The sequence below is a fragment of the Oncorhynchus masou genome, chromosome 3 (genome assembly GCF_036934945.1).
Source record: "Oncorhynchus masou masou isolate Uvic2021 chromosome 3, UVic_Omas_1.1, whole genome shotgun sequence".
Classification (NCBI taxonomy): domain Eukaryota; kingdom Metazoa; phylum Chordata; class Actinopteri; order Salmoniformes; family Salmonidae; genus Oncorhynchus; species Oncorhynchus masou.
Genome location: NC_088214.1, coordinates 10,586,616 through 10,711,615, shown reverse-complemented (window position 1 = coordinate 10,711,615; position 125,000 = coordinate 10,586,616). Strand labels below are relative to the sequence as shown.

Here is a 125,000-nt window from a genome sequence, read left to right as displayed (position 1 = left end):
CAATGTTTCAACCTCACGAATGTGATAGGCATTTCCCAGTTATCATTCCCATGGTCATTACCCATGACATGTTTTAAATAACAGCATTAAAATGGGGATTACGATACATTATGTCACCATGTGACAATACACTGGTTATAGGCATGGTGGGTGGGCGGCGGGGGGGGTTAGGAGCCCCCATCTTTTGTCCCCCCTCAAAAGGCCAAGATAGCCGCCGGCGCCGTGTCACCAGACCCGATAATATAGGAAAGCCCTGAGAAAGCCCTGGGAAAGCCCTATTCACACCAGCCATAATCCCATTACTGAAACCACGCTCTGTCACTTCTCTACAAGACCACCCTGTAATGAGTTTATTCATATATAGGAGGGACATTTATTGCAATGTAGCTACAGTATTATGTTTCTATAATCTATCAGTCTCCACATTCCAGCAGCACTTTCCTAAATTCTAATTCATTCTATTTATTTTTTAAATAACTCGCCTGGAGATGCTGACTTTTCAGGTGTTGTAAGTGCATTATACACTATTCAGCTATACAGCTATTCTCAGAATCCTAAAATCCCCCGTTCCGGGATTTATCTCGGTACATTGTCATTTATAATCCATACACATCCATCCATCAGAATTAGGCCTTGAAGAGAAGAGATGTTACATTAAGCCAGCTGTGGGAGTCCATCAACTCAACAACAACAGTTATCGACCGTGCAGACCCTGCAATAACATAACAACAACCCCTAAGTGTCCCAGGGTAGGAAGAGGTCAACATCAATGATACTTGACATTACAACCGTATCTCCACTAATCCTGTAGTGTTGGGTTTGGGGAAGCCCCCGCGCTTAATTCAGCCTAACGTTGATTAAACGTAATGCATCATCCTCCAGCTGTAGATACATTACTAATGGCATGGTGCAGATGAGTGACTTGCCAACAAGCGCAGGTCAATCCAGGCTACAACACGGTCACTTTTTAGAGCACCAATCAGAGTCAAGAGGGGTGTGGGGCAGGCGGGCGGGGGTAAAGGTGATTGGATAGGGGATAGGGAAGAAGGGTAACAGGAGAGTTAACAGGGGTGAGGAGGTACACATTAACATCCATCCCATAATCTTCAAATCAAATGTTATTGGTCACCTACACATGGGTAGCATATATTATTGGTCTCCTACACATGGGAATCAGATGTTATTGGTCTCCTACACACGGGTAGCAGATGTTATTGGTCTCCTACCCATGGTTAGCAGATGTTACTGGTCACCTACACATGGGAATCAGATGTTATTGGTCTCCTACACATGGGTAGCAGATGTTATTGGTCTCCTACACATGGGTAGCAGATGTTATTGGTCTCCTACACATGGGTAGCAGATGTTATTGGTCTCCTACACATGGGTAGCAGATGTTATTGGTCTCCTACACATGGGTAGCAGATGTTATTGGTCTCCTATACATGGGTAGCAGATGTTATTGGTCACTTAGACATGGGTAGCAGATGTTACTGGTCTCCTACACATGGGTAGCAGATGTTAATGGTCTCCTACACATGGGTAGCAGATGTGATTGGTCTCCTACACATGGGTAGCAGATGTTATTGGTCACTTAGACACGGGCAGCAGATGTTATTGGTCTCCTACACATGGGCAGCAGATGTTAATGCAATTGCAGCGAAATGCTTGTGCTTCTAGTTTCCGACAGTCCAATCATATCTAACAAGTAATTTCTAACAATTCCACGAAACACACAAACGTAAGGAATGGAATAATATATACATTTTATTTTACCTTTATTTAACTCGGCAAGTCAGTTAAGAACAAATTCTTATTTTCAATAACAGCCTAGGAACGGTGGGTTAGCTGCCTGTTCAGGGGCAGAACGACAGATTTTGTACCTTGTCAGCTCGGGGGTTTGAACTTGCAACCTTTCGGTTACTAGTCCAACACTCTAACCACTAGGCTACCCTGCCACCCCATAGATATATGGATGAGCAATGTCAGAGCAGCATAGACTAAGATGCGATAGATAGAATAGAATAAATAGCATATATAGTATAGAATAGGTATAAAAGAATAGATACTATAGAATAGATAGTATAGAATATAATGACAGAATAGGTAGCATAGAATAGATAGAATAGATCGTATAGGATAGAATAGTATAGAATAGATAGAATGATATAATAGGTGATATAGAATAGATATAATAGATAGAATAGGTAGCATAGAATATATAGAATAGAATGATAGAAAAGGTAGCATAGAATAGATAGTATAGGATAGAATAGTATAGTATAGAATAGATAGTATAGGATAGGATAGAATAGTATAGCATAGAATAGAATGATAGTATAGAATAGAATGATAGTATAGAATAGAATGATAGAATAGAATAGAATGATAGTATAGATTAGAATATAATGATAGTATAGAATAGAATGATATAATAGAATGATATAATAGAATGATAGAATAGAATGATAGTATAGAATAGAATGATAGTATAGAATGGAATGATAGATAGTATAGAATGGAATGATAGAATGATAGTATAGAATAGAATGATAGTATAGAATAGAATGATAGTATAGAATAGAATGATAGTATAGAATGATAGTATAGAATGGAATGATAGAATAGAATGATTGTATAGATAGAATGATTGTATAGACTAGAATGATAGTATAGAATGGAATGATAGTATAGAATAGAATAGAATGATAGTATAGAATAGAACGATAGAATGATAGTATAGAATGATAGAATGATAGAATAGAATAGAATGATAGAATAGAATGATAGTATAGAATAGAATGATAGTATAGAATAGAATGATAGAATGATAGTATAGAATAGAATGATAGAATGATAGTATAGATAGAATAGAATGATTGTATAGAATGATGGTATAGAATAGAATGATAGTATAGAATGGAATGATAGTATAGAATAGAATAGAATGATAGTATAGAATAGAACGATAGAATGATAGTATAGAATGATAGAATGATAGTATAGATAGAATAGAATGATAGTATAGAATAGAATGATAGAATAGAATGATAGAATAGAATGATAGTATAGAATAGAATGATAGTATAGAATAGAATGATAGAATGATAGTATAGAATAGAATGATAGAATAGAATAGTATAGAATAGAATAGAATGATTGTATAGAATGATAGTATAGATAGAATGATTGTATAGAATATAATGATAGAATAGAATAGAATGATAGAATAGATAGAATGATAGTATAGAATGATAGAATGATAGAATAGAATGATAGTATAGAATAGAATGATAGAATAGAATGTTAGAATAGAATAGAATGATAGTATAGATTAGAATGATAGTATAGAATGATAGAATAGATTGATAGAATAGAATAGAATGATTGTATAGAATGATAGAATGATAGTATAGAAAAGAATGATAGAATAGAATGATAGATAGTATAGAATAGAATGATAGTATAGAATGATAGAATGATAGATAGAATAGAATGATAGAATAGAATAGTATAGAATAGAATGATAGAATAGATAGAATGATAGTATAGAATAGAATGATAGAATATAGAATAGAATGATAGAATAGAATAGAATGATAGAATAGAATGATAGAATAGAATAGATAGAATGATAGAATGATAGAATAGAATAGAATGATAGTATAGAATAGAATGATAGAATAGAATGATAGTATAGAATAGAATGATAGTATAGAATAGAATGATAGTATAGAATAGAATGATAGTATAGAATAGAATGATAGAATGATAGAATAGAATGATAGTAAAGAATGATAGAATGATAGTATAGAATAGAATGATAGAATGATAGTATAGATAAAATAGAATGATAGTATAGATAAAATAGAATGATAGTATAGAATAGAATGATAGTATAGATAGAATAGAATGATAGTATAGAATAGAATGATAGTATAGAATTATAGTATAGAATAGAATGATAGATCAAATAGAATGATAGTAAAGAATGATAGAATGATAGTATAGAGTAGAATGATAGAATGATAGTATAGAATAGAATGATAGAATGATAGTATAGAATAGAATGATAGTATAGATAAAATAGAATGATAGTATAGATAAAATAGAATGATAGTATAGAATAGAATGATAGAATGTTAGAATAGAATAGAATGATAGAATAGAATGATAGAATGATAGAATAGAATGATAGAATAGAATGATAGTATAGAATAGAATGATAGAATGATAGTATAGAATGATAGATAGAATGATTGTATAGAATATAATGATAGAATAGAATGATAGTATAGAATAGAATGATAGAATGATAGTATAGATAGAATGATAGAATAGAATGTTAGAATAGAATAGAATGATTGTATAGAATGATAGTATAGAATAGAATGATAGAATAGAATGATAATGATAGAATAGAATGATAGTATAGAATGATAGAATGATAGTATAGAATGATAGTATAGAATAGAATGATAGAATGATAGAATAGAATAGAATGATAGTATAGATAGAATGATTGTATAGAATATAATGACAGAATGATAGTATAGAATAGAATGTTAGAATAGAATAGAATGATTGTATAGAATGATAGTATAGATAGAATGATTGTATAGAATATAATGACAGAATGATAGTATAGAATAGAATGATAGAATAGAATAGAATGATTGTATAGAATGATAGTATAGATAGAATGATTGTATAGAATATAATGATAGAATAGAATGATTGTATAGAATAGAATGATAGTATAGAATGATAGAATGATAGTATAGAATAGAATGATAGAATGATAGAATAGAATGTTAGAATAGAATAGAATGATTGTATAGAATGATAGTATAGATAGAATGATAGTATAGAATATAATGATAGTATAGAATAGAATGATAGAATGATAGAATAGAATGATAGTGATAGAATAGAATGATAGAATGATAGAATAGAATGATAGAATGATAGAATAGAATGATAGTATAGATAGAATGATAGTATAGAATAGAATGATAGTATAGAATGATAATAGATAGAATAGAATGATATAGATAGAATAGAATGATAGTATAGAATAGAATGATAGTATAGAATAGAATGATAGATAGTATAGAATAGAATGATATTATAGAATGATAGTATAGATAGAATAGAATGATAGTATAGTGTAGAATGATAGTATAGATTAGAATGATAGTATAGATAGAATAGAATGATAGTGTAGAATAGAATGATAGTATAGAAGAGAATGATAGAATAGAATGATAGTATAGAATAGAATGATAGTATAGATAAAATAGAATGATAGTATAGATAAAATAGAATGATAGTATAGATAGAATAGAATGATAGAATAGAATATAGAATGATAGAATAGAATAGAATGATAGAATGATAGTATAGAATAGAATGATAGTATAGATAAAATAGAATGATAGTATAGAATAGAATGATAGTATAGAATAGAATGATAGAATGATAGTATAGAATAGAATGAGTATAGATAGAATAGAATGATTATAGAATGATAGAATGATAGTATAGAATAGAATGATAGAATAGAATAGAATGATAGTATAGATAAAATAGAATGATAGTATAGAATAGAATGATAGTATAGAATAGAATGATAGTATAGAATATAATGATAGTATAGAATAGAATGATAGAATGTTAGAATAGAATAGAATGATAGAATAGAATGATAGAATGATAGAATAGAATGATAGAATAGAATGATAGTATAGATAGAATGATAGTATAGAATAGAATGATAGTATAGAATAGAATGATAGAACAGAATGATAGTATAGAATAGAATGATAGTATAGAATAGAATGATAGTATAGAATAGAATGATAGATAGTATAGAATAGAATGATATTATAGAATGATAGTATAGATAGAATAGAATGATAGAGTAGAATGATAGTATAGAATAGAATGATAGAATAGAATGATAGTATAGAATAGAATGATAGTATAGATAAAATAGAATGATAGTATAAATAGAATAGAATGATAGAATAGAATAGAATGATAGAATAGAATAGAATAGAATGATAGTATAGAATAGAATGATAGTATAGATAAAATAGAATGATAGTATAGAATAGAATGATAGAATGATAGTATAGAATAGAATGAGTATAGATAGAATAGAATGATTGTATAGAATGATAGTATAGAATAGAATGATAGAATAGAATAGAATGATAGTATAGATAAAATAGAATGATAGTATAGAATAGAATGATAGTATAGAATAGAATGATAGTATAGAATAGAATGATAGTATAGAATGATAGAATAGAATGATACAATGATATTATAGAATGATAGTATAGAATAGAATGATAGAATGATAGTATAGATAGAATGATAGTATAGAATAGAATGATAGAATAGAATAGAATGATAGTATAGAATAGAATAGAATGATAGTATAGAATAGAATGATAGTATAGATAAAATAGAATGATAGTATAGAATAGAATGATAGAATGATAGTATAGAATAGAATGATAGAATGATAGTATAGAATAGAATGATAGTATAGATAGAATAGAATGATTGTATAGAATAGAATGATAGAATAGAATAGAATGATAGATATAGAATGATAGTATAGAATAGAATGATAGTATAGAATAGAATGATAGTATAGAATGATAGAATAGAATGATACAATGATATTATAGAATGATAGTATAGAATAGAATGATAGATAGTATAGAATAGAATGATAGAATGATAGTATAGATAGAATGATAGTATAGAATAGAATGATAGTATAGAATGATAGATAGTATAGAATAGAATGATAGAATAGAATGATATTATAGAATAGAATGATAGATAGAATAGAATGATAGTATAGAATAGAATGATAGTATAGAATGATAGATTGTATAGAATAGAATGATATTATAGAATGATAGAATAGAATGATAGTATAGAATAGAATGATAGAATGATATTATAGAATGATATTATAGAATAGAATGATAGAATAGAATGATAGAATAGAATGATATTATAGAATGATAGATAGTATAGAATAGAATGATATTATAGAATGATATTATAGAATGATAGATAGTATAGAATAGAATGATAGTATAGAATGATAGAATAGAATAGAATGATAGTATAGAATAGAATAGAATGATAGTATAGAATAGAATGATAGTATAGAATAGAATGATAGAATAGAATGATATTATAGAATGATAGTATAGAATAGAATGATAGATAGAATGATATTATAGAATGATAGTATAGATAGAATAGAATGATAGTATAGAATAGAATAGAATGATAGTATAGAATAGAATGATAGTATAGATAAAATAGAATGATAGTATAGAATAGAATGATAGAATGATAGAATAGAATGAGTATAGATAGAATAGAATGATTGTATAGAATAGAATGATAGAATGATAGAATGATAGTATAGAATAGAATGATAGTATAGAATAGAATGATAGAATGATAGAATAGAATGATAGTATAGAATGATAGTATAGATAGAATGGTAGAACAGAATGATAGTATAGAATACAATGATATAGAATGATAGTATAGAATAGAATGATAGTATAGAATAGAATGATAGTATAGAATGATAGTAGTATAGAATAGAATGATAGAATAGAATGATATTATAGAATATCATTCTATAGTATAGAATAGAATGATAGATAGAATAGAATGATATTATAGAATGATAGTATAGATAGTATAGAATAGAATGATAGTATAGAATAGAATGATAGTATAGAATAGAATGATAGAATGATAGTATAGAATAGAATGATAGAATGATAGTATAGAATAGAATGATAGAATGATAGTATAGAATAGAATGATAGATATAGAATGATTGTATAGAATGATAGTATAGAATAGAATGATAGTATAGAATAGAATGATAGAATAGAATGATAGTATAGAATAGAATGATAGTATAGAATTATAGAATAGAATGATAGTATAGAATACAGTATCTTGTCAGGTAGGTTGGAGTGACAGAGCATCCTGATATATTTCAATGCCATGTCTTTAATCATATCCATTATAAAACTATATGGCATTGTAATAGTTATTTAAACACCCAAAAATACAACTGATTTAATTGGATAGTTTAATCCAAAATCAAAGTCTGTAAAATGTTTTGAGGTGGCAGCTTGAAGGTTAGATAGACTGGCCAGCAACCGGAGGTTTGCCGGTTTAAATTCTGAGTGTGATGGAATATGAGCCAATAACCGGAAGCTGAGCCAGAGTTGTGTCCATATTCCAAGCCCATCTTTTCTGTAAATCCATTAGTACAAATCTGCAAGCCTCAATCCAGAATAAATAGGAAAGATCTGCACCATATAATTCCATGAAAATAGATTCAGACTTGAACTATCCCTCCAATGCATCATGACGACAGCTAGCACCACAGCTATAATAGATAGGGGATCACGGGTGAATGGATCTATCAGGGGAGCTAACCAGGGAAGGGGGACCAGGCAACAGCCACAGCACTACTTAGGTCTAAAAACACTCTCCATACACCCCAGGACCCACCACCGTCGCCTAGCAACCAGCGAACTCTACACAGTACCTACTGCATTTCCCGGACTGGCTAGTCCCGCCAGGCATAATTATATCTCTCTCTTTAGCCAATCATGTTGCGCTGTGCTCCATAAATAACACACGACTCCTCTACTGAGCCCAAACGTCAACAAACACTTTCTCCAGTCAACAGAGAGAAGAGAAGGAAGAGAGAAAGACAAGAAAAACAGATAGCCTATGATTACTGCATCATATTGATGCAGAGGCGATGATAAGTAGGGGTGAGGCCTGAAAAACAATGGCAGTAGAAACTAAAGTCCATGCTAGCATAATGGCCTTATACTGTAAGTCATTATTTGAAAACACAAATGCATAAAGATGAGCCAGCATATGTTTTTAGGGTTTCAAAACTGTAACAATTCTCCTCTTCTGAGGAGGAGGAAATATCGGACCAATGAGCAGCGTGGCAAGTGTCCATGTTTATTATAACCGGAAAACTGAAACAAAAACTAAAGTAGAACAAAACGCAACAGTTCTGTCAGGTACTCACACAAAACAGAAAACAATCACCCACAACTCAAAATGGGAAAACAGGATACCTAAGTATGGTTCTCAATCAGAGACAACGATTGCCAGCTGCCTCTGATTGGGAACCATACCAGGCCAAACACAGAGATAGAAAACATAGAATGCCCACCCCAACTCACGCCCTGACCAAATTAAAACAGAGACATAAAAAAGGAACTAAGGTCAGGACGTGACAAAAACATTCACAGTGTCACGCGGAGCGGAACAGGTGAACCCAAGAGCAGACTGGGATGAGGTAACCAAGATTGGGACAGGGTAAGCAGGTCCGGAGGCTGAGGCTGGAGCAAGAGGGGTTGGGACAGGGTAAGCAGGTCCGGAGGCTGAGGCTGGAGCAAGAGGGGTTGGGACAGGGTAAGCAGGTCCGGAGGCTGAGGCTGGAGCAAGAGGGGTTGGGACAGGGTAAGCAGGTCCGGAGGCTGAGGCTGGAGCAAGAGGGGTTGGGACAGGGTAAGCAGGTCCGGAGGCTGAGGCTGGAGCAAGAGGGGTTGGGACAGGGTAAGCAGGTCCGGAGGCTGAGGCTGGAGCAAGAGGGGTTGGGACAGGGTAAGCAGGTCCGGAGGCTGAGGCTGGAGCGAGAGGGGTTGGGACAGGGTAAGCAGGTCCGGAGGCTGAGGCTGGAGCGAGAGGGGTTGGGACAGGGTAAGCAGGTCCGGAGGCTGAGGCTGGAGGGTGAGGGGTTGGGACAGGGTAAACAGGTCCGGAGGCTGAGACTGGAGCGAGAGGGGTTGGGACAGGGTAAGCAGGTCCGGAGGCTGAGGCTGGAGGGAGAGGGGTTGGGACAGGGTAAGCAGGTGCGGAGGCTGAGGCTGGAGCGAGAGGGGTTGGGACAGGGTAAGCAGGTGCGGAGGCTGAGGCTGGAGGGAGAGGGGTTGGGACAGGGTAAGCAGGTCCGGAGGCTGAGGCTGGAGCGAGAGGGGCTGGGACAGGGTAAACAGGTCCGGGGGCTGAGGCTGGAGCGAGAGGGGCTGGGACAGGGTAAACAGGTCCGGAGGCTGAGGCTGGAGCGAGAGGGGTTGGGACAGGGTAAGCAGGTCCGGAGGCTGAGGCTGGAGCGAGAGGGGTGGGGACAGGGTAAGCAGGTCTGGAGGCTGAGGCTGGAGCGAGAGGGGTTGGGACAGGGTAAGCAGGTCTGGAGGCTGAGGCTGGAGCGAGAGGGGTGGGGACAGGGTAAGCAGGTCTGGAGGCTGAGGCTGGAGCGAGAGGGGTTGGGACAGGGTAAACAGGTCCGGAGGCTGAGGCTGGAGCGAGAGGGGTTGGGACAGGGTAAGCAGGTCCAGAGGGGAATCCAAGGGAGCGTAGAGTGGGGAATCCAGGACAGAGTAGCAGGACTGATGAGAAGTCGGACTGGAGACAGGGACGAGAGTCACAGCAGGCAGAACTGTAATGGAGAGGAAAACAGCGTCAGGCAAGGGAAAACAGGCACAACAGGAACAAACGGCTAGAAACATGGACTGACTGCGCAGAGATTACGATCTGGCAGTGTGGAAGTGGCAGGGCTGACTATTTGTAGAGGTCTTGATTGTGGAACAGGTTGCAGCTGGTGGGGATCTGCTCTGACTTCAGCACACCTGTCTCCGCCCACACAATCACACACACACACACACAGAGAGAGAGGGAAAGGGAGAGAGCACTGGGGGAGTGGTGGCAGGTCAAGGAGACACCGGATGAGCACTAAAGGGCGTGGCAGGAGCAGATATGACACACTGGCGGCGATTAGAAAACAGCTTATGAGGCCTTAAAACCATGACAACAATGCTTTATAGTTAAAGTTAATGGTTTTCAATGGCAGTAGAATGGCCTTATATGCCAGATCTTCTATGTATCAAATGTTCGGAGAAATGATCCCTTGACCCTTTGGGAACTATCTTTAGATTTTACGATCAATATTGAATTTCCACCCCAAGACATTTTCATCAGAGTGATCTAAGGTGTCACTGTTGACGGGACGAGAAGTTACGGCCACAATTACTATCACTTCACAACATCACATGGGTTAAAGCTTGGGTTGCTGGAGACATATTTATTTCTGGAGAAATATTTAGCTAAAGATGTTGTCTAGGTGCTGAATGATAAGAGTTGGTGAAGTGTATGAAGACCCTTAATGTGTAATAATGCCTTTCCAAAGATTCCAAAGCCCAGCTTATCGTTTCAGGGCGTTGGTATCTCAATACCTAACCTGTTTTGGCAATGACCACTGTTTTTCCTGTGCACATTTCCAGAGTGAATCCATTTTTAGGCTACAGTCTAGGCCGCAATGTTCTTCAGTACTGAACCTGGAGAGCCATTGGGCATGCAGGCTTTTGTTCCAACATTACACTAACATCCCTCAAATCAACAATTCATAAATCTCTTGATTAGTTCAATCTGATTAGTTCGATTTAATTAGTTCAATCTGATTGATTAATGCTGGATTGGAGCAAAAACCTGCAGGCCTACCAGGAATTAAGTTCACTGGTCTAGGCACTAGGGTCATTGCATTCTTGATGCAGCCATAACATTACGTTACAGTACACACATGACAATGATGTCACATGATCCTGTAGCTACAGCAGCCACACTGAAATACCCTGTGAGTGATCGGGAAGAGGGATGGTGACTAGTGTGATCAGTGATCATGAGGGGGGATGGTGACTGGTGTGATCAGTGATCATGAGGGGGGATGGTGACTGGTGTGATCAGTGATCATGAGGGGGGTGGTGACTGGTGTGATCAGTGATCATGAGGGGGGTTGGTGACTGGTGTGATGTGTGATCATGAGGGGGGATGGTGATTGGTGTGATCAGTGATCATGAGGGGGGATGGTGACTGGTGTGATCAGTGATCATGAGGGGGGATGGTGACTGGTGTGATCAGTGATCATGAGGGGGGATGGTGACTGGTGTGATCAGTGCACAGAAATGCAGATAATAAAGGGCAAAGGGGGTTACCTAGTCATTTGTACAACTGAAAAGCCAACCCCTCTGAGTCAGAGAAGTGCAGGGGGCTTCCTTAATCCACATCCATGTGATCGGCACCCGGAGAACAGTTGTTGTTGTGGGTCAACTGCCTTTCTCAGGAGAAGAATGACATATTTACTTTATTGGCTCAAGGATTAGATCTCACAACCTTTCGGTTACTGGCCCAATGCTCCTACCCTCCACCTGTCCTACCCATCTCTGCTGCTTTACTCCTCCATCTGTCTTTCATTGGGCCACTCACACACTGGGAGGTGCCACTTTCTGGACCCCAATGTGATGTTTCTCTGACTCAAACCACGCCTGTCACTTTGTTCTGTTGATGTTATTCTGTTCTGAGTCCCAACCCGTTGCTATAGAAGGCATGGTAATGGATCGGCCCGTTGCTATAGAAGGCATGGTAATGGATCGGCCCGTTGCTATAGAAGGCATGGTAATGGATCGGCCCGTTGCTATAGAAGGCATGGTAATGGATCGGCCCGTTGCTATAGAAGGCATGGTAATGGATCGGCCCGTTGCTATAGAAGGCATGGTAATGGATCGGCCCGTTGCTATAGAAGGCATGGTAATGGATCGGCCCGTTGCTATAGAAGGCATGGTAATGGATCGGCCCGTTGCTATAGAAGGCATGGTAATGGATCGGCCCGTTGCTATAGAAGGCATGGTAATGGATCGGCCCGTTGCTATAGAAGGCATGGTAATTCGGTTCTCAACTCTATTGATCAGTGGAGGCTCCTCAGAGAAGGAAGGGGAGGACCATCCTACTCAGTGATTTTCAGAATAATAAAATAGTGAACCGGTAAAAGGTATCCTGTTTAGATAGAATTATAGTAAATATATTCACGTCACCAAGTAACTGATTAAAACATACTGTTTTGCTGTAGTGGAGCAGGTTGAGAGCATTAAGTTCCTTGGTGTCCACATCACCAACAAACTAACATGGTTCAAATACATCGAGACAGTTGTGAAGAGGGCATGACAAGACCTACCCCCCCTCAAGAGATTGAAAAGATTTGCCATGGGTCCTCAGATCCTCAAAAGGATAATTATACAGATGCACCATCTAGAGCATCCTGACGGGTTGCATCACTGCCTGGTATGGCAACTGCTTGGACTCTGACCGCAAGGCACTACAGAGGGTAGTGCGTATGACCCAGTACATCACTGGGGCCAAGCTTCCTGCCATCCAGGACCTCTATACAAGTCGGTCTCCAAAATTGTCAAAGACTCCAGTCTCCCTAGTCATAGACTGTTCTCTCTGCTACCGCATGGCAAGCGGTACCGGAGCGCCAAGTCTAGGTGCAAGAGACTTCTAAACAGTTAATTTAGCCTACTCAAAAACCTGACTCAAACAGAGAGGGATGCTATGTTATCTAGCTGGCTAAGGCTATCCAACAGAGAGGGATGCTATGTTATCTAGCTGGCTAATCCAACAGAGAGGGATGCTATGTTATCTAGCTGGCTAAGGCTATCCAACAGAGAGGGATGCTATGTTATCTAGCTGGCTAAGGCTATCCAACAGAGAGGGATGCTATGTTATCTAGCTGGCTAAGGCTATCCAACAGAGAGAGATGCTATGTTATCTAGCTGGCTAAGGCTATCCAACAGAGAGGATGCTATGTTAAGGCCAGCTGGCTAAGGCTATCCAACAGAGAGATGATGCTATGTTATCTAGCTGGCTAAGGCTATCCAACAGAGAGGGATGCTATGCTATGTATCCAACAGAGAGGGATGCCAGCTGGCTAAGGCTATCCAACAGAGAGATGCTATGTTATCTAGCTGGCTAAGGCTATCCAACAGAGAGGGATGATGCTATGTTATCTAGCTGGCTAAGGCTATCCAACAGAGAGAGATGCTATGTTATCTAGCTGGCTAAGGCTATCCAACAGAGAGAGATGCTATGTTATCTAGCTGGCTAAGGCTATCCAACAGAGAGAGATGCTATGTTATCTAGCTGGCTAAGGCTATCCAACAGAGAGGGATGCTATGTTATCTAGCTGGCTAAGGCTATCCAACAGAGAGGGATGCTATGTTATCTAGCTGGCTAAGGCTATCCAACAGAGAGGGATGCTATGTTATCTAGCTGACTAAGGCTATCCAACAGAGAGGGATGCTATGTTATCTAGCTGGCTAAGGCTATCCAACAGAGAGAGATGCTATGTTATCTAGCTGACTAAGGCTATCCAACAGAGAGGGATGCTATGTTATCTAGCTGGCTAAGGCTATCCAACAGAGAGGGATGCTATGTTATCTAGCTGGCTAAGGCTATCCAACAGAGAGAGATGCTATGTTATCTAGCTGGCTAAGGCTATCCAACAGAGAGGGATGCTATGTTATCTAGCTGGCTAAGGCTATCCAACAGAGAGGGATGCTATGTTATCTAGCTGACTAAGGCTATCAAACAGAGAGGGATGCTATGTTATCTAGCTGGCTAAGGCTATCCAACAGAGAGGGATGCTATGTTATCTAGCTGGCTAAGGCTATCCAACAGAGAGGGATGCTATGTTATCTAGCTGGCTAAGGCTATCCAACAGAGAGAGATGCTATGTTATCTAGCTGGCTAAGGCTATCCAACTCGGCAACTCTTCCAAGACAAGGTAAGCTTTCGTTTTTATTCATTCATTGCCACCGGGGACCAATGGTGTAGCTGCTAAACTGCTTGCTGTATACCGTACTGCATGATTGCACACGCATTGGTTCTAGTTGGTTGAGTTTAATGTTAATATGGAGACAACGATGTAGACTGTGCTGTGGTTAGCGGTTATGGTATAAAGGTTTGGCTTAGAGAGATTTTTGCCAGGTCCCAGACAGCTGTTGTGTTGTGCACTGAACTCCACAAGCGAAGGGAAATGGTATGAAGAGGAGAGCACGTAGATCCAGGCTAGTATTGTGCTAAAGGCACAATGTGCTTACAGCTATACAGTAGAAGTCCACTAATACAGGACTAGTACTAGTAAGTCCCAGTGCATTACTTTTGTGCAAAAAAGATATATATTATTATTTTTATGTATTTTATTATTCAGATTTTTCAGGGGGTGCTGCAGCTCCCTCAGCTCCCCTACTTTACGTACAGTTGAAGTCAGAAGTTTACATACACTTAGGTTGGAGTCATTAAAACTTGTTTTTCAACCACTCCACACATTTATTGTTAAACTATAGTTTTGGCAAGTCAGTTAGGACATCTACTTTGTGCATGACACAAGTAATTTTTCCAACAATTGTTTACAGACAGATTATTTAATTTATAATCCACTGTATCACAATTCCAGTGGGTCAGAAGTTTACATACACTATGTTGACTGTGCCTTTAAACAGCTTGGAAAATTCCATAAAATTATGTCATGGCTTTAGAAGCTTCTAATTGACACCCTTTTAGTCAATTGGAGGTTTACCTGTGGATGTATTTCAAGTGCCTCTTCGCTTGAATATCAAAAGAAATCAGCCAAGACCTCAGAAAAAAAATTGTAGACCTCCACAAGTCTGGTTCATCCTTGGGAGCAATTTCCCAACGCCTGAAGGTACCACATTCATCTGCACAAACAATAGTACGCAAGTATAAACACCATGGGACCACGCAGCCGTCACACCGCTCAGGAAGGAGACACGTTCTGTTTCCTAGAGATGAACGTACTTTGGAGCGAAAAGTGCAAATCAATCCCAGAACAACAGCAAAGGACCTTGTGAAGATGCTGGAGGAAACAGGTACGAAAGTATCTATATCCACAGTAAAACGAGTCCTATATCGACATAACATGAAAGGCCGCTCAGCAAGGAAGAAGCCACTGCTCCAAAACCGCCATAAAAAAAGACAAACTACGGTTTGCAACTGCACATAGGGACAAAGATCGTAGTTTTTGGAGAAAAGCCCTCTGGTCTGATGAAACAAAAATAGAACTGTTTGGCCATAATGACCATCATTATGTTTGGAGGTTAAAGGGGGAGGCGTGCAAGCCAAAAAACACCATCCCAACCGTGAAGCACGGGAGTGGCAGCATCATGTGCGGGGGTGCTTTGCTGCAGGAGGGACTGGTGCACATCACAAAATAGATGGCAACATGAGGGAGGAAAATGATGTGGATATATTGAAGAAACATATCAAGACATCAGTCAGGTAGTTAAAGCTTGGTCGCAAATGGGTCTTCCAAATGGACAATGACCCCAAGCATACTTCCAAAGTTGTGGCAAAATGGCTTAAGGACAACAAAGTCAAGGTATTGGAGTGGCCATCACAAAGCCTTGACCTCAATCCGTAGAAAATTTGTGGGCAGAACTGAAAAAGCGTGTGCAAGCAAGGAGGCCTACAAACCTGACTCAGTTACACCAGCTCTGTCAGGAGGAATGGGCCAAAATTCACCCAACTTATTGTGGGAAGCTTGTGGAAGGCCACCTGAAGCGTTTGACCCAAGTTAAACAATTTAAAAGCAATACTACTAGATACTAATTGAGTGTATGTAAACCTCTGACCCACTGGAAATGTGATGAAACAAATAAAAGCTGAAATAAATAATTCTCTCTACTATTATTCTGACATTTCACATTCTTAAAATAAAGTGGGGATCCTAACTGACCTAAGACAGAGAATAATTACTAGGATTAAATGTCAGGAATTGTGAAAAACTGAGTTTAAATGTATTTGGCTAAGGTGTAGGTAAACTTCTGACTTCAACTGTATATATGTTTGTATGTTAGGTTGAAGCAACCTCATGATGGGTATAGGGCAAATTCAAGTATCATGTAGTAGCCTAAACCTATCATTGTTACATTGAACTGGGTGAATGGAAAATGAATGACAGTCATCACATATGCTGTAATAGAAAGAAGGCCATGCTCATGAAAAAATGTATTGACCTCCACTGCTATTGATGTACTAGGTCTACTTAAGTTATAGAAGAACTAAGGATGTATTCTTTGTATTAACCCCTGTGAATGATAGTAAGCAAAGATATGAATTTTACTTTCACAGTTGCTCCCTAGAATTGACAACACAGAAGGCCAGGTTCAGGGAGAAACTCGTGGCCATTAAACAGAGGACAAGCTGACAATACATCTCATCCCTGTTTCACTGAATATATCCCTGGATATATTTTCTCAGTAGCCAATGTGGACAATAAACTGTTTCAAGGTCAACACCATTATGGGATTAATTTCCTCCAATATTGTGCTGTTGGCACATAGACAAAAGTGACTTGCTAAAATGATGAAACAGGGATACGGTTGTCAGCAGCGTTTGTTTTCTTGACCTTCCTTAATGTCAGCGCTTTTGGCATCAGCGCCCATGCACCGTGAATAACGTTGGGCCAACGTTGCATAAATCAACCGCAGCAGCAGTGCACGTATCAGCATTACTGAAAAAAACGACAGGTAGCACAACGTGCATCTGCCGGTTAACTTTAACAAACAAAAGCACATACCACTTATAAAAGTGGAAAACGTTTGCTCTATAATCTTTGCACATACTTTTCATGTGTCTCTTACCTGTCCTGAGTTCGACATTTGTATGCTTCCTCAACGAAAGACAGCAGATTCAGATTGCCAGCCAGGCCTGCAGCCAAAGAATAACACACAACACTGACATCTGTAGGTTGATTTTGGTACTTCCGTTTTTAAATTAAGGGACTCAACATTTTAAATTATGTACAGAACCGCGGGAAGCAGGGCTGTCGAGGGTGCTGCAGAACCCCCTAACAAAATCGAAGAAGAAAAATGTCAGGAAATAAAAATAGATCTATATTTAAAAAATCCCAAAAAGGAATGCACTGGGCCTTTACTAATCCTGTAATAGCAGAAAGATATAGCCTTTATCTACAGATGCTTTCAGACTTCAGAGGTTAACTTCCTGTGTTTACTCAACACCATGACACAGAAAGAGGAAGGAGGTCAGTCTATCTGTCAGTTGCTGTAAGGGTTGTTATCAGCAAGCAAACAGCAGCTGAGACACTGTTTTGTGGAATGGGTGGAATTCAGAGTACAGGCTACAGTGGTGGATCCCAACATTTTTCGATAACTGTACCACCAACTGAATTTTGCTCTGCCAGGAGTACCCCTGAAGTACCCCCTCATGTGCATTTTACCAGTAGGCCCAGGGCCAACTAGCCTTTTGGGGGCCCGAAGCGAGATTTGTTTTGGGGCACCCATTTACAGCTAATTTCCTGCAATTCTACCATTTTATAATGACTTGTTTCATGTTAATAAGATTTCTGAGTGAGAATTACTAACAAAATCAATGGGGTCCCCTGGACATCAGGGCTGGCTAGACTAACTACCAATCTAAAAACATTTAGCTGACATTGCTCATTGAGTGACTGTCAGGGGCTGACATAACTAGAGAAAAACTGCTGATGCACAAGCACATTTCCAAATTGCCCCTGATATATTCAAATATTCTAACTCACAATAGTACATTGAGACCCCACTGAGTTCCCCAAAAGATGTGATAAATAAAGAGCTTATGTCGCTTCTGCCTGGAACAGGCCCTGAGTAGACCTGTGGTCTGTGAGTCTTCTCCAGTAACCCCTGTGGTTAGGACAAGTACCCCCAGGGATCCTAGTCCCCCTGATTGGGAACCACTGGGCCACAGTGTTGAAACATGCCACGATGTACACACACCCTATTCACTATTTAGTATGTTACTTTTGACCAGAAACGTATGGACCCTGGTCAAAAGTAGTGCACTCAATAGAGAATTGTGTAGCATTTGGAACGGTGCCACAAGCAGCACACACACATGCTTAAACACCATGTACACACTTATCTATGTGCTCAGGTGGCCCAATTGACATTGAAAGGACTAAAACCAAATTTGAAAATGTGTAGGAATGATAATGGACCTACTGTACATTTACAGTCTCTTCACTCTGTCCAGCTAGATAACAGTCATCTATAGTCTCTTCACTCTGTCCAGCTAGATAACAGTCATCTATAGTCTCTTCACTATGTCCAGCTAGATAACAGTCATCTATTGTCTCTACACTCTGTCCAGCTTGATAACAGTCATCTATAGTCTCTACACTCTGTCCAGTTAGATAACAGTCATCTATAGTCTCTACACTCTGTCCAGTTAGATAACAGTCATCTATAGTCTCTACACTCTGTCCAGTTAGATAACAGTCATCTATAGTCTCTTCACTCTGTCCAGCTTGATAACAGTCATCTATAGTCTCTTCACTATGTCCAGCTTGATAACAGTCATCTATAGTCTCTTCACTCTGTCCAGCTTGATAACAGTCATCTATAGTCTCTACACTCTGTCCAGTTAGATAACAGTCATCTATAGTCTCTTCACTCTGTCCAGTTAGATAACAGTCATCTATAGTCTCTACACTCTGTCCAGCTAGATAACAGTCATCTATAGTCTCTTCACTCTGTCCAGCTTGATAACAGTCATCTATAGTCTCTTCACTCTGTCCAGCTTGATAACAGTCATCTATAGTCTCTTCACTCTGTCCAGCTTGATAACAGTCATCTATAGTCTCCTCACTCTGTCCAGCTAGATAACAGTCATCTATAGTCTCTTCACTCTGTCCAGCTAGATAACAGTCATCTATAGTCTCTACACTCTGTCCAGCTAGATAACAGTCATCTATAGTCTCTTCACTCTGTCCAGCAAGATAACAGTCATCTATAGTCTCTTCACTCTGTCCAGCTAGATAACAGTCATCTATAGTCTCTTCACTCTGTCCAGCTTGATAACAGTCATCTATAGTCTCTACACTCTGTCCAGCTTGATAACAGTCATCTATAGTCTCTACACTATGTCCAGCTAGATAACAGTCATCTATAGTCTCTACACTCTGTCCAGCTAGATAACAGTCATCTATAGTCTCTACACTCTGTCCAGCTTGATAACAGTCATCTATAGTCTCTTCACTATGTCCAGCTAGATAACAGTCATCTATTGTCTCTACACTCTGTCCAGCTAGATAACAGTCATCTATAGTCTCTACACTCTGTCCAGCTTGATAACAGTCATCTATAGTCTCTTCACTATGTCCAGCTAGATAACAGTCATCTATAGTCTCCTCACTCTGTCCAGCTAGATAACAGTCATCTATAGTCTCTACACTATGTCCAGCTTGATAACAGTCATCTATTGTCTCTACACTCTGTCCAGCTAGATAACAGTCATCTATAGTCTCTACACTATGTCCAGCTTGATAACAGTCATCTATTGTCTCTACACTCTGTCCAGCTAGATAACAGTCATCTATAGTCTCCTCACTATGTCCAGCTAGATAACAGTCATCTATAGTCTCTACACTCTGTCCAGGTCGATAACAGTCATCTATAGTCTCTTCACTCTGTCCAGCTAGCTAATAGTCATTGAACAAAGCTAGACAGTCAGGGAGCATCACAAATTCTAAAAGTGATGGACAGAGGACAACTTTTGGCAAATTTTGACTTCAAGGAAATATAATGTATTTCAGGTGTGGGCCTCTGGACCTTTGTGAAGACCAAATGCAGCCCCTGGGGCAAAATACACGTGACACCCCTGGCCTACATTGTAGTACATTAGCACTGCTTACTTTGAGGAATATGACACAGTAATGTCTATGACTATAATGTGAAAGACTCTGTTTGACTTACAGGTTGTATATTCATGTCAATCGCCCGACGCCTTCAAAGAGCTTCTTCTCGACCAGAGGAATCCGATGTCCCTCCTAGACGGTCTCTTCTGGCTGTACACACCATTGGGGTTAACGCTGTAGCACCTGTAGTACCAGAAACCTCCCAGGTAACTCTCAGCACAGTTCACATGCTGTCCTGGTCCATGTCGTAGGTAGAAAACCTCTGGATGTTGTTGTGGGTTAGGGTTATGATGAAAGGGGTTTAGGATTAAGTTGAATTTAATTGTGATACATTTTGAATCCAGATGTGTCATTCAACATAAAAACAACAATACATTTTTTTTAAACGCATTAGGCCCTAATTTATGGATTTCACATGAATGGGAATAGAGATGTGATTCTGTTGGTCACAGATACCTTAAAAGGTAGGGGCATGTATCAGAAAACCAGTCAGTATCTGCTGTGATTACCATTTGAGTCATGCAGCTTGACACATCTCCTTCACATATAGTTGATCAGGCTGTTGATTGTGGCCTGTGGAATGTTGTCCCACTCCTCTTCAATGGCTGTGCGAAGTTGTTGGATATTGGCGGGAACTGGAACACGCTGTCATACACGTCGATCCAGAGCATCCCAAACATGCTCAATGGGCTACATGTCTGGCGAGTATGCAGGCCATGGGAGAACTGGTACATTTTCAGCTTCCAGGAATTTTGTACAGATCCTAGTGACATGGGCCATGCATTATCATGCTGAAACATGAGGTGATGGAGGCAGATGAATGGCACAACAATGGGACTCAGGATCTCATCACGGTATATCTGTGCATTCAAATTGCCATCGATACAATGTAAGTGTCAACATGACAGCTAAGAAAGCCATTTATACAGTGTTACACTGTATACACTGAGTGTACAAAACATTAGGAACACCTTCCTAATACTGAGTTGCACACCCAGAACAGCCTCAATTCATTGGGTCATGGACTCTGCAAGGTGTCAAAAATGTTCCACAGGGATGCTTGCCCATGTTGACTCCAATGCTTACCACAGTTGTGTCAAGTAGGCTGGATGTCCTTTGGGTGGTGGACCATTCTTGATACACAAGGGAAACTGTGGAGTGTGGAAAAACCCAGCAGCGTTGAGGTTCTTGACACACTCAAACCGGTGTGCCTTGCACCAACTACCACACCCCGTTAAATATTTTGTCTTGCCAATTCACCCTCTGAATGGCACACATATACAATCCGTGTTTCAATTGTCTCAAGGCTAAAAAATACTTAATTAACCTTCACCTAATCTCTCCTTCATCTACACTGATTGAATTGGAATTATAGAAGATATCCCTCTAGTGGTGTGGGGGCTGTGCTTTGGCAAAGTGGGTGGGGTTATATCCTTCCTGTTTGGCCCTGTCCGGGGGTATCATCGGATGGGGCCACAGTGTCTCCTGACCCCTCCTGTCTCAGCCTCCAGTAGTTTATGTGTCAGGGGGCTAGAGTCAGTTTGTTATATCTGGAGTACGTCTCCTGTCTTATCTGGTGTCCTGTGTGAATTTAAGTATGCTCTCTCTAATTCTCTCTTTCTTTCTTTCTTTCTTTCTCTCTCAGAGGACCTGAGCCCTAGGACCATGCCTCAGAACTACCTGGCATGATTACATTTACATTTAAGTCATTTAGCAGACGCTCTTATCCAGAGCGACTTACAAATTGGTGAATTCACCTTCTGACATCCAGTGGAACAGCCACTTTACAATAGTGCATCTAAATCATTAAGGGGGGGTGGTGAGAAGGATTACTTATCCTATCCTAGGTATTCCTTGAAGAGGTGGGGTTTCAGGTGTCTCCGGAAGGTGGTGATTGACTCCGCTGTCCTGGCGTCGTGAGGGAGTTTGTTCCACCATTGGGGGGCCAGAGCAGCGAACAGCTTTGACTGGGCTGAGCGGGAACTGTACTTCCTCAATGGTAGGGAGGCGAGCAGGCCAGAGGTGGATGAACGCAGTGCCCTTGCTTGGGTGTAGGGCCTGATCAGAGCCTGGAGGTACTGCGGTGCCGTTCCCCTCACAGCTCCGTAGGCAAGCACCATGGTCTTGTAGCGGATGCGAGCTTCAACTGGAAGCCAGTGGAGAGAGCGGAGGAGCGGGGTGACGTGAGAGAACTTGGGAAGGTTGAACACCAGACGGGCTGCGGCGTTCTGGATGAGTTGTAGGGGTTTAATGGCACAGGCAGGGAGCCCAGCCAACAGCGAGTTGCAGTAATCCAGACGGGAGATGACAAGTGCCTGGATTAGGACCTGCGCCGCTTCCTGTGTGAGGCAAGGTCGTACTCTGCGGATGTTGTAGAGCATGAACCTACAGGAACGGGCCACCGCCATGATGTTGGTTGAGAACGACAGGGTGTTGTCCAGGATCACGCCAAGGTTCTTAGCGCTCTGGGAGGAGGACACAATGGAGTTGTCAACCGTGATGGCGAGATCATGGAACGGGCAGTCCTTCCCCGGGAGGAAGAGCAGCTCCGTCTTGCCGAGGTTCAGCTTGAGGTGGTGATCCGTCATCCACACTGATATGTCTGCCAGACATGCAGAGATGCGATTCGCCACCTGGTCATCAGAAGGGGGAAAGGAGAAGATTAATTGTGTGTCGTCTGCATAGCAATGATAGGAGAGACCATGTGAGGTTATGACAGAGCCAAGTGACTTGGTGTATAGCGAGAATAGGAGAGGGCCTAGAACAGAGCCCTGGGGGACACCAGTGGTGAGAGCGCGTGGCGAGGAGACAGATTCTCGCCACGCCACCTGGTAGGAGCGACCTGTCAGGTAGGACGCAATCCAAGCGTGGGCCGCGCCGGAGATGCCCAACTCGGAGAGGGTGGAGAGGAGGATCTGATGGTTCACAGTATCGAAGGCAGCCGATAGGTCTAGAAGGATGAGAGCAGAGGAGAGAGAGTTAGCTTTAGCAGTGCGGAGCGCCTCCGTGATACAGAGAAGAGCAGTCTCAGTTGAATGACTAGTCTTGAAACCTGACTGATTTGGATCAAGAAGGTCATTCTGAGAGAGATAGCGGGAGAGCTGGCCAAGGACGGCACGTTCAAGAGTTTTGGAGAGAAAAGAAAGAAGGGATACTGGTCTGTAGTTGTTGTAGTTGTTGATGACTCCTTGCTGTCCCCAGTCCACCTGGCCGTGCTGCTGCTCCAGTTTCAACTGTTCTGCCTGTGGCTATGAAACCCTGACCTGTTCACCGGACGTGCTACCTGTCCCAGACCTGCTGTTTTCAACTCTTTAGAGACAGCAGGAGCGGTAGAGATACTCTTAATGATCGTCTATGAAAAGCCAACTGACATTTACTCCTGAGGTGCTGACTTGCTGCACCCTCGACAACTACTGTGACAACTACTACAACTCTATTATTATTATTTGACCATGCTGGTCATTTATGAACATTTGAATATCTTGGCCATGTTCTGTTATAATCTCCACCCGGCACAGCCAGAAGAGCTCATAGCCTGGTTCCTCTCTTGGTTTCTTCCTCGGTTTTGGCCTTTCTAGGGATTTTTTCCTGGCCACCGTGCTTCTACACATGCATTGCTTGCTGTTTGGGATTTTAGGCTGGGTTTCTGTACAGCAGTTTGAGATATCAGCCTATGTACAAAGGGCTATATAAATACATTTGATTTGATTTGATTAAACAGATGAGGTGGATCATAGCTTTCACCTGGATTCACCTGGTCAGTCTATGTCATGGAAAGAGCAGGTGTTCCTAATATTTTGTACACTCAGTGTATGTAACAGCAGATAATGATAGCAGTGTGGGAACTGGAAAATATGTTTTGGACTTCTCAAGGATCCATTTTGACCTAGGTCTAACTTAAAGGTCCCTATTTTTCACAACTTTCAAAAATTGATAGAGACTTTCTAGGCTTGCAAGAAAATTGTCTACAAAAGTATACCACATTTTCTATTATAGGAATGACCTATAGATCTAGCTATTTATATATTCTTAATCCCATTCTTTTACTTTAGATTGTGTGTATTGTTAGATATTACTGCACTGTTGGAGCTAGAAACACAAGCGTTTCGTTACACCCACAATAACATCTGCTAAACACGTGTATGTGACAATAACACTTTATTTTATTTTCAAATTACTTTTAGTGACTGGAACGGATGGAGAGCATGCAGATGCAGGTGAATGGCAGACGACTAGTAAACAAGAGACAGAAAATGAAAGTGATTTAATGAAATCACCACAACGTTGCAGTGTCGTCCTACGTGTCACTGACCCGTACTAGATTGCCTATTGTTGCTTTACGTTGACAGAACGGATAAATATTTAACTGTCGCAGAGAAAGTGGGTGGCATCGGGTCTCAGATAAGAAAATGACACTAGTTGGCCTACGTCATGTGGCTGTGTTATCAGTGGTGCGATGACAGGGTAATTGTTTATTTTGTTCATTTAAAAAAAGTGAGAGGAAAAAAACGTTGCTCCACATGGTTCACCTAACCGGGTCCGCGCGCGACAATCACATTGACAACCGAGATGAGGGGAGGAAAAACTAGGCCTACCATGTGACTGAAATAGTGTATGTACAGAGGAAAACAGTTTAGGAGAGCATGATATCTATTTACCAGGTCAGATGAGGCAAGTGGACAAGGGTAATATATTCTGTCCCTATGGCACTTTACGCGCGGACATTAGTCAGTCGTTTCAGCACCATGGATAGCGAACGGAGACTCACGCAGGTAATCATAGAAATGCGGTCGGAAATCCGGAAATTGGAGTTAGAGAACATGGGGCTGAGAAGAGTTGGAAACAAGTTAAGAAGGAGTACTACCTCCCCTACATTAGTGGCCGAATACAAAAGTGAGTCAAACCTTCACGTTTTCCCTTTTTCTCATTGTTTTTAGGGGTTGAAGCATATTGTTATTTTCTGTATTCTTATCATTTGTTTCCCTTGACATGGTCAAATAACTAAAGCATGGATTGGTAACTTGCTTTCTAATTTGGCACACAGAAACAAGAGGCCTTGATTAACTTGGTCAAAAAGAATGGCACCGATTGGCCTATAGGTGGAGTTGTTATAAGCAGTCTCACTTAAACTCTCATATCTATAGGCCCGTTTGACCTAGAGACTTGAAACGTTGTATGTAGGTGTCTTTCCTTATGCTGAACCAATCTGCCTCAAGGACCCATAAGGTCCATCAGGATAGATTTTCCTCCATCTTGGAAATTTCGTAAAACATTTTAAAAACATGAAACATAAGACCAAATAACACCCAATTTAGAATGTAGGCCCATGGCACATCCCTTAACTTAACACATACGCTAATATGCTCAAATATGCTAAATATGCTATAAAAGTCTTCTCATGGAAGATCAAATTTGGAATGTAGGCACATGGACATGTCTTAACTGAGTTTAAGATAATACCCCAAAAATATATGTCAATTTAAACCACTGTAAATCCACTCCACAGTGGCCTATCAACTTGAACCTGTCATCGCTGTCAGGGATATATCCCTAAGATAAACCACACTGAATTTGTTATTGATATATAAAAAATAAAAAAGTGAACTAACTCATTCTGTATATGTGTAATGTTAATGTTCAAAATCATATGCAATCATATGGACTCATGAACCGTACGTCAGCTGCACTCCAGATTCTGCATTTAGACTCATTACATCAGAATAGTTGCTCCATTAAAATATAGCTACACTGTACATCTAGATGCACGTTAGCATGCCTAGTTAAATAAAGGTTCAATTAAAAATATATATACTTTTTAAAGCACGTATGCCAATGATAAAAATACTTATGAATGGGTATATAGACTCAATGAATTAGCCTCTAATGAATTTGAGATTCATTAGTTGTTGCATTCAAAGTCAGCCACCTTACACTACTAGATGGCACCATATCACAACAGGGCTACAATAACTGAACCAATGGACATGGGGCCATGACATTTGGTATGTAAACCTTATGTATATGTCCTTAGAAGCTGTGTGGCTATAAAGTCACTGCACCAGACCAATTGGTGGCACTATAGATGTCATTGGCACCAGTGGAACCATAGGACATTAGGGCAATAACTAGTGATCAAGTGGACTTTGTCTCGAGCAAATTAATGTTTGATTTAAATTATGCTTAAAAACTGTGAATTAATGTTATTAGTATATCTGTATCATAATACTAGCCCTATTATTGTTCTGAATTTAGTGAAATGTGTATATTTTATTCTGGAAAATGTGAAATTTTAAGTCTTGCTGCTTGCACAGTCAGCATATATATATATATATATATATATATATATATATATATATATATGCAGTATATATATAAATATTAATATATATATCCTCAATACATTAATAAGTAATGACTTTAAGAAGGATTACCTCCTGCATCCTACAGCACTACACAAAACTTCACTTGATTCATCCTTGTGGTATTGAAAAATAAACATGTTAATGCTTTCACATAAAGGAAGATACTTCCTACACGACGTGCTTGCCTTGTTATCCAACTGATCTTGTGTTCTTTCTGTCATCCTGTGAACACTGTTCATTGCTGCTTGCAGTTATATTTTTTGTTTGTATCCTCATGTGAAGAATACATGGGATAATGCAATGCATTTGGCTACACAACATTATTTTACAATCTGTCTATTGCCTTATTCAGAGAGCATCGTCATGACTGTGAGAAGATATTCCATCTTCCAGTCCTTGGTCGATCATCGACCCAGGAGATTTTAATGTGACCAGGGTGCAGAGAGAGAGCGAGAGAGATGGAATAGCCCTCTGACGGAGGCACGGTGGACACTGGACAGCATCATGTGACATGTGAAGGGTGACATTTACTTAGTTGATCCGTTCATCACCTGACCCTCGCCTGACCCTCATCTTCTCGTGATGTGTGTTTTGTCCTATATTTAATCCCAGCCTCTGTCCCCGCTTGAGGCCTTTGCCTTTTGGTAGGCCGCCATTGTAAATAAGAATTTGTTCTTAACTGACTTGCCTAGTTAAATAAAGGTTAAATAAATAACTATAACATTGGATCGATAAGAGTGCAACGTTACCCTCTTGTGGGTGTTTACTGTATTGCAGTGGAGGCTCATTATCATGCATGTAGCCATCACCGGCTTCTGTAATTCTATGAGCAAATACCAACAGTAATTGTAACACAAATATTTTTGTGCATAGCCAAAAGAATTAAAGTAATTTCCCATTTTTATGGAAACAATCTGAAGCAGGGGGGGAGGGGGGGGTCAAGTAGTTTATTAGTTTATTAAAGGTTCAAGGTTGAGATTTCCTTGTAATAATGTACAAAATACATACACACAAGGCTTTTTTTAGATTGAAGTGCCTTCCTGAAGTGCAATAGTGCTTTCACGGGACTACAGGTTACAAAACAACAAACAGATCAACAACAGTGACAAACATAACCTACCTCTAAACAGTTAGACTAGGCAGTAAGAGAACAGTAAAATAACAGTTAGACTTGGCAGTAAGAGAACAGTAAAATAACAGTTAGACTTGGCAGTAAGAGAACAGTAGTTAGACTTGGCAGTAAGAGAACAGTAAAATAACAGTTAGACTTGGCAGTAAGAGAACAGTAAAATAACAGTTCGACTAGGCAGTAAGAGAACAGTAAAATAACAGTTAGACTTGGCAGTAAGAGAACAATAAAATAACAGTTAGACTTGGCAGTAAGAGAACAGTAAAATAACAGTTAGACTAGGCAGTAAGAGAACAGTAAAATAACAGTTAGACTTGGCAGTAAGAGAACAGTAAAATAACAGTTAGACTTGGCAAAGAGAACAGACTTAAGAGAACAGTAAAATAACAGTTAGACTTGGCAGTAAGAGAACAGTAAAATAACAGTTAGACTTGGCAGTAAGAGAACAGTAAAATAACAGTTAGACTTGGCAGTAAGAGAACAGTAAAATAACAGTTAGACTTGGCAGTAAGAGAACAGTAAAATAACAGTTAGACTTGGCAGTAAGAGAACAGTAAAATAACAGTTAGACTTGGCAGTAAGAGAACAGTAAAATAACAGTTAGACTTGGCAGTAAGAGAACAATAAAAGAACAGTTAGACTTGGCAGTAAGAGAACAGTAAAAGAACAGTTAGACTTGGCAGTAAGAGAACAGTAAAATAACAGTTAGACTAGGCAGTAAGAGAACAGTAAAAGAACTGTCAGACTTGGCAGTAAGAGAACAGTAAAATAACAGTTAGACTTGGCAGTAAGAGAACAGTAAAATAACAGTTAGACTTGGCAGTAAGAGAACAATAAAATAACAGTTAGACTTGGCAGTAAGAGAACAGTAAAAGAACAGTTAGACAAGGCAATAAGAGTAAATAACACACATAGGCCTATATTTACTTTAACAGTCACCTTGAGGGTTCAGAAACAACCAATCACAATTACCTCTCAGGACCTTCAGGACAAAATATTTTAGGCCTACCTGAAAAAAGGTTGCTTTTATACATTTCACATGGTAACTAAGGGTCTCCTTAAAGGAACAGATGCCATGGTTCCTACCCTGTCACACTATTAGGCCTCGTGACATCACATATACCTCAGTTTACATTAGCACTGTGTCAAGGCTTTATGTGTACATGCACACTGGTATTTAAATAACAAAACAGCATGGATATAATGTGATTGAGACTGTATTGGCCAACTCATCATAGTTGACAGGTCTAGTGCATGGGTACTGACTACTCAATAATGTAGCTAGGTAAGTATCTAGTGAGCACAAAGAAAGAATGCTAGATTTTGAAATGTGTAATATTTAAAAAAATCCATGTCACATCCAATGTTGGCCACCTGATAAAATGCAATATGATATGACCTGAATAGACTGTATACACATACATTGTCCAGACTTGATACTGGGTTAAAGTTAATTGGATATATATCCAACTGGTAGAATGAGGATGAACGTGCTATATCTTTTTGCAACATTATGTTTTCCATGGTTCATCTCGCGTGATTTCGGTTCGCAGTTACCATTGCTCTGTAGAAGCTTGTCCGCCATCACTGCAAGGAGAAGCTAGGCAAAAATTGGGAGAAGAGGAGTGACAACAACAGCGCAGAGAGACGGACCCAAGCCCAAGGGGAAGGTCGAGGGGGATCTTTACCACTTTCCATTTGCAGGCATCCCTGTTGCAGCCTAAAATAGTATTTCATGATAACGTAGAGAAGACGGACGTACTAACTAATCATGTCCAACCTCAAAGGCGGCGTCAAGAAGGACACCAAGATGAGGATAAGAGCCTTTCCTGTAAGTATTGGCCGGGTACGCTGAGACGCGAGCACCGGGGATGTCATTTGCTAAAGACGGGCCTGGCTAGTTAGCTAAACTAGATACTTTGAAAATGTCACTGTCAGCTAACAACAACTAGCTAGCTAGTGTGCTAGCTAGCTTTGATTCGGTAAGTGTCTGTTATTTGTGCAGTGCACATTGGAAAATATCCACTAGATAACTGTTCGTTAGTTAACTTGCGGTGTTGCTGACAAACTAGTTTCTAGCTAGGTCGTTTGCTAACTATATACATTGGCAGCCAGCTAACCTTTATTAGCTAGTTAGCAGAAACCTAGCTTGGTAACTAAGTAGTTACCTGGTTAACTACACTTTTAAGTCAACTATCTATCGTTAGCTAGTAAGCTACCGGCTAACATACTAACGTTATCTAGTTCCTTAGCTGTGTAGTAAACTGCCCACCCGTAAAAACTGCCTGTAGCGTAGGCCTAACTTACTAACTCAGAAAGGATATAACCAGAGTTTCTAAACTAATTTGTCAGTGTTTTTTGTTGTTGTTTTTACAAAAATGGTGTCGTGATTTGTAGATATTTAACATGGCAATATGTAGCCTGACTGTTGCAGAACTAGCTAAACATGTATACCGATTGCTGTACGTTAGTTAGATAACGTTAGTCTCTCGTTTTATGAGAGCAGCCCTACACTGTTGGATGTCAGACATTGGCTGTATGTGTGAAGGAATGACATTGCAGTCAGGGCCCTGGGCTTAGACAGAAATGTACTCTCTCGTCCCCTGAATATCTCGCACACACGCACAGTGTTACACTCTGACTGCTTGAATGCTGCAGGAATAACAGCAGTGGAATGGCCGTGCGAGTGCTTCTGTGACCACGCACTCAGTCTGTGCACCTGGACAGTAGCCAGGGTATGGGATATGCAGTTTTGTCTGCCTGCATACCTGCAGCAGCCCCACCTAATAATAACGGAGCATGAGAAGGGATAAGCTTTTCATCTTACACAACTACTTGCCCCCCAGTTTATTTGGCCCATGTTCCAAATGTAGGCCCACCAAAGTGACTTTCAGTGTAGTGTGCGTGTGTTTAAGGCCTATGTGTTTGCTTGCATCTCTGCATGCTTGGGCAGGCTTTAATTTAGACTGCCATGAAGAACTGGATTCTATTTAGGCAGTTTTCCCCTTTGCACATGTTGGTGCATCCTGTACCCCTCAGTTCAGTTGTTGGCCCTGATATAATAAAACAGATTATGTAATTACTTTGTGGAGGGGAGGCACTCAGTGTAGAATAATGACTTGTTGGCATGGCCCGCTCTCTCTCTCTGTCTCTCTCATTTTAAACTCTTAGGCTGAGTCAATCTCCCTCAATTACTCTTCATGTCAATGTGTGAGTTGAACATCCATCTCCGGCGGACAAACGGCCATGAAGTCAATCAAAGTTACAGGTTCCAGCCCTCTCCTTGCCTGTCTAATAGGTGTATGGTTGTGGCTGGAGTGCTAATATGCTCTCTGGTCAGGTGACTGGATCCCTGAGGTTTGAATGGCCAAAAGAATGGACATCTTGACAGGGTTTGATAGCTAGCTAAGCTGTTGTAATACTAATAAGCTACGGGCGAAAAGACTTGACTCATCTTGATGCCTCTGCTGTGCCCACATTAATTTTAATCAGAATCATATCTGTAGTTGATTAAAACAAATGTTACTGTCTGCATATTTTTTCCCCCTCACCTCATCTTGGAATTTTCCATTCTTCTGCACCTGCCTAGGGAAAGACAATATACTTTCCCACAACAAATTATCTCATTCATTAATGTGTTTATACAGACAGGCTAGCGTAACAACTCCTGGTTTGTTCACTTTGTTGTAGTTATAGACCCTATCTGCATTAATAATGTCAGATTATGATCATGTAGGCTAACGCAAGCAAATATATAATTTACTGCTATGTACACCCTACTCGTTCTACTATTGATAATTACCAATACTTCAAATATAAAAACACCTAGGCTTAGAACAACGTCATCCTATTTCTAACACACCGGAGGTGATGTGACCTGGACACGTCAGCCTCTGTTGATGACCATCGTCCTGCCCAAGAACTACATGTACTTTTGTTTTTAAGTGTCTTTGTGATGACCTGTATAATGAAAATCCTAACTGAAATAAATATATTATTGTTTTGTATTTGACTTATCGTGTGTTGTACCATCACAACCTACACAATAGTCCTAATACAGATGTTCTGACTACAATAAGCCTAGTCACTTGATTTCCTAATGCACCAACTCCTACCTTCTCTCTACCAATGAGAAACACAGACATCCCTAATAATAGGCCAATGGCGTTGTCTCTTTGTTTCAAATGTGTCGAGACAAGGTGTGTTTCAACCGCCATGATTGAGTCACTGTGAAGTCATAATTGTCTGTTTTTGTTTTTCATGTTATTGTCACTCAAGTTTTAGGCCCTAGCTGCACCTGTGGTTTATCAAAGAAAGCGCATAGAACATTTTTAAGTTAATGCTTCAAATCCTCACGCAAATCACAAAAATGCATACGAGGTGCAGGGCTTGTCGTCAATCATAGCCGTACCTAAACAACTGTTGAGACTGTATGAATCACTGTAAGATACGTATAAACTTGCATCGTTGTTCGAACCCGATAGCAACCTCTAATGAATTACCAACGTCTGTGCACTGCTGTCATATATCAATTGACAAAGATGTCATCTGTTCAGATTTGCAGAATGAGGAAACAATCCTTACTAAGAATGAACGGAAACAGGTGAAAAGGGTTGAACAGTTCCGTTGTCATTGTTTCTTCATTGTGTCCGATTTCTCACTCCCTAGATGACAATGGATGAGAAGTATGTCAACAACATCTGGGACCTTCTGAAGAACGCCATCCAGGAGATCCAGAGGAAGAACAACAGCGGGCTGAGCTTCGAGGAGCTCTACCGGAACGCCTACACAATGGTGCTGCACAAACACGGCGAGAAGCTCTACACGGGCCTGCGCGAGGTCGTCACCGAGCACCTCGTCAACAAAGTAAAGGACTGCGCCTCCCACAATGCATCACTGTTTATCTTCTACAAATAATTTCCCATAATACGCGGTGAAGGTGACCATCCCTCACATTGTAGTTAGGTTTTTATGGTCTTCAAGAGCAAAAGCATGTGTATGCATATGAAAATCGTAATAAGAGGCATCTGGTAGAAGTCAATTTAATCCGTAATCACTATCATTTTATATATCGTAAATGACCGTACCTTCATGAATTTGAGGATATAATCTTGAATCCCATTCAAAATAGTTTGACTGGCCTCCCGAGTGGCACAGTGGTCTAAGGCTGTGCCATCAGAGACTCTGGGTTCGAGCCCAGGCTCTGTCGCAGCCGGCCGCGACCGGGAGGTCCATGGGGCGACGCACAATTGTCCTAGCGTCGTCCGGGTTAGGGAGGGGTTGGCCGGTAGGGATGTCCTTGTCTCATCGCGCACTAGCGACTCCTGTGGCGGGCCGGGCGCAGTGCATGCTAACCAGGTACACAGTGTTTACTCCGAGACATTGGTGCGGCTGGCTTCCGGGTTGGATGCGCGCTGTGTTAAGACGCAGTGCGGCTTGGTTGGGTTGTGTTTCGGAAGACGCGCATGACTTTCAACCTTCGTCTCTCCCGAGCCGTACGGGAGTTGTAGCGATGAGATAAGATAGTAACTACTAACAACTGGACACCATGAAATTGGGGAGAAAAGGGGGTGAAATTCAACACAAAAAAAAGAAAATAAATAAATAATGACAAAATTGGGGGGAAATTAAAAAAATATTTTTAAATTAAAAAAAATACAAATTGTGAATAGGTGTTGACTTACACAGCGAATTAGGCCCAGGAGTTTCTCCTGGTCATGTGACCATGTGGTCAAGAGAAACTCCTGGCCTTCGCTGTAATGTTTACATTTACATTTAAGTCATTTAGCAGACGCTCTTATCCAGAGCGACTTACAAATTGGTGAATTCACACAATTTGATATGCAAAATCAGCAGAGAACCTGTGCACACACAACACAGTGCAATCCACTTTGCAAATTAAGTACACACGCAATGAAACAATCCCCCGTTCAGCTAAAATATAGATATACGGATGATAGAGCTACATAGCCTCCATGAAAACTCACCACACTCAAAACAGAACCAGACAGACAGACAAACTCTTATGATTGATGAGTATGGGAGCTGTAGCAGTCTATTCTGTCTGGGGACTAGGCTGATTCATATGAACCACCAGCTGGTCTGCACTGGATTTTAGTATTTGGCATCGCCTTCTCTCATGAATATAACATTTAGCATACAGCAGGCCAGATAGCTGGGGTCATAACCTATATGTCCACATGTTGTCCGTCTCCAGCTGTTCTAACACAGAGCCCTGGGTAGACGTTGCCCATAGGTACAGATCTAGGATCAGTTCATTCAAACTTACCCCATTAGGTTGGAAACTCCAAAAGATGGAGACACTGATCTCAAATGTCTTTGCCTTGGATCAGTGTCTACAGGCAACTTCAACATAGACAAAGCTATATCTTTACTAAGACTCTCAGTACTTATCTTATATCTTTACTAAGACTCTCAGTACTTATCTTATATCTTTACTAAGACTCTCAGTACTTATCTTATATCTTTACTAAGACTCTCAGTACTTATCTTATATCTTTACTAAGACTCTCAGTACTTATCTTATATCTTTACTAAGACTTATCTTATATCTTTACTAAGACTACTTATCTTATGTCTTTACTAAGACTCTCTGTACTTATCTTATATCTTTACTAAGACTCTCGGTACTTATCTTATATCTTTACTAAGACTCTCGGTACTTATCTTATATCTTTACTAAGACTCTCGGTACTTATCTTATATCTTTACTAAGACTCTCGGTACTTATCTTATATCTTTACTAAGACTCTCAGTACTTATCTTATGTCTTTACTAAGACTCTCGGTACTTATCTTATGTCTTTACTAAGACTTTACTAAGACTCTCAGTACTTATCTTATATCTTTACTAAGACTCTCAGTACTTATCTTATATCTTTACTAAGACTCTCAGTACTTATCTTATGTCTTTCCGCAGGTACGGGAAGATGTCCTAAACTCGTTAAACAATAACTTTCTGCAGACATTGAATCAAGCTTGGAACGACCACCAGACAGCCATGGTGATGATCAGAGACATCCTGATGTACATGGTAGGTGGACTGCTTTAGGTCTAGTTCACGTGTCAAACTCATTCCACGGCGGGCCGAGTGTCTGCAGGTTTTCGCCCCTCCCTTGTACTTGATTGATGAATTAAGGTCACTAACTAGTAAAGAAACTCCCCTCACCTGGGTCTTAATTGAAAGTTTGACACTCCTGTTCTAGTGTGTAATATGGTTATTGATGGAAGAACAACAGTTTTGTTGTTACACTGAATTGGAAGTGTCCAGTCCATGTCGACCATGTCAAGAAGCACAACGACTGTCTGTATACCAGGGATATGCTGGAAAATAAGCCGAATTTACATGAATCTGCAGAATTCCCAAACCCCGGTCCTGAAGGATTCTCCAGATGTCCTTTTAACCCCAGACAGGACTAATCAGTAGTATTGCTTCTCCAGAAAGTTGTGGAGTTTTGTCTCCAGTGGCTTCCCTAAAGTGTAAATAATAGTTTCCTTGTATGAAAGAATGGCCCTGGCAGACTCTCCTCAACGACACGTCATGGAAGGGGTTGGGCGGGCCAGCCTTCTAGTTGCTGTTTTCCCTGTTTTCCCTGGGCAGACTCTCCTCAACGACACGTCATGGAAGGGGTTGGGCGGGCCAGCCTTCTAGTTGCTGTTTTCCCTGGGCAGACTCTCCTCAACGACGTGTCATGGAAGGGGTTGGGCGGGCCAGCCTTCTAGTTGCTGTTTTCCCTGGGAAGACTTTCCCTGTCATGGAAGGGGTTGGGCAGACTCTCCCTCAACGACGACACGTCATGGAAGGGGTTGGGCGGGCCAGCCTTCTAGTTGCTGTTTTCCCTGTTTTCCCTGGGAAGACTCTCCTCAACGACGTGTCATGGAAGGGGTTGGGCGGGCCAGCCTTCTAGTTGCTGTTTTCCCTGGGAAGACTCTCCTCAACGACGTGTCATGGAAGGGGTTGGGCGGGCCAGCCTTCTAGTTGCTGTTTTCCCTGTTTACCCTGGGAAGACTCTCCTCAACGACGTGTCATGGAAGGGGTTGGGCGGGCCAGCCTTCTAGTTGCTGTTTTCCCTGTTTACCCTGGGCAGACTCTCCTCAACGACGTGTCATGGAAGGGGTTGGGCGGGCCAGCCTTCTAGTTGCTGTTTTCCCTGGGCAGACTCTCCTCAACGACACGTCATGGAAGGGGTTGGGCGGGCCAGCCTTCTAGTTGCTGTTTTCCCTGTTTACCCTGGGAAGACTCTCCTCAACGACGTGTCATGGAAGGGGTTGGGCGGGCCAGCCTTCTAGTTGCTGTTTTCCCTGTTTACCCTGGGAAGACTCTCCTCAACGACGTGTCATGGAAGGGGTTGGGCGGGCCAGCCTTCTAGTTGCTGTTTTCCCTGTTTACCCTGGGAAGACTCTCCTCACCGACACGTCATGGAAGGGGTTGGGCGGGCCAGCCTTCTAGTTGCTGTTTTCCCTGTTTACCCTGGGAAGACTCTCCTCAACGACACGTCATGGAAGGGGTTGGGCGGGCCAGCCTTCTAGTTGCTGTTTTCCCTGTTTACCCTGGGAAGACTCTCCTCAACGACGTGTCATGGAAGGGGTTGGGCGGGCCAGCCTTCTAGTTGCTGTTTTCCCTGGGCAGACTCTCCTCAACGACACGTCATGGAAGGGGTTGGGCGGGCCAGCCTTCTAGTTGCTGTTTTCCCTGTTTACCCTGGGAAGACTCTCCTCAACGACACGTCATGGAAGGTGTTGGGCGGGCCAGCCTTCTAGTTGCTGTTTTCCCTGGGAAGACTCTCCTCAACGACGTGTCATGGAAGGTTTTGGGCGGGCCAGCCTTCTAGTTGCTGTTTGCCCTGGGCAGAACAAAGAACTTCTGTTTTATTTCTCCAGTTTTTTGGGCAACTAGTGATAACTCTGCTTGATTTACTGTAACAGTAAGGCCAACTGTGTGCTGTATGAGGTGGGGGACAATCCAGTGACACAGCCGCTATGGAGACTGCAGAATTGTCTTGGGATTCTTTTGTTTTTCTCTCTCCTTCTCCCCCCTCCCCCCTTCTCAATTTAAAGGGCTCGATCTCTCTCTGTCCTCAATTCAATTCAAAGGGCTTTAGTGGCATGGGAAACATGTGTTAACATTGCCAAAGCAAGTGACAAGGATAATAAACAGAATTGAAATAAACAATATAAAACGAACAGTAAAGAGTACGCTCACAAAAGGAAGTTTGACCTTTCCCTGCATCCTGGGTCTCCAGTTAGTTGCCTGGCCTGCTAAGTGTTAGGTGCAGAAATGGGAAGATGATGTAGTGTTATTTTGGTAATAAAAACATCTAATCCCAGAACTGAGATTTCAGACATGTCTTTTGTGTCTGCCTTAGTAGGCTATAGATTAGTATTGGTGAGTGTAACCAAGTACCAAGGACACCAGCCTATCAGGTATCATATGGCTTTTCAGAGTCCTCCCCCTTACCCGTTCCTGAATTTTTAATTTGAGTAAACTCTTAACTGTGCAAAGAATTTTCTCTTCGGAGAACAATGTATTCAAATGGGTTTTATTCTAACTTACCGGCCGCTCTAACGCGCTGTTCTCCCCTTGGCTCCAGGACCGGGTGTACGTGCAGCAGAACAACGTGGAGAACGTCTACAACCTGGGCCTGATCATCTTCAGAGACCAGGTGGTGCGTTACGGCTGCATCCGAGACCACCTGCGACAGACCCTGCTGGACATGATCGCACGGGAGAGGAAAGGAGAGGTGGTGGACAGGTAAGGACTGTTCTGGGATCTGTCTCACAAAATAAAGACCTGTATCTATTCCGTGTCTTGAGTATTAGTGCTGATCTGGGATCAGTTTTGCCTTTCCGATCATGATGACTGACTTGCTTTGTGTATACAGTCCCAGCTACTGTTGATCAGATAGTGGGTATTTGGTGAGGCTGGTGCATAAGTCATATCCTAGGGGATAATGGCTATCTGTGATGTGAGGTTTAAGCCCCTGAAACCACTCCATCTTTCTCCTTGGGTGTTTTTTTAAAAATGTTTGCCTATGATAATGGAGGTAGCACATCCTATTCACAGAGAACTGACCTTTCAACTTGGGAGATTAACTACTACATTAAAACCTAACTCATCACTACTCTGGCAAATAGGTTTTACTCAATGTTACTTTGTTTTAAGGAGTTTGTTTTAAGGAGTCATAAAACTATAAATCCTATCATGGTTTTTCTCTTTAAAGAGCGAAATCCCCCCTCAAAAATCTAGATCATATGTTTATTCTGTGTGTGTGTGTGTGTGTGTGTGCACAGGGGAGCGATCAGGAACGCCTGTCAGATGCTGATGATTCTGGGTCTGGAGGGTAGGTCTGTGTACGAGGAAGACTTTGAGTCCCCCTTCTTAGAAATGTCTGCAGAATTCTTCCAGGTGGGTTGGGCAACATTTTACACACACTTTTTTTTTTTTTTTTTTTTTTTTTTTTTTTTTTTGTCCAGTCATTGTGACTGCTGAGATTTGTTTTATGATGTTGGCATGGATGCTAAAACCACAAAAACACGCAACCAAGCTATTACAAAACGTTAAGCTGCATTTAGTCAGTGGAGCTTCTCTCTATCCTCATCTAACCCCATATAGCAACATTCCAACATAGGTGACCTCTTGGTTTGTGGTCATCCAAATCCTGTTCATGAGTCGAAGCCCATCAGTTCGTCATTTTGTGCTCCTCAACAATTGTCCACACTAATAAAATGCTTTTTATTTTTCAGTTTTAGATCAATTTGTATTGCCCTATAAACCTCTTCCAAATTCCACTTTGTTCTGTATCTGAAATACCTCTATCTCACATCAAACCGTACCCTGTCCTACCCCCCCTCCTCCTCAAACCGTACCCTGTCCTACCCCCTCGAACCGTACCCTGTCCTCCCCCTCCTCCTCCTCGAACCGTACCCTGTCCTACCCCCTCCTCCTCGAACCGTACCCTGTCCTACCCCCCTCCTCCTCCCCCTCGATCCGTACCCTGTCCTACCCCCTCCCGTCCTCAAACCCTCCTCGATCCGTACCCTGTCCTACCCCCGTCCTCCCTCAAACCGTCCTACCCTGTCCTACCCCCCCCTCCTCCTCCTCGAACCGTACCCTGTCCTACCCTCCTCGAACCGTACCCTGTCCTACCCTCCTCGAACCGTACCCTGTCCTACCCTCCTCGAACCGTACCCTGTCCTACCCTCCTCAAACCGTACCCTGTCCTACCCCCTCTCCTCCTCGAACCGTACCCTGTCCTACCCCCCTCCTCCTCAAACCGTACCCTGTCCTACCCCCTCCCTCCTCGAACCGTACCCTGTCCTAAACCGTACCCTGTCCTACCCCCCTCCTCCTCGAACCGTAACCCCCCTTCCTCCTCGAACCGTACCCTGTCCTACCCTCCTCCTCGAACCGTACCCTGTCCTACCGTACCCTGTCCTACCCCCTCCTCCTCGAACCGTACCCTGTCCTACCCCCCTCCTCCTCGATCCGTACCCTGTCCTACCCTCCTCGATCCGTACCCTGTCCTACCCTCCTCGATCCGTACCCTGTCCTACCCTCCTCGATCCGTACCCTGTCCTCCCTCCTCGATCCGTAAACCCTCCTCGATCCGTACCCTGTCCTACCCCCCTCCTCCTCAAACCGTACCCTGTCCTACCCCCCCCCTCCTCAAACCGTACCCTGTCCTACCCTCCTCAAACCGTACCCTGTCCTACCCCCCCTCCTCCTCAAACCGTACCCTGTCCTACCCCTCAGATGGAGAGCCAGAAGTTCCTAGCGGAGAACAGTGCCAGTGTGTACATCAAGAAGGTGGAGGCCAGGATCAACGAGGAGATAGAGCGGGTGCTGCACTGCCTGGACAAGTCCACAGAGGAGCCCATCGTCAAGGTGGTGGAACGGGAGCTCATCTCCAAACACATGAAGACCATCGTGGAGATGGAGAATTCCGGCCTGGTTCACATGCTCAAGAACGGCAAGACAGAAGGTGAACGTGGAAAACAGGCTTGTTTTACAGGCAACGGATTAAGACTGAATTGAGTTATAATCAAGACTAATGAGAACTTGTGTGTTTAATTATATCTGGAGACCTGGGCTCTTTTTTTTTTTTTCCCTCTCTCTCAAAAAGCACCCGAGTATGAGTGCTGAACACATCATCCTGTCCATAGAATCTTTTTCACTGTGGTCTAAAAGAGGAAAACGTCATCCTAGATCAGCGTTCCCGTTCTTGCCCGGACATAGGCATGTTATCCAGGGTTAATCAATGATTCTCCAAACCTAGCGATTGTCTTCTATCCAGTCTTATTTTTTTGACTGTCCACACTCATATCAGATTTGCACATTCCCACTGATGTAGCCTCTGAAGTAGCACACAGATGTAACGCTCATTTCCTGTCACTGTTACATAACATTTTCGGGGGGTGGTTGATAACGGCAAGTCATGTGCGCACGAACAAAAATCAATTATAGATCATACAAATGAGGCCACATATTGGAGCATCAGAACTGCGTTAGGATTGAGGTCCACACGTATATGGACATGGAATGAACCTTCAGGCAAAAGATCATATTCAATATATGACTCGTTGTTGCTGTTCATACATTAGGAAAAATATCAGATTGGGATCAGATATGGAAATAATTGGCAAAAGATCTGAATGGGTTGCTTATGTAACCGTAGCCAATTAGGCACAATCTACCGGACACCCAAAGCTGATTCGTGAAACTACTGGAGACAAGTGAAACGGGGAGAAATAAAATCTCTGCACACTTCCAGTCAGATCCACATTTATTTTAATTATAGCTGAGCTTTTGGTCAGTCGACCAATCGGAGCATATCTCCACAAACAATAGTGGGGTAGAAGGCCACACAGAGAGCCAGAGATAATTAAAACACGTGTGTTAGTCTGAAGTACCCAAAAGGGCCACTAGATGTCATACTATCAGACAGGGATACAAATACTAGATCGTACAAGACCTATTATAGATGAGTTGACTGAATCAAACCCTCGTGTTCATGATTTTTAAATCGGAGAGACAAATAATTTAACTCTGTCACTCATGTATTTACTGGTTCACGTCAGTTCACTTTCTTTTACCAGAATTTGCTTCAAGAGCATTTCCTGAGCTCTGCATTTACCTCACAGATTAACTCTGAAACCAGACACGCAGAAATACAGACAAGACAGAGCCAGTGAATCTTTGACATCTAAACCAATGTCAAGTTCTGACTGTAGATCTGTGTATTGGTTTGAACTTCCTTCATAACTCATCTATTCTCCATTTTCCATTCCCCCCCCTCTTCCTCTCCCCCCTCTTCCTCTCTCCCCCCCTCTTCCTCTCCTTCTCTTGCGCTCCAGACCTTGGCTGTATGTACAAGCTGTTCAGCCGTGTGCCTAACGGTCTGAAGACCATGTGTGAGTGTATGAGCTCCTACCTGAGGGAGCAGGGCAAGGCTCTGGTGTCAGAGGAGGGAGAGGGCAAGAACCCTGTCGACTACATCCAGGTATGCTGGGCCTAACCTCAAATCAAAGATTGTCTGTTATCGACATGTTCTGAGAATAAAAATGTCAATCAGGGCACAGATTAATTCCTGACCAGAAAGAACTCAAATCTGAAGCGTGTTTAAAATAGTAACATTGGTAACTACCCCAATAAGCGTTGAAGCTAAGGTTCCAGCCCACTCTTTTTAGGGAGTATTTTTTGGTTCACTACGGCAACAGCTTCCAGGAACAACACAATATGTACATCTTACAGTTATTCCGAAAATAAGCAAAAGGAATAAAAAACTATGTATATAACTGCCAAGTGCTACAGTATTTGGAATTTCAGTACAGAAGAAAAATAATTGTTTACGACAATACCAATTATCTTTTTAGGGCATCCCCAAGAGTTAGTGGGGCAAAAAAGTATTTAGTCAGCCACCAATTGTGCAACTTCTCCCACTTAAAAAGATGAGAGGCCCGTAAGTTCATCATAGGTATACTTCAACGAAGACAGACAAAATGAGAAAAAAAAATCCAGAAAATCACATTGTAGGATTTTTAATTTATGTATTTGCAAATTATGGTGGAAAATAAGTATTTGGTCACCTACAAACAAGCAAGATTTCTGGCTCTCACAGACCTGTAACTTCTTCTTTAAGAGGCTCGCTCCTCTGTCCTCCACTCGTTACCTGTATTAATGGCACCTGTTTGAACTTTTTATCAGTATAAAAGACACCTGTCCACAACCTCAAACAGTCACACTCCAAACTCCACTATGGCCAAGACCAAAGAGCTGTCAAAGGACACCAGAAACAAAATTGTAGACTTGCACCAGGCTGGGAAGACTGAATCTGCAATAGGTAAGCAGCTTGGTTTGAATAAATCAACTGTGGGAGCAATTATTAGGAAATGCAAGACATACAAGACCACTGATAATCTCTCTGGATCTGGGGCTCCACGCAAGATCTCACCCCGTGGGGTCAAACAAAAATCCCAGAACCACACGGGGGGACCTAGTGAAAGACCTGCAGAGAGCTGGGACAAAATTAACAAAGCCTACCATCAGTAACACACTACGCCGCCAGGGACTCAAATCCTGCAGTGCCAGACGTATCCCCCTGCTTAAGCCAGTACATGTCCAGGCCCGTCTGAAGTTTGCTAGAGAGCATTTGGATGATCCAGAAGAAGATTGGGAGAATGTCATATGGTCAGATGAAACCAAAATAGAACTTTTTGGTAAAAACTCAACTCGTGTTTGGAGGACAAGGAATGCTGAGTTGCATCCAAAGAACACCATACCTGCTGTGAAGCATGGGGGTGGAAACATCATGCTTTGGGGCTGTTTTTCTGCAAAGGGACCAGGACGACTGATCCGTGTAAAGGAAAGAATGAATGGGGCCATGTATCGTGAGATTTTGAGTGAAAACCTCCCATCAGCAAGGGCATTGAAGATGAAACATGGCTGGGTCTTTCAACATGACAATGATCCCAAACACACCGCCCGGGCAACGAAGGAGTGGCTTCGTAAGAAGCATTTCAAGGTCCTGGAGTGGCCTAGCCAGTCTCCAGATCTCAACCCCATAGAAAATCTTTGGAGGGAGTTGAAAGTCCGTGTTGCCCAGCAACATCCCCAAAACATCACTGCTCTAGAGGAGATCTGCATGGAGGAATGGGCAAAAATACCAGCAACAGTGTGTGAAAACCTTGTGAAGACTTACAGAAAACGTTTGATCTCTGTCATTGCCAACAAAGGGTATATAACAAAGTATTGAGAAACTTTTTTGTTATTGACCAAATACTTATTTTCCACCATAATTTGAAAATACATTCATTAAAATCCTACAATGGGATTTTCTGGATTTTTTTTTTTCTCATTTTGTCTGTCATAGTTGAAGTGTACCAATGGTGAAAATTACAGGCCTCTCTCATCTTTTTAAGTGGGAGAACTTGCACAATTGGTGGCTGACTAAATACTTTTTTTGCCCCACTGTAACACGTAAACCACTTGCAATCTCCATAGTGTTTGTGTGTTATTACTTATTGTAAAGTGTGCTGTGATTTTAAATTCCTTTTAAATAAAGTTGGATTTGATTCTCTGTCCTATAGGGCCTGTTGGACCTGAAGACGCGGTTTGACCGTTTCCTTCTGGAGTCGTTCAACAACGACCGGCTCTTCAAGCAGACCATCGCCGGAGACTTTGAGTACTTCCTCAACCTCAACTCCCGCTCCCCAGAGTACCTCTCCCTCTTCATCGACGACAAGCTCAAGAAGGGAGTCAAAGGGGTACGTCAGTGTTCAACCTGCTAAATGTTATATTGCTACACTTCAATGGACTAATGTCATGTAGTACCCGACCTTCCATACCTACCCTACCTTCCCTACCTACCCTACCTTCCATACCTACTCTACCTTCCATACATACCCTACCTTCCATACCTACCGACCCTACCTTCCATACCTACCGACCCTACCTTCCATACATACCGTCCATACCTTCCATACATACCGTCTCTACCTACCCTACCTTCCATACATACCGTCCCTACCTTCCATACATACCGTCCCTACCTACCCTACCGTCCCTACCTACCCTACCTTCCATACCTACCCTACCTTCCATACCTACCTACCTTACCGTCCCTACCTTCCATACCTACCTACCGTCCCTACCTACCTTCCATACCTACCTACCTTCCAATCCTTACCATATCTACCCTACCTACCCAACCGTCGATACCTACCGTCGATACCTACCTTACCATCCATACCTACCCTACCTTCCATACCTACCCTACCTTCTATACCTACCCTACCTTCTATACCTACCCTACCTTCTATACCTACCCTACCTTCCATATCTACCCTACCTTCCATCCCTACCCTACCTACCTTCTTCCATTCCTTACCATCCACACCTACCTACCCTACCTTCCATACCTACCTACCCTACCTTCCATACCTAGCCTACTGTCCACACCTACCCTACCTTCCATTCCTTACCATACTTACCCTACCTCCCGTACCTACCCTACCTCCCGTACCTACCCTACCTCCCGCACCTACCCCACCTTCCATATCTTCCGTACCTACCCCACCTTCCGTAACTACCCCACCTTCCGTACCTACCCCACCTTCCATACCTTCCGTACCTACCCCACCTTCCATATCTTCCGTACCTACCCCACCTTCCGTACCTACCCCACCTTCCGTACCTACCCCACCTTCCATACCTTCCATAGTGCACTAGTTCTGGACAGGACCACAGCATAAAAATACGCTTTTATTTAAGGAAAACTATTCAAACCAATATCCTAACTCTGTCTGTTTGGGTCTCCAGCTGACAGAACAGGAGGTGGAGTCCATCCTGGACAAGGCCATGGTTCTTTTCCGGTTCATGCAGGAGAAGGATGTGTTTGAGAGGTACTACAAACAGCACTTGGCCCGGAGGCTGCTCACCAACAAGAGTGTCTCCGACGACTCTGAAAAGAACATGATCTCTAAGCTAAAGGTGAGGAGATGAACGAGTCTGCTGTCAATTACACATTGACATTTCATACCCAATATATTACTAATTCATTTGATTTTAATTAGACTATTACTTTATTGGTATTAATAATCAGGAATTTGGGATGTTCTTGACTATCTTACATCTCTAAGCATTAGAATGGACTGGTAGTTGTTTGACCTGGTTTTCCATATTCTGCTGGTCTCAACCCTGAACATGTGTCTCGCTGTGCTGTGTGACTCGCTGTGCTGTGTGACTCGCTGTGCTGTGTGACTCGCTGTGCTGTGTGACTCGCTGTGCTGTGTGACTCGCTGTGCTGTGTGACTCGCTGTGCTGTGTGACTCGCTGTGCTGTGTGACTCGATGTGCTGTGTGAATCGCTGTGCTGTCTTCTCTGTGTAGACGGAGTGTGGCTGTCAGTTCACCTCTAAACTGGAAGGGATGTTCAGAGACATGAGCATCTCCAACACCACCATGGACGAGTTCAGACAACACCTACAGTCCACGGGGGTAAGACTGTTATACCTCCACACACACCCCTAACAGTCCACGGGGGTAAGACTGTTATACCTCCACACACACCCCTAACAGTCCACGGGGGTAAGACTGTTATACCTCCACACACACACACACCCCTAACAGTCCACATTGTCTCCACACACACACACACCCCTAACAGTCCACATTGTCTCCACACACACCCCTAACAGTCCACATTGTCTCCACACACACCCCTAACAGTCCACATTGTCTCCACACACACACCCCTAACAGTCCACATTGTCTCCACACACACACACCCCTAACAGTCCACATTGTCTCCACACACACACACCTAACAGTCCACATTGTCTCCACACACACACACCTAACAGTCCACATTGTCTCCACACACACACACCTAACAGTCCACATTGTCTCCACACACACACACCCCTAACAGTCCACATTGTCTCCACACACACACACCCCTAACAGTCCACATTGTCTCCACACACACACACCCCTAACAGTCCACATTGTCTCCACACACACACACCCCTAACAGTCCACATTGTCTCCACACACACACCCCTAACAGTCCACATTGTCTCCACACACACACCCCTAACAGTCCACATTGTCTCCACACACACACCCATAACAGTCCACATTGTCTCCACACACACACACACCCCTAACAGTCCACATTGTCTCCACACACACACCCCTAACAGTCCACATTGTCTCCACACACACACACCCCTAACAGTCCACATTGTCTCCACACACACACACCCCTAACAGTCCACATTGTCTCCACACACCCCTAACAGTCCACATTGTCTCCACACACACACCCCTAACAGTCCACATTGTCTCCACACACACACACACACCCCTAACAGTCCACATTGTCTCCACACACACACACACACCCCTAACTGTCCACATTGTCTCCACACACACACCAGCAGCATTCCACCCTGCATACCACTGCTGGCTTGCTTCTGAAGCTAAGCAGGGTTGATCCTGGTTGGTCCCTGGATGGGAGACCAGATGCTGCTGGAAGTGGTGTTGGATGGTCAGTAGGAGGCACTCGATCCTCTGGTCTAAAACAAATCCCATGCCCCCACACTGCCCTGTGTAGGGTGCCGTCTTTCGGATGGGACGTTAAATGGGTGTCCTGACTCTCTGAGGTCATTAAAGCTCCCATGGCACTTATCGTAAGAGTAGGGGTGTTAACCCCAGTGTCCTTGCTAAATTCCCAATCTGGCCCTCAAACCATCACGGTCACCTAATAAACCCCAGTTTACAATTGTCTCATTCATCCCCCTCCTCTCCCCTGTAACTATTCCCCAGGTTGTTGCTGTAAATGAGAACGTGTTCTCAGTCAACTTACCTGGTAAAATAACAGATCAATACAAATAAACAAACACAGCCCCCCGACAGTCCACATTGTCGTCCCCCCCTAACAGTCCACATTGTCGTCCCCCCTAACAGTCCACATTGTCACCCCCCCTACAGTCCACATTGTCCCCCCCACCCCTAACGGTCTACATTGTCACCCCCTAAAGTCTACATTGTCACCCCCCCCCTAAAGTCCACATTGTCACCCCCCCCCTACAGCCCACATTGTCACCCCCCCCCTACAGCCCACATTGTCACCCCCCCCTACAGTCTACATTGTCCCCCACCTACGGTCTACATTGTCACCCCCCACTAAAGTCTACATTGTCACCCCCCCCTAAAGTCCACATTGTCCCCCCTACAGTCCACATTGTCACCCCCCTAAAGTCTACATTGTCACCCCCCTAAAGTCTACATTGTCGCCCCCCTACAGTCCACATTGTCGCCCCCCCCTACAGTCCACATTGTCATCCCCCCTACAGTCCACATTGTCACCCCCCTACAGTCCACATTGTCACCCCCCTACAGTCCACATTGTCACCCCCCCCCTACAGTCCACATTGTCACCCCCCTAACAGTCCACATTGTCTCCCTGCCCCCCCTACAGTCCACATTGTCTCCCCCCCCTACTGTCCACATTGTCGCCCCCCTTACAGTCCACATTGTCGCCCTTCCCCCCTTAACAGTCCACATTGTCAGCCCCCCTTAACAGTCCACATTGTCGCCCCGCCCCCTTAACAGTCCACATTGTCGCCCTTCCCCCCCTTAACAGTCCACATTGTCTTCCCCAACCCCTTAACAGTCCACATTGTCTCCCTTCCCCCTTAACAGTCCACATTGCCGCCCCCCTTAACAGTCCACATTGTCGCCCTTCCCCCCCTTAACAGTCCACATTGTCTCCCTTCCCCCCCCTTAACAGTCCACATTGTCACCCTTCCCCCCCTTAACAGTCCACATTGTCACCCTTCCCCCCTTAACAGTCCACATTGTCTCCCTTCCCCCCTTAACAGTCCACATTGTCTCCCTTCCCCCCCCTTAACAGTCCACATTGTCGCCCTCCCCCTTAACAGTCCACATTGTCGCCACCCCCTTAACAGTCCACATTGTCGCCCCACCCCCTTAACAGTCCACATTGTCTCCCTTCCCCCCCTTAACAGTCCACATTGTCGCCCTTCCCCCCTTAACAGTCCACATTGTTGCCCTCCCCCCCCCTTAACAGTCCACATTGCCGCCCTCCCCCCTTAACAGTCCACATTGTCGCCCTTCCCCCTACAGTCCACATTGTCGCCCTCCCCCTTAACAGTCCACATTGTCGCCCTTCCCCCCCCTTAACAGTCCACATTGTCGCCCCGCCCCCTTAACAGTCCACATTGTCGCCCTTCCCCCCTTAACAGTCCACATTGTCGCCCCCCCCTTAACAGTCCACATTGTCGCCCCCCCTTAACAGTCCACATTGTCGCCCTTCCCCCCCTTAACAGTCCACATTGTTGCCCTCCCCCTTAACGGTGTCCTGACAGTCCACATTGCCGCCCCCCCCCCTTAACAGTCCACATTGTCGCCCTTCCCCCTACAGTCCACATTGTCGCCCTCCCCCCTTAACAGTCCACATTGTCAAACCAGCCCCCCAGTTAACAGTCCACATTGTCGCCATTTCCCCCCTTAACAGTCCACATTGTCGCCCCCTTAACAGTCCACATTGTCACCCTTCCCCCCCTTAACAGTCCACATTGTCGCCCTTCCCCCCTTAACAGTCCACATTGTCGCCCTTCCCCCCTTAACAGTCCACATTGTTGCCCCGCCCCCTTAACAGTCCACATTGTTGCCCCGCCCCTACAGTCCACATTGTCGCCCCCCCTACAGTCCACATTGTCGCCCTTCCCCCCCTTAACAGTCCACATTGTCGCCCTTCCCCCCCTTAACAGTCCACATTGTCGCCCTTCCCCCCTTAACAGTCCACATTGTCGCCCTTCCCCCCCTTAACAGTCCACATTGTCGCCCTTCCCCCCCCCCCTTAACAGTCCACATTGTCGCCCTTCCCCCCCTTAACAGTCCACATTGTCGCCCTTCCCCCCCTTAACAGTCCACATTGTCGCCCTTCCCCCCCCCCCTTAACAGTCCACATTGTCGCCCTCCCCCCCCCCTAACAGTCCACATTGTCGCCCTTCCCCCCCTTAACAGTCCACATTGTCGCCCTTCCCCCCCTTAACAGTCCACATTGTCGCCCCTTCCCCCCCTTAACAGTCCACATTGTCGCCCTTCCCCCCCTTAACAGTCCACATTGTCGCCCTTCCCCCCTTAACAGTCCACATTGTCGCCACTTCCCCCCCTTAACAGTCCACATTGTCGCCCTTCCCCCCCTTAACAGTCCACATTGTCGCCCTTCCCCCTTAACAGTCCACATTGTCGCCCTTCCCCCCCTTAACAGTCCACATTGTCGCCCTTCCCCCCCTTAACAGTCCACATTGTCGCCCTTCCCCCCTACAGTCCACATTGTCGCCCCCCCCCTTAACAGTCCACATTGTCGCCCCCCCCTTAACAGTCCACATTGTCGCCCTTCCCCCTTAACAGTCCACATTGTCGCCCTCCCCCCCTTAACAGTCCACATTGTCGCCCTTCCCCCCCTTAACAGTCCACATTGTCACCCCCCCAGTCCACATTGTCACCCCCCTACAGTCCACATTGTCGCCCCCCCCTACAGTCCACATTGTCGCCCTTCCCCCCCTTAACAGTCCACATTGTCGCCCCCCTCCCCCCCTTAACAGTCCACATTGTCGCCCTCCCCCCCTTAACAGTCCACATTGTCGCCCTTCCCCCCCTTAACAGTCCACATTGTCGCCCTTCCCCCCTTAACAGTCCACATTGTCGCCCCCCCTTAACAGTCCACATTGTCGCCCTTCCCCCCCTTAACAGTCCACATTGTCGCCCTCCCCCCCTTAACAGTCCACATTGTCGCCCTTCCCCCCCTTAACAGTCCACATTGTCGCCCTTCCCCCTTAACAGTCCACATTGTCGCCCTTCCCCCCCCTAACAGTCCACATTGTCACCCCCCTACAGTCCACATTGTCGCCCCCTACAGTCCACATTGTCGCCCTTCCCCCCTTAACAGTCCACATTGTCGCCCTTCCCCCCCTTAACAGTCCACATTGTCGCCCCCCCCTTAACAGTCCACATTGTCGCCCTTCCCCCTTAACAGTCCACATTGTCACCCCCCCCCACATTAACAGTCCACATTGTCGCCCCCCTCCCCCCCCCCCTTAACAGTCCACATTGTCGCCCCCCCCCCTTAACAGTCCACATTGTCGCCCCCCCCCTTCCCCCTTAACAGTCCACATTGTCGCCCCCCCCTTAACAGTCCACATTGTCGCCCTTCCCCCTTAACAGTCCACATTGTCGCCCCGCCCCCTTAACAGTCCACATTGTCGCCCCGCCCCCTTAACAGTCCACATTGTCGCCCTTCCCCCCCCCTTAACAGTCCACATTGTCGCCCCTTCCCCCCCCCTTAACAGTCCACATTGTCGCCCTTCCCCCTTAACAGTCCACATTGTCGCCCTTCCCCCCTTAACAGTCCACATTGTCGCCCTTCCCCCCCCTTAACAGTCCACATTGTCGCCCTTCCCCGCCCCCCTTAACAGTCCACATTGTCGCCCTTCCCCCCCCCTTAACAGTCCACATTGTCGCCCTTCCCCCCCCCTTAACAGTCCACATTGTCGCCCTTCCCCAACCCCTTAACAGTCCACATTGTCGCCCTCCCCCTTAACAGTCCACATTGTCGCCCTTCCCCCCCCTTAACAGTCCACATTGTCGCCACTTATTTCCATCAAATGAAAAACTGGCATTGCCCTAACATGTCTTGTTTCTGTGTTCTAAACCCTGGACTCCTGTGTGTCTTGGTTCTCCTTTTCATGTTGTGACTGCCGTTTCTCCCAGCTGTCTCTAGGGGGCGTCGACCTCACAGTAAGAGTACTCACCACTGGCTATTGGCCCACACAGTCGGCCACGCCCAAATGCACCATCCCCCCCTCCCCGAGACACGCCTTCGAGGTCTTCAGAAGGTACCAGCCACGCTCTGAGCCTCATCGATGGATCTGTTATCTATTACATGTGTCTTCCACGGTGCAGTAAATTTAATATATATTCTTCTGTTAGGTTCTACTTGGCCAAACACAGTGGCAGACAGTTGACCCTCCAGCACCACATGGGCTCAGCTGACCTCAACGCTACCTTCCACGGCCCCATCAAGAAGGTAAAGGTTTCCTGTCGACAATAAGGCATGGGGGGGGGGTCTACTCAGAAATATGTGAACTGTAGCTTTCCTGTTGTATGTTAATGCTGTTTTACATTTCTCTCTCCACTCTCCCTTCTCTTAACCCTTCTCCATCTCTTTCTACCTGTACCTCTGGTCACTCTGTCTCAATTCAAGGGCCTTTATTGGCATGGGAAACACATGTTAACATTGCCAAATTAAGTCAAATAGATCATTAACAAAAGTGACAACTAAAATGTACAGTAAACATTACACTCACAGAAGTTCCAAAAGAATAAAGACATTTCAAATGTCATATTATGTATATATACAGTGTTGTAACGATGTGCAAATAGTTAAAGTACAGAAGGGAAAATAAATCAACATATATACAGGTTGTATTTACAATGGGGTTTGTTCTTCACTTCTTTTCTCGTGGCAACAGGTCACACATCTTGCTGCTGTGATGGCACACTGTGGTATTTCACCCAGTAGATATGGGAGTTTATCAAAATTGTTGTTTTTTAAAAATTATTTGTGGATCTGTGTAATCTGAGGGAAATATGTGTCTCTAATATGGTCATACATTTGGCAGGAGGTTAGGAAGTGCAGCTCAGTTTCCACCTCATTTTGTGGGCAGTGTGCACATAGCCTGTCTTCTCTTGAGAGCCAGGTCTGCCTTCGGCGGCCTTTCTCAATAGCAAGGCTATGCTCACAGAGTCTGTACATAGTCAAAGCTTTCCTTAAAGTTTGGGTCAGTCACAGTCTCTCTCCGTCCCTCCAGGAGGATGGTTCGGAGGTGGGAGTGGGAGGAGCCCAGGTGACGGGCTCTAACACCAGGAAGCACATACTGCAGGTCTCCACCTTCCAGATGACCATCCTCATACTCTTCAACAACAGAGAAAAGTCCACGTTTGAGGTAAGAGCCAGATACAGGTCAGTCTCCATCACATCAAAGTGTTAGAATTCACAGATAAAGATGGCAAGCTGAAAAAAAACTAATCATCTTTCCTCCTCCTCCACTCCCTCTGCTCCCCTTCCTCTTCCATTCCCTCTGCTCCTCCTTTACCCTCTCCTCCACTCCCTCTGCTCCTCCTTTACCCTCTCTTCCACTCCCTCTGCTCCCCTTCCTCTTCCATTCCCTCTGCTCCTCCTTTACCCTCTCCTCCACTCCCTCTGCTCCTCCTTTACCCTCTCCTCCACTCCCTCTGCTCCTCCTTTACCCTCTCTTCCACTCCCTCTGCTCCTCCTTTACCCTCTCCTCCACTCCCTCTGCTCCTCCTTTACCCTCTCCTCCACTCCCTCTGCTCCTCCTTTACCCTCTCTTCCACTCCCTCTGCTCCTCCTTTACCCTCTCCTCCACTCCCTCTGCTCCTCCTTTACCCTCTCCTCCACTCCCTCTGCTCCTCCTTTACCCTCTCCTCCACTCCCTCTGCTCCTCCTTTACCCTCTCCTCCACTCCCTCTGCTCCTCCTTTACCCTCTCCTCCACTCCCTCTGCTCCTCCTTTACCCTCTCCTCCACTCCCTCTGCTCCTCCTTTACCCTCTCCTCCACTCCCTCTGCTCCTCCTTTACCCTCTCTTCCACTCCCGTCCCCACTGTAGGAGATCCAGCAGGAGACAGACATCCCGGAGAGGGAGCTGGTGCGAGCGCTGCAGTCGCTGGCCTGCGGGAAGCCCACCCAGCGCGTCCTCACCAAGGAGCCCAAGTCCAAGGAGATTGAGAACGGCCACGTGTTTACAGTCAACGATCAGTTTACCTCCAAGCTGCACAGAGTCAAAATACAGACGGGTGAGTGTGTCTGTCTGTTATTCTAAATGATAAAAGGACCCATATCACAGTGGTCTTCTGGTCTGGGGAGCTACAGGCTTAGGGGGTCATCTTCCAACTATTGCTCATTTAACATCTAACATGTTGACTTTAGCCTGATGACCTGAGATGTGTTCAGCAGGACGCGCAGATAGCGATATGCTACTTAGTACAAACATGCTTCTCTGACATGTCGTGTTTTGCAAAACAATTGGCTCTATTTGTGGTATTTCTATCTGCAACGTTCAGCTACTGAACGTGGCCTTGTGCTGAGGTTGCGGCCCCAGCCCCCTCCGCCGAGGTTGCCAGCCCTCCCTCCGCCGTGCTAAGGTTGCTGTCTCTCTCTCTCCCTCCCTCCAGTGGCTGCTAAGCAAGGCGAGTCGGACCCAGAGCGGAAGGAGACGCGGCAGAAGGTGGACGACGACAGGAAGCATGAGATCGAGGCGGCCATCGTCCGCATCATGAAGTCCAGAAAGAGGATGCAGCACAACGTCCTGGTAGCAGAGGTGGGTGAGGCCTTAACGTCCCGGTAGAGTAGGCCTTAACGTCCCGGTAGAGTAGGCCTTAACGTCCCGGTAGAGTAGGCCTTAACGTCCCGGTAGAGTAGGCCTTAACGTCCCGGTAGAGTAGGCCTTAACGTCCCGGTAGAGTAGGCCTCGGCGTCCCGGTAGAGTAGGCCTCGGCGTCCCGGTAGAGTAGGCCTCGGCGTCCCGGTAGAGTAGGCCTCGGCGTCCCGGTAGAGGAGGCCTCGGCGTCCCGGTAGAGTAGGCCTCGGCGTCCCGGTAGAGTAGGCCTCGGCGTCCCGGTAGAGTAGGCCTCGGCGTCCCGGTAGAGTAGGCCTTAACGTCCCGGTAGAGTAGGCCTCGGCGTCCCGGTAGAGTAGGCCTCGGCGTCCCGGTAGAGTAGGCCTCGGCGTCCCGGTAGAGTAGGCCTCGGCGTCCCGGTAGAGTAGGCCTCGGCGTCCCGGTAGGTAGAGAAGAAGAAGAGGAAAAGTAGAGAAAATAAACACTTTTATGAAATGAGAAGCTCCTTCTCTCGTGCGTCATCAGTTTAATGACGTTTACAGGGGTGGATCCCAAAATACATCTGTGGAGTGACAAAAACAAGTTGGTTGTGCAAGACATTTTCTAGGTAAAACCTTGAGGCATATTGTTTTACCACGTCTGTATGCTTTTCTCCTTCAGACAAAACAAACACTGATTCAAAGGGGGTGAGGCAGACTCCAAACCTCTTCCAATAAAGACTGGTAGTATACACGTGACTCTTCTCCATGAAAGGTGGCTGTAGAGGAGGGGAGGAGCCTCTTCCTACTAACCAATTGATATTCATCTACTAGACCACTTATCAGTTTCTGGGGTTACTGTGGACAGAGGAGAAAGGGTGTAGGACGGACCTTTGCCCTAGACTAAAGAATAACTAGCTCAATGGGAGAATTTCCATTGAATCTGTTTAGGGAAACCGGCCCATGGGGTCTGGAGAGAACTCTCTGCCTTGATCTCCACCTGCTGTACTGCCCTGAACTTGGTTTATTTCACAGGGACAACACACATTGTCCAATATTTCAGACTAAAAGGCGCTGTGTGGCCAATCTGTTGTCTGCATTGGCCGTGCAGCAGTAAGGGTGATAGGGCCACTGCAGAAGTCAGGGCATTTGTACTTCTCAGAGCAGTGCAGAGCTGTTGTCAAGGAAGTGAGTGTTTATACAGGACCGCCCTCACCTTCCATCAATCAATCATGTCAATGCGTAGTTTTACGGAGCACTCTGCGTTGTTTTGAAATGTGCAAGGTGCACGACGATGCGGTATGGAGCTCAATTTGGCCTCTGCATGCTTCCGGGAGCGCCGCAACGCCCTCCATATGGAAACACCGACCACATTTTCGGATCAAAAGCATAAATTGTCTCTGAGCAAAGCTGGTAGATAGATATGTTGTCCATTCAGTCCCTCGTCACAGCATGTGTAGGGTTGGTGTGCAGCCAGGTTTGGAAGATAGTTTTTATTATTATAATCTGCATCCCTAGATCATTTCTGAGTCAATTTGGTTGAATATAAGATTTTGTTTTCAATTTTTATTTTTACATGGAAATGTTTATCCCTACAGTATTTCAGTGAGTACTTTGAGGTAACTTTGGCAACATGAGTACCGGCAATCATCTCTGTGCTATTCTTTCACCTATCATGTTATGGTTTTTAATGAAAATACACTTCCCCAGAACTTGGATATTTCGGGACATAAAATTTCAGTACAGGACATTAACACATGATATATCGAGGACATTTTCAGCACAGTCTCTTGAACCAGAGAAATGATAGTGTAGTGTCTAATAGTGTTATTGTATTGCCTTTCTCCCCAGGTCACCCAGCAGCTGAGGGCCCGGTTCCTCCCCAGCCCCGTGGTCATTAAGAAGCGCATTGAAGGACTCATAGAGAGAGAATATTTGGCACGGACGCCTGAGGACCGCAAAGTCTACACCTACGTTGCATAAGAGGAGAGGAGCATTGTGGGAGAGGAGAAATGGATTGAGGGGAGGTTTTTTTGGAGGGGGAGTGTTGTGCGCATGGACTGGGAAGTTCCTTTTTAAAAGATAAATGCTGGGAAGCTGACTCCTCCCTTTACAAAAATGACAAAAACCAGAAGTAAATGGCAAAAAAAATAATACAAAAAAAAAAAATCCATGAAGTGTTGTAGATTTTTTTTTTTTATCAGGCCAACTACTATTACTCTTGCTCCCTGTGAGAATTTCAACATGGATGGATTCCAGCTTTTCACCGTTTTACCCTTGTAGAGATCGACCTTAAAAGAATCCCTTGGGAAAGATGTGAATGCACCACTTTTTTTTTTTTTTTTTTGGTTTTCAATACTGTATAAAAATGAGAATGAATTATTAAAAACAAAACAGCAAATGTGGATTGCTAACAAAAATAAAATAAAAAATATTGAATATTGAGGTTTTATTTCTTAAAACCAACAATTATTTAATGCTGATCCTTCAGGCTAACACTAGCTATAAAATCATTGAATTCAAGTGTGTGCGTCATGAGTTTCAGACAGGGATATACTCAATCTGTGTTTAAGTTCTTTATTACCAATGAAAGACAATGAGTGCAGGTTAGAGATACTAGAAGCTAGAATCCTTAGTTGCTACAACTATTTTTTTTAAACTTATTTTTACCCATTCAATCTTAAAGAACACGTTTCAAATTCCTCATGAGCTCAGTTCAGCTGTTGTGTCCCGTTTTGTAAACAAAAACATGGTTAAAAATGTTGATATCCTGGATGGTCAGTCCTTGCATCTATAAGCTCTGTCTGAATGAGTGGCTACATTTTTTTTCAGTGTATATAAGTTATTTTTACATTGACGTCATTTAGCAGACGCTCTAATCCAGAGCGGTTTACAGGAGCAATTAGGGTTAAATGACTGTATCAAGGGCACGTCAATAGATTCTTCAGCCATGCAACAGCCTAATCAACTCTATATAAAGGAGATGTGTCACGCTGCATGAGGCAAAAGGGTGGTCACACCAGATACTAACTGGTATTTTAAAGGTATCTTTGACCAACAGATGCATATCTGTATTCCCAGTCATGTGAAACCCATAGATTAGGGCCTAATTCATTGATTTCAATTGACTGATTTCCTTATGAACTGTAACTCAGTAAAATCTTTTACATTGTTGCATGTTGCCTTTATATTTTTGTTCAGCCTTAGAGCCAAATCATTTCAGCTAGTATTAGAATTGGTTCTTTAGGTAAGAAAGAGTTTATCAAATGGTTGTGTGTGTTTGGTTCCATTGGGGTCACAGCTTGAGACTGGAAAATACTAGCTTATGTTGATATGGTGCGGCTGGGTCACACAATAACAGTCTTAAGCAACTTTTGACATTCGTATGCGATGAATACAATCTTATAGTGTGTTGTACATAACTACTGTAGCCAAGCACCTCCAAGCAAGGTATCCCCACCATGTGAACCCTGTTCTCTACTTCTACCTAGACCATGGGTCCATCAAAGTGAGCTTTTGCAGACTGGAGGTCGTCAGGACGGAGCTTCTGGACCAGCATGCCCCCTGATGTAACTAATCTGGGGGAAAGAAGATGAGAACGGGGTCGTCAGTACATGGACATGCCAGAATGGACAAAAGAGTTGATGTTTTTATTGCAGAAACTACCATGACATAGCCCCAAGGAATATCCAGACCATTGGTTTGTTCTGTCTACTGTGCACGTGTCCACCACCCTTGGGTCCTAACTCTTCTGCAGTGGAATTTTTTATTACTTTTTTTTATTTCACCTTTATTTAACCAGGTAGGCTAGTTGAGAACACCTTTATTTAACCAGGTAGGCTAGTTGAGAACACCTTTATTTAACCAGGTAGGCCAGTTGAGAACACCTTTATTTAACCAGGTAGGCCAGGTAGGCCAGTGAGAACACCTTTATTTAACCAGGTAGGCCAGTTGAGAACACCTTTATTTAACCAGGTAGGCTAGTTGAGAACACCTTTATTTAACCAGGTAGGCCGGTTGAGAACAAGTTCTCATTTACAACTGCGACCTGGCCAAGATAAAACAAAGCAGTGCGAAGGAAACAACAACACAGAGTTACCCATGGAATAAACAAGTGTACAGTCAATAACACAATAGAAAAAAAAGAAAGTCTATATTAGAGGTCGACCGATTATGAGTTTTCAACGCTGATACCGATTATTGGAGGACCAAAAAGCCGATACCGATTAATCGGCTGTTTTATTTATTTATTTATTTGTAATAATGAAAATTACAACAATACTGAATGAACACTTATTTTAACTTAATATAATACATTAATAAAATCAATTTAGCCTCAATAAATAATGAAATGTTTAATTTGGTTTAAATAATGCAAAAACAAAGTGTTGGAGAAGAAAGTAAAAGTGCAATATGGGCTATGTAAGAAAGCTAATGTTTCAGTTCCTTGCTCAGAACATGAGTCTTCAATACTCCCAGGTAAGAAGTTTTAGGTTGTAGTTATTATAGGAATTATAGGACTATTTCCCTCTATACCAATTGTATTTCATTAACCTTTGACTATTGGACGTTCTTATAGGCACTTTAATATTGCCAGTGTAACAGTATAGCTTCCGTCCCTCTCCTCGCTCCTCCCTGGGCTCGAACCAGCAACACAACGACAACAGCCACCATCGAAGCAGCGTTACCCATGCAGAGCAAGGGGAACAACTACTAGAAGGCTCAGAGCGAGTGACATTTGAAACGCTATTAGCGCGCGCTAACTAGCTAGCCATTTCACTTCGGTTACACCAGCCTCATCTCAGGAGTTGATAGGCTTGAAGTCATAAACAGATAGGCTTGAAGTCATAAATAGATAGGCTTGAAGTCATAAAGAGATAGGCTTGAAGTCATAAATAGATAGGCTTGAAGTCATAAAGAGATAGGCTTGAAGTCATAAAGAGATAGGCTTGAAGTCATAAAGAGATAGGCTTGAAGTCATAAATAGATAGGCTTGAAGTCATAAAGAGATAGGCTTGAAGTCATAAATAGATAGGCTTGAAGTCATAAAGAGATAGGCTTGAAGTCATAAATAGATAGGCTTGAAGTCATAAACAGATAGGCTTGATAGGCTTGAAGTCATAAAGAGATAGGCTTGAAGTCATAAAGATAGATCATAAACAGATAGCTTGAAGTCATAAACAGATAGGCTTGAAGTCATAAACAGATAGGCTTGAAGTCATAAACAGCGCAATGCTTGACGCACAACGAAGAGCTGCTGGCAAAATGTCTGAAAGTACAGTTTGAATGAATGTTTACACGCCTGCTTCTGCCTACCACCGCTCAGTCAGATACTTGTAGCTCAGATACTTGTACAGGTTAGTATACAGATTAAACTCAGTCAGATTATATGCAATGCAGGACACGCTAGATTATGAAAACTTGAAATCGGCCCTAATTAATCGGCCATTCCGATTCAACTGTCGACCACTAGTGTGGAGCCGAGCAACACGTTGATGGTGGGGTATTACAGGTTAGTATACAGACTGTGTGGAGCCTAGCAACACGTTGATGGTGGGGTATTACAGGTTAGTATACAGACTGTGTGGAGCCTAGCAACACGTTGATGGTGGGGTATTACAGGTTAGTATACAGACGTTAGCAACACGATGGTGGGGTATTACAGGTTAGGTTAGTATACAGACTGTGTGGAGCCTAGCAACACGTTGATGGTGGGGTATTACAGGTTAGTATACAGACTGTGTGGAGCCTAGCAACACGTTGATGGTGGGGTATTACAGGTTAGTATACAGACTGTGTGGAGCCTAGCAATGGTGGGGTATTACAGGTTAGTATACAGTTGATGGATGGGGGGTATTACAGGTTAGCAGACTGTGTGGAGCCTAGCAACACGTTGATGGTGGGGTATTACAGGTTAGTATACAGACTGTGTGGAGCCCAGCAACACGTTGATGGTGGGGTATTACAACAGACTGTGTGGATGATGTGGGGTATTACAGGTTAGTATACAGACTGTGTGGAGCCTAGCAACACGTTGATGGTGGGGTATTACAGGTTAGTATACAGACTGTGTTGGAGCCTAGCAACACAGGTTGATGACTGTGTGGAGCCCAGCAACACGTTGGGTGGGGTATTACAGGTTAGTATACAGACTGTGTGGAGCCCAGCAACACGTTGATGGTGGGGTATTGCAGGTTAGTATACAGACTGTGTGGAGCCTAGCAACACATTGATGGTGGGGTATTACAGGTTAGTATACAGACTGTGTGGAGCCTAGCAACACGTTGATGGTGGGGTATTACAGGTTAGTATACAGACTGTGTGGAGCCTAGCAACACGTTGATGGTGGGGGAGCCTATTACAGGTTAGTATGTGTGGAGCCTACAGATGGTGGGGTGTGGGTTAGCCAGACTGTGTGGAGCCTAAACACGTTGATGGTGGGGTATTACAGGTTAGTATACAGACTGTGTGGAGCCCAGCAACACGTTGATGGTGGGGTATTACAGGTTAGTATACAGACTGTGTGGAGCCCAGCAACACGTTGATGGTGGGGTATTACAGGTTAGTATACAGACTGTGTGGAGCCCAGCAACACGTTGATGGTGGGGTATTACAGGTTAGTATACAGACTGTGTGTGCAACACGTTGATGCCAGGTTAGTAACAGACTGTTGATGTTGATGGTGGGGTATTACAGGTTAGTATACAGACTGTGTGGAGCCCAGCAACACGTTGATGGTGGGGTATTACAGGTTAGTATACAGACTGTGTGGAGCCTAGCAACACGTTGATGGTGGGGTATTACAGGTTAGTATACAGACTGTGTGGAGCCTAGCAACACGTTGATGGTGGGGTATTACAGGTTAGTATACAGACTGTGTGGAGCCTAGCAACACGTTGATGGTGGGGACTGTATTACAGGTTAGTATACAGACTGTGTGGAGCCTAGCAACACGTTGATGGTGGGGTATTACAGGTTAGTATGTATACAGACTGTGTGGAGCCCAGCAACACGTTGATGGTGGGGTATTACAGGTTAGTATACAGACTGTGTGGAGCCTAGCAACACGTTGATGGTGGGGTATTACAGGTTAGTATACAGACTGTGTGGAGCCTAGCAACACGTTGATGGTGGGGTATTACAGGTTAGTATACAGACTGGTGGAGCCTAGCAACACGTTGATGGTGGGGTATTACAGGTTAGTATACAGACTGTGTGGAGCCTAGCAACACGTTGATGGTGGGGTATTACAGGTTAGTATACAGACTGTGTGGAGCCCAGCAACACGTTGATGGTGGGGTATTACAGGTTAGTATACAGACTGTGTGGAGCCCAGCAACACGTTGATGCCAGGTTAGTATACAGACAGCCTAGCAACGTTGATGGTGGGGGTTATTACAGGTTAGTATACAGACTGTGTGGAGCCTAGCAACACGTTGATGGTGGGGTATTACAGGTTAGTATACAGACTGTGTTGGAGCCAGACTGTGTGGAGCAAACACGTTGATGGTGGGGATGGTGGGGTTATTACAGGTTAGTATACAGACTGTGTGGAGCCCAGCAACACGTTGATGGTGGGGTATTACAGGTTAGTATACAGACTGTGTGGAGCCTAGCAACACGTTGATGGTGGGGTATTACAGGTGGTAGTATACAGACTGTGTGGAGCCCAGCAACACGTTGATGGTGGGGTATTACAGGTTAGTATACAGACTGTGTGGAGCCCAGCAACACGTTGATGGTGGGGTATTACAGGTTAGTATACAGACTGTGTGGAGCCCAGCAACACGTTGATGGTGGGGTATTACAGGTTAGTATACAGACTGTGTGGAGCCCAGCAACACGTTGATGGTGGGGTATTACAGGTTAGTATACAGACTTGTGGAGCCTAGCAACACGTTGATGGTGGGGTACAGACTGTGTGGAGCCCAGCAGGTTAGTATACAGACGTTGATGGTTGATGGTGGGGTATTACAGGTTAGTATACAGACTGTGTGGAGCCCAGCAACACGTTGATGGTGGGGTGGGGTATTACAGGTTAGTATACAGACTGTGTGATGGAGCCCAGCAACCTAGCAACACGTTGATGGTGGGGTATTACAGGTTAGTATACAGACTGTATACAGACTGTGTGGAGCCTTAGCAACACGGATGGTGGGGTATTACAGGTTAGCCCAGCAACACGTTGATGGTGGGGTATTACAGGTTAGTATACAGACTGTGTGGAGCCCAGCAACACGTTGATGGTGGGGTATTACAGGTTAGTATATATTGCATCTGAAAGGATCCCAGGCCTTGTGTCTCAGATATATCCAGATGGTGACCGTAAACTTCCTAGATTGAAAAGTAATTTAAAGTAATACAATAAACCAGTATGGTCAGATGTTGATCTTTATGCGGAAGCTGAGTTCACAAACACACACAAGCAATCTCTCTCTCTCTCTCTCTCTCAGCACTCTCCTTGTTCCTGCGTACCATATGGACTGTACCACCTGGTCAAACAGATGAGATGTTGGTAAAACAGAATCCTGATAGTTCTGTCGCCTATACAAAGAAAGTCACACCCAACAATTCAATGGGTAAACCTATTAAGCAACGTTTTGTTAATGTAGTACCTTTTTTTAACCAGATACATGTGTAGCCTATGACTGCAGCGTAGAGAAGGAGGGTTTAACTTGTGTAGCTTATGACAGCAGCGTAGAGAGGGAGGGTTTAACTTGTGTAGCTTTTGACAGCAGCGTAGAGAGGGAGGGTTTAACTTGTGTAGCCTATGACAGCAGCGTAGAGGCAGGGGGAGGGTTTAATTTGTGTAGCCTATGACAGCAGCGTAGATAGGCAGGGGGAGGGTTTAACTTGTGTAGCCTATGACAGCAGCGTAGAGAGGCAGGGGGAGGGTTTAACTTGTGTAGCCTATGACAGCAGCGTAGAGAGGCAGGGGGAGGGTTTAACTTGTGTAGCCTATGACAGCAGCGTAGAGAGGCAGGGGGAGGGTTTAACTTGTGTAGCCTATGACAGCAGCGTAGAGAGGCAGGGGGAGGGTTTAACTTGTGTAGCCTATGACAGCAGCATAGAGGGGGATGGTTTAACTTGTGTAGCTTAAGACAGCAGCATAGAGAGGCAGGGGGAGGGTTTAACTTGTGTAGCCTATGACAGCAGCATAGAGAGGCAGGGGGAGGGTTTAATTTGTGTAGCCTATGACAGCAGCATAGAGAGGCAGGGGGAGGGTTTAATTTGTGTAGCCTAAAACAGCAGCATAGAGGGGGAGGGTTTAACTTGTGTAGGACAGCAGGAGGGCAGAGTTTAAGTCTTGTGTCCCTATAACAGCAGCATAGAGGGGGGGAGGGTTTAAAATGGTAGCTATCAGTGTGACAGCATAGAAATGGGTCAGCTGTGGGTTTTACTTTATAAAAAGTCTCTGGTCCCATGTGACACTTTATAGAATGGGTCGCTGTGTCAGCTGCTGTGTGACACCTTTATAAAATGGGTCAGCTGCTGTGTGACACCTTTATAGAATGGGTCAGCTGCTGTGTGACACCTTTATAGAATGGGTCAGTTGCTATGTGACACCTTTATAGAATGGGTCAGTTGCTATGTGACACCTTTATAGAATGGGTCAGCTGCTGTGTGACACCTATATAGAACGGGTCAGCTGCTGTGTGACACCTTTATAGAATGGGTCAGCTGCTGTGTGACACCTTTATAGAATGGGTCAGCTGCTGTGTGACACCTTTATAGAATGGGTCAGCTGCTGTGTGACACCTTTATAGAATGGGTCAGCTGCTGTGTGACACCTTTATAGAATGGGTCAGCTGCTGTGTGACACCTTTATAGAATGGGTCAGCTGCTGTGTGACACCTTTATAGAATGGGTCAGCTGCTGTGTGACACCTTTATAGAATGGGTCAGCTGCTGTGTGACACCTTTATAGAATGGGTCAGCTGCTGTGTGACACCTTTATAGAATGGGTCAGCTGCTGTGTGACACCTTTATAGAATGGGTCAGCTGCTGTGTGACACCTTCATAGAATGGGTCAGCTGCTGTGTGACTGAAGGAGAAACCAACCTCACATGACAAGGCACTTCATCTGTCAATGGGACTATTGTAATGTGAGTTAAAACAGGGGTTGTGTATGTCTGGTTATGCCATACGGTGATCTAAATGAATATATAGCCTACAGTGAGAGTAGTAGCCTGACAATTACAGATGATCATAAAGAGACAGATATTTCATCATGATCTTGAAACGAGGACCAGCATAGAATACTCTCACACATAGGTTAGTTTTAAACGCTTTGACTTTGCAAACAGGTTCTGCACCCTCAATAACCTTCTAATTTCCCCACAAAACAAAATACAACACAATTACAGTATGTATGTCAACATTTTGCAAATAACTGACCTTGTGAATTCCTTTGAGAAACCAGACGATATTGCAATAGAAAGACACGTCTTCTCACGTTCAAGTGTTCTGCTCAGCGTTGCCAATTTAGCGACATTCAGTGTGACGTCATTTAGCGACTTCGAGCGACTTTTAGGACAGCCAATAGCTACTTTCCTTACTGAGGAGTTGGCAACACTGGCTTTTGCTCTCTAAAACCAGCTGAGTTGTGGCCAGGCAAAACGCGACAGGAAAAAAAGCAGCGTGCCTACTAGTTCATTTGTTTTGTGTAGTGCTGCCCCCTCAAGTCTTTTCAAAGAACAAGAGGTGCACAGTTCTCTGAAACACCATGTCAGGTGACACGTTCATTCATTGATTCTTTAGGCTACATTTTTAATGTCTTGGGGAACGCCTGCACATGAACAGTTTATGAAGGCTAAAACAACGAAGCAAAACTGCTTAATAACCTTTAGCCTCCCACTCAGTAGCCACACTGGCAATGCTTTTTTTAACACTTTTAATTGAGCTAATTTTGCATCAGTTTGCTAATAGGCCTAGCCTGGTACAGTAACCACCTCCGGTACAGCATTGAACAGGTGTAAAGCTCACATCCAATCCAGAAAAAGAGGGCTGGTGACGTAGTGGCTAATCCCCACAGGCTCCAGAAGGGAGGAGTTGTACCCGTTCAGCCCCGAGGTCAGCGAGCGTTCTGGAGGAACAACGACAGATATGCGCGCTTTCAGTTGTCAGACACGCTGTGCGAGGTGAAACTATTTTACTAACTTTTATTTACTAAAAACGATCCCCAAAAAATCCTCAAAGTGGTGAGTTAGTGTTGGTTTTCGTTTTTTTCCGGTGCATGACGCGCTGTTCTAATTTAGTATTGAGTCAGACTATTCTGACAGTCACTAGACTGTACCTGTATATTAGCTGCCAGGTGTTTGTTTAGGATTTCTGAGTCAGTTTCAACTGTATATTTGTTATTTATAGTTTGCCCTCTCTATACACTATAAATATATTGATTATACATACATCGTTTATTCTAAATGTTTGATGGGCGTTGAATGGGTAAACTACAGTATTTCTGCGGAAGGGACAGTCGGAAGTTAGGGGTATTTCCCTCCTGTGGAACATATTCCGTCACTTGTCGCTTGGCAGGTGACTCTGCACAGCCCCGGTGACAGTGGCAACCTGGGATATGTTTATACAGTTTAGGCGTCATAGCCTATTTGGGACTGCCTCATCCTTTCAATAACTGTAAGTAGTGTTTTCATAAACTATTCATACCCCATTGACTTATTCCAAATTTGTTGTGTTACAGCCTGAATTCAAAATGGATTAAATCTTTTTTTTCTCTCACCCATCTACACACAATACTCCATAATGACAAAGTGAAAACATGTTTTTAGACATTTTAGTAAATGTATTGATAATTAAATATGGAAAAACCTCATTTACATAAGTAACACACCCCTGAGTCAATACATGTTAGAATCACATTCTGCAGTGATTACAGCTATGGTTCTTTCTGGATAACTCTGAGAGTTTTGCACACCTAGATTGTACAAAAAAAATCACATTGGTTGTTGATCATTGCCAGACAGCCATTTTCAAGTCTTGCCATAGATTTTCAAGCCGATTTAAGTCATAACTAGGCCAATGTTATTTCGGTAAGCAACTCCAGTGTATATTTGTCCTTGTGTTTTAGGTTACTGTCCTGCTAAATGATGAATGTGTCTCCCAGTGTCTGGTGGAAAGCAGGCTGAACCAAGTTTTCTGCTGGGATTTTGCTTGCGCTATATTCTGTTTTATTTTTATCAACAAACAAAAAAACTCCCTAGTCCTTGCCACTGACAAGCATGATGCAGCCACCACCATGCTTGAAATATGAATTGGTACTCAGTGGTGTGTTGTGTTGAATAACATAATGATTTGTATTCAGGGCATAAAGTTACTTTTTTGCAATTTTTCTTCAGTTGAAATTTTTTAGTTCCTTATTGTAAACAGGAGGCATGTTTTGGAATATGTTTATTCTGTACAGGCTTCCTTCTTTTCACTCTGTCATTTAGGTTAGTTTTGTGGAGTAACTATAATGTTGTTGATTCATCCTCAGTTTTCTCCTATCACAGCCATTAATCCAAATCTAATTTTATTGGTCACATACACGTGATTTGCAGATGTTATTGCCGGTGTCGCTAAATGCTTGTGCTTCTAGCTCTGACAGAGCAGTACAATCTAACAAGTAATATCTAACAAATTACCCAACATATACACACAAATCTAAGTAGGAATGAATTAAGAATATATACATTTGGATGAGCGATGTCAGAGCGGAACGGACTAAGATATAGGAAACAGTATATGCATATAAGATGATTAATGCAAGATATGCATTATTAAGTGAATGAGATACTATAGAATAGTATAGGAAACAGTATACAGTGGGGCAAAAAAGTATTTAGTCAGCCACCATTTGGGCATTTTCTCCCACTTAAAAAGATGAGAGAGGCCTGTAATTTCCATCATAGGTACACTTCAACTGTGACAGACAAAATGAGCAAAAAAATCCAGAAAAGGACATTGTAGGATTTTTAATGAATTTATTTGCAAATTATGGTGGAAAATAAGTATTTGGTCACCTACAAAACAAGCAAGATTTCTGGCTCTCACAGACCTGTAACTTCTTCTTTAAGAGGCTCCTCTGTCCTCCACTCGTTACCTGTATTAATGGCACCTGTTTGGACTTGTTATCAGTATAAAAGACACCTGTCCACAACCTCAAACAGTCACACTCCAAATTCCACTATGACCAAGACCAAAGAGCTGTCAAAGGATCCTGCAGTTCCAGACATGTCCCCCGGCTTAAGCCAGTACATGTCCAAGCCCGTCTGAAGTTTGCTAGAGAGCATTTGGATAATCCAGAAGAAGATTGGGAGAATGTCATATGGTCAGATAAAACCAAAATAGGACTTTTTGGTAAAAACTCAAATCGTCGTGTTTGGAGGACAAAGAATGCTGAGTTGCATCCAAAGAACACCATACCTACTGCGAAGCATGGGGGTGGAAACATCATGCTTTGGGGCTGTTTTTCTGCATAGGGAGCAGGACAACTGATCTGTGTAAAGGAAAGAATGAATGGGGTCATGTATTGTGAGATTTTGAGTGAAAACCTCCTTCCATCAGCAAGGGCATTGAAGATGAAACGTGGCTGGGTCTTTCAGCATGACAATGATCCCAAACACACCCCCCGCGCAACAAAGGAGTGGCTTCGTAAGAAGCATTTCAAGGTCCTGGAGTGGCCTAGCCAGTCTCCAGATCTCAACCCCATAGAAAATCTTTGGAGGGAGGTGAAAGTCCGTGTTGCCCAGCAACAGCCCCAAAACATCAATGCTCTCGAGGAGATCTGCATGGAGGAATGGGCCAAAATACCAGCAACAGTGTTTGAAAACCTTGTGAAGACTTACAGAAAACAAAGGGTATATAACAAAGTATTGAGATAAACTTTTGTTATTGACCAAATACTTATTTTCCACCATAATTTGAAAATAAATTCATTAAAATCCTATAATGTGATTTTATGGATTTTTTTTTCTCATTTTGTCTGTCATAGTTGAAGTGTACCAATGATGAAAATTACAGGCCTCTCATCTTTTTAAGTGGGAGAAATTGCACAATTGGTGGCTGACTAAATACCTTTTTGCCCCACTGAAGCTCCACATTGATCTGGTTCTCCCTGTATATAGCTCCACATTGATCTGGTCCTGGTTCTCCCTGTATATAGCTCCACATTGATCTGGTTCTCCCTGTATATAGCTCCACATTGATCTGGTACTCCCTGTATATAGCTCCACATTGATCTGGTACTCCCTGTATATAGCTCCACATTGATCTGGTACTCCCTGTATATAGCTCCACATTGATCTGGTACTGGTACTCCCTGTATATAGCTCCATAGTGATCTGGTACTAAAACTTCCTGTATATAGCTTTACATTTATCTGATACTTCCTGTATATAGCTCCACAGTGAACTGGTGCTGGTATTCCCTGTGTCGTGTCTTTGGCTACGCCAGATTAAGTGATATGACATACTATTCTATAAAATAATTTCTCAGTAATTAATATTACCTGATTGAGCTAATCATGTAAATGTAATTAACTAGAGAGTCGGGCACCACAAAATAATATTTATAGAGCTGTTATTTTCCAAATAAATTCTTAAAGACCTACTAATATTTTACATCAATAGCAGTCAAAATTAATCGTCACCTTAATTCAGTCTCATCTGAAAGTTGTAAATTCTTGGTTAACTTCACGAACCCTGGCTAACAAGTTGAATCAGCAATACAAAATTGGGTTTAATTATTTATTTACTAAATACCTAACTAATCACACAGAATTACACATACACATAATTATATCATAACTTGATTACAAATTACATCATAAAGCAAAACGTCCCTAGCGGGCGGAACAGATATGACAGCTTGTTACACAAAGGAAAAGGGCTGGGTTTGAGTGAAAGAGCGGGAAGACTGAGAACCTAAGGAAGAAGCTGTGCTATCGTAAATACAGTATCTTATGCATTCTAAATTACCGCCTATTTGGAAAAGGAAAATGCAATAAATATTTACTCTGAGCTGCACTTCGGTAGGTTGGTGGTAGATGGAAGGCCGTGTTGCCAAACCGAGTCCTTTGTCCTTTGAAGAAAGTCTCTGGTGGTCAATTGCATACGTTGTAGTAACGTTGTTGTGTGATAGACGGGATACTCTGTCTGTTCCTTCCTAACCCTCGTTTGTAGCTGCTGTTGCTAACTAAACGGCTAGGAGGTATCACTTCTGTAGTGAATAAGAGTTCAAAGTTCATACCATTCGCAACCAAAGCTCACGCTGAAGTTGGCTTCGTTCTGTAGTTATTATCTGAACCATTTTGACATCGGACCGTCGTCCTCACATCCTTGGAAGAGGAGGTTATATTGTCATCAAGGCTTTATATAGGAAGGGAGAGGAGGGCGTGTTTGAAAAGTTTTATAACCCATGTCCCTTCACAGAGGCGGGCCACTGATTGAGCAGAGCCCGAACCTTATGAAAACCCAAATCTCACATTTTAGAAGCTAAAATCACATTTCATCCCATCACAAATGATTTCATATTCAAACATTTAAATTGAACAACAATTCCATGTGAATCCGATAACTCTGATGTGTAGACTTTCCACTGTAGAGTTTGTCATCTTATCATTGATGAGAATGTCTCAGATGACAACCGAACTGACATCATATTCATTAAGTACCACCGCATATGTTCAATTGGTCGGATTACCAGAATATAGTTCATTTCCCCCCACATTCTGACGTTCCCAGAATCTCTATGTTAACCAAGGGTTTTGCAAATGTAACGTCAGTAGGGTAGAGAGAGGAAAAAGGGGGGAAGAGGTATTTATGACTGTCATAAACCTACCCCCAGGCCAACGTCATGGCACCTGTATATACATTTGAAGTCGGAAGTTTACATACACCTTAGCCAAATACATTTAAACTCAGTTTTTCACAATTCCTGACATTTAATCCTAGTAAAAATTCCCTGTTTTAGGTTAATTAGGATCAACACTTTATTTTAAGATTGTGAAATGTCAGAATAATAGTAGAGAGAATGATTTAGTTTTGCTTTTATTTATTTCATCACATTCCCAGTGGGTCCGAAATGTACATACATTCAATTAGTATTTGGAGCATTGCCTTTAAATTGTTTGACTTGGGTCAAAGGTTTCAGGTAGCCTTACACAAGCTTCCCACAATAAATTTGGTGAATTTTGGCCCATTCCTCCTGACAGAGCTGGTGTAACTGAGTCAGGTTTGTAGGCCTCCTTGCTCGCACACGCTTTTTCAGTTCTGCCCACAAATTTTCTATGTGATTGAAGTCAGGGCATTGTGATGGCCACTCCAATACTTTGACTTTGTTGTCCTTAAGCCACTTTGCCACAACTTTGGAAGTATGCTTGGGGCCATTGTCCATTTGGAAGACCCATTTGTGACCAAGCTTTAACTTCCTGACTTCAATATATCAATATATCCTCGTAATTTTCCATCCTCATGTTGCCATCTATTTTGTGAAGTGCACCAGTCCCTCTTGCAGCAAAGCACCCCCACAACATGATGCTGCCACCCCCGTGCTTCACGGTTGGGATGGTGTTCTTCGGCTTGCAAGCATCCCCCTTTTTACTCCGAACATAATGATGGTCATTATGGCCAAACAGTTCTGTTTTTGTTTCATCAGACCAGAGCGCATTTTTCCAAAAAGTATGATCTTTGACCCCATGTGCAGTTGCAAATGGTAGTCTGGCTTTTTTATGGCGGATTTGTGGCTTCTTCTTTGCTGAGTGGCCTTTAAGGTCATGTCGATATAGGACTCGTTTTACTGTGGATATAGATACTTTTGTACCTTTTTCCTCCAGCATCTTCACAAGGTCCTGTTGTTGCTGTTTTTCTGGGATTGATTTGCACTTTTCGCACCAAAGTACGTTCATCTCTAGGAGACAGAACGCATCTCCTTCCTAAGCGGTATGACGGCTGCGTGGTTCCATGGTGTTTATACTTGCGTACTATTGTTTGTACAGATGAACGTGGTACCTTCAGGCGTTTGGAAATTGCTCCCAAGGATGAACCAGAGTTGTGGAGGTCTACAATTTTTTGTCTGAGGTCTTGGCTAATTTCTTTAGATTTTCCCATGATGTCAAGCAAAGAGGCACTGAGTTTATATAGCTCCACATTGATCTACATTTAAGTCATTTAGCAGACGCTCTTATCCAGAGCGACTTACAAATTGGTGAATTCACCTTCTGACATCAGTGGAACAGCCACTTTACAATAGTGCATCTAAATCATTTAAGGGGGGTGAGAAGGATTGCTTTATCCTATCCTAGGTATTCCTTGAAGAGGTGGGGTTTCAGGTGTCTCCGGAAGGTGGTGATTGACTCCGCTGTCCTGGCGTCGTGAGGGAGTTTGTTCCACCATTGGGGGCCAGAGCAGCGAACAGTTTTGACTGGGCTGAGCGGGAACTGTACTTCCTCAGTGGTAGGGAGGCGAGCAGGCCAGAAGTGGATGAACGCAGTGCCCTTGTTTGGGTGTAGGGCCTGATCAGAGCCTGGAGGTACTGCGGTGCCGTTCCCCTCACAGCTCCGTAGGCAAGCACCATGGTCTTGTAGCGGATGCGAGCTTCAACTGGAAGCCAGTGGAGAGAGCGGAGGAGCGGGGTGACGTGAGAGAACTTGGGAAGGTTGAACACCAGACGGGCTGCGGCGTTCTGGATGAGTTGTAGGGGTTTAATGGCACAGGCAGGGAGCCCAGCCAACAGCGAGTTGCAGTAATCCAGACGGGAGATGACAAGTGCCTGGATTAGGACCTGCGCCGCTTCCTGTGTGAGGCAGGGTCGTACTCTGCGGATGTTGTAGAGCATGAACCTACAGGAACGGGCCACCGCCTTGATGTTAGTTGAGAACGACAGGGTGTTGTCCAGGATCACGCCAAGGTTCTTAGCGCTCTGGGAGGAGGACACAATGGAGTTGTCAACCGTGATGGCGAGATCATGGAACGGGCAGTCCTTCCCCGGGAGGAAGAGCAGCTCCGTCTTGCCGAGGTTCAGCTTGAGGTGGTGATCCGTCATCCACACTGATATGTCTGCCAGACATGCAGAGATGCGATTCGCCACCTGGTCATCAGAAGGGGGAAAGGAGAAGATTAATTGTGTGTCGTCTGCATAGCAATGATAGGAGAGACCATGTGAGGTTATGACAGAGCCAAGTGACTTGGTGTATAGCGAGAATAGGAGAGGGCCTAGAACAGAGCCCTGGGGGACACCAGTGGTGAGAGCGCGTGGCGAGGAGACAGATTCTCGCCACGCCACCTGGTAGGAGCGACCTGTCAGGTAGGACGCAATCCAAGCGTGGGCCGCACCGGAGATGCCCAACTCGGAGAGGGTGGAGAGGAGGATCTGATGGTTCACAGTGTCGAAGGCAGCCGATAGGTCTAGAAGGATGAGAGCAGAGGAGAGAGAGTTAGCTTTAGCAGTGCGGAGCGCCTCCGTGATACAGAGAAGAGCAGTCTCAGTTGAATGACTAGTCTTGAAACCTGACTGATTTGGATCAAGAATGTCATTCTGAGAGAGATAGTGGGAGAGCTGGCCAAGGACGGCACGTTCAAGAGTTTTGGAGAGAAAAGAAAGAAGGGATACTGGTCTGTAGTTGTTGACATCGGAGGGATCGAGTGTAGGTTTTTTCAGAAGGGGTGCAACTCTCGCTCTCTTGAAGACGGAAGGGACGTAGCCCGCGGTCAGGGATGAGTTGATGAGCGAGGTGAGGTAAGGGAGAAGGTCTCCGGAAATGGTCTGGAGAAGAGAGGAGGGGATAGGGTCAAGCGGGCAGGTTGTTGGGCGGCCGGCCGTCACAAGAAGCTTGCAGATTTCATCTGGAGAGAGAGGGGAGAAAGAGGTCAGAGCACAGGGTAGGGCAGTGTGATCAGAACCAGCGGTGTCGTTTGACTTAGCAAACGAGGATCGGATGTCGTCGACCTTCTTTTCAAAATGGTTGACGAAGTCATCTGCAGAGAGGGAGGAGGGGGGGAGGGGGAGGAGGATTCAGGAGGGAGGAGAAGGTGGCAAAGAGCTTCCTAGGGTTAGAGGCAGATGCTTGGAATTTAGAGTGGAAGAAAGTGGCTTTAGCAGCAGAGACAGAGGAGGAAAATGTAGAGAGGAGGGAGTGAAAGGATGCCAGGTCCGCAGGGAGGCGAGTTTTCCTCCATTTCCGCTCGGCTGCCCGGAGCACTGTTCTGTGAGCTCGCAATGAGTCGTCGAGCCACGGAGCGGGAGGGGAGGACCGAGCCGGCCTGGAGGATAGGGGACATAGAGAGTCAAAGGATGCAGAAAGGGAAGAGAGGAGGGTTGAGGAGGCAGAATCAGGAGATAGGTTGGAGAAGGTATGAGCAGAGGGAAGAGATGATAGGATGGAAGAGGAGAGAGTAGCGGGGGAGAGAGAGCGAAGGTTGGGACGGTGCGATACCATCCGAGTAGGGGCAGTGTGGGAAGTGTTGGATGAGAGCGAGAGGGAAAAGGATACAAGGTAGTGGTCGGAGACTTGGAGGGAGTTGCAATGAGGTTAGTGGAAGAACAGCATCTAGTAAAGATGAGGTCGAGCGTATTGCCTGCCTTGTGAGTAGGGGGAAGGTGAGAGGGTGAGGTCAAAAGAGGAGAGGAGTGGAAAGAAGGAGGCAGAGAGGAATGAGTCAAAGGTAGACGTGGGGAGGTTAAAGTCGCCCAGGACTGTGAGAGGTGAGCCGTCCTCAGGAAAGGAGCTTATCAAGGCATCAAGCTCATTGATGAACTCTCCGAGGGAACCTGGAGGGCGATAAATGATAAGGATGTTAAGCTTGAAAGGGCTGGTAACTGTGACAGCATGGAATTCAAAGGAGGCGATAGACAGATGGGTAAGGGGAGAAAGAGAGAATGACCACTTGGGAGAGATGAGGATCCCGGTGCCACCACCCCACTGACCAGAAGCTCTCGGGGTGTGCGAGAACACGTGGGCGGACGAAGAGAGAGCAGTAGGAGTAGCAGTGTTGTCTGTGGTGATCCATGTTTCCGTCAGTGCCAAGAAGTCGAGGGACTGGAGGGAGGCATAGGCTGAGATGAACTCTGCCTTGTTGGCCGCAGATTGGCAGTTCCAGAGGCTACCGGAGACCTGGAACTCCACGTGGGTCGTCCGCTGGGACCACCAGATTAGGGTGGCTACGCGGTGTGGAGCGTTTGTATGGTCTGTGCAGAGAGGAGAGAACAGGGATACATAGACACATAGTTGACAGGCTACAGAAGAGGCTACGCTAATGCAAAGGAGATTGGAATGACAAGTGGACTACACTTATCGAATGTTCAGAACGTTAAGCTTATGTAGCAAGAATCTTATTGACTAAAATGATTGAAATGATACAGTACTGCTGGAGTAGGCTAGCTGGCAGTGGCTACGTTGTTGACACTACACTAATCAAGTCGTTCCGTCGAGTGTAATAGTTTCTACAGTGCTGCTATTCGGGGCTAGCTGGCTAGCTAGCAGTGTTGATTACGTAACGTTACGTTAAAAGAACGACAATAGCTGGCTAGCTAACCTAGAAAATCGCTCCAGACTACACAATTGTCTTAGATACAAAGACGGCTATGTAGCTAGCTAGCTACGATCAAACAAATCAAACCGTTGTACTGTAATGAAGTGAAATGAAAATGTGATACTACCTGTGGAGCGATGCGGAATGTTGACCGGGTTGTTGAAGTTCAAATCGGAAGACGTTGGCTAGCTGTTGGCTAGCTAGCTAGCAGTAACTCCTACGTTAAGGACGACAAGTAGCTGGCTAGCTAACCTCGGTAAATTAAGATAATCACTCTAAGTCTACACACTCTAAACTACACAATTACCTTGGATACGAAGACAGCAAAGACAACTATGTAGCTAGCTAACACTACACTAATCGAGTCGTTGAGTGTAATAGTTTCTACAGTGCTAGTGGACGTTAGCTAGCTGCTGGGCAGATACGTTAGGACGACGAAATACGATAATTACGCAATTATCTTTGATACAAAGACGGCTATGTAGCTAGCTAAGAAGAAGTTGCTAAGATTAGACAAATCAAACCGTTGTACTATAATGAAATATAATGAAATGTAATGAAAAGTTATACTACCTGCGGACCGAAGTGTAGATGCGACCGCTCGCTCCAACCCGGAACCGGAAACATCTAGTACTGGTACACCCTGAATATAGCTCCACATTGATCTGGTACTGGTACTCCCTGTATATAGTTCTATATCGATCTGGTACTCTCTGTATATAGCTCCACAGTGATCTGGTACTGGTACACCCTGTATATAGCTCCACAGTGATCAGGTACACCCTGTATATAGCTCCACTTTGATCTGGTACTGGTACTCCCTGTATATAGTTCTATATCGATCTGGTACTCTCTGTATATAGCTCCACAGTGATCTGGTACTGGTACACCCTGTATATAGCTCCACATTGACCTGGTACTCCCTGTATATAGCTCCAGAGTGATCTGGTACTCCATGTATATAGCTCCACTTTGATCTGATGCAAATAAAATTTGATTTGATCTTTATCTTTGTGGTGACTGGGTGTATTGATACACCATCCAAAGTGTAATTAATAACTTCACCATGCACAAAGCCATATTCAATGTTTGATTTATTTTGACCCATCTACCAATAGGTGCCCATCTTTGTGAGGCATTGGAAAACCTCCCTGGTCTTTGGGGTTGAATCTGTGTTGTAAATTCACTGCTCAACAGAGGGCCCTTACAGATACATGTGTCGTGTACAGAGATGAGGTAGTCATTGAAAAAACATGTTACACTATTATAGAGTCCATGCAACTTATTATGTGACTTGTTCAGCATATTTAGACTTGCCATAACAAATGGGTTCAATACTTAGATGTACATGTTTAATACATTTGTTTAAGTTTCTAAAAACATAATTCCGCTTTGACATGTTGGGGTATATTGTGACACACAGTCTCAATTTGATCCATTTTCATTTCAGGCTGTAACACAACAAGATGTGGGAAAAAATCAAGGGGTGTATATACTTTCTGAATGCACCGTACTTCTCCCTAAATTTAGAAAGGTATAACGTTTTAATTGCAGAACTTCTAATCCTATGTTATTTATATATCCTAACCTCTGTCCTACTGTCAGACCAACGATGCCTCAAGTCCCTGAAATATCAATGGCTTTGCTGCCATTCTTTAACATCTATACACATCTGCAGTGCAAGGTTAAGAAGGAAACACATTTATGTTAAGTTAATTCATTTCTATGTTGTGTATTCTGTATGGCTTTGCTGGCGTCGCCGGCTCAGTTTAACAGTTGACAACAATACATGTCCCCAGAGAAAGCTTGTCCAGTTATTCCAGTCAGCTGCGGTCCTCTGAAGTCAACAATAGCAGGAAGATGAAACCAGAGATCCCTTGGCCCCATTGGCTTAGTTCTAATGAATATCAAATTGGACATCCAGCTGAACAAAGCAAGGAAACACACTCTCTAAACAGCACTAGCACGTCTCTTGAGTTCTCTTGGAAGCAAAACAGTGTTACTAAATGAAAGAGGTTGGGTACAGGGGAGTAATGATTACATCTCATCAGTTTACATGTAATCCGATGACAAAAACACTGTCACTGTAATCACAATCAAAATAAAGAAAAACCTTTGAATGAGTAGATGTGTCCACGCTGGTACTATATACAGTACTAAACAGTTGAAGTCAAAAGTTTACATACACTTAGGTTGGAGTCATTAATACTTGTTTTTCAACCACTCCACAAATTTCTTGTTATCAAACTATAGTTTGTCGGTTAGGACATCTACTTTGACCATGACACAAGTCATTTTTCCAACAATTGTTTACAGACAGATGATTTCACTTATACTTCACTCTATCACAATTACAGTGGGTCAGAAGTTTACATACACTAAGTTGACTGTGCCTTTAAACAGCTTGGAAAATTTGAGAAAATTTATGTCATGCTTTAGAAGCTTCTGATGGGCTAATTGACATACTTTGAGTCAATTGGAGGTGTACCTGTGGATGTATTTCAAGGCCAACCTTCAAACTCAGTGCCTCTTTGCTTGACATCATGGGAAAATCAAAAGAAATCAGCCAAGACCTCAGTTAAAAAACAAGTCTGGTTCATCCTTGGGAGGAATTTCCAAGCGCCTGAAGGTACCACATTCATCTGTACAAACAATAGTACGCAAGTATAAACACCATGGAACCACGCAGCCGTCATACCGCTCAGAAAGGCGATTTCTCCTAGAGATGAACGTACATTGGTGCGAAAAGTGCAAATCAATCCCAGAACAACACCAAATGACCTTGCTGGAGGAAACAGGTACAAAGTATCTATATCCACAGTTAAACGAGTCCTATATCGACATAACCTGAAAGGCCGCTCAGCAAGGAAGAAGCCACTGCTCCAAAACCGCCATAAAAAAGCCAGACTACAGTTTGCAACTGCACATGGGGACAAAGATCGTACTTTTTGGAGAAATGTCCTCTGGTCCGATGAAACAAAACTAGAATTGTTTGGCCATAATGACCATCGTTATGTTTGGAGGAAAAAGGGGGAGGCTCGCAAGCCGAAGAACACCATCCCAACCGTGAAGCATGGGGGTGGCAGCATCATGTTGTGGGGGTGCTTTGCTGCAGGAGGGAGTCGCACGTCACAAAATAGATGGCAACATGAGGAAGGAAAATTACGTGGATATATTGAAGCAACATCTCAAGACATCAGTCAGGAAATTAAAGCTTGGTCGCAAATGGGTCTTCCAAATGGACAATGACCCCAAGCATACTTCCAAAGTTGTGGCAAAACGGCTTAAGGACAACAAAGTAAAGGTATTGAAATGGCCATCACAAAGCCCTGACATCAATCTTATAGAAAGTCTGTTGGCAGAACTGAAAAAGTGTGTGCGAGCAAGGAGGCCTACAAACCTGACTCAGTTACACCAGCTCTGTCAGGAGGAATGGGCCAAAATTCACCCAACTTATTGTGGAAGGCTACCAAATACTAATTGAGTGTATGTAAACTTCTGACCCACTGGAAATGTGATGAAACAAATAAAAGCTGAAATAAATAATTCTCTCTACTATTATTCTGACATTTCACAATCTTAAAATAAAGTGGGGATCCTAACTGACCTAAGACATAGAATTTCTACTAGTTTTTCACAATTCCTGACATTTAATCCTGAGTTTAAATGTATTTGGCTAAGGTGTATGTAAACTTCTGACTTCAACTGTGTACAGTACCAGTCAACAGTTTGGACACACCTACTCATTCCAGGGTTTTCACCCAACTACCTGAATGAAGGTTTGAAAGATAAATATTGGAACCCAGCGTTCTGCCCTATATTTTTCTCTCCTCTCAGCATGTCCTCTCCTAACCCATCTCACCCTTTCAGATGCGTTTCCTGCTCCTCTTCAGTCGCCAGGGCAAGCTCCGTCTCCAGAAGTGGTTCACGCCCATCCCCGAGCGAGAGAAGAAGAAGATCACCAGGGACATGACCACCATGGTGTTGGCACGGAAACCACGCTCCTGCAACTTCATGCACTGGAAAGACCTGAAGATCGTCTACAAGAGGTGAGGAAGGGAGGAGGGGGAGGTAAGACCTGAAGATCGTTTACAAGAGGGGAGGAGGGGAGGAGAGGGAGGAAAGACCTGAAGATCGGGGGAAAGACCTGAAGATCGTTTACAAGAGGGGAGGAGGAGGGGGGAGGTGAGACCTGAAGATCGTTTACAAGAGGTGGAGGAGGTAAGACCTGAAGAGGTTTAAGGTGAGGAAAGAAGACCTGAAGATCGTTTACAAGAGGTGAGGAGGGGGAGGTGAGACCTGAAGATCGTTTACAAGAGGTGAGGAGGGGACCTGAAGATCGTTTACAAGAGGTGAGGAGGGGGAGGTGAGACCTGAAGATCGTTTACAAGAGGTGAGGAGGGGACGAGAGGAGGAAAGACCTGAAGATCGTTTACAAGAGGGGAGGAGGGGAGGGACCTGAAGATCGTTTACAAGAGGTGAAGACCTGAAGATCGTTTACAAGAGGTGAGGAGGGGGAGGTGAGAGGAGGGGGAGGTAAGACCTGAAGATCGTTTACAAGAGGTGAGGAGGGGGAGGAGACCTGAAGATCGTTTACAAGAGGGGAGGAGGGGAGGAGAGGGAGGAAAGACCTGAAGATCGTTTACAAGAGGAGGAGGGGGAGGTGAGACCTGAAGATCGTTTACAAGAGGTTTCCTGAAGATCGTTTACAAGAGGTGAGGAGGGGGAGGTAAGACCTGAAGAGGTGAGGAGGGGGAGGTGAGACCTGAAGATCGTTTACAAGAGGTGAGGAGGGGACGAGAGGGAGGAAAGACCTGAAGATCGTTTACAAGAGGGGAGGAGGGGAGGAGAGGGAGGAAAGACCTGAAGATCGTTTACAAGAGGTGAGGAGGGGGAGGTAAGACCTGAAGATCGTTTACAAGAGGTGAGGAGGGGGAAGGTAAGACCTGAAGATCGTTTACAAGAGGTGAGGAGGGGGAAGGTAAGACCTGAAGATCGTTTACAAGAGGTGAGGAGGGGGAGGTAAGACCTGAAGATCGTTTACAAGAGGTGAGGAGGGGACGAGGGGGAGGAAAGACCTGAAGATTGTTTACAAGAGCGGAGGAGGGGAGGAGAGGGAGGAAAGACCTGAAGATCGTTTACAAGAGGGGAGGAGGGGGAGGTGAGACCTGAAGATCGTTTACAAGAGGGGAGGAGGGGAGGAGAGGGAGGAAAGACCTGAAGATCGTTTACAAGAGGTGAGGAGGGGGAGGTAAGACCTGAAGATCGTTTACAAGAGGTGAGGAGGGGGAGGTAAGACCTGAAGATCGTTTACAAGAGGTGAGGAGGGGGAGGTAAGACCTGAAGATCGTTTACAAGAGGTGAGGAGGGGGAGGTGAGACCTGAAGATCGTTTACAAGAGGTGAGGAGGGGACGAGAGGGAGGAAAGACCTGAAGATCGTTTACAAGAGGGGAGGAGGGGAGGAGAGGGAGGAAAGACCTGAAGATCATTTACAAGAGGTGAGGAGGGGGAGGTAAGACCTGAAGATCGTTTACAAGAGGTGAGGAGGGGGAAGGTAAGACCTGAAGATCGTTTACAAGAGGTGAGGAGGGGGAGGTAAGACCTGAAGATCGTTTACAAGAGGTGAGGAGGGGAAAGTAAGACCTGAAGATCGTTTACAAGAGGTGAGGAGGGGGAGGTAAGACCTGAAGATCGTTTACAAGAGGTGAGGAGGGGAGGAGAGGGAGGAAAGACCTGAAGATCGTTTACAAGAGGTGAGGAGGGGGAGGTGAGACCTGCAGATCGTTTACAAGAGGTGAGGAGGGGAGGAGAGGGAGGAAAGACCTGAAAATTGTCTAAGAGAAGTGGGGAGGGGAGGAAGTGAAGAGGAGAACTCTATTTGCTTACTATTTATCTCAGGTTGCATGTCAAAATCTAAGTATTCAAGTGGTTTCCTCTTCTTCATATTAAATGACCCCAGCCCTATTACCCCCTTCCCCCCCACAATCTCTGACTGTAATGTTGTATTGCTCTGTTACCCCCCCCCACCACCACCACTCTCTAATTGTAATGCTGTATTGCTCTGTTACCCCCCCCCCACCACCACCACTCTCTAATTGTAATGCTGTATTGCTCTGTTACCCCCACCACTCTCTAATTGTAATGCTGTATTGCCCTGTTACCCCCGCACCACTCTCTAATTGTTATGTTGTATTGCTCTGTTACCCCACCCCACCACCACCACTCTCTAATTGTAATGCTGTATTGCTCTGTTACCCCCACCACTCTCTAATTGTAATGCTGTATTGCCCTGTTACGCCCCGCACCACCACCACTCTCTAATTGTTATGTTGTATTGCTCTGTTACCCCACCCCACCACCACCACTCTCTAATTGTAATGCTGTATTGCCCTGTTACCCCACCCCACCACCACCACTCTCTAATTGTAATGCTGTATTGCCCTGTTACCCACCCCCACCACCACCACTCTCTAACTGTAATGTTGTATTGCCCTGTTACCCCCCCCACCACCACCAATCTCTAACTGTGATGCTTTATTGCCCTGTTACCCCCCCCACCACCACTCTCTAACTGTTATGTTGTATTGCCCTGTTACCCCCCACCACCACCACTCTCTAACTGTTATGCTGTATTGTCCTGTTACCCCCACCACCACTCTCTAACTGTTATGTTGTATTGCCCTGTTACCCCCCCCCACCACTCTCTAACTGTTATGCTGTATTGTCCTGTTACCCCCCACCACTCTCTAACTGTTATGTTGTATTGTCCTGTTACCCCCAACACCACTCTCTAAATGTTATGTTGTATTGCCCTGTTATCCCCCCCACCACCACTCTCTAGCTGTAATGTTGTATTGCCCTGTTACCCCCCCCACCACCACCACTCTCTAACTGTAATGCTGTATTGCCCTGTTACCCCCCCCCACCACCACTCTAACTGTAATGCTGTATTGCCCTGTTACCCCCCCACCACCACCACCACTCTCTTACTGTTATGTTGTATTGCCCTGTCACCCCCCCCCCCACCACCACTCTCTAACTGTACTGCTGTATTGCCCTGTTACCCACCCCCACCACCACCACTCTCTAACTGTAATGTTGTATTGCCCTGTTACCCACCCACCACCACCACCAATCTCTAACTGTGATGCTTTATTGCCCTGTTACCCCCACCACCACCACTCTCTAACTGTTATGCTGTATTGTCCTGTTACCCCCACCACCACTCTCTAACTGTTATGTTGTATTGCCCTGTTACCCCCCCCACCACTCTCTAACTGTAATGTTGTATTGCCCTGTTACCCCCCCCCCCCCCACCACTCTCTAACTGTTATGCTGTATTGCCCTGTTACCCCCCACCACTCTCTTACTGTTATGTTGTATTGCCCTGTTACCCCCCCCCCCCCCCCCCACCACACCACTCTCTAACTGTAATGCTGTATTGCCCTGTTACCCCCCCACCACCACCACTCTAACTGTTATGCTGTATTGTCCTGTTACCCCCCACCACCACTCTATAACTGTTATGTTGTATTGCCCTGTTACCCCCCACCACCACCACTCTCTAACTGTTATGTTGTATTGCCCTGTTACCCCCCCCCCACCACCACCACTCTCTAACTGTTATGTTGTATTGCCCTGTTACCCCCACCACCACTCTCTAACTGTTATGTTGTATTGCACTGTTACCCCCCACCACGACTCTCTAACTGTTATGTTGTATTGCCCTGTTACCCCCCACCACCACTCTCTAACTGTTATGTTGTATTGCCCTGTTATCCCCGCCCCACCACCACTCTCTAACTGTTATGCTGTATTGCCCTGTTACCCCCCACCACTCTCTAACTGTTATGCTGTATTGTCCTGTTACCCCCCACCACTCTCTAACTGTTATGCTGTATTGTCCTGTTACCCCCCCACCACTCTCTAACTGTTATGTTGTACTGCCCTGTTATCCCCCCACCACCACTCTCTAGCTGTAATGCTGTATTGCCCTGTTACCCCCCCCACCACCACCACTCTCTAACTGTAATGTTGTATTGCCCTGTTACCCCCCCCCCCCCCCACCACCACCAATCTCTAACTGTGATGCTTTATTGCCCTGTTACCCCCCACCACCACTCTCTAACTGTTATGTTGTATTGCCCTGTTACCCCCCCCCCCCACCACCACCACTCTCTAACTGTGATGCTTTATTGTCCTGTTACCCCCCACCACCACTCTCTAACTGTTATGTTGTATTGCCCTGTTACCCCCCCCACCACCACTCTCTAACTGTTATGCTGTATTGTCCTGTTACCCCCCACCACCACTCTCTAACTGTTATGTTGTATTGCCCTGTTACCCCCCCCCACCACTCTCTAACTGTTATGCTGTATTGTCCTGTTACCCCCCACCACTCTCTAACTGTTATGCTGTATTGTCCTTTTACCCCCCACCACTCTCTAACTGTTATGCTGTATTGTCCTGTTACCCCCCACCACTCTCTAACTGTTATGCTGTATTGCCCTGTTACCCCCCACCACTCTCTAACTGTTATGCTGTATTGCCCTGTTACCCCCCACCACCACTCTCTAACTGTAATGTTGTATTGCCCTGTTACCCCCCCCCACCACCACTCTCTAACTGTAATGCTGTGTTGCCCTGTTACCCCCCCACCACCACCACTCTCTAACTGTAATGCTGTATTGCCCTGTTACCCCCCCCCCCCACCACTCTCTAACTGTAATGTTGTATTGGCCTGTTACCCCCACCACTCTCTAACTGATATGCTGTATTGCCCTGTTACCCCCCCCCCACCACCACCACCACTCTCTTACTGTTATGCTGTATTGCCCTGTCACCCCCACCACCACCACTCTCTAACTGTAATGTTGTATTGCCCTGTTACCCCCCACCACCAAATCTCTAACTGTGATGCTTTATTGTCCTGTTACCCCCCACCACCACTCTCTAACTGTTATGTTGTATTGCCCTGTTACCCCCACCACCACCACTCTCTAACTGTTATGTTGTATTGCCCTGTTAACCCCCCACCACCACTCTCTAACTGTTATGCTGTATTGTCCTGTTACCCCCCACCACTCTCTAACTGTTATGCTGTATTGTCCTGTTACCCCCCACCACTCTCTAACTGTTATGTTGTATTGTCCTGTTACCCCCCCCCCCACCACCACTCTCTAACTGTTATGTTGTATTGCCCTGTTACCCCCCCACCACTCTCTAACTGTTATGTTGTATTGTCCTGTTACCCCCCCACCACCACCACTCTCTAACTGTTATGCTGTATTGTCCTGTTACCCCCACCACTCTCTAACTGTTATGCTGTATTGTCCTGTTACCCCCCACCACTCTCTAACTGTTATGTTGTATTGCCCTGTTACCCCCACCACCACTCTCTAACTGTTATGTTGTATTGCCCTGTTACCCCCCCCCCCCCCACCCACCACCACTCTCTAACTGTTATGCTGTATTGTCCTGTTACCCCCCCCACCACTCTCTAACTGTTATGTTGTATTGCCCTGTTACCCCCCCCCACCACCACCACTCTCTAACTGTTATGTTGTATTGCCCTGTTACCCCCCACCACCACTCTCTAACTGTTATGTTGTATTGCCCTGTTACCCCCCCCACCACCACTCTCTAACTGTTATGCTGTATTGCCCTGTTACCCCCACCACTCTCTAACTGTTATGCTGTATTGTCCTGTTACCCCCCACCCACTCTCTAACTGTTATGTTGTATTGCCCTGTTACCCCCCACCACTCTCTAACTGTTATGCTGTATTGCCCTGTTACCCCCCACCACCACTCTCTAACTGTTATGTTGTATTGACCTGTTACCCCCACCACCACTCTCTAACTGTTATGTTGTATTGCCCTGTTACCCCCCACCACCACTCTCTAACTGTTATGTTGTATTGCACTGTTACCCCCCCCCCACCACCACCACTCTCTAACTGTTATGTTGTATTGCCCTGTTACCCCCCACCACCACTCTCTAACTGTTATGCTGTATTGCCCTGTTACCCCCCACCACTCTCTAACTGTTATGCTGTATTGCCCTGTTATCCCCCACCACCACTCTCTAACTGTTATGCTGTATTGCCCTGTTACCCCCACCACCACTCTCTAACTGTTATGTTGTATTGCCCTGTTACCCCCCCCCCACCACCACCACTCTCTAACTGTTATGCTGTATTGCCCTGTTACCCCCACCACTCTCTAACTGTTATGTTGTTTTGCCCTGTTACCCCCACCACTCTCTAACTGTTATGTTGTATTGCCCTGTTACCCCCACCACTCTCTAACTGTTATGCTGTATTGCCCTGTTACCCCCACCACTCTCTAACTGTTATGCTGTTTGCCCTGTTACCCCCCACCACTCTCTAACTGTTATGTTGTATTGCCCTGTTACCCCCCCCACCACCACCACTCTCTAACTGTTATGCTGTATTGCCCTGTTACCCCCCACCACTCTCTAACTGTTATGCTGTATTGTCCTGTTACCCCCCACCACTCTCTAACTGTTATGCTGTATTGTCCTGTTACCCCCCACCACTCTCTAACTGTTATGCTGTATTGCCCTGTTACCCCCCACCACTCTCTAACTGTTATGCTGTATTGCCCTGTTACCCCCACCACTCTCTAACTGTTATGCTGTATTGCCCTGTTACCCCCCCACCACTCTCTAACTGTTATGCTGTATTGTCCTGTTACCCCCCACCACTCTCTAACTGTTATGCTGTATTGCCCTGTTACCCCCCACCACTCTCTAACTGTTATGCTGTATTGCCCTGTTACCCCCCACCACTCTCTAACTGTTATGTTGTATTGCCCTGTTACCCCCCACCACTACTCTCTAACTGTTATGTTGTATTGCCCTGTTACCCCCCACTACTCTCTAACTGTTATGTTGTATTGCCCTGTTACCCACCACCACTCTCTAACTGTTATGTTGTATTGCCCTGTTACCCCCCACCACTCTCTAACTGTTATGTTGTATTGTCCTGTTACCCCCCACCACTCTCTAACTGTTATGCTGTATTGTCCTGTTACCCCCCACCACTCTCTAACTGTTATGCTGTATTGCCCTGTTACCCCCCACCACTCTCTAACTGTTATGCTGTATTGCCCTGTTACCCACCCCCACCACCACCACTCTCTAACTGTTATGTTGTATTGCCCTGTTACCCCCCCCCCACCACCACCAATCTCTAACTGTTATGTTTATTGCCCTGTTACCCCCCACCACTCTCTAACTGTTATGTTGTATTGCCCTGTTACCCCCCCCCCACCACCACCACTCTCTAACTGTGATGCTTTATTGTCCTGTTACCCCCCACCACCACTCTCTAACTGTTATGTTGTATTGCCCTGTTACCCCCCCCCCACCACCACCACTCTCTAACTGTTATGCTGTATTGTCCTGTTACCCCCACCACCACTCTCTAACTGTTATGCTGTATTGCCCTGTTACCCCCCCACCACCACTCTCTAACTGTTATGCTGTATTGTCCTGTTACCCCCCACCACTCTCTAACTGTTATGCTGTATTGTCCTTTTACCCCCCCCACTCTCTAACTGTTATGCTGTATTGTCCTGTTACCCCCCACCACTCTCTAACTGTTATGCTGTATTGCCCTGTTACCCCCCACCACTCTCTAACTGTTATGTTGTATTGCCCTGTTACCCCCCACCACCACTCTCTATCTGTTATGTTGTTTGCCCTGTTACCCCCCCCACCACTCTATAACTGTAATGCTGTGTTGCCCTGTTACCCCCCACCACCACCACTCTCTAACTGTAATGCTGTATTGCCCTGTTACCCCCACCACTCTCTAACTGTAATGTTGTATTGGCCTGTTACCCCCCCCACCACTCTCTAACTGTTATGCTGTATTGTCCCTGTTACCCCCCCCACCACTCTCTAACTGTTATGTTGTATTGCCCTGTCACCCCCCCCCACCACCACTCTCTAACTGTAATGTTGTATTGCCCTGTTACCCCCCACCACCAATCTCTAACTGTGATGCTTTATTGTCCTGTTACCCCCACCACCACTCTCTAACTGTTATGTTGTATTGCCCTGTTACCCCCACCACCACTCTCTAACTGTTATGTTGTATTGCCCTGTTACCCCCCACCACCACTCTCTAACTGTTATGCTGTATTGTCCTGTTACCCCCCACCACTCTCTAACTGTTATGCTGTATTGTCCTGTTACCCCCACCACTCTCTAACTGTTATGCTGTATTGTCCTGTTACCCCCCACCACTCTCTAACTGTTATGTTGTATTGCCCTGTTACCCCCCCACCACTCTCTAACTGTTATGCTGTATTGTCCTGTTACCCCCCACCACCACTCTCTAACTGTTATGCTGTATTGTCCTGTTACCCCCACCACTCTCTAACTGTTATGCTGTATTGTCCTGTTACCCCCCACCACTCTCTAACTGTTATGTTGTATTGCCCTGTTACCCCCACCACCACTCTCTAACTGTTATGTTGTATTGCCCTGTTACCCCCCCCACCCACCACCACTCTCTAACTGTTATGTTGTATTGTCCTGTTACCCCCACCACCACTCTCTAACTGTTATGTTGTATTGCCCTGTTACCCCCTCCCCACCACCACCACTCTCTAACTGTTATGCTGTATTGCCCTGTTACCCCCACCACCACTCTCTAACTGTTATGCTGTATTGCCCTGTTAACCCCCCCACCACTCTCTAACTGTTATGCTGTATTGCCCTGTTACCCCCCACCACTCTCTAACTGTTATGCTGTATTGTCCTGTTACCCCCACCACTCTCTAACTGTTATGCTGTATTGCCCTGTTACCCCCCACCACTCTCTAACTGTTATGCTGTATTTTCCTGTTACCCCCCCACCACTCTCTAACTGTTATGCTGTATTGCCCTGTTACCCCCCACCACTCTCTAACTGTTATGTTGTATTGCCCTGTTACCCCCCCACCACTCTCTAACTGTTATGTTGTATTGCCCTGTTACCCCCCCCCCACCACTCTCTAACTGTTATGTTGTATTGCCCTGTTACCCCCACCACCACTCTCTAACTGTTATGCTTTATTGCCCTGTTACCCTCCACCACTCTCTAACTGTTATGTTGTATTGCCCTGTTATCCCCCACCACCACTCTCTAACTGTTATGCTGTATTGCCCTGTTACCCCCACCACCACTCTCTAACTGTTATGTTGTATTGCCCTGTTACCCCCCCCCCACCACCACCACTCTCTAACTGTTATGCTGTATTGCCCTGTTACCCCCCACCACCACTCTCTAACTGTTACGTTGTTTTGCCCTGTTACCCCCCACCACTCTCTAACTGTTATGTTGTATTGCCCTGTTACCCCCCACTACTCTCTAACTGTTATGCTGTATTGTCCTGTTACCCCCACCACTCTCTAACTGTTATGCTGTTTTGCCCTGTTACCCCCACCACTCTCTAACTGTTATGCTCTATTGCCCTGTTACCCCCCACCACTCTCTAACTGTTATGCTGTATTGCCCTGTTACCCCCCACCACTCTCTAACTGTTATGCTGTATTGTCCTGTTACCCCCCACCACTCTCTAACTGTTATGCTGTTTTGCCCTGTTACCCCCACCACTCTCTAACTGTTATGCTGTATTGCCCTGTTACCCCCACCACTCTCTAACTGTTATGCTGTATTGCCCTGTTACCCCCACCACTCTCTAACTGTTATGTTGTATTGTCCTGTTACCCCCCACCACTCTCTAACTGTTATGTTGTATTGCCCTGTTACCCCCCACCACTCTCTAACTGTTATGTTGTATTGCCCTGTTACCCCCACCACTCTCTAACTGTTATGCTGTATTGCCCTGTTACCCCCACCACTCTCTAACTGTTATGCTGTATTGCCCTGTTACCCCCCACCACTCTCTAACTGTTATGCTGTATTGCCCTGTTACCCCCACCACTCTCTAACTGTTATGCTGTATTGCCCTGTTACCCCCCACCACTCTCTAACTGTTGCCCTGTTACCCCCCACCACCACTCTCTAACTGTTATGTTGTATTGTCCTGTTACCCCCCACCACTCTCTAACTGTTATGCTGTATTGCCCTGTTACCCCCACCACTCTCTAACTGTTATGCTGTATTGCCCTGTTACCCCCCACCACTCTCTAACTGTTATGCTGTATTGCCCTGTTACCCCCCACCACTCTCTAACTGTTATGTTGTATTGCCCTGTTACCCCCCACCACTCTCTAACTGTTATGTTGTATTGCCCTGTTACCCCCCACCACTCTCTAACTGTTATGCTGTATTGCCCTGTTACCCCCCCACTACTCTCTAACTGTTATGCTGTATTGCCCTGTTACCCCCCACCACTCTCTAACTGTTATGCTGTATTGCCCTGTTACCCCCCACTACTCTCTCATGGTAGGTATGCCAGTCTGTATTTCTGCTGTGGTCTGGATGCTGAGGAGAATGAACTTCTGGCCTTGGAGATGCTGCATCGCTATGTGGAGCTGTTGGACAAGTACTTTGGCAACGTACGTCAGGGACGACCTTTCTCTTCTGTCACCCAGCTCTCTTTACTTCAGTCGATCTCTCATTCTCTCTCACTATGTCTTTCTGTCTTTCTCTCACATATTTCCTTCCATTGTCTTTCAACCTATTTCTTCCCAAACTTAGACTGAAACTGCAATGCCTGTGTAGTAGATATGATTTAACACAGTAAAATGATTCCTGCTAGACTGGACAGTACCTTTTGAACATTGGGTGATTTCCTCCTCTCTTACCCATGCAGGTGTGTGAGCTGGACATTATCTTTAACTTTGAAAAGGCCTACTTCATCCTGGATGAGTTTCTATTAGGGGGAGAGGTACAGGAGACTTCCAAACTAGTGGTGGCCCGCTCCGTCGAGGCCTCGGACATGCTTCAGGAGGTGAGAGAAACGCCACGCTCAGAATAGAACCTGCCCAGTAGGGACTGATCTAGGATCAGAATTCTGTCTCAGATCTGATCTAGGATCAGTATTTCTGCCTCCGATCTGATCTAAGATCAGAATTCTGTCTCTGATCTAGGATCAGAATTCTGTCTCTGATCTAGGATCAGTATTTCTGCCTCCGATCTGATCTAGGATCAGAATTCTGTCTCTGATCTAGGATCAGAATTCTGTCTCTGATCTAGGATCAGAATTTCTGCCTCCGACCTTAGCTGAGACTATGTTGCGGTCTGATATTTATCTTATATTTACATATGTAATTACATACTAATTAGCTATAATTAACCACTTGTTTATTGGAGATTGAACACACACGCATAGCTATACCATTTTGTAACAAGTAGTTACCAATTTTAATGAATTATTTATAGTAGGTACTCTAAAGTAGCCATTTTACCCTATAATTCCTTAGTAATACCAGGTGAAAGTGGACTGTTGAAAAAGTGTTACTGTTTCAGCATGGGTTGAGAATGTGTAGTGCAGCAGCTAACTGACTTCCTGGTGAGCTCTCCTGTCAATCTCTGCTAACAGGCTTCCCTTCATCAACCATATTAACTGGTGCCAATACTCATGGACCTGTTCTGTCTATTCTCTCTCTCCTCTCTCTTCTCTTCTCTCCTCTTTTCTCTCCTCTTTTCTCTCCTCTTTCTCTCTCTTCTCTCTCTTTTTCTCTTTCTTCTCTCCTCTTCTCTCTCCTCTTCTCTCTCCTCTTTTCTCTCCTCTCTTCTCTCCTCTCTTCTTTCCCTCTTCTCTCTCCTCTCTCTCTCTCTCTCTCTCTCTCTTCTCTTCTCTCTCCTCTCTCCTCTCTCTCCTCTTCTTTCTCCTCTCTCTCCTCTCCTCTCTTCTCTCTCCTCTCTTCTCTCTCCTCTCTTCTCTCTCCTCTCTTCTCTTCTCTCTCTCTTCTCTCTTCTCTCTTCTCTCTTCTCTCTTCTCTCTCCTCTCTCTTTTCTCTCCTCTTCTCTCTTCTCTCTCTTTTCTCTCCTCTCCTCTCTCTCCTTTCTCTCTCTTCTCTTTTCTCTCTTCTTCTCTCCTCTTTTCTCTCCTCTCCTTTTCTCTCCTCTTCTCTTTTTTCTCTCCTTCTCTTTTTCTCTCCTCTTCTCTCTTTTCCTCCTATCTCAGAAACAGAGACTGATGGAGATTATACTTCTATTTCCTTTATTCTTCAGTTGCTGTAAGTCTGAGCGTTGGCAGTATGTCTGTTTTCTGTATTGTCCGTTTATCCTCAGCTCTCGGTGGCGCTATAGACGCACAAAGCCAGAGTCCCACTCTGCGTGGCCCTGGTTTCACACCATCTTCTTGCTTCGGGGGAATAAAACAAACTTGTTTGATCTAGTTTGATGCACGTGCATGCTATCTGACATTGTTGCATCATCACACTCATTTTAATCTTCATCATCATTGCTATAGGCTGAGATTGACAACAGTGATTTTGGTCTGGAGCTTGGATGGCCTTGAATGTGGACCGAAAGGTTAGAAGTGAATGATTGTGATTGTGTTCGTAGCAGAGTAGTCTACATTGTGTTGGCGGTTTACGCTCCTATGTCTCCACGGATGTAAGATGCATCCAATTAGACTGACAATCATTCTACCTCTATGGTTAGATGTTATGTAGGTGTGGCTATGAATATTCATCGCATTAGGACAAGGCTTGTTGATCTGGAGATCTCACGTTTCATCTGTCTCTCCACTCTAGACCATGGAGGAATACATGAGCAAGCCTGCATTCTAACACTGGATCTACACACACCAGAAGGAATCTGGACGATTACAGACCTGGAAGTCTTACTACTGTACAAAACCATGGAGTTAGGAGTTCTAGAATGATGTGTCTGAATCTGTGTCCTGAGGCAGGCAGGGAGTGTTTTTAAGTAGGGAAGTGCAGTGAAATGTATCTTGTTTCTGCAAATAGGACAATAACATGATGACCAATAAATTGGTAGGAGACATTGATTGAGCTATTATCAAATGTATATTGATACTGTATGATCACCCATCCCTCTTGCTCGTCGATGTACATTGAGGTTACTGAAAACTGTGGTTATGACAATCATTAAAATCAATACTCACTTTTTTTCCAAATATGTACACATTGTATTGACATTTAAAGAAGTGCCTTTTTAGAAATCTGTATTTGAAGTTGTGTTTTAAATGCATCTTGTAGACTAGCCTTTTTCTGTGTGACTTGTAGGATTATATCTTGGAAAGGGAGCTATTATTTATCTGGGTGAATGTCACAGTTTTTTTTAATATAACTAATTATGGATCTTGAATGTTGAAGACTTTGGAATTAAAATGTGTATTTTGATACGGAAGCCTCTGATTTGTGTTTCTGTTGGAGACTAGACTATTTGATGTTCATCATTATTTGACGTTTTATTTGCGGGAGCTATCCATGGTGCTGAAGTTTGAAAAATAAACTCGATGATAAACATTAAAACAAGCACAATCAGTAGAATTGTGAATTTATAGACCGACACTTTTACTGTCGTTATAATCTTACCTCGAGTCTGTTGATTCTGCCTCGGGAATTGTCCACAGGTTCAAGCTTGCTCAAGAAGCATGTGAAAAAGGAACTTCTCACACTTTCATTGTGGAATCAAGCTTCATTCAGAAGGCATATCTGATCATCAATATCTAATCATCACTGTGAGTCAATGTATGATCATCATCAATATCTAATCATTTCTGATCATCAATATCTAATCATCACTGTGAGTCAATGTATGATCATTCAGAAGGCATATCTGATCATCAATATCTAATCATCACTGTGAGTCAATGTATGATCATTCAGAAGGCATTTCTGATCATCAATATCTAATTATCACTGTGAGTCAATGTATGATCATTCAGAAGGCATATCTGATCACTGTTGTAGTGATCAGTGTTTATTAAAAAAACAGCGCAGCAAGAAGAAAAATGGCGCTAACGCTTTATTCATCTCCAACTCGTCACACATTATTAAACACGTACAAAATGGTTTCAAAATGAGCATATATATATATACCACATCAATAGAGAGAGTTGAGCGATTACAGAGCTTGCAGCGTTACAGGGTTGAAAGGCAGGACGGTGACGGTCTTACTCTCTAGCCTATATCAGGGAATTACATTTTCACAATGTTACAAGATTGGAAAGTCACAAACCCAGATGTTTACACAACACACTTTGCCTCCATGCCCAGCACACTGATATAATTCATATATGTTACTTCATGTATATACACATTTTATGTAAACCAGAGTACGTCCAGCAGACGGGTCATTTTGAGATAGTATAAACATGACTTATTAATATTTCAGTAGAGGATGTCGTGCGTGACCTCCGATCTTAGCTTCACATTCCAGCAAACGCTTTTCCGCGATGCTCCTTTTCCTCCTCTTTCTCGGACTCTGGAGCCGCGGTCTCTGGCGTTACCTCATCTTTCACCTGCGTCTCACCTGCGTCCACTACCTCCTCGTTAGCTACTGAATCTCTCTTTGTCAGCATGCCTGCTTTCTCACTGTCCGCTTGGTCAAAGTAATCTTTCATGGCTTGTTCGTATAGCTCATAAGGAAACTGTCCGTTCCCCTGAGATTGGGTGTCGCGTTTGCTGATCGTGCTGGGATACTCCGTTAATATTTTGGCCGCCAGAAAGGTTGTTATCTCGTCTTCGTCCGCCTCGTCGTCATCATCGGCTTCTCTCCTAAAAGGCATCTTGTTGAGCTCCGACATGAATAAGTTTTCCCTTCGGCCGGACTGAGCTGGGAGTTTTGGAGGAGCCGCTGGTGCTGAAACCCTCGCCGGGGCGGGTGGTGCTGAAACCCTGGCCGGGACAGAGACACTTTTGAGCGGCCTCCGACTCACAGGATAGTCGTTGCTGATGGTTTCCATTTCAATGATTTTCAAGAAGTCTTCCTCGTCCATGTCCTCAGGAGCGTTTTTGACTGGCAGTCTCCGGCTGTAGTATCTGATTTTCGGTTTGGTCCTGTAGCGGGAAGAGGCTTGCGGGTGACGTTCTAGTTTTCTGATCTCCTCTGTGATCAGCATATCGATGAGGTCCTCCGGGGGGATGTGGAGCTTGAGGGAGATCTCTAACAGCTCGTTCAGAGCCTGGGGGTCGACCAGGGGGTGGCGAATCACTCTATGTTTTTGCTCTCCAGCTTGCCTCTTGGCTGTCTCATGTTCACTCATCTCCAGTATCTTCAACAGGTAATAATCCACTAGTTTAGTATCGTCCTCTGGGTCCTCTTTGTCCTGGCTGGCTCTGCGCTGCACCTGCATTCCATTGCCTTCCTCCTCTTCATCCTCGTCATAGTTCTGCTCCAGTGCCCTGTCGAACTCCTCGTGGCTCCCGTTTACCACTTCCTCCGTCTCGACCTGCTCCTCGAAAGGAATCCACTCCTCCCCGCCCGCCACATCCTCGTAGGCCAGGTTCCTCAGACTGAATAAATCATCATCATCATCATCATCATCAAAGATTCCGCGCTTCTGGCCGTTGGATGTGGATAGTTTCTCCAGCTCTTCGAAGATGGAGCGCAGGTTGGCAAGGCTCTGAGGGGTGTATTGTTCGTCCAGGTCCTCCGTAGCCCGTTTGGCGCTGTCCCTATTCTCCTCGTCCTCAAACATCAGCGGGTACTTCTTGTGTGGCCTCGGGAAGCCACCGTAGGCAGGTGCGTTTACGGGGCTCCCTGTGTTCACCGATTGGTACCTGTGCGTGTGACGTTCGTTCCCCGGGACCACGGGAACGGGTCTGAGGGGACTAGCGGGCTGCTCCTGGAGGGTCCTGAGCAAGGCTCTCACCAGCTGCCCAGCCGGGATGTCTTGCTCTCTCTGGGTCGGAGAGGGAGACTGCCTTTCGGGTGCACCTTTGTCCTGGAGAGAGGCGAGCTGGAGGAGGATGTGGAACTTTTCGACCTCATCATAGTCTCTTGTTGGCTCCTCTCTCTCTCTGCCCCCATCTGTCCGCTGCTTCAGGCTCTCGATGTACTCCAGGGCTTTGATCATGTCTGAGCTGGGCGGGTATGCAGCGGGTTGCCGGTCCTCGGACTCCCCGCCTCTGAGCCTGTGATGTCGGGGGAGGGACGCGCACGCATGGAGGAGGCAGGCGAGAACAACAGTTTTCCCCGTGGATAGCTTGGGGAGTGACAGCATCTTCATATAGCAGAGAGAGAGAGAGAGAGAGAGAGAGAGAGCCGAGTTTAACACAATAATATGCCTGCACATTTTTTACATTTTGATCTGAGATTCTATCTTCCAAATTCTTAGAATCTTCTAACTCTTTAAGGAGGTTACCACCACACTCCAATGCAAATTATTCTTTTAATGAAAAATCTGCGTTTCAATTCATGCCGAGTTCATTGACAACCCTTATAAGTGATGAATGCTATGACTCAATGCACAAATGATAAAAAAGTAGGTTATAGCTAGAGCAGGATATAATCACCCACCAAGGAAAAGTGGGCTATATTTGTGAATCACTGTTTTTAAATGACTAGACTACATCACAGGATGAGTCACTGCCCGTTGTCAGGGCAACCTTTTTTGCTTGTGGCTGCCTTTCTCCAAACCATCTCGATTAAACACTTTTCTGAAGAATATAATAATAATTCCTTCATCTCAATGTTGCCCAATGTCAAAATGCATCAGACTACTTGACATGCATCACAACAACATGCACACAGCTATCAGGCTATCAGTTATTCAACTCAATTCCAAGCCATTGCCGAGATCTGATAAGAGATGAGAACTTGAGAGAGAAAATGTAAACATGGAATGCTGGAAAGCCCACAAATAACGTACAAACATCGTAATCTTTGTTTGAGAAATAAAAGACATGCATGAGTTTGTACCTTTCGGTAAGTAGCTCAGACGACAGTAGTAAACGTGTATAGCATCTCCTCCCAGTCGTAGCGCGAGCGATTCTGTTTTCAGCACCAGGACAGCTCCGGGTGATATATGGCAACACCTGACTCGCGCGTCATCACAGCAGTACGCACGCAATACCCAGCCTTTGGAAATCCATAATACATGATTTAGGCTCATGATATAGCATGCTAAGAAAAGGCAGTGTGCTTAAAATAGAGATGGATATTGTCTGTTTCTAGCTGTATCAATTATTATTCAAGCGCTATTCATAACTCCCCTTGGAAAAGTGGTGGGTTATTTTTGGGCTTGTCCCAATTAGCTTTGTGAAGGCCAATAGTTATCACTGTGACATCAATTCTTACAGCATTTAATTGTATAGCTTCATTTACCACCCTATTCAGATTGCAGTTCTTGTAAATATTAATTTGCTAACGAGGCACACATTTACTCAAGCAGTAAGCAATAGCTTAACCATAAAAACGACACCCATAGAAATCACCTATGTCTGTCGACATCCATTGCAGTGATTTGCATTAGCCTAATGGAATTGTCAGAACAATAAGGTGTGACAGGGAGTTATCCTACTACATCCGTCTCTCGCGGAAGATAAGAGGTTAAAACCACCGGTGATGACTCACGCCCTGAACCCACCACTGAGGAGCTGCAGAATCTTAGTAGCAGTCGCAGTTCTCTGTCTCGCTGATGGTCTGCAGAGAAGAGACGCCGCCGGTGGTAAATGCATCGACTGGCATGGCTCGCGCTCCTCCTGGCATAGTGATTTTTAAAATCGGGCCATTGATCAGGACGCCCATCACAACACGTCACGGGCAGGTCAGGGACCTGGTGGCACGCAATGTCAACGCCAAAGCAGTGGCAGGCGTTAAATAATAACGCTGCGTATCAACAACATGTCAACAGGCCTACTCAGTTACAGACATTTAATAAAGAGCTCAATGACTTTCAATGTAGCACCATCCAACAAGTCAGTTCATCAAATGTCTTCCCTGCTAGAGCTGCCCTGGTCAACTGTAAGTGTTGTTATTGTGAAGTGGAAAAGTCTAGGAGCAACAACTGTTCATCCAAAAAGTGGTAGGTCACACAAGCTCACAGAACGGGACCACCGAGTGCTGAAGCGCCTAGCGCGTGAAAATGGTCTGTCCTCAGTTGCAACACTCACTACCGAGTTCCAAACAGCCTCTGGAAACAACGTCAGCACAAGAACTGTTCGCCGGGAGCTTCATGAAATGTGTTTCCATGGCCGAGCAGCTGCACACAACCCTAAGATCACCATTTGCAATGCCAAACGACGGCTGGAGTCATGTAAAGCTCGCCGCTATTGGACTCTGGAGCAGGAAAAGCTTTCTCTGGAGTGATGAATCACGCTTCAACATTTGAAAGTCCAACAGACAAATCTGGGTTTGACGTAGGACAGGAAAACACTACCTACCCAAATGCATAGTGGCAACTGTAAAGTTTGGTGGAGGAAGAATAATGGTCTTGGGCTGTTTTTCATGGTTCAGGCTTGGCCCCTTAGTACTAGTGTAGGGAAATATTATTGCTACAGCATAGAATGACAATTCTGTGTTTACAGCTTGTGGCAACAGTTTAGGGAAGGCCCTTTCCTGTTTCAGCATGAGAATTCCCCCGTGCACAAAGCGAGGTCCATACAGAAATGGTTTGGAAGAATTTGATTGACCTGCACAGAGCCCCGACATCAAACCCGTCTAACAACTTTGGGATGAATTGGAACACCAACTGCGAGCCAGGTCTAATCACCCAACATCAATGCCCAACCTCACTAATGCTCTTGTGGCTGAATGGAAGCAAGTCTCTTCAGCAATGTTCTAACATCTAGTGGTAAGCCTTCCCAGAAGAGTGGAGGCTGTTATAGCTGCAAAAGGGGGACCAATTCCATGTTAACGCCCATGATTTTGTAATGAGATGTTCGAGCACGTGTCCACATACTTTGGTCATGTAGTGTATGATTTAATGGTATTCACAGTTTAATTAATTGAAACCTTAATGATCCTCATTAAACTCAGCAAATTGAGTCATTTCAATTATATAACCTGCATTGATGCCCAAACTACAGTACTTCTCGTTGTCCTTCTACCTTCTAAAGTGCTTCAAACTATTCCCTCAGAGCTCAATAAACTCACAGCATTCACTCAGAAGTGCTCTTATAATTCACCCTTGAAATGCCCTCCACACTTCACATAACCATCACATCACATGACTTGCTGTCATCGTGTACAATAACTTGAGAGTTTTACATACCCACCAAGGTTGTAGCCATTCAAGTACCCACTAATTCCTCCCTCCACACGTCCTGAGGTGCTCCACGTTTCACTTGGCTGCTATTGGAGGTGTTTTGCTTTAACATTCCGTCAGCTGACTGTTCTCGAGGGAGAGGAAGAGCCTCTCTGACGTGAGCACACAGATTCATTTGCAAGAGTCTCACATGAAGATGTGCTTGTGTGTAGATGTGCTTGTGTTTTACTCTCTCTCTCTGTGTGTGTGTGTGTGTGTGTGTGTTTTGCTGTGTGTGTATGTGATGGGCTGTGTTAGTATAATCCTTCTGCATCATCATCACAAACTCTATTGAATAAATAGACATTTTAGTGTGGGTGTGGATTTTCCTGTGTGTAGTATCTTGTGGATGGGAACATGTGTTAGTATAATCCTTGGATGAGGAACATAGATCATCACAAACTCTAGGGTGTGGATAAACATAGATCATTTGGATGAGGAACATAGATCAGGGTCATGTGGATGAGGAACATAGATCAGGGTCATGTGGATGAGGAACATAGATCAGGGTCATGTGGATGAGGAACATAGATCAGGGTCATGTGGATGAGGAACATAGATCAGGGTCATGTGGATGAGGAACATAGATCAGGGTCATGTGGATGAGGAACATAGATCAGGGTCATGTGGATGAGGAACATAGATCAGGGTCATGTCAGGGTCATGAGGAACATAGATCAGGGTCCTGTGGATGAGGAACATAGATCAGGGTCATGTGGATGAGGAACATAGATCAGGGTCCTGTGGATGAGGAACATAGATCAGGGTCCTGTGGATGAGGAACATAGATCAGGGTCATGTGGATGAGGAACATAGATCAGGGTCTTGTGGATGAGGAACATAGATCAGGGTCCTGTGGATGAGGAACATAGATCAGGGTCATGTGGATGAGGAACATAGATCAGGGTCCTGTGGATGAGGAACATAGATCAGGGTCATGTGGATGAGGAACATAGATCAGGGTCCTGTGGATGAGGAACATAGATCAGGGTCATGTGGATGAGGAACATAGATCAGGGTCATGTGGATGAGGAACATAGATCAGGGTCATGTGGATGAGGAACATAGATCAGGGTCCTGTGGATGAGGAACATAGATCAGGGTCATGTGGATGAGGAACATAGATCAGGGTCATGTGGATGAGGAACATAGATCAGGGTCCTGTGGATGAGGAACATAGATCAGGGTCCTGTGGATGAAGAACATTTGTATTTTTTATTTCACCTTTATTTAACCAGGTAGGCAAGTTGAGAACAAGTTCCCATTTACAATTGCGACCTGGCCAAGATAAAGCAAAGCAGTTCGACACATCCAACGACACAGAGTTACACATGGAGTAAAACAAACATACAGTCAATAATACAGTAGAAACAAGTCTATATACGATGTGAGCAAATTAGGTGAGATAAGGGGTTTAACGGCAAAAAAAGGCCATGGTGGCAAAGTAAATACAATATAGCAAGTAAAACACTGGAATGGTAGATTTGCAGTGGAAGAATGTGCAAAGTAGAAATAAAAATAATGGGGTGCAAAGGAGCAAAATAAATAAAATAAAATAAATACAGTAGGGAAAGAGGTAGTTGTTTGGGCTAAATTATAGGTGGGCTATGTACAGGTGCAGTAATCTGTGAGCTGCTCTGACAGCTGGTGCTTAAAGCTAGTGAGGGAGATAAGTGTTTCCAGTTTCAGAGATTTTTGTAGTTCGTTCCAGTCATTGGCAGCAGAGAACTGGAAGGAGAGGCAGCCAAAGAAAGAATTGGTTTTGGAGGTGACCAGAGAGATATACCTGCTGGAGCGCGTGCTATGGGTGGGTGATGCTATGGTGACCAGTGAGCTGAGATAAGGGGGGACTTTACCTAGCAGGGTCTTGTAGATGACATCGAGCCAGTGGGTTTGGCGACGAGTATGAAGCGAGGGCCAGCCAACAAGAGCGTACAGGTCGCAATGGTGGGTAGTGTATGGGTCTTTGGTGACAAAACGGATGGCACTGTGATAGACTGCATCCAATTTGTTGAGTAGGGTATTGGAGGCTATTTTGTAAATGACATCGCCGAAGTCGAGGATTGATAGGATAGTCAGTTTTACAAGGGTATGTTTGGCAGCATGAGTGAAGGATGATTTGTTGCGAAATAGGAAGCCAATTCTAGATTTAACTTTGGATTGGAGATGTTTGATGTGAGTCTGCAAGGAGAGTTTACAGTCTAACCAGACACCCAGGTATTTGTCGTTGTCCACATATTCTAAGTCAGAACCGTCCAGAGTAGTGATGCTGGACGGGCGGGTAGGTGCAGGCAGCGGTCGGTTGAAGAGCATGCATTTAGTTTTACTTGTATTTAAGAGCAATTGGAGGCCACTGAAGGAGAGTTGTATGGCATTGAAGCTTGCCTGGAGGGTTGTTAACACGGTGTCCAAAGAAGGGCCAGAAGTATTCCGAATGGTGTCGTCTGCGTAGAGGTGGATCAGAGACTCACCAGCAGCAAGAGCGACATCATTGATGTATACAGAGAAGAGAGTCGGTCCAAGAATTGAACCCTGTGGCACCCCCATAGAGACTGCCAGCGGTCCGGACAGCAGACCCTCCGATTTGACACACTGAACTCTATCAGAGAAGTAGTTGGTGAACCAGGCGAGGCAATCATTTGAGAAACCAAGGCTGTCGAGTCTGCCGATGAGGATGTGATGATTGACAGAGTCGAAAGCCTTGGCCAGATCAATGAATACGGCTGCACAGTAATCTTTCTTATCGATGGCGGTTAAAATATTGTTTAGGACCTTGAGCGTGGCTGAGGTGCACCCATGACCAGCTCTGAAACCAGATTGCATTGCAGAGAGGGTATGGTGATATTCGAAATGTTCGGTAATCTGTTTGTTGACTTGGCTTTCGAAGACCTTAGAAAGGCAGGGTAGGATAGATATAGGTCTGTAGCAGTTTGGGTCAAGAGTGTCCCCCACTTTGAAGAGGGGGATGACCGCAGCTGCTTTACAATCTTTGGGAATCTCAGATGACACGAAAGAGAGGTTGAACAGGCTAGTAGTAGGGGTGGCAACAATTTCGGCAGATAATTTTTAGAAAGAAAGGGTCCAGATTGTCACGCCCAGCTAATTTGTAGGTGTCCAGATTTTGCAGCTCTTTCAGAACATCAGCTGACTGGATTTGGGAGAAGGAGAAATGGGGAAGGCTTGGGCAGTTGTTGTGGGGGTGCAGTGCTGTTGAATGGGGTAGGGGTAGCCAGGTGGAAAGCATGGCCAGCCGTAGAAAAATGCTTATTGAAATTCTCAATTATAGTGGATTTATCAGTGGTGACAATGTTTCCTATCTTCAGTGCAGTGGGCAGCTAGGAGGAGGTGTTCTTATTCTCCATGGACTTTACAGTGTCCCAGAACTTTTTTGAGTTAGTTTTGCTGGAAGCAAATTTCTGCTTGAAAAACCTAGCCTTGGATATTTTCTAACTGCCTGTGTATAATGGTTTCTAGCTTCCCTGAAAAGCTGCATATCACGGGGGTTGTTCGATGCTAATGCAGAACGCCATAGGATGTTTTTTTCTTGGTTAAGGGCAGTCAGGTCTGGGAGGAACCAAGGGCTATATCTGTTCATAAATCAGGGTCATTGTGGATGAGGACCAGAGATCAGGGTCATGTGGATGAGGTAACAGATCAGGGTTATGAGGATGAGGACCAGAGATCAGGGTCGTGTGGATGAAGTAACAGAGATCAGCGTCATGAGGATGAGGTAACAGAGATCAGTGTCATGTGGATGAGGTAACAGAGATCAGTGTCATGAGGATGAGGTAACAGAGATCAGTGTCATGTGGATGAGGTAACAGATCAGTGTCATGAGGATGAGGTACAGTGTCAGAGATGAGGTAACAGAGATCAGTGTCATGTGGATGAGGTAACAGATCAGGTTATGAGGATGAGGTAACAGAGATCAGTGTCATGAGGATGAGGTAACAGAGATCAGTGTCATGAGGATGAGGTAACAGATCAGGGTTATGAGGATGAGGTAACAGAGATCAGTGTCATGAGGATGAGGTAACAGATCAGTGTCATGAGGATGAGGTAACAGAGATCAGTGTCATGAGGATGAGGTAACAGAGATCAGTGTCATGTGGATGAGGTAACAGATCAGGGTTATGAGGATGAGGTAACAGAGATCAGTGTCATGAGGATGAGGTAACAGAGATCAGTGTCATGTGGATGAGGTAACAGAGATCAGTGTCATGAGGATGAGGTAACAGAGATCAGTGTCATGAGGATGAGGTAACAGAGATCAGTGTCATGTGGATGAGGTAACAGAGATCAGTGTCACGAGGATGAGGTAACAGAGATCAGTGTCATGTGGATGAGGTAACAGAAATCAGTGTCATGTGGATGAGGTAACAGAGATCAGTGTCACGAGGATGAGGTAACAGAGATCAGTGTCATGAGGATGAGGTAACAGAGATCAGTGTCATGTGGATGAGGTAACAGATCAGTGTCATGAGGATGAGGTAACAGAGATCAGTGTCATGAGGATGAGGTAACAGAGATCAGTGTCATGAGGATGAGGTAACAGAGATCAGTGTCATGTGGATGAGGTAACAGAGATCAGTGTTATGAGGATGAGGTAACAGAGATCAGTGTCATGTGGATGAGGTAACAGATCAGGGTTATGAGGATGAGGACCAGAGATCAGTGTCATGTGGATGAGGTAACAGAGATCAGTGTCATGTGGATGAGGTAACAGATCAGGGTTATGAGGATGAGGACCAGAGAATGACTAGTGTATATAACTGCCCCGATAGAAGGCATGCCCCATCTCCCCCAGACTGGCCTTCTGAGCCCCCCTCCCACCTTGACCATACATGAAGCCCCAGCATACAACATCTTCACACAGGTCAAAAACAAATCCCAAACCCCAAAACAGACATCACATTAAACAGATACTCATGGTCCACTCTATCAAAAGCCATCTCTTGATCTAAAGAGACCAGTCCAAACGTCACATTAGAACCTCTCGACAAGTCCAACATGTCCCTGATTAAGAACAAGTTGTCCGGGATTGACCTTCCCGGTACACAATATGTTTTGTCCTTGAAGTCCCATTTGTGACTTCAGTATGTTAGAGAGGACCTTGGCAAATATCTTGTAGTCCACACAGAGCAACACCACGGGCTCCCAGTTCTTAAGATCCCTTTTTTGGGCAGGAGAGTCAGAGCCGCCCGACGGCAGCTCATCGGCAACTCTCCTACCCCGATGCACTCACGCAACACGCAAAAGAAGTCCAGTCCAATTATTCCCCAGAATATTTTATAAAACTCCACTGGGAGTCCATCGATCCCTGGTGCACGGCCAGTGGATATCTGGGTTACGGCCTCTGCCAGTTCAGTGGACAACAGAGGAATGTGAATTTCATCCCTCTGTGCCAGAGAGAGCTTAGGGAGTTCTGCAAACAAGACCTGAGCACACATAGGATCACACAGTTCTGCCCTGTACAACTCAGTATAAAACTCCACAGTTCACTCCCGCATCTCACCCAACACAGAGGTCACCCGCCCATCAGACAGCCGTAGACAATGCATACCCTTGGCTTCACCACTCTGTCTTTCCAAACCAAAGAAGAAGGAGCTGGGAGCATCCATCTCCTTGAGGCATGGAGAACCTAGCTCTTACAAGTGCTCCCTTTGTTTTAACCTGGAAAAAACTGCCCAGGTCACTACGTAATTCAGCAAAATTTTCATGGAGGCCTACATTGCCCTGCCCCACCAACTCTACCTCCATCTCATCTAGGCTCTAGTTCCCACAATACTCTCCTAGCCTCTGAGGATGAGAGAGCTGTATACTGTTGACTTTCCCACATCCCACCATTAACTCAGAGCCTCATGCTCCTCTCTTTGCTGCCTCCACCTTTCCCAAAAAGTCTGGAAACCTGAGAAAAAAGTGGCAACTTTACATTAAACTTCCAATAGGATGCCTGCCGATGCCCTGGTGAAATAGACAGCGGGCCATGGTTATGTGGTGATCTGAAAACCCCACTGGGAGAATGGCAGCACCCAACAGCCTATTGCTCTGATTTCTGGACATGTAAAACCGATCAAGTCGGGCTGCACTCACTCTAGCCCCAAATACCTTCACCCATGTTCTGCATTAGCATCAAATAGCCCCCGTGATATGCAACTTTTCAGGGAAGTTAGGAACAAATATACACAGGCAGTTAGGAAAGCTAAGACTAGCTTTTTCAAACAGAAAATTGCATTCTGTAGTACAAACTCAAAATAGTTCTGGGACACTGTAAAGTCCATGGAGAATAAGAACACCTTCTCCCAGCTGCCCACTGCTCTGAGGCTAGGAAACACTGTTACCATCGATAAATCCACTATAATTGAGAATTTCAATAAGCATTTCTCTACGGCTGGCCATGCTTTCCACCTGGCTACCCCTTCCCCCGGTCAACTGCCCGGCACCCTCCACAGCAACCCACCCAGCCCCCACCATTTCTCCTTCACCCAAATCCAGATAGCTGTTGTTCTGAAAGAGCTGCGAAATCTGGACCCCTACAAATCAGCCGGGCTAGACAGTCTGGACCCTTTCTTTCTAAAATTATCTGCTGAAATTGTTGCAACCCCTATTACTAGCCTGTTCAACCTCTCTTTCGTATCGTCTGAGATTCCCAAAGATTGGAAAGCTGCTGCAGTCATCCCCCTTTTCAAAGGGGGTGACACTCTAGACCCAAACTGCTACAGAGCTATATCTATCTTACCCTGTCTTTTTAAGGTCTTCAAAAGCCAAGTTAACAAACAGATTACCAACCATTTCGAATCCCACCGTACCTTCTCCGCTATGAAATCTGGTTTCAGAGCTGGTCATGGGTGAACCTCAGCCACGCTCAAGGTCCTAAACGATATCATAACCGGCATCGATAAGAGACATTACTGTTCAGCCGTATTCCTCAACCTGGCCAAGGCTTTCGACTCTGTCAATCACCACATTCTTATTGGCAGACTCAACAGCGTTGGTTTTTCAAATGATTGCCTCACCTGGTTTACAAACTACTCTGATAAGAGTTCAGTGTGTCAAATCGGAGGGCTTGTTGTCCGGAATTCTGGCAGTCTCTATGGGGGTGCTACAGGGTTCAATTCTCGGGCCGACTCTCTTCGCTGTATACATCAATGATGCCACTCTTGCTGCTGGTGAGTCTCTGATACACCTCTACGCAGATGACACCATTCTGTATACTTCTGGCCTCTCTTTGGACACTGTGTTAACTAACCTCCAGACGAGCTTCAATGCCATACAACTCTCCTTCCGTGGCCTCCAACTGCTCTTAAATGCAAGTAAAACTAAATGCATGCTCTTCAACCGATCGCTACCTGCACCTGTCCGCCTGTCCAACATCACTACTCTGGACGGCTCTGACTTAGAATACGTGAACAACTACAAATACCTAGGTGTCTGGTTAGACTGTAAACTCTCCTTCCAGACTCACATTAAGCATCTCCAGTCCAAACTTAAATCTAGAATCGGCTTCCTATATCGCAACAAAGCATCCTTCACTCATGCTGCCAAACATACCCTCGTAAAACTGACCATCCTTACCGATCCTCAACTTCGGCGATGTCATCTATAAAATAGCCTCCAACACTCTACTCAACAAATTGGATGCAGTCTATCACAGTGCCATCCGTTTTGTCACCAAAGCCCCATACATTACCCACCACTGCGACCTTTACGCTCTCGTTGGTTGGCCCTCGCTTCATACTCATCGCCAAACCCACTAGCACAGGTTATCTACAAGTCTCTGCTAGGTAAAGCTTGCCTTATCTCAGCCCACTGGTCACCATAGCAGCACCCACTCGTAGCACGCGCTCCAGCAGGTACAGTGGGGAGAACAAGTAGATTTTGCAGGTTTTCCTACTTACAAAGCATGTAGAGGTCTGTCATTTTTTTATCATAGGTACATTTCAACTGTGAGAGACGGAATCTAAAACGAAAATCCAGAAAATCACATTGTATGATTTTTAAGTAATTAATTTACATTTTATTGCATGACATAAGTATTTGATACATCAGAAAAGCAGATCCTACCATTCCAGTGTTTAATTGCTATATTGTAATTACTTCGCCACCATGGCCTATTTATTGCCTTAAGTCCATTATCTTACCTCATTTGCACTCACTACATATAGACTTTTTGTTTTCTTTTGTTCTACTGTATTATTGACTATGTTTTGTTTATTCCATGTGTAACTCTGTGTTGTTGTTTGTGTCAAATTGCTATGCTTTATCTTGGCCAGGTTGCAGTTGTAAATTAGAACTTGTTCTCAAATTGCTTACCTGGTTAAATAAAGGTTAAATAAAAATAAAATAAATGTATACTGCCTTGTGTTGGGAAGTCTAGTTCTCCAAACATCCACTAGGTCAAACTGATTAATGATTAGCACTCCCACTGACCCAGAATGAGGCTGTCTTCTGTCTTTAGTAAAAATCCATTGTACAGTTCCAGTCCCCACCGACCACCAGAGTCTTCTCAGGCACTACCTGTGAGAGTTCCTGTCTAAGACACCCAAACAGATGCCCCCTCTCTCTCCCTGTGTTAGCGGCATACACATTTATAAAGACAAAACCCATGTTGTTCATTTCTGCTTTTACAACAAGCAGCCTACTCCTACACACCTATTTTGAGGAGCACATTTTTACAGACAGCCCCGATACAAAAAGGACTGCCACTCCTGCACTAAGATTTGTCCCATGGCTCAACACACTGTCCCCTTTCCACCAGAGCCCCCAATCAACTTCATTCACCACATCACTATGCGTCTCCTGCAGAAATAACACCTGTACTTTTGTTTGTTCTACATATTCACCCAAAACACTCCTCTTCTGGCACCATTTATATTGAGCGAGCCTACCTGAAGAGTCTCCATAAGAAGTCTCCATTTATATTGAGTGAGCCTACCCGAAGAGTCTCCATAAGAAGTCTCCATTTATATTGAGTGAGTCTACCTGAAGAGTCTCCATAAGAAGTCTCCATTTATATTGAGTGAGTCTACCTGAAGAGTCTCCATAAGAAGTCTCCATTTATATTGAGTGAGCCTACCCGAAGAGTCTCCATGAGAAGTCTCCATTTATATTGAGCAGGCCTACCTGCAGAGTCTCCATAAGAAGTCTCCATTTATATTGAGTGAGCCTACCCGAAGAGTCTCCATGAGAAGATTTATATTGAGTGAGTCTCCATGAGAAGTCTCCATTTATATTGAGCGAGCCTACCCGAAGAGTCTCCATAAGAATTGGAAGAAAAGCCAGCAAAGAAAGAGACCAATAGCAAAGCTCAAAAAGCCCCAGTGCCAGAAAGAAATTATTCATCTAAACAGTGTCTGAAGGTAGACCCTTACGCACTGTTGTGACCCACTTCCTCAACCTAAGCCGTTTCCTGGGTGATTTTTTTTAGCATGTTGTACTGATCTTACAAACTTTCTCGGATCAGAAAAAAAAAACCCTCAAGATTCACTTTTTCCACCTTTTCCCACTTTTTCCACTGGCTGACAGCTCCGGGCCCATTGAAGAGGAGTCTGAAGAAAAGGCCTCCTCATCATCCTCTTCCTCAGACTCACTTTCCTTCTCCTCATCTCTATCTCCCATTCTGACCACCTGCCCTTCCTCTCTGGTCAGCCCCCCCCCCCCAGCACCAGGTAAAGGTTCCCTGGGGCCTTTAACCACACCAGCCTCTCCCCTCCCACCTCCTTTCTTCTCTCCCTTTTTCCTTTTTTGCTTGACACCCTCCTACTCCCTCCTCAGTCTCTTACACTTCCCCACTATACTCTCCTCAACCACTAGCATCACCTGACTAGACCCAACCTCATCTACACCACCCTCTGTAACATGACTAGACCCTGACTCAACTCCAGCCACTTTAATAATGGGAATTGATGGGAAATGATGTAAATATATCACTAGCCACTTTAAACAATGCTACCTTATATAATGTTACTTACCCTACATTATTCATCTCATATGCATACGTATATACTGTACTCTATATCATCGACTGCATCCTTATGTAATACATGCATCACGAGCCACTTTAACTATGCCACTTTGTTTACATACTCATCTCATATGTATATACTGTACTCGATACCATCTACTGTATCTTGCCTATGCTGCTCTGTACCATCACTCATTCATATGTCCTTATGTACATATTCTTTATCCCCTTACACTGTGTATAAGACAGTAGTTTAGGAATTGTTAGTTAGATTACCTGTTGGTTATTACTGCATTGTCGGAACTAGAAGCACAAGCATTTCGCTACACTCGCATTAACATCTGCTAACCATGTGTATGTGACAAATAAAATTTGATTTGATGACTAGACCCAGTCTCATCTACACCACCATCTATAGCATGACTCGACCCAGCCTCATCTACACCACCATCTATAACCTGACTAGACCCAGCCTCATCTACACCACCATCTACAGTCTACTAGACCCTGTCTCATCTACACCACCATCTATAGCATGACTCGACCCAGCCTCATCTACACCACCATCTATAACCTGACTAGACCCAGTCTCATCCACACCACCATCTATAACATGACTAGACCCAGCCTCATCTACACCACCATCTATAACCTGACTAGACCCAGTCTCATCCACACCACCATCTATAACATGACTAGACCCAGCCTCATCTACACCACCATCTATAACCTGACTAGACCCAGTCTCATCCACACCACCATCTATAACCTGACTAGACCCAGTCTCATCTACACCACCATCTACAGTCTACTAGACCCTGTCTCATCTACACCACCATCTATAGCATGACTCGACCCAGCCTCATCTACACCACCGTCTATAACCTGACTAGACCCAGCCTCATCTACACCACCATCTACAGTCTACTAGACCCAGCCTCATCTACACCACCATCTACAGTCTACTAGACCCTGTCTCATCTACACCACCATCTATAACATGACTAGACCCTGTCTCATCCACACCACCATCTATAACCTGACTAGACCCAGTCTCATCTACACCACCATCTGTAACCTGACTAGACCCAGTCTCATCTACACCACCATCTGTAACCTGACTAGACCCAGTCTCATCTACACCACCATCTATAACCTGACTAGACCCAGCCTCATCTACACCACCGTCTATAACCTGACTAGACCCAGTCTCATCTACACCACCATCTGTAACCTGACTAGACCCAGCCTCATCTACACCACCATCCATAACATGACTAGACCCAGCCTCATCTACACCACCATCCATAACCTGACTAGACCCAGTCTCATCTACACCACCATCTGTAACCTGACTCGACCCAGCCTCATCTACACCACCATCCATAACATGACTAGACCCAGCCTCATCTACACCACCATCCATAACCTGACTAGACCCAGTCTCATCTACACCACCATCTGTAACCTGACTAGACCCAGCCTCATCTACACCACCATCTGTAACCTGACTCGACCCAGCCTCATCTACACCACCATCTATAACCTGACTAGACCCAGCCTCATCTACACCACCCTCCATAACATGACTAGACCCAACCTCATCTACACCACCATCTACAGTCTACTAGGCCCAGCCTCATCTACACCACCATCTACAGTCTACTAGACCCAGTCTCATCTACACCACCATCTATAGCATGACTAGACCCAGCCTCATCTACACCACCGTCTATAACCTGACTAGACCCAGCCTCATCTACACCACCCTCCATAACATGACTAGACCCAGCCTCATCTACCCCACCATCTACAGTCTACTAGACCCAGCCTCATCTACACCACGATCCATAACCTGACTAGACCCAGCCTCATGTACACCACCATCACTGGCATGACCATGCCCAGCCTCTGCTACCTGCGTCTCATTGTCCCCTACACGTTGACTTCGATCCCCCCCCCCCCACCTTGTTTACGCCCTTTATGTGGGCACACAAAGCTCTTATGCCCCAAATCCCCACCCCCAAAACACCATAGACTATCTGTGCTGGCAAACCCTGCGTAGAGCCCCTCTCTATGTCTCACTTTAAAATGCACATTTAGCTGTGGCTCATTGTTAATCAGAAACATAAACACTTGCCTCCGCAATGAAACAACGTGTTTAACGGCATCTGCCTGAAAACCTGCCGACACGAAAACCTCTAGCAAACTTACCAAAACAACTCAGCACTTTCCTGATTTGATCATCCGTAATAAACGCAGGCACATTTGTAACTACCACCCTTGTCGAATGGGTAGAGAGAGGTGAATTTGGCACCAACACACCCCTTACAAATATTACACTAACAACCAACCAAATTTGCTCTTTTCATGAACACGACAACAGCTTTGTTCATTCTAGAAGCAGAATGTATAAACTCAGCTCCTACCTGTTCACCGACCGCGAGCAGAACCTCCTCCACCTTAACTCAATTCTCAGGAACACACCTGAATCCATGCCGCATCGACAGCGTCTCCTCCGCACTAGGCTGAGATGACATCGTGCACACCACATCTGTCACGCCCTGATCTTAGTATTTTGTGTTTTCTTTATTTATTTGGTCAGGCCAGGGTGTGACATGGGTTTTGGTGTGTGGTGTGTTTTGTCTTGGGGTTTTTCATAGGTATTGGGATTGTGGCTTTGTGGGGTTTTCTAGCTTAGTCTATGGCTGTCTGAAGTGGTTCTCAATCAGAGGCAGGTGTTTATCGTTGTCTCTGATTGGGAATCATATTTAGGCAGCCATATTCTTTGAGTGTGTCGTGGGTGATTGTCCTTGTTCCTGTTCCTGTGTTAGTTTGCACCAGTTTAGGCTGTTTCGGTTTTCACGTTACGTTTCTTGTTTTGTAGTGTTTGTGTTTATGTTTTATTAAACATGAATCTAAATAGCCACACCGCATTTTGGTCCGACTCTCCTTCACATGAACAAAACCGTAACAGAATCACCCACCACAACAGGACCAAGTGGCGTGGTGAAGAGCAGCAGCAGCAACAGAGGCAGCAGCAAGAGAAGCAACAGAGGCAGCAGCAGCAGCAGTGGGAGAGGCTGCATTATTTGGAAGACTGGACATAGGAGGATGAGTTGGACGGTAAAGGACCCTGGGTACAGCCTGGAGAATATCGCCGCCCCAAAGAAGAACTGGAGGCGGGAAAAGCGGAGAGGCGCTGGTATGAGGAGGCAGCACGGCGACGCGGATGGAAGCCCGAGAGTCAGCCCCCAAAAATGTATTGTTGGGGGCACACAGGAAGTGTGGCGAAGCCAGGTAGGAGACCTGCGCCAACTTCCTGTGCTTACCGGGGGGCGAGAGAGACCGGGCAGGCACCGTGTTATGCGGTGGAGCACCACGCATCAGGCCTACAGTGCGCCTCGCCTCTCCAGCGCTGCCAGAGCCTTCCTCCTCTACAGCGCTGCCGGAGTCTCCCGCCTGTTCAGCGCTGCCAGTCTGCAAGGAGCAGCCAGAGCTGCCAGTCTGCAAGGAGCTGCCAGTCTGCAAGGAGCTGCCAGAGCTGCCAGTCTGCATGGAGCAGCCAGAGCTGCCAGTCTGCAAGAAGCTGCCAGAGCTGCTAGTCTGCAAGAAGCCGCCAGAGCTGCCAGTCTGCATGGAGCAGCCAGAGCTGCCAGTCTGCATGGAGCAGCCAGAGCCGTCAGTCAGCATGGAGCAGCCAGAGCCGTCAGTCAGCATGGAGCAGCCAGAGCCGTCAGTCAGCATGGAGCAGCCAGAGCCGTCAGTCAGCATGGAGCAGCCAGAGCTGTCAGTCAGCATGGAGCAGCCAGAGATGTCAGTCTGCCAGGATCCGCCAGGATCCGCCAGTCAGCCAGACTCTTCCAGATCCGCCAGTCAGCCAGCATCCGCCAGACTCTTTCAGATCCGTCAGTCAGCCAGGATCTGCCAGACCCGCCAGCCAGCCAGGATCTGCCAGAACCGCCAGCCAGCCAGGATCCGCCAGTCAGCCAGACTCTTCCAGATCCGTCAGTCAGCCAGGATCTGCCAGACCCGCCAGCCAGCCAGGATCTGCCAGAGCTAACTACCTGCCTGAGCTTCCTCTCAGTCCCAAGCTACCCCTCAGTTCCGAGCTGCCCCTCAGTCCAGTGGGGCCCTTGGTGAGGGCTACTAGGCCAAGGTCGGCGGGGAGGGTCGCCTATCTAAGGACGCGAGGAAAATGGACTAAGACTTTGTTGGAGTGGGGTCCACGTACCGCACCGGAGCCGCCACCTTCGACAGACGCCCACCCGGACCCTCCCCTATGGGTTTAGGTGTGCGGCCGGGAGTCCGCACCTTGGGGGGGGGGGGGGTTCTGTCATGCCCTGGTCTTAGTATTTTGTGTTTTCTTTCTTTATTTGGTCAGGCCAGGGTGTGACATGGGTTTTGGTATGTGATGTGTTTTGTGGCTTAGTGGGGTTGTTAGTAGAACAAAGAAACCGTGACAACATCTTCCAAACCCCAGGAAACTTACTCTGTCCTCTTCCACCCTAACTTTGAAAAAACTGCTAAAACAAATATTTCATTAACCCTCCACCATAGAAAAATACAATTTAATGAAAATATCAAGGACAGAATCAAGAAAATAAGTTGATTCACACCAAACACACTGAACACATTCCAAAAACTCCCAGCATGCACTGCAAGAGAGAGACAGAGAGAGAGAGACAGAGAGAGAGACAGAGAGAGAGAGGGACAGAGAGAGAGACACACACAGAGACACAGAGAGAGAGACAGAGAGAGAGACAGAGAGAGAGAGACAGAGAAATGCCAGCGAGGTGTGGGGTCCACACAAAACAAATGTTCATCAAATGGGACAAACACCCCATTGAAACTCTGCATGCAGAGTTCTGTAAGATTCTACTACATGTCCAAAGGAAAACTACAAACAATGCATGCAGGGCAGAATTAGGCCAATATCCACTAATAATAAAAACTCAAAAAAGAGCAATTAAGTTTAGGAAACATCTAAAGTAGAGTGACCCCTCTCATATCATTACCAAGCCCTGCAATGCCAAGAGCTGAGCAAAGAAAAGAGTCCCCTAATCCAGCTGGTCCTGGAGCTCACAAACCTGTTCTACTAACATACTGAAGCCTCAGTCCCCTCATCCAGCTGGTCCTGGAGCTCACAAACCTGTTCTACTAACACACTGAAGCCTCAGTCCCCTCATCCAGCTGGTCCTGGAGTTCACTAACCTGTTCTACTAACACACTGAAGCCTCAGTCCCCTCATCCAGCTGGTCCTGGAGTTCACTAACCTGTTCTACTAACACACTGAAGCCTCAGGACCAGAACATCCAATCAATCAGAATAAAACAAATTCCAACACAGTCAAAACAAAACTACATTGCTTATTGGGAAACACAAACACAAGCACAAAGCTAAATGCAGTGCTATCTGGCCCAACATCGACAGTACACCGTGGCTAAGTATTTGACTAAGGTTACTGATGAAAACCTTAGAAAAACCTTGAAAAGCACAGGCCCACTCTGACTGTCTCTGACTAGCTTGTCATCAGTGGACCACTAAAAATAAAAGAGTCAGACGGTTGCTGTGATGTGTTGTGTGTGTTTGTGCATCGTAACAGATGCAGCTGACTGAGTGTGTGTGTTTGTGCATCGTAACAGATGCAGCTGACTGAGTGTGTGTGTTTGTGCATCGTAACAGATGCAGCTGACTGAGTGTGTGTGTTTGTGCATCGTAACAGATGCAGCTGACTGAGTGTGTGTGTTTGTGCATCGTAACAGATGCAGCTGACTGAGTGTGTGTGTTTGTGCATCGTAACAGATGCAGCTGACTGAGTGTGTTTGTGCATCGTAACAGATGCAGCTGACTGAGTGTGTGTGTTTGTGCATCGTAACAGATGCAGCTGACTGAGTGTGTGTGTTTGTGCATCGTAACAGATGCAGCTGACTGAGTGTGTGTGTTTGTGCATCGTAACAGATGCAGCTGACTGAGTGTGTGTGTTTGTGCATCGTAACAGATGCAGCTGACTGAGTGTGTGTGTTTGTGCATCGTAACAGATGCAGCTGACTGAGTGTGTGTGTTTGTGCATCGTAACAGATGCAGCTGACTGAGTGTGTGTGTTTGTGCATCGTAACAGATGCAGCTGACTGAGTGTGTGTGTTTGTGCATCGTAACAGATGCAGCTGACTGAGTGTGTGTGTTTGTGCATCGTAACAGATGCAGCTGACTGAGTGTGTGTGTTTGTGCATCGTAACAGATGCAGCTGACTGAGTGTGTGTGTTTGTGCATCGTAACAGATGCAGCTGACTGAGTGTGTGTGTTTGTGCATCGTAACAGATGCAGCTGACTGAGTGTGTGTGTTTGTGCATCGTAACAGATGCAGCTGACTGAGTGTGTGTGTTTGTGCATCGTAACAGATGCAGCTGACTGAGTGTGTGTGGGAGGGAATGCTCTGTTTGGAGATTTTCTGGACACAGTCATTGTGTCTTATAAAAAGGCGTTCAAATCTTGAAAAGGGGAGCTGAATGATAATGTGTTGAAGAGCAGGGGAAATCTGTCTAGCACTCTGTTGTTATTGTAGGGGAGCAGTTTAATACAAGGAAAGTTGTCAAACTGAAATGTGTCTTCTGCATTTAACCCAACCCCTCTGAATCAGAGAGGTGTGGGGGGCTACCTTAATCTTCATCGTCTGGGGAACAGTGGGTTAACTTGCTCACAGGCAGAACAACATATTTTTACCTTGTCGACTCGGGGATTCGAGCCAGCAACCTTCTGGTGTACTAGCGTAACGCTCTAACCACTAGGCTACCTGCCACTCCAGGACTCTGGGAGGACTCTGGGATGGCAGGGTCTCTCCTAACTGGGTCTCAGTTTGGTCAGGATTCTGATTTAACTCCTAGCTGGGTCTCAGTTTGGTCAGGATTCTGATTTAACTCCTAGCTGGGTCTCAGTTTGGTCAGGATTCTGATTTAACTCCTAGCTGGGTCTCAGTTTGGTCAGGATTCTGATTTAACTCCTAGCTGGGTCTCAGTTTGGTCAGGATTCTGATTTAACTCCAAGCTGGGTCTCAGTTTGGTCAGGATTCTGATTTAACTCCTAGCTGGGTCTCAGTTTGGTCAGGATTCTGATTTAACTCCAAGCTGGGTCTCAGTTTGGTCAGGATTCTGATTTAACTCCTAGCTGGGTCTCAGTTTGGTCAGGATTCTGATTTAACTCTAGCTGGGTCTCAGTTTGGTCAGGATTCTGATTTAACTCCTAGTTGGGTCTCAGTTTGGTCAGGATTCTGATTTAACTCCTAGCTGGGTCTCAGTTTGGTCAGGATTCTGATTTAACTCCTAGCTGGGTCTCAGTTTGGTCAGGATTCTGAATTAACTCCTAGTTGGGTCTCAGTTTGGTCAGGATTCTGATTTAACTCCTAGCTGGGTCTCAGTTTGGTCAGGATTCTGAATTAACTCCTAGCTCTGTGTTTGTCCAGGATTTTAATTAGCAACATAACTGTTTTGTGTGTGTGATATGCTGTGTCCCCAGTGCAACATAGAGCTGCCATCTCAGTTCCCCTTAAAGCCTCTTGATGACAGAAGATCCAATGACTGAGTCTGAGATGACTCTCTAGAGCCGCCCAAGCCTGTGCTGTGTGATAAGTTGCCACCATTTTGCAAAATTTCTCGTGGCTTGCAGATTAGGCTGACATTGAATAACTGAAAGTGTGTGTGTGTGTGTGTGTGTGTGTGTGTGTGTGTGTGTGTGTGTGTGTGTGTGTGTGTGTGTGTGTGTGTGTGTGTGTGTGTGTGTGTGTGTGTGTGTGTGTGTGTGTGTGTGTGTGTGTGTGTGTGTGTGTGTGTGTGTGTGTGTGTGTGTGTGTGTGTGGGTGTGTGGGTGGCTGGACAGAGGGAAGATGGGCTGTTGCATCCCTGGCAGCGGAGTGAGCACAAATGAGTGTCATTATGAAAAGTGCTTGTTGTGTCGTGTTCACAGTTACCTCATCCACCTCCTCACATCTCTCTCTCTCTCTGTCTCTCTCCCTCTCTTCTTAGTTACCTCATCCACCTCCTCACATCTCTCTCTCTCTCTGTCTCTCTCCCTCTCTTCTTAGTTACCTCATCCACCTCCTCACATCTCTCTCTCTCTCTCTCTCTCCCTCTCTTCTTAGTTACCTCATCCACCTCCTCACATCTCTCTCTCTCTGTCTCTCTCCCTCTCTTCTTAGTTACCTCATCCACCTCCTCACATCTCTCTCTCTCTGTCTCTCTCCCTCTCTTCTTAGTTACCTCATCCACCTCCTCACATCTCTCTCTCTGTCTCTCTCCCTCTCTTCTTAGTTACCTCATCCACCTCCTCACATCTCTCTCTCTCTCTGTCTCTCTCCCTCTCTTCTTAGTTACCTCATCCACCTCCTCACATCTCTCTCTCTCTCTGTCTCTCTCCCTCTCTTCTTAGTTACCTCATCCACCTCCTCACATCTCTCTCTCTCTGTCTCTCTCCCTCTCTTCTTAGTTACCTCATCCACCTCCTCACATCTCTCTCTCTCTCTGTCTCTCTCCCTCTCTCTTCTTAGTTACCTCATCCACCTCCTCACATCTCTCTCTCTCTCTGTCTCTCTCCCTCTCTTCTTAGTTACCTCATCCACCTCCTCACATCTCTCTCTCTCTCTGTCTCTCTCCTCGTTTCTTAGTTACCTCATCCACCTCCTCACATCTCTCTCTCTGTCTCTCTCCCTCTCTTCTTAGTTACCTCATCCACCTCCTCACATCTCTCTCTCTCTGTCTCTCTCCCTCTCTTCTTAGTTACCTCATCCACCTCCTCACATCTCTCTCTCTCTGTCTCTCTCCTCTCTTCTTAGTTACCTCATCCACCTCCTCACATCTCTCTCTCTCTGTCTCTCTCCCTCTCTTCTTAGTTACCTCATCCACCTCCTCACATCTCTCTCTCTCTATGTCTCTCTTCCTCTCTTCTTAGTTACCTCATCCACCTCCTCACATCTCTCTCTCTCTCTGTCTCTCTCCCTCTCTTCTTAGTTACCTCATCCACCTCCTCACATCTCTCTCTGTCTCTCTCCCTCTCTTCTTAGTTACCTCATCCACCTCCTCACATCTCTCTCTCTCTGTCTCTCTCCCTCTCTTCTTAGTTACCTCATCCACCTCCTCACATCTCTCTCTCTCTCTCTCTGTCTCTCTCCCTCTCTTCTTAGTTACCTCATCCACCTCCTCACATCTCTCTCTCTCTCTGTCTCTCTCCCTCTCTTCTTAGTTACCTCATCCACCTCCTCACATCTCTCTCTCTCTGTCTCTCTCCCCTCTCTTCTTAGTTACCTCATCCACCTCCTCACATCTCTCTCTCTCTCTGTCTCTCTCCCTCTCTTCTTAGTTACCTCATCCACCTCCTCACATCTCTCTCTCTGTCTCTCTCCCTCTCTTCTTAGTTACCTCATCCACCTCCTCACATCTCTCTCTCTCTGTCTCTCTCCCTCTCTTCTTAGTTACCTCATCCACCTCCTCACATCTCTCTCTCTCTCTGTCTCTCTCCCTCTCTTCTTAGTTACCTCATCCACCTCCTCACATCTCTCTCTCTCTCTGTCTCTCTCCCTCTCTTCTTAGTTACCTCATCCACCTCCTCACATCTCTCTCTCTCTCTCTGTCTCTCTCCCTCTCTTCTTAGTTACCTCATCCACCTCCTCACATCTCTCTCTCTCTGTCTCTCTCCCTCTCTTCTTAGTTACCTCATCCACCTCCTCACATCTCTCTCTCTCTCTGTCGCTCTCCCTCTCTTCTTAGTTACCTCATCCACCTCCTCACATCTCTCTCTCTCTCTGTCTCTCTCACTCTCTTCTTAGTTACCTCATCCACCTCCTCACATCTCTCTCTCTCTATGTCTCTCTTCCTCTCTTCTTAGTTACCTCATCCACCTCCTCACATCTCTCTCAATTCAATTCAATTCAATTCAATTCAAGGGGCTTTATTGGCATGGGAAACATGTGTTAACATTGCCAAAGCAAGTAAGGTATATAATATATAAAGTGAAATAAACAATAAAAATTAACAGTAGACATCACACATACAGAAGTTTCAAAACAATAAAGACATTACAAATGTCATATTATATATATATATATATACAGTGTTTTTACAATGTGCAAATGGTAAAGGACACAAGATAAAATAAATAAGCATAGATATGTGTTGTATTTACAATGGTGCGTGTTCTTCACTGGTTGCCCTTTTCTCGTGGCAACAGGTCACAAATCTTGCTGCTCTGATGGCACACTGTGGAATTTCACCCAGTAGATATGGGAGTTTTTCAAAATTGGATTTGTTTTCGAATTCTTTGTGGATCTGTGTAATCTGAGGGAAATATGTCTCTCTAATATGGTCATACATTGGGCAGGAGGTTAGGAAGTGCAGCTCAGTTTCCACCTCATTTTGTGGGCAGTGAGCACATAGCCTGTCTTCTCTTGAGAGCCATGTCTGCCTACGTCGGCCTTTCTCAATAGCAAGGCTATGCTCGCTGAGTCTGTACATAGTCAAAGCTTTCCTTAATTTTGGGTCAGTCACAGTGGTCAGGTATTCTGCCGCTGTGTACTCTCTGTGTAGGGCCAAATAGCATTCTAGTTTGCTCTGTTTTTTTGTTAATTCTTTCCAGTGTGTCAAGTAAATATCTTTTTGTTTTCTCATGATTTGGTTGGGTCTAATTGTGCTGCTGTCATGGGGCTCTGTAGGGTGTGTTTGTGAACAGAGCCCCAGGACCAGCTTGCTTAGGGGACTCTTCTCCAGGTTCATCTCTCTGTAGGTGATGGCTTTGTTGTGGAAGGTTTGGGAATCGCTTCCTTTTAGGTGGTTATAGAATTTAACTGCTCTTTTCTGGATTTTGATAATTAGTGGGTATCGGCCTAATTCTGCTCTGCATGCATTATTTGGTGTTCTACGTTGTACACTGAGGATATTTTTGCAGAATTCTGCGTGCAGAGTCTCAATTTGGTGTTTGTCCCATTTTGTGAAGTCTTGGTTGGTGAGCGGACCCCAGACCTCACAACCATAAAGGGCAATGGGCTCTATGACTGATTCAAGTATTTTTAGCCAAATCCTAATTGGTATGTTGAAATTTATGTTCCTTTTGATGGCATAGAATGCCCTTCTTGCCTTGTCTCTCAGATCGTTCACAGCTTTGTGGAAGTTACCTGTGGCGCTGATGTTTAGGCCAAGGTATGTATAGTTTTTTGTGTGCTCTAGGGCAACAGTGTCTAGATGGAATTTGTATTTGTGGTCCTGGTGACTGGACCTTTTTGGAACACCATTATTTTGGTCTTACTGAGATTTACTGTCAGGGCCCAGGTCTGACAGAATCTGTGCATAAGATCTAGGTGCTGCTGTAGGCCCTCCTTGGTTGGTGACAGAAGCACCAGATCATCAGCAAACAGCAGACATTTGACTTCAGATTCTAGTAGGGTGAGGCCGGGTGCTGCAGACTTTTCTAGTGCCCGCGCCAGTTCGTTGATATATATGTTGAAGAGGGTGGGGCTTAAGCTGCATCCCTGTCTAACCCCACGACCCTGTGTGAAGAAATGTGTGTGTTTTTGCCAATTTTAACCGCACACTTGTTGTTTGTGTACATGGATTTTATGATGTCGTATGTTTTACCCCCAACACCACTTTCCATCAGTTTGTATAGCAGACCCTCATGCCAAATTGAGTCGAAGGCTTTTTTGAAATCAACAAAGCATGAGAAGACTTTGCCTTTGTTTTGGTTTGTTTGGTTGTCAATTAGGGTGTGCAGGGTGAATACATGGTCTGTTGTACGGTAATTTGGTAAAAAGCCAATTTGACATTTGCTCAGTACATTGTTTTCATTGAGGAAGTGTACGAGTCTGCTGTTAATGATAATGCAGAGGATTTTCCCAAGGTTACTGTTGACGCATATTCCACGGTAGTTATTGGGGTCAAATTTATCTCCATTTTTGTGGATTGGGGTGATCAGTCCTTGGTTCCAAATATTGGGGAAGATGCCAGAGCTAAGGATGATGTTAAAGAGTTTTAGTATAGCCAATTGGAATTTGTTGTCTGTATACTTGATCATTTCATTGAGGATACCATCAACACCACAGGCCTTTTTGGGTTGGAGGGTTTTTATTTTGTCCTGTAACTCATTCAATGTTATTGGAGAATCCAGTGGGTTCTGGTAGTCTTTAATAGCTGATTCTAAGATCTGTATTTGATCATGTATATGTTTTTGCTCTTTATTCTTTGTTATAGAGCCAAAAAGATTGGAGAAGTGGTTTACCCATACATCTCCATTTTGGATAGATAATTCTTCGTGTTGTTGTTTGTTTAGTGTTTTCCAATTTTCCCAGAAGTGGTTAGAGTCTATGGATTCTTCAATTACATTGAGCTGATTTCTGACATGCTGTTCCTTCTTTTTCCGTAGTGTATTTCTGTATTGTTTTAGTGATTCACCATAGTGAAGGCGTAGACTCAGGTTTTCCGGGTCTCTATGTTTTTGGTTGGACAGGTTTCTCAATTTCTTTCTTAGAATTTTGCATTCTTCATCAAACCATTTGTCATTGTTGTTAATTTTCTTCGGTTTTCTATTTGAGATTTTTAGATTTGATAGGGAAGCTGAGAGGTCAAATATACTGTCAAATATATCTCTCTCTCTCTGTCTCTCTCCCTCTCTTCTTAGTTACCTCATCCACCTCCTCACATCTCTCTCTCTGTCTCTCTCCCTCTCTTCTTAGTTACCTCATCCACCTCCTCACATCTCTCTCTCTCTGTCTCTCTCCCTCTCTTCTTAGTTACCTCATCCACCTCCTCACATCTCTCTCTCTCTGTCTCTCTCCTCTCTTCTTAGTTACCTCATCCACCTCCTCACATCTCTCTCTCTCTGTCTCTCTCCCTCTCTTCTTAGTTACCTCATCCACCTCCTCACATCTCTCTCTCTCTGTCTCTCTCCCTCTCTTCTTAGTTACCTCATCCACCTCCTCACATCTCTCTCTCTCTCTCTCTCTCCCTCTCTTCTTAGTTACCTCATCCACCTCCTCACATCTCTCTCTCTCTGTCTCTCTCCCTCTCTTCTTAGTTACCTCATCCACCTCCTCACATCTCTCTCTCTCTCTGTCTCTCTCCCTCTCTTCTTAGTTACCTCATCCACCTCCTCACATCTCTCTCTCTCTCTGTCTCTCTCCCTCTCTTCTTAGTTACCTCATCCACCTCCTCACATCTCTCTCTCTCTGTCTCTCTCCCTCTCTTCTTAGTTACCTCATCCACCTCCTCACATCTCTCTCTCTCTGTCTCTCTCCCTCTCTTCTTAGTTACCTCATCCACCTCCTCACATCTCTCTCTCTGTCTCTCTCCCTCTCTTCTTAGTTACCTCATCCACCTCCTCACATCTCTCTCTCTGTCTCTCTCCCTCTCTTCTTAGTTACCTCATCCACCTCCTCACATCTCTCTCTCTCTCTGTCTCTCCCTCTCTTCTTAGTTACCTCATCCACCTCCTCACATCTCTCTCTCTGTCTCTCTCCCTCTCTTCTTAGTTACCTCATCCACCTCCTCATATCTCTCTCTCTCTGTCTCTCTCCCTCTCTTCTTAGTTACCTCATCCACCTCCTCACATCTCTCTCTCTCTGTCTATCTCCCTCTCTTCTTAGTTACCTCATCCACCTCCTCACATCTCTCTCTCTCTGTCTCTCTCCCTCTCTTCTTAGTTACCTCATCCACCTCCTCAGATCTCTCTCTCTCTCTCTGTCTCTCTCCCTCTCTTCTTGTCATCTCTCCATCTCTCTCTCTGTCACCATGTTTTTCTCTTCCTCCTCTCCCACTCTCACTCTCCCCGTCAGCTCTCCATCTCTCTCTCTCTCTCTCTCTCTCTCTCTCTCTCTCTCTCTCTCTCTCTCTCTCTCTCTCTCCCTCTCTCTCCCTGTCATCTCTCCATCTGCCTCTACTCCTCATTCTCTACCAAAGCCTCTGCAGCAAATTGGTTCACTAGTAGTGTTTACTGGGATGTCAATCACAGCCTGCAGAGTATTAGTTATCTCAACGTCGGCACACATACAACACACACATAATGAAGCTCCCGCTCAAGAGCTCGAGGCCTCTTATGCCGCAATCATTGTGTGTGTGTGTGTGTGTGTGTGTGTGTGTGTGTGTGTGTGTGTGTGTGTGTGTGTGTGTGTGTGTGTGTGTGTGTGTGTGTGTGTGTGTGTGTGTGTGTGTGTGTGTGTGTGTGTGTGTGTGTGTGTGTGTGTTTCTTCCCCTCTGTACGTCACAGCTCCTGGGATTCATCACTTTCTGACTAGGAGGTAGAAGGCTAAGCTTTCTGACTAGGAGGTAGGAGGATTAGCTTTCTGACTAGGAGGTAGGAGGATTAGCTTTCTGACTAGGAGGTAGGAGGATTAGCTTTCTGACTAGGAGGTAGGAGGATTAGCTTTCTGACTAGGAGGTAGGAGGATAAGCTTTCTGACTAGGAGGTAGGAGGATAAGCTTTCTGGCTAGGAGGTAGGAGGATAAGCTTTCTGACTAGGAGGTAGGAGGATAAGCTTTCTGACTAGGAGGTAGGAGGATAAGCTTTCTGACTAGGAGGTAGGAGGATAAGCTTTCTGGCTAGGAGGTAGGAGGATAAGCTTTCTGACTAGGAGGTAGGAGGATAAGCTTTCTGACTAGGAGGTAGAGAGGATAAGCTTTCTGGCTAGGAGGTAGGAGGATAAGCTTTCTGACTAGGAGGTAGGAGGATAAGCTTTCTGACTAGGAGGTAGGAGGATTAGCTTTCTGACTAGGAGGTAGGAGGATAAGCTTTCTGGCTAGGAGGTAGGAGGATTAGCTTTATGACTAGGAGGTAGGAGGATAAGCTCTTTGTCGAGCAAAATCGTCATGAATGGTTACGACCTTGGTTCCCATCTTCCATTTCATTATGTTTTATCAAGTTATCCTGCCTTTATTGGTATCAAATTGAACGTGTATGAAATTGAGAAAGAGAGAGAAAGATAATTGACATTTAACATTTCAGTATCTTTTATTGTATCAAACTGAATGCCTGTATGAAATTGAGAGAGGGAGAGAGGGGGGGAGAGTGAGAGAGAGAGAGAGAGAGGGGGGGGGAGAGAGAGAGAGAGGGAAAGAGAGAGGGGGTGAGAGAGGGGGAGAGAGAGAGAGAGAGAGAGAGAGGGAAAGAGAGAGAGAGAGGGGGGGGAGAGAGAGGGGGAGAGAGAGAGAGAGGGGGGAGAGGGGGAGGCAGAGAGAGGGGGGAGAGAGAGATGGAGAGAGAGAGAGAGAGAGAGAGAGAGAGAGAGAGAGGGGGGGGAGAGAGAGAGAGAGGGAAAGAGAGAGGGGGTGAGAGAGAGGGGGAGAGAGAGAGAGAGAGAGAGAGAGGGAAAGAGAGAGAGAGAGGGGGGAGAGAGAGGGGGAGAGAGAGAGAGAGAGGGGGAGAGGGGGAGGCAGAGAGAGGGGGGGAGAGAGAGATGGAGAGAGAGAGAGAGAGAGAGAGAGAGAGGGGGGGAGACAGAGACAGTCATTTTTTAGTAAATTAACTCAAAGGTTCTAATACCACCAATTAAACGTTTCTACAATGTTATACACCTTCTAGTTTACAGTGTTACATACAGTTTCTAGAGGAGATGGAGATGTCCACTAGGGTACAGGGAGATTATGGAGTAGAGGAGATGGAGATGTCCACTAGGGTACAGGGAGATGATGGAGTAGAGGAGACAGAGATGTCCACTAGAATACAGGGAGATGATGGAGTAGAGGAGATGGAGATGTCCACTAGGGTACAGGGAGACATGGAGTAGAGGAGATGGAGATGTCCACTAGAATACAGGGAGATGATGGAGTAGAGGAGATGGAGATGTCCACTAGAATACAGGGAGATGATGGAGTAGAGGAGATGGAGATGTTCACTAGGGTACAGGAGATGATGGAGTAGAGGAGATGGAGATGTCCACTAGGGTACAGGGAGATGATGGAGTAGAGGAGATGGAGATGTCCACTAGGGTACAGGGAGATGATGGAGTAGAGGAGATGGCGATGTCCACTAGGGTACAGGGAGATGATGGAGTAGAGGAGATGGAGATGTCCACTAGGGTACAGGGAGATGATGGAGTAGAGGAGATGGTGATGTCCACTAGGGTACAGGGAGATGATGGAGTAGAGGAGATGGAGATGTCCACTAGGGTACAGGGAGATGATGGAGTAGAGGAGATGGAGATGTCCACTAGAATACAGGGAGATGATGGAGTAGAGGAGATGGAGATGTCCACTAGGGTACAGGAGACATGGAGTAGAGGAGATGGAGATGTCCACTAGGGTACAGGGAGATGATGGAGTAGAGGAGATGGCGATGTCCACTAGGGTACAGGGAGATGATGGAGTAGAGGAGATGGAGATGTCCACTAGGGTACAGGAAGATGATGGAGTAGAGGAGATGGAGATGTCCACTAGGGTACAGGAGACATGGAGTAGAGGAGATGGAGATGTCCACTAGGGTACAGGGAGATGATGGAGTAGAGGAGATGGAGATGTCCACTAGGGTACAGGAGACATGGAGTAGAGGAGATGGAGATGTCCACTAGAATACAGGGAGATGATGGAGTAGAGGAGATGGAGATGTCCACTAGGGTACAGGGAGATGATGGAGTAGAGGAGATGGAGATGTCCACTAGGGTACAGGGAGATGATGGAGTAGAGGAGATGGAGATGTCCACTAGAATACAGGGAGATGATGGAGTAGAGGAGATGGGGATGTCCACTAGAATACAGGGAGATGATGGAGTAGAGGAGATGGCGATGTCCACTAGAATACAGGGAGATGATGGAGTAGAGGAGATGGCGATGTCCACTAGGGTACAGGGAGATGATGGAGTAGAGGAGATGGAGATGTTCACTAGAATACAGGGAGATGATGGAGTAGAGGAGATGGCGATGTCCACTAGAATACAGGGAGATGATGGAGTAGAGGAGATGGCGATGTCCACTAGAATACAGGGAGATGATGGAGTAGAGGAGATGGCGATGTCCACTAGGGTACAGGGAGATGATGGAGTAGAGGAGATGGAGATGTTCACTAGAATACAGGGAGATGATGGAGTAGAGGAGATGGCGATGTCCACTAGGGTACAGGGAGATGATGGAGTAGAGGAGATGGAGATGTCCACTAGGGTACAGGGAGATGATGGAGTAGAGGAGATGGAGATGTCCACTAGGGTACAGGGAGATGATGGAGTAGAGGAGATGGAGATGTCCACTAGGGTACAGGGAGATGATGGAGTAGAGGAGATGGAGATGTCCACTAGAATACAGGGAGATGATGGAGTAGAGGAGATGGAGATGTCCACTAGGGTACAGGGAGATGATGGAGTAGAGGAGATGGAGATGTCCACTAGGGTACAGGGAGATGATGGAGTAGAGGAGATGGAGATGTCCACTAGAATACAGGGAGATGATGGAGTAGAGGAGATGGAGATGTTCACTAGAATACAGGGAGATGATGGAGTAGAGGAGATGGCGATGTCCACTAGAATACAGGGAGATGATGGAGTAGAGGAGATGGAGATGTCCACTAGGGTACAGGGAGATGATGGAGTAGAGGAGATGGAGATGTCCACTAGGGTACAGGGAGATGATGGAGTAGAGGAGATGGAGATGTCCACTAGAATACAGGGAGATGATGGAGTAGAGGAGATGGAGATGTCCACTAGAATACAGGGAGATGATGGAGTAGAGGAGATGGCGATGTCCACTAGAATACAGGGAGATGATGGAGTAGAGGAGATGGAGATGTCCACTAGGGTACAGGGAGATGATGGAGTCACCCAGGGGAGTGATGCAGG

At 44.8% G+C, this 125,000-nt stretch overlaps 3 protein-coding genes across 6 annotated transcripts; 2 read left to right on the top strand and 1 right to left on the bottom strand.

Moving 5' to 3' along the window:
• The first annotated feature begins 29,684 nt into the window (after positions 1 to 29,684).
• Positions 29,685 to 56,014, top strand: LOC135509911 (cullin-3-like). Its single transcript, XM_064930741.1, has 16 exons — positions 29,685 to 29,957; positions 32,795 to 32,992; positions 35,066 to 35,179; positions 37,737 to 37,897; positions 38,437 to 38,551; positions 39,899 to 40,127; positions 41,500 to 41,645; positions 43,732 to 43,908; positions 44,963 to 45,133; positions 45,532 to 45,639; positions 50,947 to 51,071; positions 51,166 to 51,262; positions 52,047 to 52,181; positions 52,867 to 53,053; positions 53,432 to 53,577; positions 55,425 to 56,014. The coding sequence occupies exons 1-16, from the start codon at positions 29,898 to 29,900 to the stop codon at positions 55,554 to 55,556; spliced, it is 2,301 nt and encodes a 766-aa protein (XP_064786813.1). The 5' UTR covers positions 29,685 to 29,897; the 3' UTR covers positions 55,557 to 56,014.
• Positions 56,015 to 64,606: 8,592 nt separating this feature from the next.
• On the top strand, positions 64,607 to 91,395 carry LOC135509881 (AP-1 complex subunit sigma-3-like). Of its 4 annotated transcripts, XM_064930719.1 has the most exons (7): positions 64,613 to 64,773; positions 65,108 to 65,206; positions 77,965 to 78,143; positions 88,525 to 88,633; positions 88,891 to 89,028; positions 90,208 to 90,259; positions 90,782 to 91,395. In XM_064930719.1, exons 3-7 carry the CDS (start codon positions 77,965 to 77,967, stop codon positions 90,910 to 90,912), a joined length of 609 nt encoding a protein of 202 aa, XP_064786791.1. In that variant the 5' UTR covers positions 64,613 to 64,773; positions 65,108 to 65,206; the 3' UTR covers positions 90,913 to 91,395. The 4 variants fall into 4 exon arrangements, with proteins under 4 accessions (XP_064786798.1, XP_064786791.1, XP_064786785.1 ...); XM_064930726.1 differs by lacking the exon at positions 65,108 to 65,206 and having other exon boundaries at positions 64,607 to 64,713; XM_064930713.1 differs by lacking the exon at positions 65,108 to 65,206 and having other exon boundaries at positions 64,614 to 64,773.
• Positions 91,396 to 92,008: 613 nt separating this feature from the next.
• LOC135509871 (secretogranin-2b-like) lies at positions 92,009 to 95,011 on the bottom strand. Its single transcript, XM_064930705.1, has 2 exons — positions 94,920 to 95,011; positions 92,009 to 94,221 (listed from the first exon to the last, which is right to left on the bottom strand). Exon 2 carries the CDS (start codon positions 94,219 to 94,221, stop codon positions 92,425 to 92,427), a length of 1,797 nt encoding a protein of 598 aa, XP_064786777.1. The 5' UTR covers positions 94,920 to 95,011; the 3' UTR covers positions 92,009 to 92,424.
• Positions 95,012 to 125,000: the final 29,989 nt, after the last annotated feature.

What these genes read in the sequence shown, in the direction of transcription:
- LOC135509911 (XM_064930741.1), top strand. Translation starts at nt 29,898, where the DNA reads ATGTCCAACCTCAAAGGCGGCGTCAAGAAGGACACCAAGATGAGGATA. An exon ending in TGAGGATAAGAGCCTTTCCT is followed by an intron (nt 29,958 to 32,794) that starts GTAAGTATTGGC and finishes CTCACTCCCTAG; the next exon opens with ATGACAATGGATGAGAAGTA. An exon ending in AACACCTACAGTCCACGGGG is followed by an intron (nt 45,640 to 50,946) that starts GTAAGACTGTTA and finishes CGTTTCTCCCAG; the next exon opens with CTGTCTCTAGGGGGCGTCGA.
- LOC135509881 (XM_064930726.1), top strand. Translation starts at nt 77,965, where the DNA reads ATGCGTTTCCTGCTCCTCTTCAGTCGCCAGGGCAAGCTCCGTCTCCAG. An exon ending in CTGAAGATCGTCTACAAGAG is followed by an intron (nt 78,144 to 88,524) that starts GTGAGGAAGGGA and finishes CTCTCATGGTAG; the next exon opens with GTATGCCAGTCTGTATTTCT. An exon ending in CCTCGGACATGCTTCAGGAG is followed by an intron (nt 89,029 to 90,207) that starts GTGAGAGAAACG and finishes CTCCTATCTCAG; the next exon opens with AAACAGAGACTGATGGAGAT.
- LOC135509871 (XM_064930705.1), bottom strand. Translation starts at nt 94,221, where the DNA reads ATGCTGTCACTCCCCAAGCTATCCACGGGGAAAACTGTTGTTCTCGCC.